At 49.7% G+C, this 142,317-nt stretch overlaps 4 protein-coding genes across 4 annotated transcripts; 1 reads left to right on the top strand and 3 right to left on the bottom strand.

Moving 5' to 3' along the window:
- Positions 1-16,445: 16,445 nt before the first annotated feature.
- LOC123365056 (ly6/PLAUR domain-containing protein 2-like) lies at positions 16,446-25,538 on the top strand. Its single transcript, XM_045007682.1, has 3 exons — positions 16,446-16,497; positions 23,688-23,807; positions 25,199-25,538. The coding sequence occupies exons 1-3, from the start codon at positions 16,446-16,448 to the stop codon at positions 25,408-25,410; spliced, it is 384 nt and encodes a 127-aa protein (XP_044863617.1). The 3' UTR covers positions 25,411-25,538.
- A 12,587-nt stretch (positions 25,539-38,125) lies between these two features.
- Positions 38,126-49,243, bottom strand: LOC123362665 (protein THEM6-like). Its single transcript, XM_045003085.1, has 2 exons — positions 48,642-49,243; positions 38,126-40,491 (listed from the first exon to the last, which is right to left on the bottom strand). Exons 1-2 carry the CDS (start codon positions 49,143-49,145, stop codon positions 40,378-40,380), a joined length of 618 nt encoding a protein of 205 aa, XP_044859020.1. The 5' UTR covers positions 49,146-49,243; the 3' UTR covers positions 38,126-40,377.
- A 5,210-nt stretch (positions 49,244-54,453) lies between these two features.
- LOC123365061 (ly6/PLAUR domain-containing protein 2-like) lies at positions 54,454-60,132 on the bottom strand. Its single transcript, XM_045007686.1, has 3 exons — positions 59,995-60,132; positions 55,516-55,635; positions 54,454-54,659 (listed from the first exon to the last, which is right to left on the bottom strand). Exons 1-3 carry the CDS (start codon positions 60,044-60,046, stop codon positions 54,454-54,456), a joined length of 378 nt encoding a protein of 125 aa, XP_044863621.1. The 5' UTR covers positions 60,047-60,132.
- Positions 60,133-78,962: 18,830 nt separating this feature from the next.
- Positions 78,963-86,285, bottom strand: LOC123363342 (prostate stem cell antigen-like). Its single transcript, XM_045004193.1, has 3 exons — positions 86,216-86,285; positions 82,850-82,957; positions 78,963-79,177 (listed from the first exon to the last, which is right to left on the bottom strand). Exons 1-3 carry the CDS (start codon positions 86,265-86,267, stop codon positions 78,963-78,965), a joined length of 375 nt encoding a protein of 124 aa, XP_044860128.1. The 5' UTR covers positions 86,268-86,285.
- Positions 86,286-142,317: the final 56,032 nt, after the last annotated feature.

Consider the following 142,317-nt stretch of genomic DNA (forward strand, 5'->3'; position numbering starts at 1 on the left):
ACATCCCGGCAGGTGACGAGTTCATCTTAGCCCATGTCCCCCACCTGAGTCCCATGTTCCCCTATACCCAGGCTCTTCCCCCTGGGTTCCCTTGGTGCCACTCTCTGCCCTGGGGTTGTGCTTCTTGCCCCTGCTGGAGTAACATCCTCCTCTGGAGCCAGGGGGTCGGGGAAGTCTGTCCGCTGTGACCCTTCTCCAGGGAAAGCAGGTGATCCAGGTGAGGCTGGGCGTCCAGCCAGTGTCTGGGTGACCACGGGCTGAGACCAGGTCCCTTTGGGTGCCTGCAGACTGCAGTCCTTTATCTACGAGGTGCCCGTCTCTATGAGCTACTCTGAGAGGCTCGCTGTCCTGATGGGTTCCCCAGAGAGCCCTGCTCAGCCCTCTGGCTCAAGTTTCTCCTGCAAGCTGCCCTCCGCTCTACACGAGCCTCCCATCTCCCTTTGGTGCTGCCCTCTAACTGCGCATGGGTAACCTTTATTAATCAGCCACCCGGGGCAGCAACTTACCCCCGGCGGGGCCTTCATCAGGCAGTCAGGGGTAGACTGGGCCCTGGTTCCCCAAAAAGAGCAGCTAACCCCATGACACCCTTTGATCCAATTCCCCTTGCATCTTACAATGTAGTGGGCTTGATCCTTCCTCGAATGATTCAGGGTATTCAGGATTGAGCCCTGGGTAGGAAAGGAACAAAGAAGGGATAAATGGAGGCTGGTGTCAGGCAGTTTGTGCACTGCTGTCATTTCAGACTTTGGGGTTTCTGGAAGTTGGCCACTGAGGCACCCCCAGAATACAGGCCCTTGGTTGCATGGGCCCACCCCCACTGGTGTGACTCTGTTCTGCTGCTGTGACCTCACATGCACAGGGCATGCAAGGTCATGCCGCATGGAGGACACCATTTTGCAGGGTGCGCCACCCTGGCTCCATTGGCGTGACTTCGCTCACACGGTGCATGCAAGGTCATGCCACATGGAAGATGCCATTTTACAGAGTGATACTGGGGTGACCTCGCAAACGCGGTGTCTCTGAGGTCATGCTGGTGGGGACAGAACAGGACACTTTGCAAACAGCTTCTTCTGTGCATCCATGATGATACTGGACAAAAAGGACATGGGATTTTATATCAGTACTAGAGAGGGACAAAGCTTACAGAAACAAGACTGTCCAGCTTCAAACTGGCTGAATGGCTTGCTTAGGTTTCTGTTAAATTTAATATAAATGAAGTTCCTAATATTTGGGTTTTTTAAAATAACTACAAAATTGTAACCATGTTTTTAACCCTTAAGTTACTGAGATGCACTTTCAACCTTAACTCCAGCTTAATGAAGATAGTTGCCTGGAAATTCTAACTCACCCTGGCTTGCCTGACTCCTTGGAAACAATGGTATAAGGTAGAGGGTTTCCAGGGTGGAGGCTCAGATGGGAGGAGTAAGGATAATGTTGTGGTTAAAGCACTGGTGTGGGGCTCGGAAGATCTGGGTTCAGTTCCTGGCTCTGCCCCAGACTCCCTGTGTGACCTTTGGCAAGTAATTTAACCTCTTTGTGCCTCAGTTTCCCCATACAGATGATGATACTGGTTGAGCAGAGGCCTGTTCTTTAAGTTGTTCAAGGTAACACAAGTGCAGCTCTACCGGTTATGTAAAATTGTTTAGGAAAGTCAGTAAAGACTGGTACAAATTGGATCATTTTGAGTTATAAGTTGGGGGGCGGAGTCACTACATGAGAAGAGGGGGATGGGTGAACATAAGAACGGCCATACTGGGTCAGACCAAAGGTCCATCTAGCCCAGTATCTGTCTACCGACAGTGGCCAATGCCTGGTGTCCCAGAGGGAGTGAACCTAACAGGTAATGATCAAGTGATCTCTCTCCTGCCATCCAGCTCCACCCTCTGACGAACAGAGGCTAGGGACACCATTCCTTACCCATCCTGGCTAATAGCCATTAATGGACTTAACCTCCATGAATTTATCCAGTTCTCTTTTAAAAGAGTGGACTGGAAAGAGTGAATTTCACCTTCAAGGCGGCCACCCCTACCATCTCATGATGCTCCAGGACCCACCAAGACACTTAGTCATCCTGATCCTGAATGGCCTCCTGATCAGTCAGAGAGTCATCACCATCTCCACCAGCTTCAGCTAATTCCCGAACAACACCAGGGACGTGAGACTCAGCCTCCTGCTGTCACCTTCCCCGTTTAGGGTTATTTTCCTGACGCTCCCCTTGGGCCACTTCCCAGCGCTCCCTCCAGGGGTGCCTGGATCTGGAGAGGGTCATCCTGGTCGTCGGGGAAGAAGGCCTCTGTCAGCACTTGCAGCTCCTCCGTGCTCGGGTCTGTAAGTGACCCTGACCAGTCCTCGTCTCCCTCGGGGTCTGCAGCAGCCTCCCTGCTCGGGAGCTCACAGGAGATGTCTAGCTCCTCCGACGGCTGCCTCCCAAATGAGTTCTCCGGCCCGCCTTTTATACTTCCAGTCCCGCCCACTGACTTCCAGCCCAACGGTTGAGTGTGGCATGGCTCCGCCCACCAGGGTTCAATGAGGGGCCCCTCCCCCTCTGGGCAGCCAATCTGCCCCACTACACAGTCCTATGCACTTTACTGAGTGGCAGTAGTTTGGATGAGACCTTAAAAAGCAGGTCAGGTCTGCTCTGTATGAACATTAGAGATTTTAGCACATTTTTCATAAGAGAGGAAGAAAATCTTTAACCAGAATTTCCTCTCTTTCGAGAGTACTTTGAACTGGTTGGTTCCTGCCTTCCACCGCAGAAGTGGCTGCAGTTCATTGGTGGCCACATGATTTAACAGTTGTTGCAGGTACTTAAATAAGATCACAAGAGTTTCTGTTCCAATACGCTGTTTGCACATGCTCATAATTTGCCAAAATTTTCATTTTGGGGACTGAAATTTTCCATGCTGGCTGGCTGCCTGCTGGAAGGTCACTTTTTTGCAAAGTTTGGACAAAATCCCTTCAGCAGCTGTTGAATTATTTGGGAGGGGGAAAACACTTTTCTGTATGTGTGTGTGTATATATATATACACACTATCTTTATAGGACAGGACCACAGCCAAAACAATTGTAGTTTGATATTTGCCATGGATGTCGCCTAGAAAGGACCAGTGCTTTTGCTCTGTTTTGATTTACCAAAGTTCTGGAGAGCCTGGAGATGTTTTCCATTTGCAAGGCTTTCTTTGCAACGAAACAAAGGGCGAGAAACATGCTAAATGAGACCTGAAGTTAACCTTGGTATTTCTAGGCCCCCCTAATCAGTGGCTGGATCACAGCTAAGGGCTTCAGCACAGATGATCAGCTGTGAGCTTTAGCTATAAACTCTCACCAGAGATCAGTACGGAAACAAGGTCTGCCATCCAAGCCCTAAGCAGCCCCCACCCTTCTGAAAGCAGGCACGTTCCGGGTGGCATGGCCAGAGATAGAAAATGAGGTGAAAAGCTACAAATCTTAACGTAGTTACAAGAATCCAGGCATGTCTACGCTTGGCATTTAAAGCAGAAAAAAGTCTCTTTTTTGCGCAAAAACCGTGGGACCGTCTACACTTGCCAATGACTTTTTGCAGTGAAAGTCAGAAGTTTCACCGCAAAAAGAAAACCACTTCCACGAGATGCTTTTGTGGTGATGTGCAAGTGAAGACACGCTCTTCCTGTTTACACAGCTTTTAGCCTCCGGAGCCAGCAGCTCTGCTGCCAGGTAAACAGACATCCACCCCTCCCCCTGTAAAGCTCCGGGAACTTTGAAACTCCCCTTCCTGTTTACAGAGCAAAGGATCCCCTGCTTGGAGCAATGCTGAGCTGCTGGAGCTGATCAGTGTTTGGGGAGAGGAGGCTGTGCAGGGACTCAGGATGCCTCGCAAACACCCCCCCCCCCCCACTTCCCACAAGACCCATTGTCAAAATGGAGAGAGCTGCACTTTGGGATAGCTGCCCTCAGTGCGCTGCTCTCATTGGCAATGGAAGTGCTGCAAATCTAAACACTCTCCGACACCTGAGGAATTAAGTGAGTACACAAACCAGTGCTTTTCTTTCACTGTTTCCCTATCACCAGTGAAACTGACAGTGCAAAAACTCTGCAAGTGTAGACATACCCTCCCTGAGAGAGGCCATCACGAGGGGCTTTATTCGCCATTGCGCTGCACAGGGTGCAATCATTCCTCCCTGTGCAAAGTGGGTGTCAAACGATATCAAATAACAATGGTAGCATTTTACACTCTCTTTGCACTTTAGCAAATGACTTCATAAGGTGCAAAGGGCAACCCATGAATCAGGCCCTAGAATCTCCTGCCATCTAGTGGTCATTAGAGAGCCAAGGTGGGTGAGGTAATATCTTTCATGGAACCACCTTCTGGTGGTGAGCGAGACAAGCTTTTGAGTGACACAGAGCTCTTCTTTATAGCAGAAACAGGATGATCTTTTTCAAGTTCTAACATTACAGAATGAGAACTTGCAAGGTTTCCACACCTCTAAGTGTCAGGCATGCCAAGGAGCACAACTTTTACCCAAATAATTATGTGCAGGCTAAAGAATCATAAAAAATAGAGGTGGAAAAGATGTATTAATTCATCCAAGCTTGACCCTTTGCTGTTGACAAGAGGAATAAAATACAAGCACACACAATAGCTACACTTGAATGCAAATGTTTCAAGGGATCAGTTTCCATCAAAAAATGCAGTTTCATTGCAATGATTTGCAGGTATGTCAACTTTGATGAACTTTTTGAAAGGAAAGGAAAGGTTTAAATGTTTCATTAGACAGTGTTGAAACATTTAATTTCATTTCAGCTTTTATATTATAGTAAAATATTACTTTTAATATCATACTTATAATAAATAGAATATATAATAGATATAGTATTTAATATTTTAGTGCACTATACAAGTCTAAATGAAATTAATCAAAAGGATAAAGTAAAAATGAACTGTTTTGATGATACTGAATCTTTTTTTTTTCCAGAATTTTCATTTTGCAGGAAATTGATAAATTTTAGCTTTTTGTTCTGCTTCAGAACAATTTTTTTTTCTGAAACGTTGGAATTTCCAGTGGAACAGCAACCCCAGGTCCCAACCAGCTCCAAAATAAACCTCAGTTTTAGTAGGAAGAGAACCATAAACAACATTGCTTCAGGCACTCGAGGTCAAGGGCAGTACAGCAGTTATTTCAAGTTTCAGCCACAAATGAAACTGAAGAGGGGAATAATGAAATAAAAAGGAATTTATATCCCCATATAGTTTTTTGGTAAGCAGTTGACTTTACATCCTATCCTGCCAGCCTTTCTACTTCCTCCACATATAGATTTCTAGGACTCACTGGGTGAAATTCTGACTTCATTGAAATCAATGACAAAACACACCTCGATGTCATTGGGCCCAGAATTTCACCCATTGTGCCCGGCATTTGTGTTTCACTTCCAAAGGTCATCCTGAGCTGCAAAGGAAAAGGCAGGGCACAGTCCTGGTAAGGGCCAGGTACGGTTATGAAGGGCACCGATCTATAAGGACAATAGGAAGTCTGCCATTTAAATCACTGGTCTGGAGTTCAAGAGAGCAGCGTTCGGTTCCCTGCACCTGATTCCCTAGGTAACCTTGGACAAGCCATTTAATTTCCTCGGTTAAATGAGGATGATGGCCCTTAACTGCCTCACGGGGAAGCCTGTGACTGAGGCCAAGTTCGTTTGTGTCTGGACACTGTTTTGACGTCAGGAGGTGAGCAAAAGACTGTGATGAGTCTGGAAAGGGAAGCGAAAGTCAGCTCGGTCTGGGAAAGGACTCCGCGATTAGAAGGCCAGAGAGTGTTGCTGGCGACCACTTGGCCGGCTGCTCAGGACTCCAGGTAGAGCAGGTCAGGTCGGCTGCTCCTGAGGGTTTATACTTATCATGGCTGCAAATTGACATGGGGTCAGCAGGGCTTGAATTAGGATTGCCACCTGTCCAGGTTTTCCCTTTTCTGAGGTAGCTGTGCTGGGATGTCTGCCAGGGTGCTCAGTATACAGTTTTACGGGCTCAGGATCATCCCGGATATCCGGTATTTTTGTACCACCGAGGGGGGCGACCCTCACACAAACTGGGGCAGGGAAAGGGTTGTTTTCATCCCTTTGCCACCCCTAAGGGCCACGGGGGGTGGGGTGGAGGGTTTGGAAATTCTCCCCAGGCTGTATTGTGATTTCGGCTGGTCTTCCCTGCAGGGGCCCTGGGGCAGCCACAGCCAGAGAGCAAAGGGCCCTGCTGGGGCCGGATATGTGCCACAGGATGGGCCTTCAGCATCGATAACCTTGGCCTTCCACAGATCCCTGGTCATCCACCAGCTTTGGGGCCCAGCTGGGTGCCATACAAACATGCTTCCTGCCCCTTGCACAATCTAGGGCCTCGATCCTGCAAAGACATCCCATATTGGCAGATCCCTGAATTCATTGCAGGACTAGAGTCCATGACGACAATAAACAGACAGGATGGAGGAGAGGGAAGCAAAGTCAGTCCAGTACAAGTTTTACCTCAGCGTGCCTAGACGTTGTTTTTAATAAACAATTGCACAACAGTTACGTCTGACAGCCTCTCCTGAATTAGCCGCCTAATGACTTGTGAACATAATAATAACACGACCCCTCTATTTCAGGGATTTGGAGCATTGTAATAAACCCCAGGACAGCACCGTGTCCCCCGCTCCACGCCTGACAGCAAGGAAAATAATGAACGTGTCACATTCCATCCTTCATGAGGTTGGCAACAAAACTCGTGACGGTTTGCTAAGGATAAACTAGAGCAGGGGTCGGCAACCTATGGCACGCGTGCCAAAGATGGCACGCGAGCCAATTTTTAATGGCACGTGGCTGCCTGCTGGGACTCCGCGTGCCATTAAAAATCCTACCTTGACAGCGAAGGAGCAAAAAAGATTGAGTGTGACTCATTTATGAGGCTCTGAGAGCTGCTGTATCTTTTTAAACTGAGTTTGCATAGTGGGCAGGGCCGGATTAACCTTTTCTGAGCCCGGCACCAAACATATTTGTGGGCCTCAGTGGGAAACAATTGTAAAAGACAGGAGATTGACACAGAAGTTGTCTTTGGCACAGCACACAGCTGCACAGGTTTTATTTATGAAATGTACAAGGTTAAGTTGCAGATGGAGGCGGCTATGACTGGAATACCAGCAATGGTAGCCCTAGGGCAAAAAGAACACACAGCCATGTACATCAAATACATGATAAAAGAAAAAATACAGAATAAAACACAGTGAGTAAAACCAGCTAACAAAAGCCAAAGCTGGTCAAAACACCAGCCATGTGCTGCTCCCACCAAAAAGGAACCATCACACTCTCTCACCCTTCACATTTCTTACAGGAACTACCAGGGCTTGATTTACATTTTTGTATGAAATTGAGGCGGATGTAAAACATTTTAAAAATAAAAAAAAATATGAAAAGCTTTAATACATTTTATTTAGAGCATCATCATTCCTACTAGTCTCGCTTGGCCTTCCCTGCAGGCAGAGAGGCAGAGACTATGATCATGTAAGGGGACTGTTGCCCCCTTACTAACATTCAGTGGGGATGTTTGGTTGCTAGCTCCCAGCACTAAAAAGGGAGCGGTCGATGGGAAATCAGGAGCCTGAGACTGACAGTCTCCAGGAACAATGTGGAGAGGCCAGTGCTCCAGGTCAGCCTGATCGACAGGGCGGGCAGGCTAATCAAGGAGTCAGGAGGCCAGGGGGGGTCCCGTCCTCCGTGTGTGAGCTGGATTTGTCTGAGTCAGATGGAGTGGGGCCGAGCTAAGGAGAGAGCGGGGCCCCAAGCTAAGCTGATGGGAGCGGAGCTGCAGCCCAAAAAGCCAGAGCACAGCCCAGAGAGAGCAGCCCTGCCCTGGGAGCAGAGCTGCAGCAACCAGAGCCAGAGGGGCCAGACAAGCAGCCCAGGAAGCAGGTGAGAGCTGAGAGCAGAGTCACAGAAGCAGCCTGCAGAGCAGCCCTGCCCTGGGAGCAGAGTGGTAGCAACTGGAGCCAGAGAGGCCAGAGAAGCAGCCCAGGGAGCTGAAGGCAGAGCAGCAGCAGCAGCCGTGCTGAGGCAGAGTGGAGCTGGGGCTGGAGCAGTCCGGAGCTGGGTGCGGTGAGCAGCTGGGGAGAGCGAGGGGGACCCCGGGCAGTGGGCCCAGCGCAGGGAGATACCTCAGCCAAGAGGCCCTGCAGGCCAGACTGGGAGGGGGATCGTAACCCTGACAGGGCGGGGGTGACGCTGGAGAGAAGGGTCCTGCCACCCAGAGCCTGAGAGTGTGTGGCCACCGCCAGAGCAAGTGTCCGACCCACAGCATCCCTGCAGCACAGCCAGGACCTGAGAAGGAGGCCTGGGACCTACAAGGAACAGACTGTGAACTGCCCTGACCTTTCAGAGACACTGTTTGTGATGTTCCCTGCCACAGAGCAGGGTGATGTGTTTCCTGTAACCTTTCCCATTTTTCCTTATTCTTTTTTTAAATTAAGTGTTAATTAAATAACTTGTATTTGCTTTAAATTGTATGATGTGATCAGTGGGTCAGGGATGTGCGCAGTGCAGAGAGAGTACCCCGGAGTGGGGACACCCTAGCCCCTGTCCTAGGTGACCACAGCAGGGTTGGGGGTCGAGCCCCCTAGGAATCCTGGGCCCAGCCTTGTTGGGGTTACGAGGACTCTGCCAGACAGGAGAGTGGAAGGGGAGTCCTCAAGGGCAGCGAGGCCTCTGGGTAAAGGAAGTGGGAGCGAGGACTCAGATCCTTTCGCTAGCCCACTTCACCGGGGTAGTGCAGAAGCCAGGAAAGTTCCCCACAACAGCGGGACCATTCCCCCGCTTACAATCAGGACCAGCTGTGCCCTCAAAAAACCAGCCCAACCCTCCAAATTGGAGCACACCCACATCCTCTTGCACGGGACCTTGTCATTACCTCTGTGGAGTGTAGTAGTCTAGGATGGCCAAGAAGATTGAGGTTTTGAGGTAACTAGATCCTAATCCATTAACTCCTCTGAATTCAGGAATTTGCATTGTGTTCCATGATGAATAGGGCATTAGTGGAGCTCAGCACTCAAGAAAGTCTTGAATTGCCTGTACACTAATGCTAAGAGCCTGGGTAACAAACACGAGGGATTGGAACTGGTCATTTATGAGCATACATCTGATCTAGCTGGCATTACTGAAACCCGGTGGGATGATTCTGGAGTGTTAACATGAATGGTTATAACCTATTTAGGAAAGATCAAATGGGCAAAAGGGCAATCCTGCGTCCACTGATGCTAATAAAAGTGGCTGATGTCACCTGCATCACACCCAGGATTGCCAATTCATCTCTTCCCAATTCATCCCCAATAACGAGAGTCTAGCCTCCACTGGAGCCTGCGTGGCCATGGCCGTGGAAGCTCCAGGGCTTACGTGCACAACAGGAGAACAGGCTTTCCAGGGCTGTGATGGGACAGCCAAGTGCCGCCCACACTCTCCCATTATTTGGTGATGTGCCCCCGACCACGGCACGTAATGACACTGCTGCTGCTGGGTTGCAGCTGACAGCACCTTGCTCCTCCCATGGTGACAGTGGCCTCATTGCCAGACAACTAATGCACCAGGAGAGGATTAAGTTCCAACATGAAAATGGTGAATAGTTCTGTGTGCGAGACCTTCCCATTCTGTGGTCTCCGTCACATCTTTGTCATAGGTGGGTCTGATCTCCCCCCAAGAGCAGCTGTTCAGGGTAAGAGCAAGTTCCGTCCCTCCCTAGCCCTTCTAGGACAAGCAGCTGGAGCCTGGAGCATGGTAGGAGCTCCCAGCTGGGATGCCCCCATGCCTGCCCTTCCCCCTCCCCTACAATAACTAGATTTCACAGGGGAGATCTGCTTTCGCAGTCTGTGATGCATTTTTCACGGCCGTGAATTTGGTAGGCCCCTACCCATGAGGGGTAGGTAAGTTTGAGGCCTTGGTGCTTTGGTTGCCATTAAGCCAGACCCCAGGAAGGGTAAGAATTGTTTGGAATAGGCTGGGGAAGTAGCATCTGCCTGTACCCACTCTCCTAATTGTGGTATCCCGATCAGAGCTGGGGGGAACTTTTTGGCAAATAATAAACTTAGTGAAAAATACAATTTGGGGGGCACCAAAACTATTCGTGAATTTGGGTCAAATTCACGGATAGTTTCAGGCCAAAAAAACCCTGAAAACAAACATTGGAAATGGCGAAACGGTTCATTTTGGAAAACTCAAAATGAACCGTCCTGAAAATGTCCATTTACTTAGACTTTTCATTTCAAACTGTCGCTTCGAATTGACACTTGAAATGTTTTGTTTCAACTTGAATGATTCCTTTTCAGTTTTTCATTCAGTGAGAAAAAACAAAAAAATTCAGGTTCTGTTTGAAACAAATCGATTTTTTCCCCTGATTTTTTTGGCTCACTCCCCAGATCAAAAAGATCAGTTATTCGTTCAGCTCTAATCCTTATCCTTTCTGCAGGGTTACCAGCCTTTGAGTAGCATCACTCTGCCTGTGTTATTCATTCCTCCTGTCCTCTGGTTTAGCTGATGACTCTGGTATTTTGTTATGTTCTCCTCTCCCAGCTCAGGCCTGGCAGTGCTACGTGGGAGGGGGTGACAAATGCGAGATGCCTACCCAGTGTGCACCTCAGGATAAGTACTGTGTGAAAACACTGACGTCTAAGTTTGGGCATTACTCAGGCTCAGCTAGTAGTGACCAGCCAGGACTTCAGCCTCTCTGGTCTGCTTGCCGTAGGGTTGCCACTTTTCTAATTGCTGGTAACCAGACCCCCAAGGCCCTGCCCCTGCTCTGCCTCTTCCCCAAGGCCCCACCCCATCACTCACTCTCCCCCCCCCCCCATCACTTGCTGTATTCCCCTCCCCACCTGGGCTCCCTCTGCTCCTGGGGCTGGAAAGGGAGCTGCTGCAGCCTGACAAGGAGCCTTCCTGCAGTAGGAGGCAGCCCCGGCGTCCTCCCCACACCCTGTGGTCACCGGACTTTGGGTGTCCAGTCAGTACATCTGACTGGACACTGCCAGGTCCCCTTTTCGACTGGACTTTCCGGTCAAAAACCGGGCACCTGGCAGTGCTAACTGGCACCCAGACACAGAAGCCAAAAACTAGACTGTCCGGGTAAAACACAGACAGGTGGCAACCCTGGCTTACAGATATCCTCTAGCAGGACGCCACATCGTTATAAACAGTGCTTAGCCTTTGTCCTTTCCGTGGACATGGGGTTGAATTTCAGCTGGGATGCATTGTATACCCCCCCCCCCTTTATTCATACTCTTTCCTGCAAGAAACACAACTTTGGAGCAGATACCAAGGGCCTGATCTGGAGCCCACTGCCTGGGAGATTAGGCTCAGTGGAAAGACTCACATTTCAATGGGTTTTGCGTCAGACCCTAATATCCCAAAAGACTTCAGGCCCAGAGCCACAAAAGGCTGCCAGCTTCCATTGTGGCTCAGGGCCCGAGTGCCTGTGAGAGGCTAGTCAGTACTGCAGCGAGCTTTAAATCACAGGCTTTGAGAGGTCAGACTGACTAATGGCTGTATCCAGTCTTCTCTTGCGACAGCCCTGTCCCTGAACGGTTGTGTGGGAGACAGTGTCCTTGGAAAGCAGAAGAAACAGTTAATTGAGGCCTATCTGTTTCTGTGCTGCCAGAGCGACATCTGCAATAGTGACTACTATGGTTGTAACCGTGGAGACAGGCCAAGAATCAGCTTTGCTGTGATGGCAGTGGGGGTAGCACTTCAGCCAGCTTAATCTTTGCCTTCCTGTGGACTGGAATGTGATATGCCAGGAAACAGGTCACCCCCCTCCACCACCACCACCACATACACACACCAAGGGCCTGCTAGGGCTGCAGCAAACCCTCTGTACAACGCTTTGCTGCTAAAGATTGAGGAGAGCAAAGATTAATAAGACAAGGGCATCATGTGCAAAGTGTGGAAGTGCCCCCGGGGCCAGAGGACTGTCGCAGCCAAGGGGATGTAAATCTGATGATCCAATTCCAAATCTGATTGTATTTCATTAATGATAGTCTAGAAACCCCTGTACCAAGGATGTTTCTTTGGATGTCTTATTCCTGTATTGCTTCGCATCTCTGTGCTATTGGGAAAAGGGACAGTGTCTTCCTTTGTGTTCAAAACTGTGAGTGCTACTGGAGTCACTGTAATAAAGAGGAAGAGCCGTGGTGGCTGTTTCTCTTTCTTAGGGGAAGAATCCACCGTGAATAGCTCAAAGATCATTAAAAAAAGGTGACTGGGAGATTAGGCTCACATTTTTTAAAATGGCCACAAACTTTAGGTGCCTAACCCAAGACCCCCAGAGCCCTGATTTGAGAAAACTGCTGATCTGAAGGATTCAAAAATCATGAAATTGGCTTAAAAATCATGAGATTTTTTAAAAATGCATTTGGAGATATTTGCTTCCTGGAGCTTGAGCCTTTAGGCGCACCTGAGTCACTGTTTCAAGCTTTTCTTTATGCTGACATGAGAGCTAGAAACTTTCGTAAAAAAAAAAGAGAGAGAGAAAGCAAGCTGAGATTCTCATTCAATAACATGACTCCAGCAGCTGGGACTTTAAGAAACACATCAAATATCATGGGACTTGGGATAAAAACCCTGCAATTGGCAACATTGTTTTCAGAGGTGCCGAGAACCCACAATTCCAGCTGAAGTTGATGGGAGCAGCTGGTTCCCGGCACCTCTGACTATCACGTCATATTCTATTCTATTCAGGAAGCCTATGCATGTGGTGTCTGAGTGCCTTTGGCTGACGGAAGTTGGACATAAGCAGCACACCAGTGAGATGTTGCTGAGAAGAGATGGCAAGACTGAGACAGAACAACTCCCCCAGTATCTCCTGTTACAAACTATGAACACTTGCATTTGGAAAAAGCAGTGACGTTTTAGTAACACGAGGCCTCAGGTATCACTATGCCATGAACACTGGAGCCAGGGGATCAAGAGCGATGCAGGCACTTCCCTCAATATGCATTCACTTGCCAGGGTAAATCAAGAATAAGGACAGGGCTTTGTTCCTGGAGTTTGATTGTAGTGCTAATATGGGGCTAAATTGTCTACAAGATCTGCTCAGTGCAGGAGATGGGGTGTCAGAGAGTCTGTAACAGCACCCTGATTCTGGGGACTGCTCTGTGCCAAAACAAGGCGTGAGCTAGAGGACCCTTGGAGCCAGATCTCAAAGTTGGGGTTCAGTTGGCACAGAAGTTGGCTACTGCAGCTGAGAACTCCTTTCACTAGCAGGAATTCTCAGCTGGCTAGTTATGGCCAGAAGCTGGGTCTTCTCATGGGCCCCAGATCGAGAATCTGACCCATCATCTTTTTATGGCATGAAATTCCTCCAAAATCCAGTTTTGGTTGCACTAATTTGCATTAAGTGTTTTACCTTAACAAATGTCTTTTCCCAAACACGTTTTGGCAGCTGGCCTTTTACTCTGCCAGACATTGGCTTGATTTGTGGATTTAAAAAAAAATTTTTTTTGCTTTCTTATCAATCAATGAAAGCAGAACACAACTAGGGTGTGATCTCTACATAAGAGGGGATGTGTTCAGAATAATGTCAGAGCCATATCTTTCCATGACAGAAAGTTTACTTGCATAACCATGACATAGGTTGGGTGGAAGAGGGGAAACTGTTTCAGTTGCCATAGAGTGTGACTTACCTTTCTGCAGAGTTGAAAAAGGTCTGTGTGACTGATTCTCTTAACATTCCTCTGGTTCAAAACCCCCGTCCTATTAGACACAGATGAGAGGCGATGAAACCACAAAACAAATAGGATGTGATCTCAACAAAAAGGGGAGGCGTGTTCCTCAAACTTAAGAGTCATTAAACTTCTTCCATCCAAAAACCTGCTTAAATGAGATCAAATGTCAGGCATACTGATGAATCCACCCATACAGCACATATTGTTCTGGGCAATTTAATACCAGAAACCCAGTCAACCAATGCTTCCAATTCATTCTTTTCTGAATAATAAAACAGACGCAGTCAGTACATTTCCACTTTGCTATAAAGTTTGTGAAGTTCTCAGCTTGGCAAATGGGAAATCTGAGACATCCTGGAGCAGGGATATTGTACATAGTGAGGTCGGGGACACCACAGTCTTCTTCACTAGATAGTCTCGAAATGGAGACAATTACTGGACATTCATAACCAACATAATCAATAAAATGTTATCAAAATATTACAGTCCACTGAATTCACAGGAGAACAGTAGCTAAGAATTTACTGTAGATCATTCCAAAATTTCTTTCATAAGAATGGTGGGAATTGTAGTTTACACAACTTCAGTTAAAGCTAAGGAGCCTGAGTAGAGATATGTCAGAACAAGAAGCAATAGTCTCAAGTTGCAGTGGGGGAGGTCTATGTTGGATATTAGGAAACACTTTTTCACTAGGAGGGTGGTGAAGTGCTGGAATGGGTTCCCTAGGGAGGTGGTGGAATCTCCATCCTTAGAGGTTTTTAAGGTCAGACTTGGCAAAGGCCTGGCTGGGATGATTTAGTTGGGGTTGGTCCTGCTTTGAGCAGGGGGTTGGACTAGATACCCCCTGAGGTCTCTTCCAACCCTAATATTCTATCTATGATTCTATGTCAGTTTACACTAGCTGAGGATATGGTAGCTATTCTGAGAATAATTGAAGTCCTGACCCTTTTACTAGTCTAGTAACTAACATGATCCTAACCCAGGTTTCTAGCATAGCAGTTACTCTGATGAATGCTTTATTGTGTTAAACACTGGGTCCATATAATTTTAAACAATGACAACAAATGAGTGGCAGTGAATCCCCAGGAATTAATTCCATCTCAGAGTCCTGGTGACAACCTAAGGAATGAGAATTTAATAACCTTTGGGTGGGATTGTCTCCCTTCAGCTCAGCTATTATTTTCTATTTATAAAATGCACCCCACGGGAATCGGAATCAGACTGGCTAACGAAGGTTCCAGCTGCAAAGTTATCTGGCAGAGCTACACAACAGGACCTGTTAGCCAGTGGTTGCAAACGTGTAAGAAGAACACATTCAAAACAGGAGCACCCCGCCTTCCAGACAGAATGTATTAAGCACCAACATTGCACTCAGCATGATACAGGACATACAAGGAAGGCACAAGATAGACATAGAAAAGGCAGAACTAGCTGAGAAGACAGGGGAGAGTGGTAGTCTCTCAATTAGGTTTGGTAAGTACAACCCAACACTTTAAACTGCCCCTGGAAACCCAAAGGCAGCCAGTGCAGATCAATTGAATACGCTCAGGAGAAGATACTCCCTTTACCTGTAGGCCTCTGCATTCTGCACTAGATGATTTTATGTTAGTGATATGAATATTATTTGTACCTGATACTAAAGGCATTTCATAGCCTCGTCTTTTTTATCAGACCCAATGTGAGTTAACAGTTGACAGTTGGGTTCTCAAAGTTTCTGTTGAAGGATGAGGTGTCAAAGACGTTGGCATCAGCTGTGGTTTACAAAAAAAATCAAAGTTCAGTCCTCCTCATTTCAGCCACATCCAGCATCTCTGAGGCGTAAGGCACTGAGTTCAGGACCCGTTTTGGGAATCATTAGCAATCTGTGACTCTGGGCAGCGAATCAAGTTACAACCTTTATGTTGGATGGACACCCATTTTCTCCTCCCACCCCTCCAGGCCAAAGGAGATTTTGGGTCCTCATTTTTAAACGAGTCTCTCACTCCTCTCTCCAATGCCATGGATGCAATTTTTGCCCCCATGCCCCAGCCAGATGCCCAAGCGTTGAGACCTGCAGCTGCAATTAGTTGCAGAATTCTAGGTACAGATTTTTGTGAGTGCAAATTAGCATCTGCACAGTGGCCCTTTGAGTGTATTTTGGAGGCTCAACATGGAAAAGGGTTCGAATTTCACCAGCTATTACCATGGCCCCCATGCCCCTTGCTGGTCTCACATGGTCTGCCACTTCTCAAGGGCAAAAAGTGGGGAGGGAAATCTCTTGAGATTTAACCCCTTGTGGCCCACGGCTGCTGCCACTGCCTCTTAAAAGTCCCATCTGTCATTACAGAAACTGCTCAGGTGCCACTAATTGCTAAAGAAATGTCAACAAGGCCCAGAGGAAGTTGGAGATGCCTGGGATTAGATAACATGCACTTTGTTGTGAAGAACCAGGGGATGAATGGGGATCACACCTTGTTGCAAAGAAGGTGGACATAATTAGTTTAGCTATTGTCTGTCATTCAACCCCTTATTGTCTTTCCCAAGCAGCACGAAAAATCTAAAAAAAAATGTACAGCAAAGCGGGAGGTGGGGCCCTGTAATTAGAGATTTAATCCCTCTATGACTCAGACTTGCTTTTCCAGTACAGCTGGATCTCTGGGTGGGAGGGGGGAAAGAAATGGTCAGAAGTAGTAAAAGGAAAAACCCACCCAGAGGGTGCAATGATAAAGCTACCTGCGAGGAGCTCCAGGCTGCAAGGCGCTGCTCAAGATGAAGGGGCTTCTGTCTGTTCTGCTGGCTGCCCTTGTGTGCGTGGAGCTAGGTAAGATTCTGCTTTATTAACCAAGCCCTGATTTTGTGGTGGGGTAGGAAGGGTGAATGAAGGGACATCTGTGACAAAATGTCATTGACTTCAACTGCAGAAAGATCTGTCCCTGTGGGAACCTAGAATTCAAGTCATGGGTCATGGCCTGATGTGACAGAAGTGGTCTTTGCAGCCTGCCCAGATGTTTCAGAGCGTCTCTTACAAAAATAGTAAGTTTCAGGCTGGGATCCCTAACCCAGGATAGAGACTTTTAGCAGCTATCAATGGATGTCTCTCCAACTGATAGATATTACTTGGCTTTATGTGTGATTTCTTTCATCCGCTCTTGGCTCTGCCTTTGCCATGAGGCCTGATGCTTTAGAGGGTTTGTTGCTCTATCTTGTTCCCACGGGCTGGTGTTCTTCTCGCCTGACACAAACCCAGGAGTCTCTACACTCCTTTACACGCTCTGCTTCAGCTGTCTTCTCCAGCGGCTTGTTTCATGCACCGCGTGTGATTCATAGACACCCGGGCACTTAGAGATGGAAAGGATGGGCTCGGCCACCCAGTCAAGGTTCCCCGGCGGGACTGATTCGCACCACTGCCGTCTGGAGGCTGTTCCCCAGAACAAGAGACCTCAGCATAGGTGTAGTTTGACTTTTATATTTGGGGAGGGGGCAGCTTCAGTCAGGCCAATGGGGCCATACACAGGGAGGGAGGAGGGAATTCTGCACCTGCCCGAGGCTTGCAATTTGGGGGGGCAGCTCCCCCATGTCTCCCTAACTGTACCCAGGCCTTATGGTGGTTTTCAAGATGGCCTGCTGGCATTTCTCTTTGATTCACATTATTCCAGTGTACATCACTGGATGCACTGGTGCGCCGGCAACCTGTTCTTGCCACCTCCCTATCAGGGTCACCTGTGCCACCAGGGATGAGTTATGAGAGCACAATCCGTGTCGGTCAGGGTGGGTGGCCAAGCAGGAACTGCTATTGTGTCTGGTTGGGTGGGGGAAAAGTCCCATGTGAGCCAGCACAAGGACTTGAGTTGACACAATCCAACTCCCGTTCAGGTCAAGCATGTTCTTCTAAGGGCTGCCTCGCTATGCTGCCATCTCCATCCAGCTCAAGATGATGCCTGGGTTACCACGGGGCACAGAGCAGCGATTCCCTCATTCCCCCCCAAATAGGAAACAAACAACCTTATGCAAGCCACATTGTGACTGAATGTGCGACAGTCCCCGTTCTCTGCCCTCCTCGGGGGCTGCTGGCTACCCAGGAACCACAAGCGCGGCCTGCATCTGGTCTTCTCTGCTTCATTGTGACAAGGACAAATGGCCACTTTTTTGTGGTGATGGCTGGGCAAGCCCTGATCGGTGTAATGTTCGGGGGCATTATGGCCCAGATCCCAGCCTGGGAGATATGAAACCCTCAGGACTTCAGTGAGCGGGAATGCCTCGAGCGAGAACTCCTTCCTGTCAGGGAAATTCATGTAGCATCTGTACGGCGGCCGGGGCCACCCTGCTGATGGCTGGAGATTTCCATCTGTTCTTATCCAGACTAACAGGAGCCACCATATTGTGTCCCAGGAGCCTTCCTCTTCACTCCCTTCCTCCTCCCGCAGTGGGCTCAGGGGAAGGAGGAGAGTCCAGTTCCCTCCCCTCCTGCGTCTCTCAGAGAAGCCATTGAGCTTTCGTCATCTCTATCCGCCCTTCCGGGGTCATGGACCTTCTCAGTCCTTTCTCCCACCCTACAAGGTCCCCTGTTTCTCTTACTCCTGACAGCCTATTTCTCCCTCCCCCGTTCTGGCTCGCCCCCTCCACTTGGCACCCCCATCCCCACTACGGCAAAAGTGTCTCCCATTTGTGGCCCTGGTTTTCTGTGCGTCCCCCCCAGTGCTGGCCCCCCCTTTGTGTATGTGTGTCCCTCCCGTTAAGTTCCTCCTCCCCTATCTGTACGTCCCCTCTCTTTTGCCCCCTCCCTCTTTCCTGGGTAGCCCCTCATTTTGGCTCTCTTTGTTTGCGTTCCTTCTCCATGTTGTTGTTTGAGGGCAGGCAAGGAAATTAGATCTGTGACTGCTTCCCGGGCAGGGAGGAGTATTAGGGGGTGGGGAGACCGGGGGAAGAGGGGTTTGGGGCTTCAGTGAGGGGAGGGGGATGATGATGAGGGGGCTAAATGGGGACGGGTGGAAGGGGAGGGGAGGGGAGAGTTTGAGGTCTCAGGTGAGGGCGGCATGGGGCTTAGGGAGAGTGTGATGGGGTGGGACAGTGGGAAGGGGGACAAGGGGGTGAGTGGCAGGGAATTGGGGGAGAATAGGGGCAGGAGGGCACCTGTCAGCCTCACAGTCTCCTCCTCCATGTGTGTGCCCAGACCTGGGGGGCTCTCGCCCCTCTAGGGGCATCTGAACCCCTCCCTCTCCCTCCCCTGCTCATATGAGCCGGGACATGGGAACCTTGCCCCGCTGGGGGTCTCGGCGCCCCGCTCGCTGCCCTCTGTGTGTGTGCCAGGATGGGGGGCATGTGCCCCTCTACAGGAGCTGGGCTCTTGCCCCTGCCCCGCTCAGGTGACCTGGCTTGGGGTGGGCTTGCCCTTTGGGGAGGCCCCCAATGTGACCCAGGATCCGGGGGAGCCCTGCCCCTTTGGGTGGGGAGCTGAGGACAGGCATCCTTCATGCATATCGCTGGCCTTAAAGCACTCAGGAGGGGGAAGGGAACAGCCACTGAGAAGGAATGGAGCCGTTCCCATGCCTCAGAGCTAGTGTTGCAGGTTGTATCATCTCCCTGGCGAGATCAGCAGAGACCATCCCATTGAGAGGGAAAGGGCCACTTCACACCTTTCAGAGGTGCCTGGGCTGCAGGTGGAGGTGCAGAGGAGCCCTTCCTCTCCAGGGTCTCGTCTTCCTGTTTAAAGGACAGTGCTTCTCAGTGCTCTAAAATCTGCATGCTTGCATGGATTTTCTTGAAATTTGCTGTGCCTCCTGGAAGTGAAAAGTAGGGCTACTGACCCAAATTTGAGGTCAATTGAGGAAGGGGTTCTGCAGATATAAACTCCCTCCCTAGCCCTTTTTCAAAAAGTTCCTAGGGGTGTGTGTGTGTGTGTTGTTTTGGGGGTTTGTTGGGGTTTTTTTATTGCATGGAGCTAGAGATTGACCTACTGCCGCAATGCAGGTCAAAAGTCTCAATCGGTTTTTACCCATGACAATGCATGGCACCCCCCATGTCTTTGGGGCATCTGCACTGTGAGTGGTATTTAAGAACAGGTTCACGTCTTCACTTGCACAGCTGTGCAGTCTGGAAGGATTACAGGGTGCCTGTGCCAATCCATCAAACAAACACGGGAGGTTTCCATGCAGACACTTTAAGCTTGTGTAACCCACAGCCTCCTGGGTGTGGTGTTCTGTCCCATATAGTGGCATCGAGACCACTTAGAGAGAGATAAAATGAGTCTGCTCTACACATACTGCTCATGCGGTAGAGCAGGGGTGGGAAATAATTTCCCCGGGGGGGCCATGCCAGAAGTTTTGGTAAGTTGTCATGGGCTGCACATTTCTACTGTATTAATGGAGAGGGTGCAGGGTCTGGGAGGGAGTTTGGGTACAGGAGGGGGCTCTGGGCTGCTGCAGAGTGTTGGGGTGCAGGAGAGCGTGCGAGGTGCAGGTTCTGACCGGGAGGCACTTACCACAGGCAGCTCCCGGCCGGTGGCGCAGCAGGGCTCAGGCAGGCTGCCTGCATGCTGTGGCCCCATGCCGTTACCGGAAGCGGCTGCTGCTGGCACGTCTCTGCACGCCCCGTGGGGGGAGGGGGGCAGCGGATCTCTGTGTGCTGCCCATGCCTGCAAGCACTGCCCCCACAATCACCGCCCCCGCAACTCCCATTGGCCGATTTCCCGTCCCCGCCAGGAGCACCCAGAGACATGCCAGCAGCATCTGGGCACTTCTGGGAGAAATGTGTTGTTTCGAATAGTCACTACTATAACCTGTAACACTGGGTTTCTGGTATGATCTCAGGTCCCTGAACTTCTATAAACAGAAGGAAGGGATGCAAAGAGATTTCAAGTTTGTCTTCTTCAGGCCACGTCCCTTCATATGCATCCCAGGCATCATTATTGACTCACCTCTGATACTTGTCACTTCAATAATAATTTTGCTTTCCAGAAACAAGCATTTCAGCAAAATAGAATACAATATTTGAACAGAAAAAGGGTTGCGAATTCTAAATCCGTGGGTTTTAGTCCAATGAATAATATCAGAGGGGTAGCCGTGTTAGTCTGGATCTGTAAAAAGCAACAAAGAGTCCTGTGGCATCTTATAGACATATTGGAGCATAAGCTTTCATGGGTGAATTCCCACTTCGTCAGACGCTGAGGAAGTTGGTATTTACTCATGAAAGCTCATGCTCCAATACGTCTGTTAGTCTATAAGGTGCCACAGGACTCTTTGTTGCTTATTCCAGTGAATGTTCATGAATATTTTTGGCAGTATTTGCCCAGTTCTAGTTAGTATAGAAATCATCCTCAGATGATCATCCATCAAGCCACACGTCTTTAAAGAAAACAGCAACAGTGTCAATTTCTGCCTGTGGATGTGAGCAGATGTCTCCCATCGAAGTCAGTGTGAGCTCTGGGCTTACATGTGATGACAGTATCTTGGCCCATCATTTACAGAAATGACACGACAACGGGGTATAACTGTGGGGACCAGCTGCTATTGTTACCTAAGGATGCTGGGTGTGGTTGGAGCGTTCAAATGGCCACCCTTCATAGAACAACACAGCTGGATCTGAATGCTGATCCAGCAGAGAGCTGCCTCAGATCTGAATGCTGAGCAGAGCAGCGAGCAGCATGTGGTAGCTAGGAGCAGACTTTGCTTTGTTAGGTGAATAATATGCTAAGAAGAAAGGCGTTTATTTGTTTAACACAAGCTCACCTTGTGTTAATGTGGAGGACACCGCAATAACTAGCTGTGTCGGCCCTTGTCTACTTGACGTGAGTAAAATCTACATGTTGCAGGTATTTTCTAAGATGCCACCCATCCTGCTGCCCAAGCACCCAATGCAGAGACAAGCGATGGATGATCCATCACTGTCTAAGCTAAGGTGGGCAAAGCTGGTCAGAGCTCATGCCAGTTTGATGCTGTGTGTTCAATAGTGACTTTTGTTGCCTCTACCCGTGACTGTTATGTGTTTTCTATGAACAGTTAGGGTTCAGTCTCTCTCCTGTTCAGAGAGAGGAGTGGCTTTACAGCTCCCACCCTAGCTGATTCCAGATGTTTTAATCTGTGGGTCTCTCTGGAGGACCTTTCCCCCTTTTTCAATAAAGCCCCATTATTTGGCTGTATCTATTTTCATAGGATTATTTCATTCCATTTCCAACCATGCTCTAAACTGCACAGCACCCTGAGCGTCTGGCCAGGCAGGGCCCCTTTACAAATAAAACAATAACAATACACTAGTCGTTAGCTTAGCCACCAATATTTGATGACATCTTGCTAACCCAAAGGACATTAATTTAAACGTACGGTGCACGCTGTCAGGGCCTAAATCTTATTGCTATTAAGATCCCTATATACTTCCCCGTTACTGACTCAGAGAAAGGAAAATCCTGTCATGTTTACTCCGCTGGTAGCTAAGAGGGTAGAAATGAAGGCCACTGGCAGAGCTACTGCTCTAATGCTGAGTTTAGTGCTTTGCTAAATACGGGAGCTGTATAATTTAATTGTCAAAGAGAACAGCCAGAGCACAGTAAGCACCGCAGAGTGACCACCTCTACATTAGAAAGCCTGAGGGAGCAGCTGGGTCCAGTTTTCTAAGGGATCTTTTGGCGGGTCTAACTGGGGTGGAATTAGCTTCCCTTCAGCTTGTTTGGGCTCTGCCCTCATTTATAAAAGCCTCAGGTTAGAAGCTGGGGGCTTGGTTGGTTGGTTGGTTTTCAGAGGGCCCTTCTCCTTAGAGGAAGTTTATCTAGCAAGTGCTTTCCAGAGTTGTTTCCTCCTGGTCGAAGGACTTGCTTCTGGTATAATACTTGTCCTGTGTTTAAATGTTTAACTTTTTTAAATAATGTGAGACCCACTTTTGGATGCGGAACAAACGGCTCAGCACCGAATAGTCCTAGCCTGGGGCCGGCCTGACTTCCCTCAGACCCACGCAAATCCCATGGGCCTATTCTAGCTCTCCACAATGAGATCTTACCCAGCTGCCCCAAGGACGCTTCTGTGGTCAGCGCTGACCACTGCTTAGCACTGGAGAAAGTGCAAAATAGAACCAGCCCCTGACCCAAAGAGCTTATAGGCTGAGGGTCTGATTCTCACTTACAAGAAGGCTCCTTTATGCTATTTATAAGGTGTCTTTACACCACTCTGGTGCAGACATGCCAAACCCGTGAAAAAAAACACAGAAATTGGGCTTGTTTTTGGCTGAATTGGTTTGTGAGTTGCTTGTTGGCTTGTAGCGTCTTTTTTTTTCTTTTTTTTTGATCGGCTCCCGGCAAGCCGGGGCAATGGGGGGAGAGAGTCAGGGGTGCACAGCTGGCCCCCCCCAGTCCCAGACTGCACGCCGGGGGGGATCGAGGCACAGAGCGTTGGGGATCTTAGGGATTGGCTTGTCCTGGCCTTGTTTTGAAATGGGATTAGCTTGATTTTTGGCTTAGTGTGAAAGTCGGGGGGCTTATTTACCACGCGAGAGTTGGCAACTGCTCTGGAGCTATAAAGGGGATGAGCACAGGGACTCTAGTGTAAATCTAAATCACAATCAGGCCTCAGGCGTGACCGGCCCACCAGTGGAATGATCTCTGTGTAAATCACTTCAGCCTGTCCATTATTCTGGATCTGGTTAGCTGGCTGAGGTTTCTGCCCCTCGGATAACTGTGTGAGACAGGTCGGATTAGCTAATTGTTACACAGCCGACAGACAAACCTCTTCGAAATGATGCTCTCCAAGGGCTGGATTAACCTCTGATACCCGCATGCCTGGAGGCAGTTTAAGAGTAGCCTGGCGTGACACCGAAGACATGGCATGTGGATTTTGCAGCATGCCCCTCCATACATCAGACAAGATGTATAGGGAACTGTCGGGTCCTACAGCACCACATTCTGAGAACTACCTTAGGGGAGTGGCGCTAACTAGAGGCGCTAGTGGTTGCCCTAACAGGGGTGATCTGGAAGGGCAGACAGCACCTGTTGCTCCTCATTTTGCAACCCCGTTTTGTTCCTCTTTGCAGCCCACGCCTTGCAGTGTTACACATGCCTGGAGCCGATGAGCACCTCCCTATGCATGACCATCAGCAACTGCTCCACGGATGACGTTGTGTGCAAGACAGTAATGTACTCCCGAGAGGAAGGTAAGGAAGAGACTCCCGGAGGGAGAAGCCTGTGCTCAAATGTAGGGAAGGGAAGAACGTCCATCCAGCCCCAACCCCAGGGATCAGAGTTCCCCTGGGATTGCTAGCGATGGACCCAGGCTGCAACACGGGTACTTGGGAGCAGTGGATCCTAGTCTTGGCTCTGCCATTGACTCAGTTGGACTCACGTTGGGTGAGGTCCAGATCCACACAGGCACTTAGGCATTGTTACGCTCAGCATCATGGCGCGTAACTTTTAGTGCCCTGGCAAATCACAGGAACAGTCCTGGGAGCCACGAAGCCTGAGTTAGGGACCTAGGCTCCTGTACAATGAATAGGGAGAGACAGCCACCTTAGACTGCGATTCACAAAAGCCGGCACGCTAGGTGGGGACACACCTCTAGCCAATGGGAGAGGCTGATTTGCTAAGTCCCACCCCTCTCAGCAACAGGGGCAGGGAGGCATCTCTGTCTGCTAGTGATTTGCAAATGGGAACCAACTGCAGCTTAGGCTCGGGGGGGGGGGGGGGGGTTCTTGCAGGAATGGGTTAGGTGCCTGCTCTGTGCCACACAAAGCATCAGGTGGTTAGAGCACTTGCCTGGGCATATGGGAGACCTAGGTTCAATTCCCCTCTCTGCCACCAGGGGAGAAAGGTCTCCCACCTCTCAGACGATGCTCTAACCCCTGAGCTCTGGGGCATCCCAACAGGGACAGCGTCAATCTCCCCTGTTGTGGATAAATAATGAAAGAGTGATGGGAGCTGGTGGACTGGAGCCTATGTCTCCCACCTCCCTGGTGGGTGCCTGAATCACTGGGCTCTTAGGAGCCTAAACTGGACCCCGTGACTTCAGAGCATTCTTGGCACCTCTCCGGACGGGGCCTGCATTGGCCCATAGCTGAGCTTTGCCTAGTAAGGAGACACTTTTCCAGAGAGAGGAGATGGGGCACAGGGATACCTGCTGCGCTAGGATTGGCAGCGATTAGAGATGGGATGTCGTATCTGCAGGGAGACAGGTGACACACAATGCACCCAGGCTTAGGTAAAGCCAGGGGCATGCGCCAGGTATCCCTGCTTAGCTTGTGGCTGACCCAGTGGTGTACGTTCACCGAGCCAGAGGGAGACACGCAGGAAGGACACCAGAGATGGGTCAGCGCCCAGAGAGACAGAGATAGATCGCCAAGGAACGTACGTAGGGCATTCTCTACGTAGGAGACCAGCAAAAGGTTGGTTTGTTTTAGCTCCCAGCTAATCCAACCCCTGAAGCTTTTTGGAATTGGAGCTGGAATCCAATGGGATAGATGTTCAGTGCTCCCCACAGGGCTGGAACTTGCCCCCACCCCAATCCTCCCTTTAATACCCTTTTCTTCTCTCTTGCTTTGAAATGTTGTAGTTTACCCCTTCGTGGGCGACTCAACCGTCATCAAGTCGTGTGCTCCGAAATGCATCCCGTCCGACGTGGATGACATTGGGAGCTCTCGCCCCACCTTCTGCTGTAACTCTGACTTGTGCAACGTGGATGGGGCGGTCAGCATACAAATCAGCTACATGGTGATGGGGATTTCAGCCAGTTTCCTCTGCGTCCTCCTCAGAACTGGGCTGTGAGGAGCCGGGCAGGTGAAGCCTTTACTCCCAGAGCACCACCCAACAAGCCCCAAGCCCCTCTTGGCTGCGCTTGCCATCTGCATTCCCAATGGGTGGCCTTGGACACTTGTAGGAAGATGCTTCTTCACTTTCTTAGACACGCTGGCCTCTTGGAAAGATGTTATCTCTGCATTCCTGTCCCTGTCGATAAAGGGACCTGGCTCAGGAATGCCCAGTCAGACAATCTCTCTACCAGCTCCTTGCTAAATTAAATTAAATGCTAATCTGTACTGGAATGTTTTTGTTGTGTCAATTAGTTGCGGAAAATACCACGGCACACCCAGTTACTCAAGGCCAAACTATTCGAATTAAGTGCATGACCATTGTGACCAACACCCCTAGCAAATGGCTATTTCACACACCCCTGTTCTACAGACATCATTGCTAAACAACCAGTCTGGGGTGAAATTCACCTGAATGCAGTGAGCCAGTGCAACCCCTCGGCACCGTAGCTTTTGTGCTGGCCCTTTACACAGAGTAAATTTCATTCTCAGTGCATGATGAGTAAGGGGTCTCTGGCCTAGCTCTGAAGGACATGGCAGGAGTCTAGGCTTGATGTGTCAATGATCTGATCTAGGTGGGTGAAATTCTTTTGTGCTTTTGTGTCCCTGTTTAAGAGGAATAATAATGAGCAGGAATTAATTGCTTAATCAACCGTAATAATTAAAGTTATTTATAGGTCAACTTTTCTCTGCTGAATTCTACTAGAGGATTCTTTTTTGACCTTCAATTCTGGCTTGAAATGCTATTTAGGCAACAAGTGAAGGGAGTTCCATCTCAGTTCTAAGCTGCGCACTCTGCAGCGCGTGCATAAGACTTTGTGGGACTTAAGCAATGCGGTTAAGTGCTTTGCTGAATCAGGGCTTTATTTCAGAGTCTGGTTTGGGAATCCCTGACATTGTTGTCTCTTTCTTTATCTCCATCTCTGCTCCCTCCCAGTCCCTTAGCTCTGACCTCGTCTGTCCTGTCACGTCATCTCAACAGAGCTGGTGGGACAAGAGCCTTCTCCCCTGCAGCTGATGCCTTCTCTAATAGCTTCCTACCATCTCAGGGTTGGAAAGGACCTCAGGAAGTATCTAGTCCAACCCCCTGCTCAAAAAGCAGGACCAAAGCAGGACCCAGACAGATTTTTACCCCAGCTCTCTAAATGGCCCCCTCAAGGATTGAACTCACAACCCTGGGTTTAGCAAGCCAATGCTCAAACCACTGAGCTATCCCTCCCCGTTAATGTCAAGTATCCATTGAAAAAGGTCCCTTTCCCTGGCCTCTCCTCCCTCCCCAATTTATTGGGAACAGTTATTTAATTCCTTAGTACGTGGTGAGGAAAGAGCAGGCATGAATGATGGGCTTCAAAATAAAGCAATGGCAATGGATCGCATTAACTCATGAGCCAGTGGCAGTGCTCTGCATTGACGCTCGTGGGTTGGTCGGTGCACACCCCTTTCACTCCAGAGGTGTTCCCTCCAGTTAAGGGCTGAGGGAAAGTCTGCACTGCCATGGCCCATCTGCTAGGTGACATTCATCCTTGTGCTGCGAGCCTGCCCAAGGGCGAGGCACAATTTGAGTCCGATTGAAGTCTATGGGGGACTCGAGTGGTGGTTAGACATTGTTCTGGCTTCTCTGCATGGGGTGAATTTCCCCCCTGGTGAATGCTGCCCTGGGAAGGATGGCACCTATAAATTGTACAGCGCCTCACACAGTGGAGGAATGACAATAATAAATTAATAATATTATCCCCAGGGAGGGAGGCTTCATTCCCAGAGAAGATTCAGTAAATAATGGGAGAGTTGGGCAGAAGGGATGGAAACAGGCCAGACTGATTGTGAGAATGGACAGATCCAGCCAGGAAACAAGAGGAAGCTCCAGAAATTGAGAAACACCATGCAGAGGGGGCACTTATTGCTCAGTCATCATGTATCTCCCTAGTGAGTCTCAGGGTAGGTCTGGTGGGTAGTGATCGATCTATCGGGGATCAATTTATCATGTCTAGTGTAGACACGATAAAATCGATCCCCCGATCGTGCTCCCCCTCGACTTTGGAACTCCAGTTTGCAAGAGGCGGAAGTGGAGTCAATAGGGGAGTGGCAGCAATTGACTTGCCGCCGTCCTCACAGCCAGGTAAGTCGACCCAAGATACGCCAACCTTAGTTACGCTATTCACGTAGCTGAAGTCGGCGTATTTTAGGTCGACACCGCCCCGCCCAGTGTAGACCAGGGCTTAGTGTAAGGAGCTCCCAGGAAACTGGCATGCTTCCAGTTTGTCTAACTTCAATGTTGCTGACCTTTCAGCTTTCCAGTGCAGGAGAACGTCCATGAGTGGATCATGGTGCTTGTAAGACACAGGTAGGGGAGAGACAGCAGGATCAAGAGACAGCCTTGGTAGGGTAACCTGAGAGGCACAAGTCTGGGACTTTTCAGCTTGGAAAAGAGACAATGAAGAGGGGATATAACAGAGGTCTATAAAACCTTGACTGGTGTGGAGAAAGTGACTAAGGAAGTGTTAAAGCAGCAAAGAATCCTGTGGCACCTTATAGACTAACAGACGTTTTGGAGCATGAGCGTTCATGGGTGAATACCCACTTCGTCAGATGCATGTGACCCTAGTTAGGAATGCAGTCCCATGCTCTGAGTGTCCCTAGCGTGTTTGCCAGAAGCTGGAAGTGGATGACAGGGGATAGATTACTCGATGATTCCCTGTTCTGTTCATTCTCTCTGAAGCACTTGGCATTGGCCACTGTCGGAATACAGGATCCTGGTTTAGATGGACCATTGGTCTGCCTCAGTATGGCCGTTCTTATGTTCACAAGAGTCTGTGACAGCAGCAGGATTTATGTCCTCTGAGTCAGGTGTTCCTGTTCAAAAAATCACTTGTGAAAAGAGCCGGTTGGGAATTTTTTGACAAAATACCCCCAAAATGCTGATTTGTGAAACTTCACAAAATGGGATTGGTTTTCGCGAATCTCCCACCTCCAACTATTTTGGAAAGAAAGTTTTGAAATTGTAAAAACATCCTGTTTTGACATTATTGAACTAGAAATTCTGGGTTTGTTGCGTCAAAGCGAATTTTAGTTTAGCTATTTTAATAAATTTAGATGCCAAGAAAAAAATGGTTGCAATCAAAATGAAATGTTTTGAAATTATTGACACAAAACATTTTGATTGACCCAAAACAAAATCATTTTCAGATTTTTGGTACATGAAATTTTCTGAGATTTTGACATTCCTTCCTGATGCAGGACAGGAAGTTTTTTTGATACCTTGAAAAATTTCACATGATGGGAAAACCATTTCCTGTCCACTTCTACTTATAAGCTTATGAAACATGATAATTTAAGGCCGCATTTCTGAAACTATTAAAAGCTAAGCCCCCTTCAGGAAAATAAAACCAAATTTGTCCTTCTGAAAAAAGGTCAAAATTTCTCAATTTGTATACATCTTCTGTGCTCCTTCATGCCCCTAATTTGGAAAATATTGGTGTAGACCATCATAATATCATCCTTCCTCTCCTTTCTTACCTGCTTTGATGAGCAGTGAAATAATGAATAAAATGGGAGTTAAAATAGCATCTCTGGCATCTAATAGCACTCATTGAAAGCTATTGTTTCAGGCACTCTGCAAACTCAGGCAGACGTTGCTGCATCAGTTAAACTTGTGTCACATTTTGAAGGTTTTTTTCACAGCCATAAGACTAATTATGTTTTGACTAAAATGAAAACTGACTCTGGAAAACAATAGAGGTCTCTCCATACTGCATCCTTGGCAAGAGCTTCAGTTTGTTCCCCAGGCTTTGGGAAATACTGATTTAAAATGAGATATACCAAATAGACCTCCTTTTCTGAGGTGTGCAGGTAAAATGCTCAGTTGAGGAGTCTGGTCTGCAAAATTGCACAGAAAAAAGAATTATGTTCAGAAATGCACCTGCAGCATCAGTGCAAGTGGCAGTTCTCTGCACATGCTCTTTTGCACACTTAACTTCCCGCTTGCACGCCACAGCTCATGCAACACGTTTCCCACTGAGCTAAGTGGTGTTTAAATCTCATAATATTCCTTTGCAGCATTAATATAGCTCGTGTCTAAGTCCATTTGGTGATCTCAGCGCTGTGGGGTTCTCATCCACTGTTTTATAGATGGGCAAACTGAGGCATGCAGCAACTTGCCCAAGGTCACTAGCAGTCAGGAATAGAACCCAGGCCCACCCCAGCTCTAACCACTACACCCTGCAGCCTCTCCCTAATAGGTACAGGTGCATAGTGGAGCGATTCTATACAGCAGCCCTGTATTCTGTCTAGCGCTGTTTCTGTACTTTGACATGTCTCCAGAACACCCACCGCTTGGCTTATCTGAAGCTGTTTAACTGCTGCCCTTCACTGAAGAACACGAGCGCCTTCTGGGTGAAATCAGTAGCAATGGGGACGTTCCTAATGGAGCCTCTGGGGTCTGGTGCCTGGTTTAGATTTTATTATTTTCTCCCCTTTTATAAAACCCCAAACCTGTTGGACACGTCTAATTACCCACAGGCCCAGACCTGGCTCGGACATCACGGCAGAGGATGCTCTGAGGGTCTGCCTGGGTGTGTCCTTATTGCACTTTGCACTGAGGATATTCTACATGCCAGCCTGCCCCTCCTCTCGCAAATCGAGCCCTTTAAAGGACAGAGGTTATGCTGTTACTGCCGCAGGTGTCCCCTCTCCCCGCAAGCTAGAATTCCCTGGGCAATCCCCATCCCCAGACCACAGGGAGATTACAGCCCCAGCGAGAATGGAGCAAAGGGCAGCAAAGATTGTATCAAGCCGGAAGATCACAGCGAAGAGGTAACATCTTTGTGGTTGCACAACTGGAGACTCGGACGGGATGTCATGGAAATTTTCAAAAACTGGAACCAATAGGCAGGGTCATAATACAAACACAAGGGATTCAGGAGCGAAGCAGGAATTCGGGCAAAGGGGAGCAGAAATGATGCAGGAGGGTGATTGATAGAGCTTGGATTTTGCAGTTGGGCTTGGTCCTGCTTTGAGCAGGGGGTTGGACTAGATGACCTCCTGAGGTCCCTTCCAACCCTGATATTCTATGATTCTATGAACTGCCAGAAGCTGGGACAGGATGTCAGGGAATAGATCACTTCAAATTGCCCTGTTCTGTTCCTTCTCTCTGAAGCACCTGGCACTGGACACCATCAGGAGACAGGATGCTGGGCTAGAAAAACCATTGGTCTGACCCAGTATGGCTGTTCTTTTGTTCTTATATTCATTAAGTAATTCCAATCCCTCCTTGGTGTTTGCACACTCAAAGACCAGAGGCAATTATAGAGTAGCCATGGAGCTGTCACTACTTTGACAAGCTAGATACAACTAGTTTCTTATCTTTCTAATCATTCCGTCATAAATGCTTTACTTGCGGGAACTCCCTCCAGTTTGTCAATATCTTTTTGTTATCATTGGTGTTATGGCAGCGTCCAGAGAGCCTGGGTGACAGGCTGACAGTATCCTGTAATATCCTGAACAAACCTTATGGAATTACGATAAACATTATTGAATTCAGTTAAACCTTAGTGACTTAGGGTTTACTCCTTTGGAGTTCACTGTATTACAAATGCAAATAGTGGTGTATTGAGATTGCATGGAATTTCTTGAGCAGAATGACAAGATTTATGCAATCTCTGGAGGTATGCGGCAGTTCAAAGGTCTTTTTGGAACAATACCCGTGAAGGGGATTTCCTTAGGAAATACCCTGAGGTGAGGGGAATGCAAATTCTTCCCCTCCAAAGCCAACTCTTTGAAGATATGCCTTGAGGAAAGTGGCCCATTGTGTTCTAATTACCTGCTTCTGGGAACTCCAGATCAAAGCCTCCTGATCTGTATAGAAAGGAAACTGAACATAGTATGAACATGCTTGTTCTGAGCTGAAGCTTTGGTAAACTTGTATCCACAAGGATGCCCCTAGGGTGGGTATTAACACACTGCACTGGCCACCACCAGAAGCCAGGATACTGGGCTAGATGGACCATTGGTCTGACCCAGTATGGCCATTCTTATGTTGCTATGCTGGAGGCCAAACGAGAGGTGGGATGAATTCTGGATGAGAAAAGCCACATTCATGAGACTGAGTGATGAGCTAGCCCCAGCCCTGCGGCGCAAGGACACGAGAATGAGAGCTGCCCTGTCTTTGGAGGAGCACGTGCACTGTGGAAGCTGGCTACTCCAGACTGCTACCAATGGGTCACTAACCAGTTCGGAGTGGGAAAGTCGACATGTGTTGCCGGAAGTGTGCAGGGCCATTAATCGCATCCTGCTCTGAAAGACCATGACTCTGGTGTGTGACATTGTGGATGGCTTTTCACAAATGGGCTTCCCTGACAGCGGAGGGGTGATAGCTGGCAGGCATATTCCAATTCTGGCATCAGATCACCTAGCCACCGAGTACATTAATCGCAAGGGGTATTTCTCAATGGTTCTCCAGGCACTTGTGGATCACCGTGGGCATTTCACAGACAGTAACACAGGCTGGTCCGGAAAGGTGCATGACACACACATCTTTCGGCACACTGGCCTGTTCAGGAAGCTGCAAGCAGGGACTTTCTTCCTAGACTTTCTTCCCAGGGACTTTCACCATAGGGGAAGTCGAAATGCCCATTGTGATCCTGGGAGACACTGCCTACCCCTTAATGCTGCAGCTCATGAAGCCATACCCGGGGCACCTTGATAGCAGCAAGGACCCGCTCAACAGCAGGCTGAGCAAGTGCAGAATGTTTGTTGAATGTGCTTTTGGCTGTTTAAAGGCCTGCTGGTACCGCCTATATGGGAGGCTGGACATGGCCAATGACAATATTCCTATATGCTTATAGCTGGCTTGTGTGCTGTACGCACCTTAATATTTGTGAAGGGAAGGGTGAAAGTTTCACTCTGGGCTGGACCGCAGAAGCTCAGCGCCTACAGGCTGAATTTGAACAGCTAGAGAGCAGGGCTATTAGAGGGGCCCAGCGCAGGGCCATAAGGATCAAGGATGCCTTGAGGCTGCAATCTGAAGCTGAAAGCCACTAATAATTGTTGCTATGCTCGGGAGTGCAGTGCTTGCAATGCTAGGAGGTGATTGTGATTGGTGCAGACGATGCATTGGGAAGGTTTAAGAAAACTGCCTGTGGCTTTGCAGGGCTCTGTTTACTATCAATTAATGGAATAAAGATGCTTTCAAACCGAAACCATTCTTTTATTACACAACAACTGGAGGAGAGAGACAAACACACAACATCACTGTGGGGGATGGGAGAAGGTAGGGTCCCAGGAGGAGGTGGGGTCCCGGGGCGGTGAAAGATTTGTGTATGTCCAGGGATCATATGCAACCTTGTCCTTTGGAGTACAGTGCAGCGAGCGCTGTACTTCAGCAGGGCCAAACTGCAGAGGGCTGGGTGTTGAGTGCAGTGGGTACTGGGAGTCTGCAGGGCTGGCCGGTGACGGGGCAGGAGGGGAACGCAGCGGGTACAGACTGGAGCCCGGAGGTTAAGAGTGGGTTGGCAGTGTCTGGGAGGGCACATGCGAAAGCAGCTGCAGGGGAGGGCGGGCGCGCAGCTGCTCGGTTTGCAGTGCTAGAAGCGCCTGGAGCGTGTCTGCTTGGTGCTCCATAACATTTAAGAGCTGCCCCGTGGCTTCATTCTGGCCACCTGGAAAGATGCGCTGAGACCACTGCACGTGTCACCGAGCAAACAGGAAGGGGACTTTCAAAATTCCCAAGGAATTTAAGGGGTGGGGCTCACAGTTGGTCACCTGCGGGCAGGGCAGTAGAGTTCAAACCGATGACTAGAGAGGCGAGAACAGGCATTGTGGGGCATCTCCCGGAGGCCAATCGCAGCGCTGTAATCGACCAGGGTGTCTACACTGGCACTGCGGTGCTGTAGCCCCGGCACAGAAAGCTCTAAGCCTCTCGTCAGGGTGGGTTTTTTACAGCGCTGCAACTGCCCAGTTTCTGCGCACTAAGTGGCTCGGCAGTGTGTCCACCTTGGGAGTTACAGTGCAGAAAGCTGCTTTACTGCGCAGAAACTTGGCAGTGTAGACAAGGCCCCCATCTCTGAAAAGAAAGCAAGCAGCTGTCTAGGGTAATCTCTGTGCTGGGAATCACACCGTGAAGGCAAAGTAGAAGAGGCTGAGTGATGTCTTGGCAGCTTAGCTTCCAAAGAAGAAGTTGCATGTTGGGAAGGCTTCCCTCAAGTGGAGCCATTATGACATACCATCCTATTGTCCTGGCTGCACCCAGGGAGGTACCTTTGCTCTGACCTTCTTGATGCTCGGCTTTCTATTGGCACAGCCAAAAGGTAAATGCCACCTTTCAGAAACAATGCAGGCTTCCTTCTCTGTTCCCAGAGCCCTGATCTGAAGATTCCTCTCCCCGTCACCGGCCCCACCTCATGTTCTACATGGCAGTGGAAATTTTTATTAGTGACATTTCTAGGATTACCATGAATTCCTGCGGTGGCAACGCCTGCTACGTAAACAAAAAATCCATTTTCTTCTCCAAAAACCTTCTGTGCTTGAGCTGGGAAAGAAATATCCTGAAGGACGTGAGCATAACACGTTTGTATAGTGTGTGCTGACGGAAGTGACAGCCCAAATGGGAAGAAGAATAGACCTAGGGGATGCAACCTCTTGTGGACCACAGATGTGTTAGCCTAGCTGCCCCAGACAGGGGAAACAGGATTGCAAAGTATGTGTCATATCCCCTCCCCGCCCCCCTTCTATGCTAATCTGATAACAACTTACTACCTCCAAATGCTAGCGGAGCTGCCCCTTTGGTTCGACAGTGAGGATCCCATGGTGCTGAAGACTCTGGGTTTTATCCCCATTGACAATCTTAATGCTTGCATTTGTATAGTCACTTTCTAACTAAGATCCAAATTCCACCCTCTGCTGGAGTGGATGTGGGTCCTCCTGTCCATTGTGGTGTGGACATAATACTGATTCCCAAATATCAGAGATCTGATGGGATTCCCATATAGGATAAGCATTAAGGAGCAAAGGCTCCTGGTCTCTTCATAGCCAGAGAAGTCCCAAGCAGCAGGCCTGCTGTGGTTCTGTTCCATGGGGACAGAGGGTGAGAAAAGGCCAACCAGGGAAGTCCTACCACCACAGGCCTGGGTGGGCCAGGGTAGCAGAGTGAGCATTGTCAGTGATCTACAGGAAACCACAAGCTGCACTGCGGAGAAGCCCCATTACAGCAGGTTCATCTAGCAAATGTAATCAAATAGGGAGGCAGCAGACCACAGGCTTCCCGCCAGGCGAGCGGTGGGCGGGGCGTCAGGGGGAGGAGGCCGAGCAGGGGCGGGGCCTCGAGGTGGAGGGCGGGTGGAGCAGGGGGCAGGGTCACGGTTTGGGCTCCAGGGCCCACAAAAGATTAGTCCAGCCCTCCAGGTGCTGCGCACCCCCTATTTCTTTTCGGTAGGTGCTTGACCCCGGGCTACCATGGAATCGGTGTTTATGCAGCAGGCCCTGCCCGCTGAAAACTCTGTTTTGCAACCCGGCACAGCCCAGAAAGCGTTGGGAACACAGAGCGCTGTCATGTGCCAGGCCATTGCCATGTGATTCATTCTGGCCACTTGGAAAGATGCGCTGCGACCACTGCACGCGTCACCGAGCAAACAGGAAGGGGACTTTTCAAAATTCCCAAGGAATTTAAGGGGTGGGGCTCACAGTTGGTCAAAGGAACTGTTGGTCACACTGGTTGATTTCACCCATATAATTGTTACTGGGGCATTTGATGCACTGGTTGAGGTACCCCATGGGACGCAGGTAAACATCAGCTCAGGACTAAACAAAGACTGTGAATGGCTTGCCAACTACAAAACCAGTTTCTCCTCCCTTGGTTTTCACACCTCAGCTGCTAGAACAGGGCCTCATCCTCCCTGATTGAACTAACCTCGTTATCTCTAGCCTGCTTCTTGCTTGCTTATATATACCTGCCCCTGGAAATTTCCACTACATGCATCCGACGAAGTGGGTATTCACCCACGAAAGCTCATGCTCCCAAACGTCTGTTAGTCTATAAGGTGCCACAAGACTCTTTGCTGCTCTTATTGCTTGGGGCACCGTGACTGAGAGGTCAGGGACTCATTCTCCCTAGGAAGAAATATTACACACGTTGGTGTGCAAAACTTGACCCCTCTAGGGCCAGGTGTGGGAAAGGGAAAGAATGGCCTAAGCCATTTTAGCAGCATGTAAAGCAGCAGAGAATACAATGGGTGGTGTAGAATAGCTCACATATACTTGAGAAATGCATGATATTCTAGTGCTTCTGTGAATAGTGGAGATGAATATTGTGTCTAGCACACTGTAAATCTTTAGTTTTTTGCTTGCATAAACTAAGCAACAATAATTTCCATAATACGATGCTGGGATTGTCGTGTCATGCTGAAGCCTAGAATGTCTGTTGAGTCAGTGTGAAGTGGCAGAAACAGCTACAAGCATGTGAGACAAAAGTCAGATCTGACAGGATAAGGGTGAAGGAAGACAGGTCTCTCAGTGCTAGTATAGTGAAGGCCCTTTTTACTATGAACTGAAAAGGGGTTAATTAGAGACACTTGACTCCAGTTAAGGGGTTGCCAGTGACCTTTCAAAACCCCTGTTCTGCTAAGAGAGCAAGAGGAGGTTGAAGAAATAAGTTGCAGCAGTGAGAAAAGGTTTCTTCTAGGTAGAGGGATGTTCTCCTCCCTCTCAGGAAAACACTGAGTTTACTTCTGTTTGGGGAACAGTTGGGGACCGGAACCCATCACCAACGTTCTGGTGGGCACAAGGAAATATGTTTCTTTTGCATTGTGGGTTTTCTTCCGTAAGAGATCAACTCAGGACTGCCTTGTCAATGTTGTAAATAAACCAAAGAGAAGAACTAAAAACCTCCAGGGTAGGACTGATTTACTCCAGGCCCCTGTGGTCCCAAAAGCAGAAGAAAGGCAGAGGCTGACGTGGTGAAAAAGATGCTTTGCCACACATGATGGGGAGCAATTTTTGTTCCCAGTATCATCAGGTTCAGTCATCACTGGTATTCGCAGTCTGTTCCCATATGTATTGCTGCAGGGAGGTGCGTGACTTTCTGAATGACACCTGTGCGACACAAGGGACTTTCAGACAGTGATTAGTAATAAGGGATGGGGTGGTAATTCCCTCTGCATATGACAAAGGGTCACAGAGTGAGGCTGGGTGGATTAAAAGGACAGTTGGTTAAACATGTAGCATTGTCAAGTCTTGATACTTTATTGCAAGTCTTGCAATATCCAGTTTCATGCTCAAAGGCCCAGCTCTCTGGGTCAGCTCAGTACATGCGAATCTCAGATTTCATTAAAAAAAAAAAAAGTTTCTCACCCTTATGATTGTAAAGGAAAGCCCGGAAATGTGAACCAAGAGCATCCTCACTCTTTGGGCCTGACTCATGCTCCTGAATACTTCAGGTTGGCAGAGCTGTCAGTGATCTATGAAGTTGTTAGCTGTGCTGCTAACAGGCTCGTGCAGTGCTTGGTTTCAGGGACAGGCTCACGGCAGTGGGGAAAGGCAGAGATACATTCTCAGGTTGGTCCCCCTCTGTGGTAGGGGGCTGGCATTCTGTGCTTTGTCCCTCTCACACGACTCAATGGGGACACTCACATGCCTCGAGCTAAGCACGTGCTTAAAGCTTTGCAGAATCGGGGCCAGAGTTCCCAACAACTTGCAGGATCCAGCCCAAAGGTAAGTTCTCGCCTACCTATGTACGTTCCAAGCTTGGCATCTGCCACCAGTGTGACACCTCCACAGAGTCACAACAGCAGCAACTCCCCTCTCTTACTTCCTTAGGGTTTTGGTTCTTTGTATTTAAAATGTGGCACCGTCAGGTGCAACTGCAGGAAAGACTAAGGGCTTGGCTACACTTGAGAGTTGCAGCGCTGGGAGTTTACAGCGCTGGTCATCCAGCTGTGTAGGAACAGCGCTGGTGTGTGGCCACATTTGCAGCGCTGTTGGGAGTGATGCATTATGGGCAGCTATCCCAGCGTTCAAGTGGCAGCAACGTGCTTTTCAAAAGAGGGGGGTGGGGTGGGGTGTAGTGTGACAGGGAGCGGGGGAGAGAGAGAGAGTGGATTTTTTGAGCCAACACTGTGTTAGCTTCCTGCCTTGCAAAATCAGAAAATGTTCCCGACCCCTTACTCTTAACTGCAAACAGCCTGCATCCAACGGACTCCCTTTCTCCCCTCTACTCCCGCTGTTTCTCTGCCAAGCAAACACTCACTCCCTGCCTGCCTCATTTACAGGGGTTATCTCATTTGATTGTTCACAGTCAGGTACAGATTGATCACAGCAAACAGGAGCTGTGTTTGTTTTTTAGATAAGCAGCTCCCGGAGCACCGGAGCTCCAGAGCTCCGAGTTCACAACAAAACAAAGAGAGGCAGCATAACAAAACAAAGAGAGTAATTTAGTTAAAAGCATTCTGGGATATCTGCTAATACCCTGGAGGCCAATAACAGCGCTGGTGTGTGTCCACACTTGATGAGCAGCGCTGGATCACCAGCACTGCACTCGCTACACCCCAAGCAGACCAGGTGTTCAGCCAGCGCTGCAGCCAGGGAGTTGCAGCACTGGATGTGCCTTGCAGGTGTGGACAGTTACTAAGTTGCAGCGCTAGAAAGCCTCCACCAGCGCTGCAACTCTCAAGTGTAGCCAAGCCCTAAGTGAGATTCTGTCTGCTGTGGCCACCAGTTGTCTTTACTGGATTTTTTTTTCACTGCCTGGTGGAGTTCCTCCAACTCTAGGGAGGGGATGAGATCTCCATCACTGGAGGTTTTTAAGAGCAGCTCAGACAAACACCTGTCAGGGAGGGGCTGGTTATTACTTAGTCCTGGTTTGTGTGCAGGGGACTGGAGATGACCTATTGAGATCCCTTCCCGTCCTACACTCATATGATTCTCTCCCCATCATCTGACAGTGTCTGGTTAATGTTTATACCCCAAAGCCTTGTTCTAGCCAAGTACTTAAGCATATACTTAATTGTAAGGACACTGAGTAGCCTCCACCTGCTTAAAGTTAAGCATATGCCTGACAGCTTTGCTAGATTGCGGTGCAAATGGATCCATTTATTCCTTTAAAAAACAAAAAGTTTCTCTCAGGATTTCATCTCATTTAGAATCCTTTGATGTCTTCAAGTAAATGTTAAGATACTGTGGCTAAGCAGTTCCAGTAAGTAGTAGTTGCAAGTCAAGAAAACCATTAGAAGCGGCAATAAATATACATTCAGAGACAATTCACAGCTATCTCGCGGTCTGGGTTCAGACCACTGCAGGAGACTCTGGTATTTAGATTACAGAGCACATGCACAAATTCACAGGTTAGCCCCACTTCAAAACATGTTCCCTCAATACAGTCTTGGTGTAAAGTGCTCATTAGAGGAAAATGTTCACGGAATATACAGCAATCTTCCATTTACAAAGTACATAACGAGAACGGTTCCAAATATAAATACAATCAAATATCCAACAATCACAAAGAAAATTGCCCTGTTTGGTTACATGGGCAAAGGGGACCTGAATTCCCTGAGCCCTGCTCTAATGCAGGTTGCAACACCTGGGTCATATCTACACTGGGACCATTTGTGTTTTTCTTGCCCCTCCAATGGTGTGTACCAATAAAGGGAGACTGTAGCACTGAATGGGCTCCAATGTATTTACCGCTGCGTCCTCTAACCCTGATCTGAATCCTGTTTACAACTACACTCCCAGTGGAGTGTTACAGTCCCGGTTTTCCCAAGTGCAGATACTCAAAGGCTTCATCTCGACTAGGATTTCAAGGTCTGTTGTTAGCTAAGACGTGACACGTTCTAATAGTCTAGTGTAGATATTTACATGTGCCATATACACTGCTTTGTCTACACTACGACCTATTAGAAGGCATCAGGAAAGCTCTCAGCTAGCACCTTGAACCAGCACTCCTAGGACTTCGTGTAGGTCAGGATTTCAAGACACCGCACAACCCATTTGCAGCTACAGAGATAAGAAAAGCAGGGCCAGGGGATACTTTTCCTCTTCAAAGCACATCAGTGAATTACAGTAGTTCTCACCCCCACCCCTGGGAGGTAGCATCTCCCTTTCACAGCTGAGTAATCCAGGACACAGAGAGATTGGTCACACAGTAATTCAGTGGTACAGCCATGAGGGGAACACAGGAGGCTCCTGGTCCTAACCTACTTCTCCCAAATATGCTCGGAATAACCCTGGTGATCATATTCATTCTATCTAAAGATAGAGACAACATATGTATGTGGTGATGCCTTATTTACTAGCAAACACCAAGTTAGCCTCCCTGCCATGGCACTGATGTATTTCCTTCCAGACAAATCCTAGGATAGGGTTGTTATTAATGAATATGCGGCTGGGGTCAGGGTTTTTTAAATAGTGCTAGTGTTAATGACTGAAGGCGTGTGGAGGCAGGGCTACTGCAAAGGATTGTGGGTACAGTGGAGGCATCAGCACATCAGCCAGTGGGGGTGGATGTTTCAAATTCCTGGGGAGGAGGAGGATGTCAGCTGTGCTGATGCCCCAGATCCCCTGCAGTTTGGGCTGTACCAAAGTTTTGTTTTCCTGATGTTACCAGTCTCTGGAAATAAATTTTTTAGTGAAAGCAAACTCCCTTCTAAAGACCAAAAGGTGCCACTCCCCACTGTGCTGGGCTCTAGGTGCTACCTAGCCACCACAGAGCTCAGCGTACCACTGAGATCAGAGAGGGCTTTAACCAACATAATGGGGTTTCTGGGGGTCCTTTCCTAGCCAGCCGTTTGCCGTTTTCGTCTAGCAAGCTGACGGCAATCTGGATCAGTCTCTTATCCGCAGCGGCATGAGCAGGAAAGCTGATGAGAATACAGCACTTGGGTCTGTTTGGAGCACAGGTCTATTGCAGTCTGGAGAAAGACGGGCAGGGGAAAACAATGTCTGGTTACTCATCCTTGGTATTGATTCCTAGGCCGCTTTCAGCTCTTAGCTTCTGGCTGCTGGCTTCGTTGTAGCTGATCCAATGCTGCACCTCCTCTGGAAGTTCGGGGGAGTCCACCTGGAGGAAACAGAGGCAGGATAGATTGGTTCAGGGTCCAAGTTTTACAGATTCCCTGCCAGCGTCACATACAAGATAACTCAGTGGATCCCAAAATCAGCCTCAGCTCAGCAACATGCACCACTCCCCTTTCTGTCCATTATGTTTCCCTCAAGATTTTGGATATCATAGAATGATAGGACTGGAAGGGACCGCGAGAGGTCATCTAGTCCAGTCCCCTGCACTCATGGCAGGACTAAGTATCAAGGACTAGTATATCCAGACCACTCTGATTTTGCGCCCTGTAAGACTGAAATAAGTTCTTTAACAAAAGAACACTCCAGGGCTAAAAATCTTACCTATTTTCTACTTGCTGCTCGTGTTTCTTTACTTTCCAACTCCCAAGCTAGGTCTGCTTTCCTCTCCTTACCAGTGATTGCAGCTCGAGTTACAACATACAGATGTGTTCTCTGGGTTACACAGCTCCACCTACTGTGAGCGTCTCCGGAATCCAGCCCTTCTCAGCCTGCATCTGCTGCTGGGCCTCAAGAAACACGGGCAGCGTTTCACAGCCTTTCTTTGCCAGGGTGTAGGCTGCTGCACATGGTAGGAGCTGCAGCTACCACATGGCTTTAGTCCTATTGCAATAGTCCATTCTGGGCACAGTGCCATGGACAGAAGTGAGTTCAGTAGCCTCCGGTGCCTGGTGCTATGAGCCAGAATTTTTCAAAGCATAAGTAGAAGGGGTCTGGTTTTCAGAGGTGCTGAGCTCAGACAGCTCCCACTGATGGTCAGGGGGAGCTACAAAAACCCAGCACCACGGAGAGTCAGCTCACTTCTGTTCAAGGGGCTGAATTCAGATTCTAGGGTCTGACTTGGGACACCCAAGCTTGGCAGTTTTGGTCTGTTGTTTCTGTCAGCACCACACCGAGCTATCAACATCTTCAGCTGGTGAATACTGACTTCAATGCTCGTTCACACCAGCTGAAGATCTGGTACGATTTTTCTCTCACTAGCAGAGTGATACTAAGCTCATGTCATTTTTCTATTAACCCGTTACTAATAAATCCCCTTCATCTACCTTTAAAAGCACAAAAAAGGCAATAACTGAAACATTTCTCTTATAGAAAAGTCCTTTGCAATTGAATAGGGATTAAACCCATATGATTCTACAGCAACTGAATAAGTTTATACGTAAATTCACATAAAAAACAACAGGATTTTATGGAGAACCGTAGCCTATTAACACTGTGAAACTGGCTTCAATTCCTTAAATTTTTAAGGAAAGATGAGTATTCTCTAAACCAGTGTTTCTCAAACTTTTGTCCTGGTGACCCCCTTCACATAGCAAACTTATGAGTGTGACCCCCCCCCTTTTAAATTAAAAACACTTTTTGTGTGTTTAACACTATTATAAATGCTGGAGACAAAGTGGGGCTTGGGGGTGGAGGCTAACAGTTGTGACCCCCCCCATGTAATAACCTTGTGACCCCCCTGAGGGGGTCACGACCCCCATTTTGAGACCCCTGCTCTAAACCCTCTACAATTTTCTGTAAGGGTGAAATTTATTTTTTCTTTAACAGGAATGTTGTCAGATTGAAAAAAACTAAACAGAAAAAAAAAATCACACTCATCTGTAAATATGTCCCTACTCTTGTTGCAAAGCAACAGCCAAGATTCCTGGAACTGAGACGTCAGTGAGAAATTCTTCTCTCTCTGTTGTTCACTGTGTGAATCTGGGCAGCACTTTGCACAGGATCGACTCCTTCCCCTATATAGTCAGGTAGTCAGTCCCCTCGGTTGTTTGCCCAGGTCTTTCACGCAGCAGCACGGGAGAAACTTCTGGACTGATATACCATTAAAAAAGAATCCACCACAATACAGAACACATGGGTCCCAGCCAGAGTGATCAGATGTCCTGATTTTATAGAAACAGTCCCGATATTTGGGGCTTTGTCTTACATAGGTACCTATTATCCCCCACTCCCATCCCGATTTTTCACACTTGCTGTCTGGTCACCCTAGTCCCAGCTGATCACTACATTCCTCCACTTTTCCATCACTGACTGAAGGCGATAGGGCAGCGAGTCAGACCCACCGTATGCATTTATAGACGGCCCAATTCTCACTTAACTAACTGTCCATACATCTACCGTAGGTATTTATCTGGACCTGCAAGGGGGTTTACAAACCCCATACTGAGCATAGGCAGAATGGCAGGGAAGGCTTTCCCTGCTCCCAGGCAATCAGACTGAACACATCCTCGCCCAGCTGCCAGAACAGCCGGTCCAGGAGGCAGGCACCCACAGCTGCGATCCCTAAAGAAACAAGCCCAGCTCTAAAGGAGGGAGAACAGAGAGGAAAAGACCTGCAACAGCCCAATCCAGGCTGCCTCTAAGAAACTGACAAAGAGACAGAAGAAGACTGCAAATGCTAGAGTTTGAGGGCTGATGAAGGCAACCTAAATTGAGACTATGCACTAGTCTAATTGTAAGGGATCAGTTCAGACCCCCAGAGAGAATGCCCCAAGAGCAGTCAACAGCCCCCCTGTTAACATGGTATCTGAGCTTCTTACAACCTTTAATATATTTCCCTTCCCCTTACACCTGTGAGGTAGGACAGTGCTAATATCCCCATTGTACAGATGGGGAACTGAGACACAGAGAGACTGAGTGACACAAGGAGCCCATGCCAGAGCAGGGACTTGAGCCCAGGTTTCCTTAGTCCCAGGTAAGCATGCAACCCATTGTGCCAGCTTCCCTCCATGCTTGCAGCTGTAGCTGACTGGCTATCCTGGCTGCTGTATTACTCATACCATGCTTTGGTGCCCAGATATTTCCTGTCTTCTTTTGACGGATTAGCCCTATGACCACACTGCACCTTGCTGGCTTTCAAGACCCCCCGGATGTACCTGGCTTTACCTTCTCCTGGCAGGGGTGCTGCTAATCACATGGTGTGAGCAGAGAGCATGACGCAGACAAAGCCGTGGTGGGCGCTGACAAAGTGCTGCTCCAGGGAGAAGGCATAGGCGTCCCAGTCCAGCAGGTGGGTGCGTACGGCAAAGTGCTTAAGGAGGAGCATGGGGTGGCGAGGAAGGGAGCAGGAGGCACTCAGCACGGTGCTGCCCTGTAAGGGGCTGAGGGGTTGGAACATCCTGCAGCGGGACACGAATGAGTCTATGTTGGCCTTGTGTCGGTAGCGGGCATTGTTCATGCGCAGTGTTGGAAAGCAGCACTAAGCCCTGGAAAAGGTGATGCCATAGCACAGGGGTGGGCAAACTTTTTGGCCTGAGGGCCACATTTGGGTATAAAAAGTGTATGGTAGACCATGAATGCTCATGGAATTGGGGGGGGGCTCTGTCTGGGGGTGTGGCCTGGCCTCCCTGAGTGACACCTTTATTGTATGTTTTTTATTATATGGAGATATACTTATCTCATAGAGCTGGAAGGGACCTTTAAGGGTCTTTGAGTTGAGTCCCCTTACTGCACAGGAGGACCAAGTACTGTCACTAACACATTTTTGCCCCTGATCCCTAAATGGCCCCCTTAAGGATTGAACTCACAACCCTGGGGTTAACAGGCCAATGCTCAAACCACGGAGTTACCCCTCCCCACCTTTCCCTGGTACTCTAAGGGATAATTGCTCCCTCATGGTTGGGACACTGCAGTAGCCTCTTGCCATTCTGATCTCTTCCCCAGCTTATGGGCATTCGTTCCTTGAGACGGACCCGTGGAGAAAGTCCTCTGGCGGCACAGGCGGCCCTTCCTATGCAGGGGAAAGGGAGAAGTAGACACGTGTGTGGAAGCGGCTGGGCCCCAGTGGAGATGGGGAAGGACAGCAGCCCATCCCCCCAGCCCCAAGGGAAGGTAATGACTCCTGAAGCTACATTAGCTGTTCCTTAGGAGCACGGTGGGAGCCTTCGGGAGAGGAGGACAAGGGCCTGGGGGGAAGACGAGGTTAAGTCAACACCGCAGCTCCACTGGAGTGGTCCCTGGCACACAGGTAGAGACACAAGGTTCCAGCACAGATGGCCATGAGCATCCAGCAGTTTTCCACTTCTCCCACTCCCACCCAATATCCCCAGCTATGAGAATGGGAGGATGACCCCCTGCTCATTCCCCTGTGGGGAAGGGCAAGCCTCAAGATGGGGTGATCTGAGGAAATCAGTGATCCAACCCGTCACAGGCTACCGACCGGTCATACTGGAAGGCACGTTTTGTACCCAATCGGTAAGCATGCGAGAGACAATGATCGTCTCAAGGTGACATGATTCACACCGGTCTGACTGGAGAGCAGATGGACACACCTGCTCATCTGAATAACAGCTTGGCAAGACGGGGCCTTTACACTGCATGCCCTCTGGGGCATTGCCCTGGGTCTCTAAAGCTCCATGAGCACCTACCAGACTGTAATCAATCTCAGATACCATGTGATCATAGCTGGGAATAATGAAACCCAAGGAAGGAGGTTCCAATTGATAACGCAGCAGTGCTAGGGACTGGCCGTCAACATCCTGCAGAAGCAAAATACACAAGGGCTACAGATCATGGGCATTATTTCTACAGGGGAGGATTATTTTTAACAGGCTTTTCTGAACCAACGGGCCATGAGTGGATTGCAGACTCATTGCAACTGGGGCTGCCTTTGTGTTGTTTGTGCGGCGCCTAGCGGAAGGGGTCCCGGTACACAACTAGGAGTCTGAGGTGCCACTACAACACAAATAATAAATAATGGCACCTCCCTGGGGTTTGGAGAGCCTGACCCCTTTAAAACCTTGTCCTGAGGCAGAGGAAAGGCTGGCTGTTCCAGGGGTGTGGAGAGGGAGAGGACAGGGTGTGTGTGATTGTAGCTCCAATGATGAGGGCTACAGCAAGCAGACCCTCACATAGTGAAGCAGCTGAAAACCAGCTTGGGAGGGACAGAGGAGGTGGAGCCAGGACGAGCACCGTGCCAGGGAGGAAACAAACTGGAGCCGGACCCAGTATCACTGTTGCCCAGAGCTCTGGGGTTTGTGACCTTGCATTGGGAATAAGGAGGGAGGCTGTGGCCGGCTAAGTGGGGCGGTGGGGGCTCCATGTGGGTTTGCAGAGAGCGGCCGAAGGGGGCACCAGGAGGGTTTGTTGGGGGAAGTCCACGGGCACCAAAAAGGGCCAGGAGCACCAAGACTCAGCGCCAGAGTGGAACCTTGCCCAGGACGCCCGTACTCTGAGTGTAGACACATTGCTTGGTGTCTGCCCTGTCAGACTGTGGTACCACTGGGCCTGGGGGGGCCTCGTGCTGGCTGCACCCTTTCCCATAGCCAATGTACTATTCCGGGGGAGGGGGGTGTTCGCTGCAGGGATGTGTGTGTGGAACAGGTGCCCCTGGGGCAGAAGGGGCTTTTCCTTGCTGTGTCACTGTGCCTGCCTTTTCTAAGAATAGAATCATAGAAGATTAGGGTTGGAAGGGACCTCAGGAGGTCATCTAGTCCAACCCCCTGCTCAAAGCAGGAACAACCCCAACTAAATCATCCCAGCCAGGGCTTTGTCAAGCCGGGCCTTAAAAATCTCTAAGGAGGGAGATTCCACCACATAAGAACGGGGTCAGACCAAAGGACCATCTAGCCCAGTATCCTGTCTACCGACAGTGGCCAATGTCAGGTGCCCCAGAGGGAGTGAACCTAGCAGGCAATGATCAAGTGATCTCTCTCCTGCCATCCATCTCCATCCTCTGACAAACAAAGGCTAGGGACACCATTCCTTACCCATCCTGGCTAATAGCCTTTTATGGACTTAATCACCATGAATTTACCCAGTTCTCTTTTAAACGCTGTTATAGTCCTAGCCTTCACAACGTCCTCATGTAAGGAGTTCCACAAGTCGATTGTGCACTGCGTGAAGAACTTCCTTTTATTTGTTTTAAACCTGCTGCCTATTAATTTCATTTGGTGACCCCTAGTTCTTGTATTATGGGAATAAGTAAATAACTCTTCCTTATCCACTTTCTTCACATCACTCATGATTTTATATACCTCTATCATATCCCCCCTTAGTCTCCTCTTTTCCACGCTGAAGAGTCCTAACCTCTTTAATCTTTCCTCATATGGGACCCTCTCCAAACCCCTAATCATTTTAGTTGCCCTTTTCTGAACCTTTTCTAGTGCTAGAATATCTTTTTTGAGGTGAGGAGACCACATCTGTACACAGTATTCGAGATGTGGGCGTATCATGGATTTATATAAGAGCAATAATACAGTCTCAGTCTTATTCTCTATCCCCTTTTTAATGATTCCTAACATCCTGTTTGCTTTTTTGACCGCCTCTGCACACTGTGTGGACATCTTCAGAGAACTATCCATGATGACTCCAAGATCTTTTTCCTGACTCGTTGTAGCTAAATTAGCCCCCATCATATTGTATGTATAGTTGGGGTTATTTCTTTCAATGTGCATTACTTTACATTTATCCACATTAAATGTCATTTGCCATTTTGTTGCCCAATCACTTAGTTTTGTGAGATCTTTTTGAAGTTCTTCACAGTCTGCTTTGGTCTTAACTATCTTGAGCAGTTTAGTATCATCTGCAAACTTTGACACCTCACTGTTTACCCCTTTCTCCAGATCATTTATGAATAAATTGAATAGGACTGGTCCTCGGACTGACCCTTGGGGAACACCACTAGTTACCCTTTTCCATTCTGAGAATTTACCATTAATTCCTACCCTTTGTTCCCTGTCTTTTAACCAGTTCTCAATCCATGAAAGGACCTTCCCTTTTATCCCATGACAGCTTAATTTACGTAAAAGCCTTTAGTGAGGGACCTTGTCAAAGGCTTTCTGGAAATCTAAGTACACTATGTCCACTGGATCCCCCTTGTCCACATCTTTGTTGACCCCTTCAAAGAACTCTAATAGATTAGTAAAACATGATTTCCCTTTACAGAAACCATGTTGACTATTGCTCAACAGTTTATGTTTTTCTATGTGTCTGACAATTTTATTCTTAACTATTGTTTCGACTAATTTGCCCGGTACTGACATTAGACTTACTGGTCTGTAATTGCTGGGATCACCTCTAGAGCCCTTTTTAAATATTGGTGTTACATTAGCTAACTTCCAGTCATTGGGTACCGAAGCCGATTTAAAGGACAGGTTACAAACCTTAGTTAATAGTTCTGCAACTTTACATCTGAGTTCTTTCAGAACTCTTGGGTGAATGCCATCTGGTCCCGGTGACTTGTTAATGTTGAGTTTATCAATTAATTCCAAAACCTCCTCTAGTGACACTTCAATCTGTGACAGTTCCTCAGATTTGTCACCTACAAAAGCCGGCTCAGGTTTGGAAATCTCCCTAACATCCTCAGCCGTGACACTAGGTAACCCATTCCAGTGCTTCACCACCCTCCTAGTGAAATAGTGTTTCCTAATATCCAATCTAAACCTCCCCCACTGCAACTTGAGACCACTGATCCTTGTTTTGTCACCTGCCACCACTGACAACAGCAGAGCTCCATCCTCTTTGGAACCCTCCTTCAGGTAATTGAAGGCTGCTATCAAAACCCCCCTCACTCTTCTCTTCTGCAGACTAAATAACCCCAGTTCCTTCAGCCTCTCCTCATAAGTCATGTGCCCCAGCCAGGGCCGGCTCCAGCTTTTTTGCCTCCTCAAGCGGCGAAGAAAAATAAAAAGATAAAGCCGCGATTGGTGGCACTTCGGCGGCAGCTCTACCGCGCCGCTTCTTTCTTCGGCAGCAGTTTGGCAGCTGGTCCTTCCCTCCGAGAGGGACTGAGGGACCCGCGGCCGAATTGCCGCTGAGGACCCAGAAGTGCTGCCCCCTTCCATGGGCCACCCCAAGCACCTGCTTCCTGCACTGGTGCCTGGAGCTGGCCCCGGCCCCAGCCCCCTGGTCATTTTCGTTGCCCTCCGCTGGACTATTTCCAGTTTGTCCACATCCTTGCTGCAATAGGGGGGCCCCAAACTGGCCACAATACTCTAGATGTGGCCTCCCCGGTGCTGAATAGCGGGGAATAACCACTGGCAATGCTCCTACTTATCCTAATTCTTGGCCGGAGCTGCTCTCTGGCCATCATCGTTCCCGGGGGGGTTGTGCCGCCCGCGGTGCCCGATTCCCCGGGGCGCTGTTCACCCCCCCCAGCCCGTTTATCCTGCCCCCGAGGGCCAGGCGCGGCCTCACCTGTCTCTGGCCCAGGTGCTGCACCAGGCGCCCGGGGCTGCTGCCCACCACGTGCAGGCGGCAGAGCAGCAGGGCGCACACGAAGCCCTGGCGGGGGCTCACGAACCGCTGCTCCAGGTAGAAGGCGCGGGCGTCCCAGCCCAGCAGGCGGGTGCGCACGGCGAAGCGCTCGAAGAGGCGCAGCGGGCGGCGGTGGCGGGCGCAGGAGGCGGCCAGCACCAGGCTGCCCCCCAGGGCGCGCAGGGCGTCGAAGAGGCCGCAGCGCGCCAGGTGGGCGCAGCGCGCCAGGTCGGCCTCGCGCAGGTAGCGGGCGTTGTTCATGTGCAGCAGCCAGTCCAGGTCCGAGGGCAGCACCAGGCCCGGCCAGCTCTGCTCCTGCAGCACGTCCCGCTGCCGGGGCTGCAGCCACCGGGCGTGCAGCACGGCCAGGGGCAGGCGCAGCAGGTACCAGGCGTCCAGCAGGCAGAACAGCGCGGCCCCCGCGCCCAGCAGCAGCAGCAGCATCGCCGCAGCGAAGGGAGCGGGGGGGTACCCGGGTGCCGCCGCCTCCCGCCTCCCGGCAGCATCCGTGGAGCCGGGAAGGGGAGGGGCCGAGAAGCTGCCCGCCCCCGCCCTTTGTTCCGGCGCCGAGCCGCGGCTGCTTCCTCCCCTTCCTGCTCCGCGAGGCCCCATTCAATCCGCCCCCCAGCGCCGCCCCTTTGCCCGGGACCCGGGTGCACCCGCCAGCAATATGGGCCCGCACTGGAGCCGGCATCTCGCCCCACCCCGCCCTTCCTCCTGGCTGCTGCCGGCAGCCCGAGCGTCTCAGTGCACGAGGAATAGCGCAAGCCCCGCTGTCCCCTTCTGGCCACGCGGGTCTCCGTGCATTGTAGCCCCCTGCCCCAGTGTGTGCAGCCTCGGCCCTGCCCCGGCTTCTCTCTGGTTACTGCAACTCCGGCTCCCTGCCCAGTCCTCTCTCAGCCTCGCTCAGGTGCCTGGGAGCGCTGCAGGAGCCGCTCCCCTCCTTCCCAGACTGTGCTCAGGATCTCCAGAGGCAGCTTGCGGGCTACAGCCAGCCCGTCTGGGCACATGATTCAGCCAGGATCCTTAGGATAGGTCTACGCTTGCCATTTAAAGCGGGAAAAGTCTCTTTTTGGTGCAAAACCCCTGGGAAAGCAGCAAAGAGTCTTGTGGCACCTTATGGACTAACAGACGTTTTGGCGCATGAGCTTTCGTGGGTGAATACCCACTTCTTCGGCTGCATGTAGTGGAAATTTCCAGGGGCAGGTATATATAAGCAAGCAAGAAGCAGGCTAGAGATAATGAGGTTAGTTCAATCAGGGAGGATGAGGTCCTCTTCTAGCAGCTGAGGTGTGAAAACCAGGAGAGGAGAAACTGGTTTTGTAGTTGGCAAGACATAAGTTTCCCCGCAAAAAGAAAACCACCTGCACGAGAGGCGTACGGCTCTTACCGGTGATACTTTTGCGGCCATGTGCAAGTGAAGACACGCTCTTCCTGTTTACAGAGCTTTTAGCCTCCGCAGGCTATCCCACAGTGCCTAGGTGGCCACTCTGGCCAGCAGCTCTGCTGCCAGGTAAACAGACGTCCATCCCTCCCTCTGTAAAGCCCCGGGGACTTTGAAACTCCCCTTCCTGTTTTCTTTGCAAGTGCTCACTTCTCATCTGGCCAGGTGACAATGGCTGCTCCCCGAAGCAAAGGATCCCCTGCTTGGAGCAATGCTGAGCTGCTGGAGCTGATCAGTGTTTGGGGAGAGGAGGCTGTGCAGGGACTCAGGATGTGCCATGATCATCCCCCCCCCCCCTCCCCTTCCCACAAGACCCATCTTCAAAATGGAGAGAGCTGGACTGTAGGATAGCTGCCCTCAGTGCTCCACTCTCTGCGGGGATGGCAGTGCTGCAAATGTAAACACTCTCTGAGGCCGGAGGAAGTAAGTGAGTACACAAACCAGCGCTTTTCTCTCACTGGTTCACTGTCACCGCTGAAACTGACAGCCCAAAAACTCTGCAAGTGTAGACAGAGCCTTAGACGACGTCACCTTTCCAGGGCTTACCCAGTGACTTGGGCTTCCTGAGCCAGGCTCTCTCTGCAGAGTGGCTGGCTGAGATTATAAAGCCGGAAGGGAGCCCTGGGATGGAGTCTGATCTGCTGCATTCACTTAGATGGCATATTTGGGCCACAGATCTTAACATAACCCAACAATGTTCAGCAAGGGCTAGGTTTAGTACACAGAGACCTCAGCCTGCTTAGTACCATGGCAAACCCACCACTGAATTTTTGTTTAACTTTTTTATTAAAGTCACAGAAAAGAAAGAAAAAGTTCAAGCATTTGACATGGAAAGCATTAAGTCAGGCTTTTAACTGCATCCCTTTTTCCTTTAGCAGGAGAGAGCTTTTAGAAGGAAAACCCCCCTTGTCTGACAGTATTTTTGATGTTATTCAAGATGTGATTGGGGAGAGCGGGGAAGAGATGGGCGGGGAGCTGTTGTTAAAATCCAATCTCATTTCCTAGAAGACAAAACAAGACCAACACACACAAAAGAGGAGAGAAAAGAACAGCAAAGAGAGACAATGTAGCTTCTGTCTCTGGTGGTAACTCTCACATGCTGACAAACAGGCCCAGCACAGGGGCTGATCAGCCGCTCTGTGACCTGGCAAACTCATGCCAGCATTGGGCTGTTTAGGGCAGTGCTTTTAGCCGCTTGTTTCGGGTCAGAGGCTTACAGAAGTGCTGCAAAATATGCCATCTCGGCTAGCTAAGCCAGAAGGAAAAAAGAGAAGGATAGAAACAAGAAAAAAACAAGGCAGGGAAGGAAAAGCACAAGGTGTGGGAGGGCAGGGACAAAGTCTCACATCCCAGGTGCGATTCAGGATTTAGTGGAAGCCGGTAGCGGTGGTAATGTCACCTGGCACCCTCTCTCCGGCCCAATCTGGCCAGGACATCTTTCAGGAGACGTGGGGGTGGCAAAGTTCACACCAGTAGCCAGTTTTTCTCCCCTAAGTCTCTTTCTTAAGGACCCCAAAAGGCAGTGATGGGTGGAATAGCCCATCCCTATGTTATTTTGTCCACCAATTCGGCCTAATATCTAACATACCAATTTTGGTTTATTAATTTTTGCTCCTCAATTCCTATAGTTTACCAGGCATGATCTTAACACAGCCCCTGAGTTCTATTGGTCGGCCTTTTTGTTTGGACTAGTTCAGTCTTTTTGTGCCTTTTCTCAGCAACATGGGTTGTTGTTGTTGTGACATCTTCGAAACGTTCCCTTTTTACAGCAGCGCTCACAATGAGGGTGAATTTGTAGGCCCATTGGTTACAACAGACTTCCTGCCTAAGACAGGCCATAAGACTTCCCTGAATTTTTGAACTAAAGCAGATTTTTCAGAATTTTTTTTTTAAAAGCCCAATCTTGATTGAAAAGTTGCCAGTGATTCAGAATCAAGCACGACTCTTGGTAAATTGTTCCAATCACCCTCTGTAATTACCCCCCCCCCCGTTAAAAATTTGCACCTTATTGCCAAGTCTGAATTTGTCTAGCTTCAAGTCCCAGCCATTGGATCTTGTTCGATCTTTGTCTGCTAGATTGAAATGCCCATTATCAAATTTTAGTTGCCTGTGGTCAGATTGTTGTTCCCCATTGGAGGGGGGCAGTCGGTCCCTGGGCAATGGTTTGGAACTGTACAGGAACAGGTTGCAGAGCTGGTGAATGTGACTTTGCTTGTTGGATCCTTCCACAGGCCTGCCAGCCTGAACAATAACCCCATTGGGAGTTCAGGGCCCCTGCCAGCTTCCCCCTCGTATAGACTGTGGCAAATAACTTTACATGTTCAGACAATACAATGTGGAGAATTCAGCTCTGCTCATGTCACCACTTCTGGCTTGGGATCTGCATCAAAAGACCAGAGAGATAATGCTGAACTCCAGTCTTTACAGTGTAGAAAGGGGAAATCGGGACCTTCTTTTAAAAAATAATAATGGTGAGGTTGGTCTGCTCTGGCATTTAGAGTTCAGACTCTCAGAGGTATGGGAAGGAAGGAGGCTTACCAGTCTGACATGGAAGGGCAGCAGTAACCCAAGGACAAGACCTTGCTCTGCCTGAGGCAGTGTGCCCCCTCTAATGGCAATAATCAGCATTTTTCACCCCTAGATCTCAAAGCACTTTACAAAGCTGTGTCAACGAAGCTGTCTTCATGTTACAGCTGGGGAAACTGAGGCACGGAGCAATGAACCCATGACTTGAACAGGGTGGCACACGGAGTCAGTGGCAGAGCCATGATGAGAGGGCAAGTCCTCTGCCCTCGCCACAAGCTCGTGCTGTGCTCCCTTGTGGGACTCCAAACATACGGGCCCAAGCCAGGCCGAGGGCAAGGACCAGCTAGAGGCAGCGTGCAGCAGAGGATAGAGCAGACATCTTGCCCATCAGGTTTCTGGTCAGTTTCCATGTGCCGGAGTTCATGGGAGCGAAGCTGGATCTTACCCCACATGGGAAGGTAACACAGAGGAAAGGCTGGTCAAAGTGAAACATTTATAACTGGAATTCAGGGCCTGCTGCCCAGACCTCCTTCCCTGATTTACGTGAGGAGAGAGGCCCCGAGTTGGTTTCAGCGGGGCGGCTCACACGCCAAAGTCTTTGTCATGGGAATGAGAGTGGAGCACAGTTCAAATTCTCCTCCCTAGACGGGACAGAGCTAGGAATCCCTGGCAAGCCGTTTCCGAACGGGATCCGGTCACGCTGGATCCAGTTTTACTGCAGAGGTGGGGCAAATGTGCCTTCGAAACATTTCTCAAGAGTCGGGGGCCAGATCCTCAGCGGGGTCAGATCCTCAGCAGAGGACATGCTTCAATGGGCTATGAAGACTGGATGTGGCCCGGTAATACATTTCCCTTTTATTTATTTTGGGGTGGGGGTGGGGGTGGGGGCAGGTGTTTGAAGCCAGTTGGGAACTTGTCTGGATTTTAGTGCAATTGAAAGTAAAGGCCTGAGACCACTAGTTCACATCAGGCAAAGGGGAGGCAGGTTCCCTACTAGCTGCACCTGCAGCTCTGCTACTGCCCCTCGTTTCTGATCTGCACAACCCCCCCCCCCTGCCCTTCCAACTCGGGGCCTCTCTCTTGAGCTGGGCAGCGGGATGTGCAGCCTAGAGGAACTCTCAGATGAGCCCTCAAGCTCCGTTCGCTCATTGTCCTAAGCAGCACTTGAAAACAGGCCTCCTGGGGTTCAAAATAAAAGCGTGCTGAGAAAATGGGAAGTGGAAATTGACGCCCCCAGAGAACAGGGAATCGCTACGTTAAGCTATTTATGGGACAGGAAGATGGGTGACTGCAGTGCTTGGGAGCTGCGAGGAAGGAATCAAATGTGGCAGGATTGGGGTTAAATGCTGGATCCCCTGCACAAGAAAACAGGCTTTAGCTGAGGGTTGAGTTTGAGTAGTTCTTTGACCTGCCTGCCATGGCCCTGTCCTGTTCTTGCCCCACCCTCCAGCACAGAACAGTGCCCACCCCCCCACAGTCCCTGTCGCCTGGCAACTCCTGCTATGCAGAACGGCCACGTCTCTTCCATGTCCCCATCCCTGGAGGGGTGCAGCAGCAGGATGTAGTCAATGCTGAAGCAACATGTCCCCTTGATTAGCAGCTGGGAGCAGAGCACTGCCCAGGATTTCAAAGCTGGGTGGGTTTGATCTCCAATGGTCCATTAAATTCCCGGCATCGATCGAAGAAGCCACAGTTAACTGGAGAAATATCTCCCTCAAGTGTCTAATGGTTCCACGCGTTGGGCAGCTTGGCCAGGGGGACTTCTGCCTGAGACCCCCTGCGCTACTGCATGACCCTCAGGAGGGTCCAGAGAGCGGCAGCTGTGATTGCCATGGCATCGGCTGTCAGCCCTGGCACGCCACCGGTATTGCACAGGTCGGTGTGACAGCACGAGTTGGGGTGGGACTCCCCGATTCCATCCGGGTCGGAGGGTGTGCACGTCTTAGCACAGGATTTGGAGACGGTGATGTTCCCGAAAAAGGGGTAACCTATAATGGATGGATTAGGAAAAACCGGGGAGAGAGAAATGGTGAAGGGAGGTTTATAGATTTAGGTTCTCCTTTATGCTAAGGCCACTTGACACTGAAAGGGCCTTAAAAGGGTAAACAAACTATATTCAAAGGAGCCTGAGTGCAAGTGGGAAAAAGGCTCATTGGCTTTAGTTAGTATCTGTAATCCGGTGGTACTCACAATGTGCTAGTTGTTCTGTACGTGCATGTGAAGACACAGTCACTGTGCCAAAGTTACATGGAATTCAGACCTAGGCACCAGCTGGTATTTCCATCCTCTCCAGGGGCCTGATTCTGAGCTGATGCCCGTGTAAATTAAGGGAAAAGTCACTGCATATTATGATGGGGAACAGCCATATGAGCAGTATTTAGTTTCTCCAGTAAGGGCACAGTGCAGACTATCAATTCAGAGGGTTCAGGAGATGCTACTGCAAAATTAGCACCGGCGCATTGTTATTCTCCTTTGTAAACGACCAGCGCCGGCCAAAGCTTCTGTGAAGCAAAATGAACAAAGGGAGTCCTGATCCCCACAAGCTAGAGAGGTAAGATCCCCTGATATGTAGATGAAGCAAAGTAAGGAGAGAGAGCCCAGATCCTGGTGATTTACCACTAGGGTAGAGTTAAATAGACTATTCTCCTTCTTCTGTAAATTTGAATTTGGACTTCTCCATCTGGGTTCCTCAAAGACAGTGTAGGGGGCAATGCCACACTGGCTGGGGAAGCGGGTAGGAGGAAAAGAGAGAAGAGGGTGCGTGAGAAGTTATAACCAAGTTACATCAGGGATGTATTTCCTTTGCCGTGTTTACTGTATTTGCTGTGATCGGATGAGACTTACCAGAGTCTACAGAAAGCACAGTTGTCCTGCACGCGGTGTCGTTCTCAGAGCAGTTGCTGACCGAGGTGCATGCAGAGAGATCGGTCGGTTCTTTGCAGGTGTAGCATCGCAAGGACTGGGCTGTCAAGAGGAACAAAATAGCAGGTGCTGAGTGTGGCTCTGCTTTTTTTGGTCAGCTTTGGAGAACCTGCAATTGTGCTAAATGGCTGTTTAGAACACCAGATTCCCTCCCCCGCAGGGTATGTTGAGATTGTAAGTCAGAGGTTCAGGTACCTTGATAACCAGCCATGTGCAGTGGTATTTGAACCCAGATCTTCAGAGCTAAAAGCATGAACCTCTATCACTTGAGCTAAAAGCCCAAGCTGTAGCTGGCTTATTAATTATTGTTGTTATTTTATTTTGGAAGGACCTAAGATCCATAGTCTCCTAGTTTGGGTTCCGCAACTTGAGAAGTGCAGGGATCTAGTATGAAACATCTGCCTGGCAATCCTCATTACTTCCTTGTAGAGTTGCCACCTCTGAGGTTATATCAGGTGCCTGCGTGGTCAGCATTTTTGCCAAGCAGTACAGACACTTGTTCCTGTCACGCCTGTTTATATACACAAGAGCCAGTGCTGGGAGCTGCTGTGCGGCAGCGCACGACGAGCAAGCGTGTTCCAGCCACCTGAAATGACTTTGGTTTTAGATTAAGAAAAGCAACAAAGAACAAAAGGGATGTTTTCTCATGAGCGTGTGTGCGCGTGTGTGCGTGTCTTCTGGAACAAACTGCTGCAGCACCCAGGGCAAAGTGGTTGCTGTCATTTCAAGGTGCCATTCACAAGAAACAAAACGAGTCTTAGTTATACCCCTACCATAGCAACCACTATCACTGAGCTCCAGCGTCCACTCCAAGGATCCCTTTCACTTGCTCAGAGGGTTCTCAAAAGAAATTCCTCTTGGGATGAATTTTTCTATGCACGTTCTCTCCGCTCAGAAGAGAATTTTACGTAGTTAGTTGTTTTTTAGACTAACTTGTTTCAGCCTGAGTTATGTATGTGTGTGTGTGTATGTGTGTGTGTGAAATGCCCTGATGTAACTGAGATCAGAATATGGGCCAGTGAATTTCAGATTTGCCCCAGAGTTACTGAGGACAGAGTGAGGACATACACCCATCAAGGTATTCTATTGCCTTATAAAACCGCTGATGATGTTATAGTTGTTTTGTAATATGCGAAGAGCAGCTGCTTGCACAGTCAAGACCTTTGACCTATTGAAACCTTCTTTCCTATGTGTCCTTTTTATAAACATCATCAGTCTAGTAGTTTTAAAATGCAACAAATGTTTCTACTGCCACCTCCTGGTGAAAATGTAGAAAGAAATGATTTTTGTTTCTAACGATATATTACTTGGATCCATAAAAAGCAACAATCTGAGTCCTATGGCACCTTATAGACTAACAGACGTACTGGAGCATGAGCTTTCATGGGTGAATACCCACTTCGTCAGACGCATGTAGTGGAAATTTCCAGAGGCAGGTATAAATATGCAGGCAAGAATATACCTGCCTCTGGAAATTTCCACTACATGCGTCTGACGAAGGGAGATTCACCCACGAAAGCTCATGCTCCAATACGTCTGTTAGTCTATAAGGTGCCACAGGACTTTTTGTCGCTTTACAGATCCAGACTAACATGGGACCCCTCTGCTACTTGGATCCAGGTGCTCTGTATGGGCAATTCTCCACAGCCTCATACCTAGGGTAGTCATTTTGACTGGAATTTTCAAAGGACCCGAAGGCAATTAGCTATTCAGTGCCGACTGAATTTCAAGGGGAGCTGAGCATGAAAATGCCAGAGGGAGGGCAGAGTATGAAATGGTCCCATTTTGATTTGCAGATGCTCTCCACTTACTTTGCACAGGTCAGAATGACAATATAAGGTGGCAGGGAGTGGTAAATTAGGCCAAAGGGTGCCAGATCCCACCTCGCAGGGTCCTAGAGTCCGGGCTTTAGCCCGAGCTGGAACATCTACACTACAATTAAACAGTCCTGTAGCCCGAGCCCCGTGAGCCCAAGTCAGCTGGCATGGGCCAGCCGCAGATTTTTAACTGCAGTGTAGACATATCTGTGCTCTACGGGGCTAAAAATAGCAGTGTAGATGTTCTCCCTTGGGCTGGATCTCGGGCTCTGAGAACCATCCCCTCCTCTGGGTTTTGCAGCCCGAGATCCAACCCGAGCGGGAATGTCTACACTGATAATTGTAGCCCCAGGTGCGAGTCGTGTGAGCCTGAGTCAGTTGGCCCAGGCTCTGAGACTCACTGATGTGGCTTTTTTTTTTTTTCCAGCATAGACGTACCCCAGGTGACCTGCAAAGATTTATTTGCATAATAACAAGCGAAGGGTGGTGCAGGGAAATAGAGTTCTCCATCTCCTTCCCCCCCCCACCACCAAAGATGGTTGTTAACATGTGGGATCCGAACTCAGCGAGTATAAATCAGTGTATCTGGCATGGTCTGGCCGGCAATTTTTGGTTGGGCCTGATTTGGATCTCACACCAGTTTTCCACTAGGGTAACTCCATTGACTTCAGTGGAGTTACTTCCGATTTACACCATGTTAAAGGAGAAGAGAATCAGGCCCCCACATTCCTTGGCAAATGAATCCTTCCCAGAGGAGCAAAAGGCCATTATTGCCAGGGAGAGGGGGCAGTGGAAGGAACCAAAGAAGCACGAGGGAAGGTTACAAAACTAAGGAACAGTCCAACGGTGAGGAAAGAGCCCACGGAGAAGCAGAACAAGGGCATACAAAGGGCTGTGCTATGCTCTGGCCTGCACACCCGAGAGTGATTCAAGGGATCACGGTTCTGGGCCCAGCCATGCCCTGTCTCACTGCAGGATCTAGGGCAAGTCACTCTTCCCTCTCTGTGCCTCAATCTTTCCATCTGTAAAATGGGTCAGTATCATCTCCCCCATCTATGGTATTTTAATATTAAGCAATATTCTGACACCCCAGAGAGAAATAATTAAGTATGTGGAATAGGTTACCTGGATGGGGGCTGAAACAAGAACATGGGGCAGAGCTTCAGCTGGGGTAAATCGGTGTAGCTCTGGTGAAGTAAATGGAGCTCTGCTTATTTAACCCAGCTGAGAAGCTGTCCCGTATTATAGAAATAAGAAGTTCAGCAGATGGCTGGGTTAGCTGCAGCAGATGGAGAGGATCGAGGGGTAGGGAGGAAAGGCAGGACAGTGCGGATCAGGAAAACCCCCAAGCGGTTAACTCTTGAAAGACTCCTGGATTAAGATTAAAGTCACAGCAGAGATGTCAAAAGACCACCCCCCCCCCCCAGCAGGCTGTTAAATCTCAGCATGGCCAGGGTTGCACACTGCAAGGATATATAACAGGATCACACCAAGACTGGATCACTCCCAAGGTTCATCGGGGCCAGTATCTGTCCCTGACTGTAGCCAGAACCAGATGCTTCAGGGGAAGGTCCAGGAAACGCTATACGAGGTACGTGTAGGATCAGCTCCCCCATGAAGGTCTCATTCTAACCCCACTAGCTAGAGATTGGCTTACACGCTGAATCCCATGGGCCAACACCTTTTCCAAAATTTGTGTTAGCATTAACTATCCGAGTTCTGGACGCATCCCTCCCCATCATCTGGCCCCCCCTGATTTACGGACTGCCACCACAGTCACATAGCAGGTGGAGCGCAACCCATCCTGCACTTAAAGGCCCAAGCTGGCAGGCTAGGTGGAGCACATGTGTTAGGTCAGATCCCTGCCTACTATTCCACGGCCTCCTTCCCGGCCAGGGGCGGCTCTAGCCATTTCGCCGCCCCAAGCACGGTGGCACGCCACGGGGGGCGCTCTGCCGGTCGCCGGTCCCGCGGCTCCGGTGGACCTCCTGCAGACGTGCTTGCGGAGGGTCCGCTGGTCCCGCGGCTCTGGTGGACCTCCCGCCTGCGGGAGGTCCACCGGAGCCGCCTGCTGCCCTCCTGGTAACCGGCACAGTGCCCTCCGCAGCATGCCGCCCCAAGCATGCGCTTGGCGTGCTGTGGCCTGGAGCCGCCCCTGTTCCCGGCATGTCCCAGTCCTTTCACCCTCCCCGTTCTGCTGTGGGTCATGGATCTGGAGCAGAGAGGAGAATCCCATTCTCCCTTGCCCCGTTACCTTGCTAGTTCTTTACACCAGCATAGAGGGGATGTGAGATGTCACCACCCAGAGGCGGTCGCATTACACCCGTGTGAATGCCTGCACCTAGTGCAATGCAGGAGAGCCTCCCTCTCGACTGTCAGTAACTGTCCAGCTGGGAACATGCCCCCCCATTTCCCTTCCCCAAAACCTTCCTCTCATTTTGCCTGATTATTTGTCAAATACATAACAACACGGCTTCCCTCTCTCTGGGCTGTCCAGCCTTTGTCCAGTGTAGCCGCACCCTGGGAACATCACAGATAAATCACTGCACCCCGGATAATCCAGGTGGAGCCCCTGCAATCTTACCTAGCTCCACGCACACAAGGCCAGCCAGCAGTACGGCCAGAAGCGCCTTCATCCTGAGCAGACCCTCAGCCTGGGCGGCCAGGAAGAGCAAGAGCTGCTTGTTCTACTCTTCCCCTCTGCAGCTGATTTCCCAGCCTCCGCTGGTTCTGATCAGAGCCTTCTCCAAACCTGTAGTGCAACAAGTTCCTTGAGTGATCTCATCGCCGCAGGGTCCCGCCCCCTTCCTCCCCCACCCCTGCACATCCTGAAGCTCTCCAGGGCTGAAAATAGCAGGACAGAGGGGTTATGGTCAGGGATCCTTGCCTTGGTTGGGGGGGGTTTGTACCATCCCCATCAGGCAAGAGCAGGGGGGGTTCATACAGCTCATCCCCCTGCACCGGAGTGACTCTTCGTGGCAGCTCCTTGTGCCACACTGATGCCCCTCACTGACCCTCTTTGCTTTCTCAGGCAGCTGGGAGCCCCTCAGGGATAATGGCCCTGGATGAAACTGTCTTTAGAAGCTCTGGGCGGCAGGGAGGGAAGTGGCACCAGGGAAGTGAAGCAAGTCCGAGAGCATGGACGTCCCTCTGTCAGACTGCTAGGCTGGGACTTGGGCGACCTGTGCTCTGCCACAGACTTCCTGTGTGACCTTGGGTGGGTCACTTAGCTTCTCTGTGTCTCAGTTCCCCTTCTGTACATTTGTGTGTGTGTGGGGGGGGCAGCGCTGCTTCTTGCCCCCTCCCCCTGTCAGACTGGGAGCTCTGTGAGGCCAGGCTGCCTGCCACTCTGTGTTTGTACCACCCTGAGCAATGGCAGGTGCTCCTGGAATGCAAGTGACGATGTTCTTTGCTCTCTCTTTCCCTGCCCGCTGTACATGGGCCTCCATTAATCCAGTCCTAGCAGTGACAGGTTGGCAACTCCTCTTCCCCTCAGCAGCCTCCAGGCCTGGAAGAATTTCTTTGCCCGTTCTGCCCTTCTCCAGGCCCCACTGCTCTCAGACTAGGCCAGGCTTCCACTCCAGGATTGTCTAGGTCCTGATATGGCCCCTCCGCATGACCCACAGGCTACAGAGCAGGAACTGAGGCATGGTCAACAATAGGACAGGCCTGAGCATTAAGCTCAAATCACCTGATTCCCATTCCTGGGCCTTGACCACCGGCCCATCCTTCCTCCCTTGAGGAAGCACTATCAGGAAACTAACCCCTTCCCACCTACGCCCTTGCCTGGTGCACCCTGCTCTGAGCAAGCCTAGATAATAATCATAGAGGTCACGGTGGTGAGGAAAAGCCAGGGACAGTCCACACTAGCTCTCCGACCACTGCTACCCACTGGTGGAGCTGCATCAATGCAACAACCAGAGGATGGATCTGCTTGGGATCCATCTGAGAGGGTCTTCTGGGATTTGCTAAGCTGCAGGGGATGTCTGGGATTCTGGCCTGTTTACCTGTTTACCCAGAAGCGGCACTGTGGAGGAGATGCACCGTGGCCTATTCGAAGTCCATGGGAACCCAAGAGTTTTTAAAGATGACGCTATTGCTAGTGATTGTAATGATAGGAAACGGTTGTGTCTCAGCAGCCAACAGTTTAAGAGCTACCAGCCTTGGGCTCCAGCCTCGTACGTAATCAGCCTGTCGCACAGTGAATCTATTGCATTTTTAATAACAAGGGAAGAAGCATTAAAGATCTGCTCTCCTGGGCTCGGTTGTGGTGACCGGGAGCAAAGCTGTGGTTGCCATGGGAGGCAGAGCTTCAGAACATCTTGGGGGTTGTGTTGGGACTTGGTGTTCCCCACCCTCCCTGTGTGCTCAGCGAAGACATTTTCACATGAGTGAGCAAAAGCTGGGCGTGCGGGACACACGGCTCAGCTGGGTGAGAGGCCTTCATCGTCACCTGCCCGCTGGCTAATGGACCAGATAGCAGGGTGTGCCAGCTTTACTTAGAACTGGGGGTGTCGTCCTGGGACATTGTTGTGGCCAGCTGTTCTCTCAGAGGGTGAGACAATGGCTGCTTTGTCTTGTGTGTATGAGCTCTCCGCTCATCCCCCCGTCACAGATCTGGACCTGAGGTGAACCAGCACCAAAGGAGCTTGACCAACAATCCTTCTGAGCTACCTTCAGTCGGTTTCCACTCTGGGCTCCCCAATTCCACCCCCTCTGACTGCCAGAGATGGGCTGCCTCCCCACAGCTTGTTTTGCTACCATCCAGCTCCCTCCTGCCACCCTATTCTGGACCTTCATCCCATGCCCTGACGGCCTGCTAGGCATCCACACAAAGCAGCAGTCACTGGCTCTCCCACTCTTAACGGTGCATATTGGGGTGCCTTTGACTCTTTGCGGGGCCCAGGTGCCTGCACCTTTAGGGACGGCTTCTCAGCTGGAAATAAATGTTGCTCCCTTTACTTTAGCAGACCCATGCGGATTCACCCCGCTGAGGATCAGGCCCTTACTTTCTGTGTGCTCAGCGGAGCTGCACCGAACCAGAAAGGCATGGCTTTAGGTGAGATGAGTTTGGTAGGTCTCTCCCCTTGGTACCTTGGTGGGCTGTTTCTCCATATTAGTTTCTTCAGCCCAATAGCTTCAATGGGGAGATCATAAAATCATAGACTTCAAGGTCAGAAGGGACCATTATGATCATCTAGTCTGACCTCCTGCACAACGTAGGCCACAGAATCTCACCCACCTACTCCTGTATCAAACCCCTAACCTATGTCTGAGTTATTGAAGTCCTCAAATCGTGGTTTAAAGACTTCAAGGTGCAGAGAATCTTCCAGCAAGTGACCCCGGCCCCATGCTGCAGAGGAATTTGAAAACCCCCCAGGGCCTCTGCCAATCTGCTCTGGAGGAAAATTCCTTCCCCACACCAAATATGGTGATCAGCTAAACCAGATGCCTGAAGCTACAGCAGCAGGTAGGAGTGGAGATCAGAAGGGGGGGGGGGTGACTGGCAAAGGGAAAGAGAGGAAGGATGGTCCGGTGGTTAGGGATCAAGTCCCTTCTCTAACACTATGATTGTATGACACTATGACCTTAGGTATAATACATAGAACTTCCCCAAAAGAATTCCTAGCTCAGCTCTTTAAAAAAACCACCCAACCGTGATTTTAAAATTGCCAGTGATGGAGAATCCACCATGATCCTTTACAAATTGTTCCAATGGTTAATTACTCTCACTGTCAAAAATGTACACTTTATTTCCAGTCCGAATTCTTCCCGCTTCAACTTCTAGCCATTGGATAATGTCACTCCTTTCTCTGCTAGATTAAAGAGCGCGTTATTAAATATTTGTTCCCTATATAGCTACTTACAAACCTTTTCTTTGTTAAGCTAAGTAGATTGAACTCTTTGGGTCTATCACTATAAGACACGTGTTCTAATCCTTTAATCATTCTCATGGCTCTTCTCTGAACCCTCTGCAATTTATCAACATCCTTCTAAATTGTGGGCAACAGAACTGGACACAGGATTCCAGTAGTCACACCAGTGCCAAATACAGAGTTAAAATAGCTTCTCTATTCGTACTTGAAATTCCCCTGTTTCTGCATCTAAGGATTGCATTAGTTCCTTTGGCCACAACTGACTATCCATCACAACCCCCAAATCTTTTCCAGAGTCACTGCTTCCCGGGGTAGAGTCCCGCATCGTGTAGGTATGGCCAATATTCTTTGTTCTTCAACATATGCAATTACAGTTAGCAGTTTAATATGTAGTTTAATTACATATTAAAACTGATAGTAAACAAGATTTCTGCAAGCCACTCTCAGTCCATTGTAGCTCCATGAAACTCACCGAACAGGCTTGGTGGGTAGTTTTAGAAGAACCACTAGCAAAACCAAGGTGATAATTCCCTGGGGGCCAAGGTACCACTAAAGCCACGTTTAAAGCCATGATAGGTTGTGCACAGGAACTGCGACCAATGGGAGCTGCGGGGGCAGCGCCTGCGGGTGTGAGAGCAGGCACGGAGCCTCCCTGGCCACCCATGTGCCTGGGGGCTGCAGGGACCTGGCAGCTGCTTCCGGGAGCCGCAGTAAGTGCCACTGGGACCTCACACCCCCTCTTGCACCCCAAACTCCTGCACCCCAAACCACCCCAACCGGAGCCCTCACCCTCTACCCGCCCCCCGCCCCCCTGTCCCAGCCCAATGAAAATGAGTGAGGGTGGGGGGAGAGCGAGTGATGGAGGGAGGGGGGATGGAGCGAGGGGTGTGGGCTTGGGGAAGGGGCTGGGTGGGGTGGGGCAGGGGTGTTCAGTTCTGTAGCATTAGAAAGTTGGCAACCCTGCAGCTTTGGGGCGGTGCGGATCTACATCTGCCCTTGGCAGAGGGGCCAGGTGGTGGAGACATGAGTTGGGGGCTGCTCTCGGGCTTTCCCCACCCAGGGCAGGTGGCAGGTCCGCGGCTTCCCACAGCTGCCCGGGCTCCCCAGGCCGCTCTTCCCCGCAATCCAGCCTGGCCGGGGGCAGGGCATCAGAGGGGAAGAGGAGGGGCAGGTGGTCATGCTCGTGGTGAAAAATGGACGGGCCCATCCAGTTTAAAAAGTGGGAGGGCCATGGCCTTGGCCTCGCCGTTCCAGCGCCCCCCGACGCTGTGGCTCCCAGGAGCTAGTTGTTGAACCAGAGGGTGTGTTGGAGCAGGACTCCCAACCTCGACAACCAGCACTGGCTCAGCGAGCTGTGCCTAGCCCCTGGCTACAGCACGTCAGGACGGATGCCGCGGTGTTTAAAACACTGGCAGAGGCTCATGGCTTGTGTGCATTGGCGTTCCTGCCCGAGCTACCCAGGGTGCGGCTGAGCTGGGGGTGACAACAACAGGGTGCTTTACGGAAAATAAGCTACCAGGCCTTAGCTGGCTGGACCTCAGTGCAGTGAATGGAGACTGAAAGCCAAGCAACCCCCTTGAAATCTGGGGGTCACCTGGAGCTTGCTGCCTTTGGGGAGGTGTTAGGAGGTAGGACTGGTCAGGGAGCTCCCTCAGGCAGTCGCTCCCTGCCCTCCTTTTCTTTCCTAACTGGCTGGGATTTCACAACCAGAGCCCGAGGCTGCCTGGGGGACAGGGCCTGGGCCTATGGGCGGATCGCCCAGTTGGGATGTTTATGGCTCTTTTCGGGAGAGCGTTGTGATCATCTCAGGTGTCTTGGCTGAATTCCAGCTAGAACCTTTGCGTTCCATTCCAGCTCGACGCACAGGGACAGCCTTAGGGAAAATGAGGCCCTGGCCCAATTTGTATTGTGGTGCCCGGGTGTCCCACCCTGCCCCCTCCCTCACCCCGCTGCCTCCCTGGCCCCACACCCATCCTCCCATCGCTCCTCACCCCCACCACCTCCTTATCCATCCTCTCATTGCTCCTGGCCCCCACCACCTCCAAATCCATCCCTTCATTGCTCCTGACCCCCACTGCCTCCCTGGCCCCACACCCATCCCCCCATTTCTCCTACCCCCCACAACCTCCCTACCCATCCCCTCATTGCTCCTGGCACCCGCTGCCTTCCTTGTCCCACACCCATCCCCCCCATCACTCCTGGTCCCCACCACCTCCCTATCCATCCCCTCATCGCTCCTGGCCCCTGCTGCCTCCTCTGGCTCCCCACCCATTCCCCCCATCGCCCCGGTCTCCACTGCCTCCACCGGCCCCCCCAACCATCCCCTCATTGCCCCTTGCGCCTGCTGCCTCCCCCAGGCCCTCACCCATTCCCCCCATTGCCCTGGTCTCCACTGCCTCCACCGGCCCCCCAACCATCCCCTCATTGCCCCTGGCGCCTGCTGCCTCCCCCAGGCCCTCACCCATTCCCCCCATTGCCCTGGTCTCCACTGCCTCCACCGGCCCCCCAACCATCCCCTCATTGCCCCTGGCGCCTGCTGCCTCCCCCAGGCCCTCACCCATTCCCCCCATTGCCCTGGTCTCCACTGCCTCCACCGGGCCCCCCCCCCCCCCCTCATTGCCCCTGGCGCCTGCTGCCTCCCCCCGCCCCTCACCCATCCCCCCCATTGCCCTGGTCTCCACTGCCTCCACCGGCCCCCCAACCATCCCCTCATTGCCCCTGGCGCCTGCTGCCTCCCCCAGGCCCTCACCCATTCCCCCCATTGCCCTGGTCTCCACTGCCTCCACCGGCCCCCCAACCATCCCCTCATTGCCCCTGGCGCCTGCTGCCTCCCCCAGGCCCTCACCCATTACCCCCAACACCCAGGTCTCCACTGCCTCCACCGGCCCCCTAACCATCCCCTCATTGCCCCTGGCGCCTGCTGCCTCCCCCAGGCCCTCACCCATTACCCCCATCACCCTGGTCTCCACTGCCTCCCCGGGTTGCCCACCTCCCCCACCACTGCCGAACCCCACTGCCTTCTCCCATTTCCCCAAGCTCCCTTTCATGGCCTCACACCTCACCCTGCTCCTTAACTCTTGACCACGGCACCCCCAAGACCACAGCACCCACCCGTGAGGCTGGCCCTGTCAGCGCAGAGCACACGGCCTGCTGTGTTTCCATGCTGGGTGTGGTGACTGGCAGAAGGCGACAACCTGAGTGGGTGATTCAGCCTGAGACCAGGCAAAACTCAGGTTCAATCTGTGATTCACAGGCCAGGTGGGACCATTGTGATCATTCAGCCTGATCCCCCGCGTAGCACAGGCCAGAGAAATTCTCCCAGCTATCCTTGCATGAAGTCCAACAGCATGCGGCAGGGATAGACAAGTAAAGCTTCACTCTGTCTCAGGAAAGAGGCTCCCACAAAGCCTGTAGATGATTCAGACTGTCTCCTAACAAGGCCTGGTTTGCACCGAGTTCAGTATGAGATGGCCAGTTTTCAGAACGGAAAGAAGTAAATATCAGGGTCCCCCAGGAGTCTGTACTGGGACCAGAACTCTTCAGCATGTTCATAAATTATCTGGAAAAAGCGGTAAATAGTGAGATGGCAAAGTTTGCAGATGATACAAAAATTACTTAAGATAGTCAAGTCCAAGGCAGACTGTGAAGAGTTACAAAGGGATCTCTCAAAACTGGGTGACTGGGCAAGAAAATGGCAGATGAAATTCAGTGCTGGTAAAGGCAAAGTAATGCACATTGGAAAACAGAATCCCAACTAGACATGGCAAGTGATGGGGTCTAAATTACCTGTTGCCACTCAAGAAAGAGACCTTTGTGGATAGTTCTCTGAAAACATCCGCTCAACGTGCAGCAACAGTCAAAAAAAGTGAACAGAATATAAGGACCCAGTAGGAAAGGGATAGATAATAAGACAGAAAATATCATAATGCCACTATGTAAATCCACGGTATGCTCACATCTGGAATACTGCAAACAGTGTTGGTTGCCATCTCAAAAAAGAGATATTAGAAATGGGATAAGTACAGAGAAGGGCAACAAAAATGATTAGGGACATGGAACAGCTTCTGTATGAGGAGAGATTAAAAAGACTGGGACTGTTCAGCTTGGAAAAGAGACAGCTGAGGGGGATATGATAGAGGTTGATAAAATCGTGACTGGTGTGGAGACAGTGAATAAAGAAATGTTATTTACCCCTTCCCATAACACAGGAAGTAGGGGTCATCCCATGAAATTAATGGGCAGCAGGTTTAAAACAAACAGAGGGAAGTATTTCTTCACACCTTGCACAGTCAGCCTGTGGGACTCATTGCCAGGGGATGTTGTGGAGGCCATAAGTATAACTGGGTTCAAAAAAGGATTAGGTAGGTTCACGGAAGACAGGTCCATCCATGGCTATTAGCCAAGATGGTCAAGGACACAACACCATGCTCTGGTTGTCCCTAAGACTCTGACTGGCAGAAGCTGGGAGTGGATGACAGGGGATGGATCACTCGATGCTTCTCTGTTCTGTTCATGCTCTCGGAAGCATCTGCCTTTGGCCACTGTGGGAAGACAGGATACTGGGCTGGATGGACCATTGGGCTGACCTGGTGTGGCCATTCTTATGAGATGGTTTCTGGGGATCCCTGTAGCCCACATGCTCCCTCCCCCACAATGTTTGGGGATAGATTCCTTCCTATCTTTTTGGGGCAGGCAGCAGGCTTGCTCCCCACATCAGCCATCTCTAGGGGGTACCTGAAAAGGCCCTCTGCCCGCTATATCCTTAACTATCTTCAGGGGAGTGGGTGGCCTGTTTCCTTCTCACCCCGCTTCAGCAGCAGTAGAGCAACACTGGGTGCATCTACACATTCTGCGGCGGCCCGCAGCAGTAATTCTCGGGCTCACGGTACAGTGCTAAGGATAGCTGCGTGGACGCTGGGGCTCAAGCCAGAACTCGGGCTCTGAAGTCTAGGGAGGTGGGTGGATTTCAGAGCTCGAGCTCCACCTGAATGTCCACACCGCTGCTTTTAGCACCATAGTGTGAGGTCCCCAGGCTCTGTGACTGGCTGCTGTGGGTGGTATAGATGTATCCGCAGAGGTCTACCTTTACCCAGGCCTGAGAGTGCAGCTGTGAGGAAAGCACAAGGGTAGTGTCTCTCTCATCTGAAGCATGCGGAAGCAGAATGCCAGGTAAAGTGAGCCTGGGCATTCTCTCAAGATTTGGGGGTGAGAGAGCTGGAGGTTTGACACAGCTCATTGCAGAGGTACGGGCCAGCCGTGTGAGGTCTTCCTAACATTCAGGAAGACTAGGCTATGGCGTTGGGGTGCGGTTTGGGCATTCTCCCTCATTGGAGTACACCAAGCAGAGGGGAACATGAAAGCTGCAGCTTCTCCAGAGGCTGAACTTCTGTGACTCATAAGCTGATTAGGGTCACCTTAATTAAAAACACCCAGTTTGAGAAATGTCACTAACTCACCTCTACTGTAAACCTCTAAGTGGGAGAGCCATTCATTGCACAAGGCTTAGAAAGGGCAGGGAAACAAAAGCTCTCTTTGAATGTCCCCGAGTCTGTGAATTTCCATAAACGGCTCTGTCATTTCACCACCGGTGTTGAGGCAAATGGTCTCAGTCCAAAGGCAGCAAAGAGTGCATGTGCTGTAAGGGTTCGGCACAGGATGTCTTTTTAATTGAGGATCTGCTTTTTTCCCCGATCTTCTTTCCGATCTATGAAGAAGGCCTGAGAGGGGTGGTGATTTGTTTGTCTTTAAGCATTGGGTGTCACTGCTTGCATTTACATTTAGGCATGTCATGCCTTTCCCTCCCTGTTTTTTCCTAGAAGCCCCTTTGTGGGTGTAGAGGGACAGAAAAGATCAGTGATCCTTGAGTGCTCACAACTTAAATGAAGGGTTGAATCTTTAACCAAGCCTTCCTTTCTCCCAAATGTTCATTAGGCATCAGAGTTAAATGTGAGCCAACAGACGCAAACAGAGTCAAACAAAAGGGCCTTGTCTTCACTGCAAAGTTACCATATATTATATCTCAGGCTCATGTCTGCCTGGGGTACCCAGAAAGGACAGACAAGTTCTCTCACAATACACTGCAAAAGCATACATAGAGCGGGGAAGCTCATTGTGCAGCTACAAGCCATATCACGTCCCTCAGAAGTCTGCACAACACACCAGGTGGTAGAGCGCCAGTGTGGACCCAGGGCATTATGACACCGGGTCTGTTATTCTGTAGCGTGGCCAGGACCCCTCATGACAGGCTAAATATGACTGAAGTAGCTCCAGGGTAGATCACTCAAATTAACGCTGTAGTGAAATTGTACTAAAAAACCTTATTCCTCTCTCATTTGTTCCACCTTCATTCTCTTGACTTTTGTGAGCACAAGTTCTCTGTAGACTCTTCCAGGGCAGACAAGATTTTAACTTCTCATAAAAAGAATAAGCATAGGGGGAAAATGAAACGCTTTTGAGGGGCAAAATCTACTCCAACCTTCTTTATTAATCACAAAGAGCCCCCAAAAATGGCAGAAGCCCTTTGTTTTATGCAAATTCTATTGCAGGTCACCTTTAAATCAACTGCTGATTTCATAACCTTGGAAAAACAACAACCAGGTATTTGGTGATCACGGAGGCCTGAAATAAGCTACTCTTATTCTGTAATAAGTGTGTCCACATGGGAGGGTTATACCAGTATAATTATAGTTTGGCTTGACAGAATTCCTTTTTAAAAATAATTTTGATGCATAATTTCCATGTTAATTTTTAAGCATCCCTCCTGCCTGATTTTTATCTATTTAAATGTTCACAGTTGCAGGAAATCAGGCAGCAGGTCAGATATTAATTATTTAATGACAATAAACATTGAGATGCAAAAATTTAAAGCTTTAAAACACAAGTTGTCAACATCCCAGGTCAAAATAGACACAGTAAATATCCTGAAAATCAAAACCTCTAATAAGTTCTCAAGCAGCATTTTTCTTACTTTGTCCGTCTGCAAGTTTCAATTATTATCAATGGGAATATGTTGTCGGTTTGTGTGTGTGTGTTGTGTGTGTGTGTGTGTTGAAATCAACATTTACTGATAATCTAATCCTTCCATCCCCAATTATAGTGGTTTAACGACGGCAGTATACCAAACCACTATAGTTATACTGGTATAACTCCACCATGTGGACACACTTATTCCAGAATAAGTGTAGCTTTTTTTTCACAGTTTAACTCCCTTCCAAAGCAAAATAAATTAAGGTTCTTCTTTGAGTGATTGTTCAAGTCCATTCCAAGCAGGTTTTGTGCGTGCCGCGTGCACGCCAGCTGGAAGATTTTCCCTTAGCAGCGTCCATAGGGTCGGCCTTGGCACCCCCTGGAGTGGCACCTCCATGGCGCCCTATATAGGGGCTCGCTGACCCTCCACCACCTCAGTTTCTTCTTACCGCAGGTGAAGGCTAGCTGGATCTTTTGCTCACTCTTACAGCAAGCATAGCAATGTCCTGTTTAAGTGTATATAGTTGTTCCTTCTCTCATAGTTTAGAGTTAGTGTTAGACAGTTAATAGTTTGGGAGTACTCGTCGCCCCACTGGGGCATGCCCGGGTCCCCAGGGTTTAAACTCTGCAAGGACTGTGGGAGGTTTATGCCGAAGAGTGATCCGCACTCTTCCTGCTTAAGGTGCCTCGGAGAGAGCCACCAAAGAGACCAGTGCAGTATCTGCAGGGGATTCCGTCCCAGGACTCTTAAGGACAGAGAGCAGAGACTCACAGTGCTCCTGATGGAGGCAGCCTTACGGCCAAACTCGAACCCCGAGCTGCCCGACCGGGCGCCCAGCACCTCTTCCTCAGTGCGCAGCACCCCGGCACCGCTATCAAGTCAGGAGGCCCAGTCTAAGACTTGTAAGTCCCGGGCACCAGGGAGAATCAGGACATAGAAAATCGGCCTCCATGAGGCACCGATCACCATCTCCGGTGCTCCCAAAGAAAAAGAGGCTGGTGAGGGGCTGATCAGCCCACCAGGACCTTAAAAGGCCAATGGGTTCCGTTGACTCCCGCCCTGGCGGGGGTGCGGTCGAGTCCGGACTGGTTGAGATCCACGGACCTCAACGAGGATGCGCATCTTCCATCGACGCCAGAGGCGTTTGAGGCGGCCTCTGACTCAGTCGGCTGCGTGTGTGTTCCCTTTGTGTGCTGCCCCGGCTCTGCAGATCGCTGGCACAGCAGACCCCGAGAAAACCTCCAATGACCGCAGACTCCGATAAGGCACAAAGGCACCCGGGCCAGGCTTACTGTCAAAGAGAAACACAGTCTCCAGCTCCCCGGATTAGATATCCAAGGTGCTGCTAGCTAGTACATATGTGTTCTCTGGCAATGGACCGGCTCAGTCAGTGGCGGGACTTTCCACTGCCCCCTAGGCCAGACAAAGACGTCCACTCAGGGATGCGTTCTTATACACAGGTACAAACAGATTACGCATCACTCCTGACGTATTGAGGTGCAACCCCTCTACGTAGCAAGGTACAACCCCTCTACGCAGCACGGTACAACCCCTCTACGCAGTAAGGTGCTGCCTCTCGCCTTGTACATGTTGGTTCGAACAAAACAACTCTATCCATCATATTACCCTTTTGCCCCTGTCCTTGTTATCTGTGTGGAATGTGCAAGTATCGGAGTGTTCTGGTGTCTCTAGTGTCCAGGACCTTTTAGGTATGTGTATTTTTGCAGCATCAGCCCTTTTATTGCCAGCTTCTGCGAGCAGGACCTGCCTCTGGCTCACAGCTTCACTTTGCTTTATGTTAGCAAAGTCTTGACCATTACTTTAGTTGAGGCCTTAGGCCTCATAGCAGGCCTCTGATACAGGTTTATGTTTCAGGGCCTCATCTTACTACAAGGGCCAGAGGATCAACTCCCACCAAGCCAGGAACAGCATCTCCTCCATCAGAATGCACTTCAGGGAAGGGTGACGTCTGCCTGGCTGACGCAAATAGCTAGCTAGCCAGAATAGGGGTGCCTGTGGATTCAGGCAATGGAACCAATCCAATGGGTGAACTTTGGAGTGAGGGGGAGTATAGAATGGGAGTGGATCAATTCAACAGCCTGGGAAAGCAATCAGCCAGCAATACTAATCCTAATGCCACTATATAAATCCATGGTACGCCCACACCTGAAATACTGAGTGCCGTCCTGGTCATTCCAACTCAAAAATGCTGTATTAGAATTGGAAAAAAAGTGCAGAGAAGGGCAACCAAAATGATTAGAGGAATGGAACAGCTTCCATATGATGAGAGATTAAAAAGACTGGGACCGTTCAGCTTGCAAAAGAGACGACTAGTCTTGAGAAAAGAAGACAGAGGGGAGACTGGGAGTCTTCCAATGTGTTAAGGCCTGTTATAATTGTTATAATGAGGACAGTGATCAACTGTGTTCCATGTCCACTGCAGGTAGACCCAGAAGTAAAGGGCTTAATCTGCAGCAAGGGGGGGTTAGGTTAGATATTAGACCGTTTTTCCTGACTCTAAGGATAGTTGAGCTCCAGACTAGGCTTCCAAGGGAGGTTGTAGAACATCCCGTCATTGGAGGATTTCAAGAACAGGTAAGACAAACACTTGTCAAGGATGGTCTAGGTTTATTTGGTCCTGCCTCAGTGCAGGGGAGCTGGACTTGATGAGGTGCCTTCCAGACCGACATTTCTATGGGTCTATGACTGAGGGGGCATATTAAGAGGTCTATAAAATCGTGACTAATGTGGAGTAAGTAACTAAGAAAGTGTTATTTTATTTTATTTAGTTTATTTACCCCTTCATATAACACATGAACGAGAGGTCACCCAATGACATTAATAAGCAGCAGGTTTAAAAAAACACACAAGGAAGCACTTTTCACACAACTCACAGTCAACCAGTGGAACTTGTTACCAGGGGGTGTGGTGAAGGCCAAAAATGTAAGAGGGTTAAAAAAAGAACCTCTCTTTGATAAGTTAGGCCTGGTCTACACTAGGGGGGTGGTGGTTCGATCTAAGGTACGCAACTTCAGCTACGCGAATAGCGTAGCTGAAGTCGAAGTACCTTAGTTCGAATTACTTACCCGTCCTCACGGTGCGGGATCGACGTCCGCGGCTCCCCCGTCGACTCCGCCACCGCCGTTCGCGGTGGTGGAGTTCCGGAGTCGACGGGAGCGCGTTCGGAGTTCGATATATCGCGTCTAGATGAGACGCGATATATCGAACTCCGAGAAATCGATTGCTACCCGCCGATATGACGGGTAGTGAAGACGTACCCTTAGACAGACTGAGCTCCTTAAGTCCTTCACACATTGTAAAGGCCCCAGAAAATGCCCCCAGCTTCCTGCACGGAGATCCCACCTTCTCCTGAGGCCCTGTGTAGGTGCTGTGGAGAAGAACGAAAGGCTGGCGGCCCCTGGGGCTAGATTGGTGGGTTATCAGAGTCGTGATGATGGCATCACAGCCTCTGGGGCACCCCTGACACATACACAGCTACAGCAGTGTCTCTCAGAGCCCTCAGGGGGCATGCGATGATGCTGCTGCTAGGGAGGTGCCACCTCAGCCACTGACTTTGATGAGCTACTCCGCAGGGTGCGGTCCTGACACAATAACACGGGCCCGGGAGGGGCTCTTGGCCCAAAGGCTTCTTTCTCAAAGAGGAAGGTTGCTCCCCCACCCACTAAAGGGCGACTCTCTGGAAATACTTGAAGTGCAAACAAACCCCCATCTGCTTCAGAGCTCTGTGCTGAATGCCCAACGAGAAAGCAAGCTGGGAGAGGCCGGTCCATACACCGATTATGTCTTCAGTCCTACAACCTAAGCTGTGGCTGGGTTGTACTGGGGCAGCAGAATATCTAGGAACTACAGGCGGCATTGGGCTCAGCCCCAGGGCTCAGACAGCAGCCGGGGGCCCAATGAGCTCATCCCCAGGGCTCAGTCTAACTGAAACGTCTGCTGACCAACCACCTATATATCCCATACGTCCTCTTCTCTTTCTCTCAACTGCTGGATTTTGCCTCCTATTTGCCATTGCCTAGGACCTTGGCCCATCTCCCTAAGCACAGTTCATCCATAAGCAAACAGAGTAGCTCGCGTGAATGGAGAGCAGATCTTGAAGGGTAAGGCAGGTGAATCGGCCTCTTGGATCTTAATCTGGGGCATTGAACAACATAGTTTCCTCTTTCGCTGTAAGCCGCTAAACAGGGCCACCTCCCATGTCCTCCCTTGTGTACAGGAGGGTGTGGTAGCTACAGATGAGCTGCCTGGTAAATAGGCTTTTGTGTCCTTACATTACTAGCATGGGCAATGGCAGAGGCCCGGGGCAGTGAAGAGTAAATGCCCCTCCTCAGCCTTGGTTTGCAGGCTCCTGAGAAGTCAGATGTGAATCGGCCCCTTTATTTTAGCAGCCAGTAGAAAGGAGCAGCAGGGTCTGACAGAGACAGTCCGGTCTATGCGCGTCATGGGGTCGCAGCAGAGGGGATGGATCGTGGTCTTGTGGCTAAAGCACAGGCCAGACATGCAGGAGACCAGGGTCCTAGGCCCAGCTCTGGCACTGATCGTTCCTAACGGTGTAAGTGTCCATTGCTTGAACCCTATGCTGAGCAGGACTTTACATTGGGTCAGCCTGGGTCCATCCAGTTCAGTGTCTTGCCTCCCACAGTGGCTGGTGCCAGCTGCTTCAGAGGCAAGTACGAAAGGCCCCTAAGGGATAATGATGGGAGACCTTGCTCCACAGGGGAAGTTTCTTCCTAACAAGTCAGTTAGTGGCTGGCTTGTGCCTTGAAGCAGGTGGGTTTATATCCCTTCTAATTGTTTTAATCCTGACTGATGTAACTGGGAGTTCTCACATGGATCCGTGTTCATGTTGTGTTCCTCGTCAGTACCTGGCCCTGGCCAGAGAAGCTAATTGTCCAACCAGCAGACCAAATTCAGTGATGAATCCTGGTCATGTGCCACCGGAGGCACGTTGTGCATACACTGAGGAGACCATCCATTTAAATGTCTGATTCTTTGATTCTTCCTGAACTCGTGGTCTCAGGGATCCGCTAACAGCGGCAGTGAGTTCCGCAAGTACATTGTGCATCAGTGTCCTGTTGTCCTGGTCTTATAGAATCATAGAAATGTCGGGCTGGAAGGGACCTCGGGACGTCATCAAGTCCAGCCCACTGCACTGAGGCAGGACCAAGTGAACCTAGACCAGCCCTGACAGGTGTGTGTCCAACTTGCTCTTAAAAACCTCCAGTGATGGGGATTCCCCAACCTCCCTTGGACTCCTATTCCAGTGCTGAACTCCCCTTATGGTTAAAAAGTTTATATGAGAAAGGGTAATTAGGAGCATCCGACCTGCCTTCTCTAGACCATTCATTAATTTATACACCTCTCTCATGGCTTCTCTTCTTAGCTTCCTCTCCTTGCTAAACGGTTCTAATCTTCCCAGTGTCTCCTCATACAGAAATCTCTCTGGGCTTTTAATCGTGGTCAGAGCCTGTCTTGGAATCTCCTCTATATCTGCTGCGACTTTTTTGGTGACATTCTGATCAGACCTCAACCCAGTATTGCAGCTGGAGGTGCACCACGGCGTGGCATGGCATTGTAACGGTTTCTATCACATCCGTCATAGTAGGTTTGGGTTTTGACCGTGGCTGGTGAGAGGCTTTCATTGAGTTGTTCATGGTGGGTGAAAGCCTGACCCCAGGGAAGTGCGTGGGAGTTTTGCTATTGAGTTCAGTAGGGGCCATGACACCCAGTCTATTGTCTGAGTGCTCAGAGTTAGGTTTTTAGAACTCAGCAATGTCTGCTTCCAATGAGACATAAGAACGGATGTCTTCCAGCTAGCCCAGTATTTTGTCTTCTGACAGTGGCTGGTGCCAGATGCGTCAGAGGAAATGAATAGAGCAGGGCAATTTATTGAGTGATCCATCCCCTATTGTCCAGTCCCAGCTCCTGGCAGTCAGAGGCAGCATCCAGAGCATGGCGTTGCATTCCTGACCCTCTTAGGGACTAGCCACTGATGGCCCTATTCTCCATGAACGTAGCTAGAGCTTTTTTTAACCCAGTTATACTTTTGGCCTTCACAACACCCCTGGCAACAAGTTTCACAGGTTGACTGTGTGGTGTGTGAAGAAATACTTCCTTTTGAGTGTTTTAAACCTGCTGCCTGTTAATGTCATTGGATGACCCTGGCTCTTGTGTTGTGTGACGGGGTAAATAACACTTCCTTAGTCACTTTCTCCACACAACTCATGATTTTATAGACCTCTGTCATATCCCCTCTTAGTCACTTCTTTTCTAAACTGAACCATCTCAGTCTTTTTAATCTCTCCTAGTACAGAAGCTGTTCTATACCCTAATAATTTTTTTTGCCCTTCGCTATGTCTTTTCCGTATCTTTTCTGAGAGGGGGTCGACCAGATCTGCATACAGTATTCCAGATATGGGCAGACCATGGATTTATATAGTGGCATTATCATATTTTCTATCTTATTATCTATCTCTTTCCTAACCATTCCTAACATTTTTTTTTTAGCTTTTTTGACTGCTGCTGCACATTGAGTGGATGTTTTCAGAGAACTATCCACAACGACTCCAAGGTCTCTTTCTTGAGTGGTAGCAGCGAATTTAGACCCCATCATTTTGTAGGTGTAGGTGGGATTACATTTTTCATTGTGCATCGATTTGCATTTATCAACACTGAATTTCATCTGCCATTTTCTTGCCCAGTCACCCAGTTTTGTGAGATCCCTTTGTAACTCTTCTGAATCAGCTTTGGACTTAAGTGTCCTGAGTAATTGTATATGATCTATTAATTGTATATAGTTATAGCGCATGAAAGCTTATGCCCAAATAAATTTGTTAGTCTCTAAGGTGCCACAAGGACTCCTTGTTGTTTTTCCTGATACAGACTAACACGGCTACCCCCCTGAAACCTGTATATAGTCTGCAAACTTTGCCACCTCACTGTTTACCCCTTTTTCCAGATCATTTATGAATATGCTGAATAGCACAGGTCCCAGAATAGATCCTTGGGGGAACCCAAAGTACCAAAGAACCCCCTTGCATATACCAACTTGCTACTCAATCGCCTGCCTTTACCAGAGTCTTCTAATACAAGCGGATGAGTAGCTGGGACCTCCTCATCACACCTATGTAAGGAGGCTAACCTTGCTCCTAAATGCACTGCATCCTATGCAAACCAGCCACAATCCTCTGAGCTAGCTGCCTGTGTACTCTGGCAGGTGTGGGCAGGCAAACAGGTTTTGTCTGTGAGGATGGACTCTTATGCCAGAGATCGCCCTGAGTCGCTCCCTGTGGAGGAAGTTGCCACTTAAACTCGGAGGGATGTTAGATAATACAGAGCCTTAAACATGTGAGGGAAGGAGAGAGCCACCAGGGCCTGAATGGGAGCTCCCAGGCAGCAAGGAGGTGGCATGGATGTGCTTGGGAGGTAGGGGAAATTCCCACGATCCCCGGGAAGGAGGGAGGAATCTAGGTGGGCTATTTTGCAGAGGCTCCCAGAAATCCCAGGGCCAGTCCTGAGAGGGGGAAATATTGTGATGATCCTAGACAGGATCTCCTCTCTGCTCCTGAGTGCTATTGAGAACCTCTCACTGAGGCAGAGTCCGTCCAGACAAGTCTCTATCTCCCCTTCTCTGGGTTCTGTTAGTGATTTTCTAGCCCTGGCTTCTCCTCCCCGTGGAGCTCGCCAGTGGTATTGGGCGTGGGCGTGTGTGTCTCAGAAATCAAGCAGCTGGGGTGGAAAATATGCACCTGTTTGTTGACTCTCTCTACTCTTCCTTGTACAGTGCATAACCCCGGAGCTGCTTCAAGGGAAACACCTCATCAGCCATGCAGCAAAGCTTGTTCCCGTCTCCGCCTTCAGACATGCACCAGGGAGTAGCCTGGAGGATACATAGCGAGAGAGAATCAAAGACCCCAAGGGAGGGTGGCTTCAGAGGGTGCGACTACCACTCAGAACAGCAGACAAGAGGAACAACTGCAGACAATCCTAGCGCTGGGGTGACTCCAGGTGAAAATGTCTCCAGGGGCCTGGCCTGGGTCGGGGAAAGAGAGCAGCATGGAAGGAGTTAACAAGAAATCACGGCTGGTGGGCTGCTGACAAGTGTAGGTCTTTCTTTTCCTAGTGGGACAGCTGAGAAGCTGATTAGACACGGTGTGCATGGTACCGGGGCCCCCAAACACGCCAAGGCTTCCTTCCTTTATTGTTATCATTTATTATTTGTTCAGCAGTCACACCTAGGAACCAGCGTCACGGGCCAGGGCTCCAGCTGTTCTGTATGTACAATTCATGCCTTCTGCTTTGCTATACAACAGTAAAGGGTATCTCACATTACACACATGCTCCCGACAACAGTGACAAAGCACGTGTGTCTGCCAAAATCGGTGTCTTGGCACACAAACACACACGCACGGATGTGCACTTGATGGAGCAACAAATGCATCAGCTGAGCAGTGTGTCCTTCTCAGAGGCGCGCGCGCATAGACACACAGACACAGACACACACACACACACACACACACACTCTTTCTTATTCTCAATTAACAGCAGGAACGAAGCTCTTGCCAAGGAGGCATCGGCAGCCAGCTATAAGCGTGCGAGAGAGAGCTGAGTGTGAAGCTGGGGTTAGCATCCTAGCTGCAGTGGGGAAGCGCCAGGATTCTGTCAGGCCGAAGGCCTCCTCCCCACGCCTCACAACCCGTTCCTCAGAAGGACGCAGAGGACGCTGGCGGAAAGCCCTGCTGCCATGGCGGCGTAGCTGCTGCTCACGCTGCCTGCCCCGTTGCGGTTGCAGAGGTCGGTACTGCAGCAGGAAACGTTCTGCTTTCCCACGCTGAAGTCCTGGAAGCGCGGCTCGCACGACGCAGCACACTCCTTGTTGATGACACTGAAAAGGCCCACGACGTCTGGAAGGAAGACAAAAGGGTTTCATTTTGGGCGGGGGGCCGTGGAAAGGGTTTACGTGGGTTGCCTGTCACTGCCCCTCCCCCCGACATCAATCCCTGCCCCGTGCATGCCCCAGAAGTATTCCCCCCACAACCAGGGTCACCCAGAAGGAGGTGGGGGCAAAAATGGTAGCTTGCCCTGGGCCCCCTATCTGAGAGGCCCCTCAGCCCGAGTGGTGGTGTGACCTGGTGCACGGCGTTACACCACTACTCGGGTTTGGCCCAGTCCCATCTGTTATGATGGAGGAGGCGCCGGGCCAAATCTGAGCGAGTGGCACTGCGACCTGGTGCCTGGGGCCGCAGCACCACTTAGGTTTGGGGGCCCGGTGACAGAGGGGTGGCTGGGCCAAACCTGACCGGCACGGCAACCCTCATGCACCAGTTTGCAATGCCTGGAGCTGGAAGCCAGGCCCAGCCCCCGGGACAGGAGCTGCTGCAGCGGGGTGTGGGGGGGGGCAGGATCACCGTCTCTCCCAGGCAGACCAGAATATGGGACTCGGGGGCCCGGCCCAGGAGGGGAGCTGGGATGGAGACAGGGGTGCTCTTCTCGCCTTGACGGAGGGGAAGACTGGGATTGTGGGGCTGGGAGGGGGCTCTGTGGTGGGGGCTGTTCAGTTAGCCCCTCCCCTCGCCCACAGACATGAAAGGATGAAGAGGGTGAGGCTAATCTCTCCTAGGACAGAAACAGCCTGGAGGGCTCTTCTGTTCCCTTGTAGCCTGTCTTCCGCTCTCACTTACAGCCTGAACTACAGGGCTGGAGCAGGAGCCCTGCTCTAGTCACAAGAGGCACAGGTAGGGTGACCAGACAGCAAGTGTGAAAAATCAGGACGGGGGTGGGGGGTAAGAGGAGCCTATATAAGAAAAAGACCCCAAAATCGGGTCTGTCCTTATAAAATCGGGACATCTGCTCACCCTAGGCATCGGTGCTAGAACTAGGGGTGCGAGCGGGGGTAGTGGGGAGCCCGCCCCCCCCCGGCTTGAAGTGGTTTCCGTCATATCCAGGGTTTACCAGTTTGGTTCAATGGCTCTCAGCCCCCCCCACTGCACAAGTTGTTCAGAGACCGAGAGCAGGAGGGCTGGGGGAAGCTGAGCAGGGGGCTTGGGGAGCCGGGCTGGTCTAGGAGGGGAAGCGGCAGCAGGGGGCTGAGGAGGGGTGCTAGCAGTGTGGAAATCACTTGATTTTGTGTTTCTCTCTCTCTCTCTCTCTGTAATGGTGGGTTCCCCAAAAGAGACAACATGCAGCTGGTAGGTCGCCTTAGTCAAAAGTTTGGGAACCCCTGCACGGGGGATTCTAAATAGGGCAACCATCCGTCTTCTTTTTAAAGGGACAGTCCCATTTTTGGGGACTTTTTCGTATATAGGCGCCTATTACCACACACCCCCTGCCCCATTTTTTCACAGTTGCTATCTGGTAATGCTAATTCTAAAACACTACCACAGCCAGGGCCGGCTCCAGGCACCAGCCCAGCAAGCAGCTGCTTGGGGCGGCGAATTCGGCAGCGGGTCCCTCACTCCCTCTCGGAGCGAAGGACCAGCCGCCGAATTGCCACCGACGACTGAAGCGGCAGCGGTAGAACTGATCGTGATCGCGGCTTTTCTTTTTCTTTTTGCTGCTTGGGGCGACAAAAACCCTGGAGCCGGCCCTGACCACAGCCAAGTCTCACTGAATTGAATCAGCCGAGGCAGTTCCTAACGGCGACCCCTAGAAGGAGCCTAGGCAAAGGAGTGGCAAAGAGAAGGGAAAGAACATAAAGCAGGTGGCGTTTCTTGGGAGAACTGGCTTGTAAAAAAAATCCCGTTTACTTGGGCGTGTTTGCTTGAATCATAGTATAACAAACCCTTTGCCTTTCTATAGCGCGCTTAGCCAAGGATTTCAAAGCATTATTATTATAACTCCAGAGACCCCGTGCAGGGTTCGGCACACCCCGTTGTGGCAAGCACTGTACAATCACAGAGCCTGGGACAGTCCCGCGCCTCTGTTATAAACACGTCTAGCCTCACGACATCCCTGTGAGTTAATGGAGTCTTGGTATCCCCATTTTACAGACGGGAGAGTGGCAGGGGCTAAAGCAATTTGCCCAGAGACACACAGGGGATCAAATTCAGAGCTGGACACTATAAGCTGGTGGAACAAACTTTTTCTTGGCCCTTCAGTGTGTCAGGTACAAAAGCTCAGACTTCCTTGCACATAGGTGCGTTAGTGAAAGTGGGTCTAAGAGAGTTTAAGATAACATCAGGGAGATAAGGCTACAGCTACACTACAGCTGTTACAGCCGTGCAGGTGCCCGCTGCAGCCTCACCGCCATAGGGCTTCTGATGAAGAGGCTCGAAGCCGACGGGAGAGAGCTCTTCATGAGTCCACCCCCCGCGAGAGGCGGTAGCTATGTTGGCGTGAGACGTTCTCCCGCTGACACAGCGCTGTCTACATCGCTCAGGGATGTGGATTATTTACACCCCGGAACGACATAAGTTATACCAAAGTAAGTTCTAGTGTAGACAAGGTGACAGTGTAGACATTACCTACACCGACACGACGAATTCATCTGTTACTGTAGTTAATCTACCTCCTGAGAGGTGGTGGCTAGGTTGCTGGAAGAATTCTTCCATCAGCCCAGAGCTGTCTATACTAGGGCTTAGATCGGTATAGCTACGTCTCCCAGAGGCACTGGGATCCTTTTTATACTGGGGGTGCTGAAAGTCAGCTAACGAAACTGTAAATTATGTGTCTTCAAAAGCAATGTGGAAAAGCGCAATTCCTGCTCTCACCACATGGCAGCTCTAGGATTTTCAAGAATCGTGAAATAACGCTTGCTTCGTTCTGACAGCACCAGCAAACTTTTAAACCTGGGGATGCTGCGGCACCTGCCACACCCCTTGTTCCCATGCCTGTGCTCAGAGGCGAGGTGTTTTCACGCCCTCAAGAAATGTAACTAGGCTGATGTAAGCTCCCAGTGTAGACCAGCTCTGAGTGAAGTCCTCACTACCAAATCTGGCCTGATGAGTTAACGGAAGAGCCAGCAATACAGAACTCACAAGTCCTGGTTCCCAGTGTCCCTGTTCTAACCACTAAACCATACAGCCTTCCTGTCTAACCCAGGGAAGATTTGTGTGAAAGAAAGCATTAACAGAGGATATTAGTGTTCCTCCAACAGGTAATTTCTAAAGCTAGAATTGCTTTCAGTGTCCCTGGGCTCCCTACACGTTGACGTCAATGGAGCAGTGCTGATTTATGCCAGCTGAGGATCTGGCTCAGCGACTTCCAGATGGGCAAAGAGGGGTACACCCTAATGGATTGGGTTTTACAATATAAATTTAACACCACCCTCTTCTTCTGGGCACTGGGGAAGAAGTGGTTTCTGCAGAGGGGCTGCTGCAGGAAAGCAGTGTACACCATAAGCACTGCGCATCACTGTTCGCTTTCTGCCTTTCGTGAATAAAGTGAAAGCCTTTTGCCCCCACTCATTCCCAGTCAGCGTTTCTCCTCCTGTAGTGCACCGTGCCTTTAAAAGACCCGGCCCCTGGACAGGAATCTCAGAAAGGCTGCCATGGAAGGGGATCTGCTCGCACATCCTAGGGGGATGTCTCTGTGTTAGCCCCTTCAGTGTCTGATACCAAACTGGGACTTTGCCTTACTGATCACATCCGTCTTGCACATTTGTGAGGTGTTGGCACACGTCGTCTCCGTCTGACAGTTGGAGTTGCTGAGCTGCGTCTTGCACGTGTAACATTTCAAAGAACCACCTGCAGGAGAGAAAGAGGGGTTAGAAGGGAATGCAATACGGGGAGTCCCATGCGCACTACCAAGCAGACAGGGTGATTGAAGTGTCAACCATGGCTTAAAAGACCCTCCCTCCATTTTTACCGTGGGTCACACCCCAGACAGTCGTGTGTAGGAAGGGGGCAGGAGATGGGAAATTTTTGGAGGGGTTGGGGCAGCTTCCCTCTAAATAGTTTGAGGAATAAGGACTATCAAGGAGAGAACAGTTTATTAATGCTGATGATGATTATTGGTAAATGAGAACATGGACCATTTCTTCCAAAATGTTGGATAACACCGAGCACCCTGGCATTCCGCTCCTGATTGGAGCCCCCGAGAGCTATGGTAGTAATTTACAATCGGACATCAATGTTTAATTTAACAGGGATGGATGGAGGAAGGCCCAAAAGGTGTAGACTGATCCAATGTTCATGTGACAGCGTTGTGACTTGTGACACCAGCTCTCTGGCAACCCCCTCGAGCACAGAGTCTGTACACACCCTTCATCTCCCTCTGGAAATGAATCCCAGTGGGTAGAGTGGTCCTGGGTGAATTGAAAGGGTTCATACGCCCGGGCGTGTGTGAAGGCCCTGGGGGAGCGTGACGCAACGTTGTACATTTCCACAGCACGGTGAAGTGCACTGAACAAAGGCAATGACACAAGCGCAGACATTCGCAGTTTAAAGCCCAGATCCTCAGTGGTGCTTAGGTAGCTATTGATGGGAGTTAGGTGCCTAAAAACCCCCACTTGTGTTGTACCTGGTTGCTCAGCACTACGCTGGCTGGAATCGCTTACCTACCTCCCAGAAGTGTTGGGAAGAGAAGTGCCTGATTTTCTATGAAATGCCCAACAGCACAGCAGGTGTGTTCAGCATGAGGACTTGCAATTAACATACCTGCTTTACTCTCAATGGGGAACTAGAAGGCTGGAGCTTTCACCTTACCAGCCCTAGCCCCCCGCCCACCATTTGTTAAACTTTTGAATAGTTTATTTTTTTGAGCATTGGGAGCCCATCTCGCTGACTGACTGGCGGCGCCCCGCCCCTTGTATACCCATGAGGGCGTGGTGACAACATTCTAGGAGGTTCGAGGAAAATGTAGTTCTCTGAAAATCTGGAAGGTTCCATGAGATTCTACAAAGGTCCAGAACATTCTAGCAGGTTAGTGAAAAATGAGGCCACATACGGAATACCTGAAACATTTTACTTCAGACGTTCTATTTTCCCTTTTGTTGCTAACAACAAAAACAGCCCCTCGAGCCCAAAGCCCCCTGAGCCTGGCCCTAAATCTGGCCCTGCTTAAGTCTATATGCACAAACTCTTGTGGGTTTAGCTCACTGCCTCCATCTTGATCTAGCTTAGACACTTATCTGGTCCCCACTAGCACAGTATCTGAGCACCTTGTAACCTCTCATACACTTGCCCTGACAGCACCCCATTATCTCCCTTTTACAGATGGGGAGCGGAGGCACAGAGAGGCCAGGTGATGTGCTCCAACATGCCTGTAGCAGAGCAAAACATTGAACTCAGGTCTAGCACCCTCACCACCAGACCAGCCTTCCTCTCCGAGTGCAGAATTTCAGGGAAGTTCCATTATGCGGCTTCCCTTCCCAGTCTTGGCTTTGATTCACCAGCACAACCACCAGTGGAAGGGAAGCCCAGTAGCATAAAGTTCTTCCTGCTCCCAGGCGAGGCTGGCTAGCCGGGGCATACCCAGGGTGCCTGGGGAGATACATTGATCCAGCCAGCTCCTTAGGTGGGACTCCCATGTGGCCTTCCCTGGGGGATCCATAACCCCTTGGGAGCAGCTGTCCCCATGGGATCTGAGATGGGAATTCATTCCCCCTTCCCACACATGCCAAGTGGGTTTCTCAAGCTCCATAACCTGTAATGGTTCTTCTGTGTGTGTGGTGGGGAGAGGGTGTCAATTATACCCAGGACTAAGGAGATGCCCTCCAGGATCAAATGAATCCAGGAAGCCGATCTAATCTCATGCCAACTTTGCACTGGTCCCCTTGGTTCACAGGCTCAGATCAAGGGGATCAGAGTTCCCAGATCTAGGGCAACATCCAGGCCTGACATTGTGCCTTCGGCAGGGTTCGTGGCACGAGGATGATTATTAATAACAATGTGGCCGGAGCGCAGACTGGCTCCTGTCAGGATCAGAGCACCAGTGCACTAGCAGCTGCACAAACAAATAAACCAAAGACCGCCCCAGTGTGCTCAGACTCCCATGTCTCTCCCAGCTGTAACCCAGGCTCCAGAGTGCAGAGCTGTAGAACTGCACGTGCTCTGTTAGATTGCCCAGTTCATCACCCAGAATGGCAGGATGGTTCTTACTGAACATTTTCTAGGGTATTATCCCAAATGCTTATAAAAGACCCAAATAATTTGCCTAACACCCATTCCCTTGGGAGGCTGTTCCACAGCCCAAGAAGTCTGGCAGGATGCTTTTTCCAGCTTTTCAGCCTAAATTTTCCCTTTCTTATTCCATCTCAGTATTCTCAGCCAGACCCTCTTGTGCCATCTCAAATCATTCCTCTCCCACACATCTCTGTAGGCACGTCATCTGCCCCCTTTGGCTATGACTTAGAGAAGCTAGACAGTCTAGTTTTTCCTCCCCATTCATTCTGTTGCTCCTCTCTAAACTCCCTCTCACAATAAGCCCCTGAGGCATCTCACTGGTTTCCAAAGCGACACCGCTCCAAGCAGTAAGAAAACCTGCCAGTAAACGGAACCCTCCTGTGGTATGTGGCAGGGGAAAGTCATAAAAAAAAAGATTAGAAAGGTAGCCAGGTATTCAGATACCGGGGTAATGGAGGGAGTGTGGATAGATAGATAGATAGATAGATATGAGCACTCATATCAAATCCCAAGCACATAAACTCCCATCAGGAATGCAGAGGACCATCTTTATCCTCATACGGACAGGTCTGCTGTCCATAAGAACAGCCACACTGAGTCAGACCAATGGTCCATCTATCCCAGTATCCTGTCTGCCGACAGTGGCCAATGCCAGGTGCTTCAGAGGGAATGAACTGAGCAGGTAATCATCAAGTGATCAACCATCAAGTGGTCCAGGAGAATGCCAATACACTATATTTGGAGCTGGAGCCAGTGACTTCAGTAGTTCTTTCTTTGCTGCAAACGCATCCTAAAGATCTCTCCAGCCACTCCCAGAGCCGTTTATCTTGGTGGTAAGGAGATGGGTTGGGGTACGGAGGAATCTCCTGGATGTCTTACCTGGCTCTGTGCACAGGACGGCAGCCAGCAGGATGACCAGAAAAGCCTTCATCTTCGGAGGGTGAGCCAAGCACAGAGAATACAGGACACCTCCTCCTGGGGTGCTTTATAGCCCATTTCAGTTATCTCATCAACCGCAAGAGGCTGGGAGGTTTCACTGGTAAATCTGTCATTTCAGGTCCAGCTGGTTCTTTGAGTCATGGCACTGATATTTGTGATAAATGCCCCTCCTCTGTCTACCTGTCCCCATCATGCTGTGCTCTCAGATACTTCCCTCCGCATCACCGCTCATTTCCTCATTGTCCAACGTGCTTGGGCAAATGGTTCACATCTCAACGGAGAAAAACAAAGCACCTACAATCAAGGATGGCCTTCTCTTTGTGACCCTTCCCTGGGCTGGGGAGATTTTTGCTGCTCAGGTGTGACTAATCTGCGAGTGCTACGCCCATTGTAACCAGGGACACTGGCTTTAAATTAAACACAGGCTCATTCTTTAACGAATTTTCCAGGTGTCTCCACAGTAGCTCAGAGTCACGCCTCTCTAAGACCATGTGCATGATGCAAGCCGTCTCCCGGGCTCTTTGCAGAACACTGGAGGGGAATAAAATTCCATTCACGTTTCCTAGGGGGCAATTCCCAGGGTCTCTGGTTTTGCCACATGTGGCCAATGCCCAGTTTCAGAGAACAGATGACCTCCGTGTATGGTGGCATGGTGGTTCCCATTGGGAAGAAAGACAGGAGAACTTCTAGCCCTCTGAATACTAAATGGGGGACTCGCTGAGAGGAGAATATGGTTCTCAGGACACTCGGCCAATTAAACAGGGTGGCAAAGACCCCCGCAACCTCACCAGCAGCCAACAGGAAGTAGGGTGACCAGACAGCAAGTGTGAAAAATAGGGATGGGGTGAGGGGGTAATAGGAGCCTATATAAGAAAAAGCCCCAAATATTGGGACTGTCCCTATAAAAATGGGGTATCTGGTCACCCTAACAGGAAGGAAGGATAAAATCCCTGTTGTTGAAGGAGAGGGGATGGTAGAGACCCTGTAGGGGGAAAGTCCTGAAGAAGGGAGGGCTGTTCTGATAGCAGACTGATCATAGAATATCAGGGTTAGAGGGGACCTTAGGAGGTCACTTAGTCCAACCCCCTGACAGATTTTTGCCCCAGACCCCTGAATGGCCCCCTCCAGGATTGAACTCACAGTCCTGGGCTTAGCAGGCAAATGCGCAAGCCATGGAACTATCCCTCTCCTGCCTTGCTGACCCTCCTAGCAGAGTCCTTCTGCCATTGCTCCATCTGTGTCGTGGGCATGTTGCTGTGAATTCGGGTTCCTCATCTGTTAGCCAGGACAGAGAGCTTGCGTATTAACTCAAATATCCAAGCGAGACATGTGATGCAGAATCATAGAGGAGCTGGAGGAGGAAGGATGCGTAGGAGCCCCTGGGCACACACGGAGCTGGTTAGAGGGTGGACAGGGTTGTAAGTGCACCTCCTTGTGGCTAGGTCTGGGTATTAGCTCTCACCCCCTCTGGCACCCTGCTGTGTGTCCCCCACCCTCGCTCATGACCTGGGGTGTGCCCTCTTCATGAGTCAGCCCTCTGGCCAGGTCCCTGTATAGTTCCCAGGGCTTACTGTCCCCCTGGATCTCCACCTTGTCCCTATCCAAGTCCCTTTCCCTCTTGGCAGTGATTACAGACCTACTCCCTGCAGCCCCCTTCCTGCTCTCACTTCCTGGCTTATTCGGCTATCCCAGCTCCTCCCACAGCTTTGACTATAGCAGGGTTTAAAAGAGAGCTGGATAAATTCATGGTGGTTAAGTCCATTAATGGCTATTAGCCAGGCTGGGGTAAGGAATGGTGTCCCTAGCCTTTGTTTGTCAGAGGGTGGAGATGGATGGCAGGAGAGAGATCACTTGATCATTGCCTGTTAGGTTCACTCCCTCTGGGGCACCTGGCATTGGCCACTGTCGGCAGACAGGATACTGGGCTGGATGGACCTTTGGTCTGACCCTGTACGGCCGTTCTTATGTTCCTCTGCCAATAGGCCCTGTCAGTCCCTGGTTCCCTTCCAGATGCAGCATCTGAGGTCAACTGGCCCCTCCTAGCCCACATTAACCTGCTCAGGGCTTGTGTGGGGTGAACACCCCATCCCGGGAGAACAGGTTGTCATCAGGGACAGGCTGTGCCAGCGAAGATGCACAAACACCAACCTGGGGTCCAGATCCTTTTTGCTCTGTATAGGACACCATAGAAAGTGACACACACATTCACTTATCACAGGCTGGAGCTGAGTCCAGGAGGGATGCACCAGGACATAATCACCAGGAGTGAGACCAAGAGGGTCCCTGGCATTTCACAGGAAGGGATGTTGGCGGGTACTGGGGGACGGACAGGATCAGTTCTCACTTGGTACCCGGAACAGGCTACAATTGTCCTCAATGCTCTAGCCGGAGTCCTCCCTGCAGTCACAGAAATAGCCACAGCATCACTAAGGGACTGATCATCAGAAACCAAGGCTCCCGCAGGAGAGGGAAGAAGAGACCCATGGGGGGCACTGTGGAATCTTTCAGAATCTTTCAGAATCTTTCAGAAGGGCCCCAAAGAAAGGGATTAAACATCCCCTACAGACCCAGGATGCAGTGCAACCGTAGACACTGGAGACACTTACATCTGGTTAAAGGGCCCTTTCCCTCTCCTAAGCTCCTCCTGCAGTGAAGTCCCATGTCTGAGTTTGTGCTGTCCCAGAGTGTCATCAGTACAGCATCATGGGCCATCAATTCATTATGCTGAGCCGCCCAGTGATTTTGATGGGCATTTTTCTGTGTGGATGGCAAAATATGGCCTGATGCCTTCCTGGGGGGAAGCAGAGCCATGAGAGAGGAAGCCCTTATTTAACACTAGAAGTGAACAACCGTATTAGGAATAAATATACCAGAAGGACAGCTGGGAAGTAAATTTCTGTTTCTGTCTGTAGCTGTATTCCCTGAAAGCACAGGCCTTCTTAAAGCAGCCAAGGTCTTTTCTTGCCAATTTAGGACCCTATCAATCCCCTGACAGAACCTCCCATTCCAGTACGTGGGTGAAAACCAGAGAGAGTCCTTTTCCCAGGCCCTTGAATAGGTGCATGGAAAAGCGGAGAGCGAGATCCCAGAACCAATGTATGGAGGAGGCCGCCGGGGTGCGCTGAGCCCAGTTTTGCTCGGTTTGGTACAGTTAATGAGCAGTCAGGGCTGCGGGACTCTGGTCCTCAGAGGGAGGAGGTGGAACCAATTTTCTATCAGGGGGTCTCTGCGGGGTCACCCCTGAACTGAGAGGTGCTTTTGGGTGATGTCCCATGGGCAGAATGGTCTAGCAGACAGAACACCAAGCTGGAACTCAAGAGACAGCTGGTTTCAGTTCATGAGTCTGCCACAGACAATGTGTTTGACCTGGGACAAAAAACTCCCTCTACTCTCTGCCTCTGTTCCCCACCTGTAGAGGTGAGGTGATGGGAAGGGCCTCTAACATCATGGAGAGGAGAGCCACGTAAATACCTCTGTAGACACTAGATGGGTCTCGCTTGTTTGTATCCTCAGGTGCGTGGTGAGACTTGATTGAATGACGCTCTCGATGCATTCAGAGCACAGCTAAGCTCTCTCCCTGGGTGTGTCCTGTGGCTTGTCCCTACCCAGAGGGTAGATTCAGTTCTCATAGTTGGATTCACATCAGGTCCTCATGCAAATTTATGGTTCCTAAGAAAACACTTTTCCCCATTGTAGGTGAAGGTTAGTTCATCCAGATTCCAACTTGCAGGTTGCATGTTTACTTTAGCGAGTTGATCAGACAGGTTTTTCCATCCCTTGTGCCATTTGCTGGGTGGTTTTTTTTATTGAGATCAGTGTGAAAGGAAACAGACTGGTTTTCAAATTCAATTTCCTGCAGTTTCCTGCTTTCTTTAGGGCTAATTTCTCTATCTTCGAAACACAGCTCTTTCACAGTATATAGCATTGGGGTGTGTGTGTGTATTCTTTTTGGGTTTTACTTTCAGGATGCTATGAGCTTTTTCTAATTAAAAAAAAGGGTGTTGGAGCTCGTACAGAGCTTAGCATGTGATCACTAATTTCTGGACTGATATTATGAAGTCAGTAGGTGTAGATCCATGGAAGTCGAAGGAAAAGCATTCCCACCTCCTGCATGACAGCTGTGTGGAGGGGAGTGTATGCTCTGCCAAAAGCAGCTTCTGACAACGCTGTTTCCATGTGCATGGATGAGAGCGTTGTTCATCTGCTGTGTAAGCCAAGAGCTTGGATGGTGGGGCCACAGTACTCATCTGCTGGGGGGCACCACAACCAGGTTTCAAAATCCCAACAGGGCATCTTGGGATTGTCCTATGGAGAGACCAAAACAGAATTCTCAGAATTCAGTGGGATGTGGGTACCCCAGCCATATGCATCCCAGCTGATCCAGTAAACAGATGAATACTGCATGTGTCACAAACTGTACCACTGGAGACAATTCAGAGAAGAAGGAGGATGGTCCAATGGTTAGGGACTTGGTCTAGGACGTGAAGACCTACAGTCAGTTCCCTGCTCTGCCACAGACTTTCTGTGTGACCTTGGGCAAGTCACTCAGCCTCGATCTGTGCCTCAATTTCCCATCTGTGCACTATGGTAGTAATGCCCTACCTCAAGCAGAGGCTTTACCCTGAAAAGGGAGCAGTGCCAGAGATTTTGCTATAGTTGATTTTACATGGAAGGTGCTCAGATACAGCAGTGACAGGTGGTAGGATAAAACTAAAATCTAGAAACACAGACAGATAATAGTTCCCTATTTCATGGGGGTGGCTTGAGGTTCCCTGATACCACGATGATGGGCTCTATAGAAAGCACCTAAGCACAATATTTCTCCTATGTTCACCCCCTTGTTTGATTCAAGACTCCAGCCCCAATATTCCCAAAAGTCCCCAGGGGTAGAGACAAGTCGTTCAGAACCCTTGTCCCCTGGAAATCTCTACCAGGAGCCATAGAGCTCAAGGAGCAGGAACTGGCCACGAGTCCTTTGGAGAACCCCACTGTGAGCCACCTCTCTCCTATGCCCCACAGGGGGTAGAACCCCCCCATAGCCTACAGAGGGTAGAACCACCTCCCCCCATACCCCACAGGGGGCAGAAACACCTCTCCCCATACCCCACAGGGGGCAGAAACACCTCCCCCCACAGTCTATAGGGGGTAGAACCACCTCCCCCCATAGCCTACAGGGGCAGAAACACCTCCCCCAATAGCCTACAAGGGGTAGAACAATCTCCCGCCATAGGAGTTGTTGGGGGGGTCTCAAGGTTATTGTAGGGGGAGTTGCGGTACTGCTACCCTTCCTTCTGCACTGCTGCTGGCGGCAGCGCTGCCTTCACACCTGGAGGCCCGGCCAACAGCCGCCGCTCTTTGGCTGCCCAGCTCTGAAGGCAGCACAGAAGTAAGGGTGGTAATATCGTGACCCCCCTTAAAACAATGTTGTGACCCCCCTGCAACTCCCTTTCGGGTCAGGACCCCCAATTTGAGAAACGCTGGTCTCCCCTCGTGAAATCTGTACAGTATAGGGTAAAAACACACAAAAGACCAGATTTCACAGGGGAGAGACCAGATTTCGTGGTCGGTGACATGTTTTCCATGGCCAAGAATTTGGTAGGGCCCTATTTACGAAGCTGAATGGCTTTATGGGTGCATAGGGGCATGGGGAGTGTGCAAGGAGTCCTCTCTCCTACACAGCAGCCAGTCTCAGGCTAAGTTCCCTCTAAGCTGTGCGGCTGTGCGGCCGGGCAGCAGCCTATTAAGCACTGTGCAGGCGCTCAGGGCTGTGGTGAGGAGAGATTTCCCTCCCTCAGCCCCGGACCTGCTACAGCCAGTGGCGAGGCGCCCATCCCGCGGCCCCAGCCCCAGAGCTGCCACGGCAGGGAGAGGTGCCTCACATCACCTCCATACTGGTGCACATAACAAAATTCATTCCGTACACAGGTGGGAAAAATTAGAGGGAACGCTGGGCTCAGGGGCTGTCTCTGCACCCCCCTGGGAGAGCAGCACATCCGGAAGGGGATGGGAAGGAGGTGGACCCTGCCCTCCACACACTGGACAGCTGAGCTACTTAGGTGCACCTTAGGGAAAGTATACGCTGCACTACCAGCGAGGGGTAGCAGTGGGTAAGCCCTTTCTGTGAGTTCGGGGAGGAATCTCCCCCCCCTACCCCATGGGGAGCTGCCACTCTACCAGGGGCGGTTCTAGATATTTTGCCGCCCCAAGCACGGCAGGCAGGCTGCCTTCGGCGGCTTGCCTGCGGGAGGTCCCCGGTCCTGCAAATTCCACGGCAACCTGCGGGAGGTCCGCCGAAGCTGCAGGATCAGCAGACCTTCCACCAGGGGCGGCTCTAGGATTTGTGCCGCCCCAAGCAGGGCGGCACGCCGCGGGGGGCGCTCTGGCGGTCGCCGGTCCCGCGGCTCCGGTGGACCTCCCGCAGACGTGCCTGCGGAGGGTCCGCTGGTCCCACGGCTCCGGTGGACCTCCCGCAGACGCGCCTGTGGATGCTCCCCCGAAGCTGCGGTCTGGAGCCGGCCCTGCACTCTACCCTGACACCCACACAGCGGGGCTGTGCCTAACCAGCAAAGGAGTGAACCCAAAGGGAGTGAAAAGTCTTGGGAGTAGCACTGTGCACATCCAGAGTTAGATTTTCAACCCGCAGCCTCTCCCTGTGCTTATTCATGTGCTTTCACCTGCCCTCGGCAGGTGCAAATAACTGCACGTGCATGCCCTTTAACGAGCCTAATGCTTGTGCACACACAGTAGTCAGGCGAGGGACAGGGCGTATGCGAGTGTCAGAGTTTCCAGCTGGCATTTGCCCCTGCCAATGTTGCCTGCTCACAAAGTGGAGGGAGAGTAGAAGCCCCGATGAAACCATGCACCGAAGTCACTAGTTATTGCTAAATGTGTGCTCACAGATTCCTAGCAAGTAGCTTACGGTTAGAAGCATTGTGTGTAAATTGACGTGATGCAGTGGTTTCCTTCTTCTCTTTACAGGCGTTGGAAATACAGGTGGAGCCCGATTAGGTAAGGGATTTTCCTGGAATTGTCCCACATTTGAGGGGGATCCTCTGGCTGAGCCGACATTACAGGGTGATGACCTGGCCTAGTTCTATTTGATTCATTTCTGCTCTCTCTCTATACCCAGCTGTGGTTTCTGTGTCTTTAGCCTGGCATCTGACTGAAACCACTGGCTCCTGGGTTTCTGTTTTCAACCTTGTGGCTACAGTTCATGCCCTGGGGCTCTGTACAATCCTGATTTTCGGAGAGGCCCAAAGGGTGGACACAGCCTCTGCATACATAGATCTATAGTTGCTGGAAAGATGAAATATTTTGAAGGGTTTAGGACTGTAATTTCTATTGATAGCTGTTGCGGAAATGGTTCTTTGCGGAAGAAAATATTGTTATATTGTAGAATTTAAATAGAAAAAATCTATGGAGAGACTATTACGGGCCTGAACTAAACCCAGAGGAGGGAGGAAATCCAGAGTTAGAACTTTGCTCAGGGGAATGGCTGATGGGTTATAGAGCCTTTCAGCTCCAGCTCACCAGTTTGAATGTGAGTTCACTAGACACTGAATGAAGCAGCTGATGGCTTATCTGAAGTCCGTTGGTGGCTCTAGTACAGTTTCTAGTGCAGAAATAGCCTCATGGCAGGGAACGCCATCCCAGATGACACTAAGCGGTAACTTAGCTGGGAGACTCAGCAGAGATGCCAAGGACTGAATGGCTCAGTGAGAGTGAACTCCTCTTTCATCCTGGGAGCTGCTCCCTCCAGGACAGAGATGAGGCATCTCAGCAGTGCGGGAATCATTCATTGCAGGTGTCCATGTTCTACCTGCTCTGTGGCTGAGAAGATCACTCCCATCTCCGGGGCTGTCAACCAGTTCCTTTCATTGACACTAAATGAACTTAATAATACCAAGGACTGTCCTTAACCTGCCCTCGCGTGTCTCAGTAGAGCCATAAATATAGAGCCCTACTAAATTCATGACAGGTTTCAGAGTAGCAGCCGTGTTAGTCTGTATCCGCAAAAAGAACAGGAGTACTTGTGGCACCTTAGAGACTAACACATTTATTTCAGCATAAGCTTTCGTGGGCTACAACCCACTTCATCAGATGCATAGGTCCATTACGGTCAATTTCAGGGGCATGGGATTTTAAAATTGGTAAATTTCACATTTTCAGATGTTTGAATCTAAAATTTCAGGGTGTTGTAATCGTGGGAGTCCTGACCCAAAAGGGAATTATGTGCGTGTGGAGGTGATCCCAACAGCACAGGAAGATCGGATCCAACTCCACAAGTCTCCTCCAGCTGCAGGAACCTCTGGGGCAGAGGGAACGGGGGAGGCACCTGGAGATGGGTCTTGTCTCCCTCTGTCCCAGAGCGGCTGTGCAGGGGATGGCTAAGTCTGGTCCTACCCCAGCCCAGCCGGAGCCCCCTTTGCTGGAGCGCTTCTAGGAATGGGGGGACATCAGATTTCAGGGGAAGGGCTAATTGCATGGTCTATGTGATGTTTTTCACAGCCGTGAAATTGGTAGGGCCCTACCTTTACCCTGCAAGTGGTAGAACCACCTCCCCCATACCCCACATGGGGTAGAACCACCTCCCCAGTATCCAACGGGGGGTAGAACCACGTCCCCTTATACCTCACAGGGGGTAGAACCACCTCCCCCATACTCAACAGGGGGTAGAACCACCTCCCCCTATACCTCACGGGGGTAGAACCACCTCCCCCTATACCCCGGGGGGGGGGGGTAGAACCACCTCCCCCTATACCGCAGGGGGGGTAGAACCGCAGGAAGGGGTTGGCTCAGCAATTGTTCCAGTGAACACATACAATGGCACGGCCCAGTGATGTTGTGCGGATCCCATTGCAGGTTCAGAGCCCAAAGCGGTCCTGGGAGATGGGGACTTGGGGCCAGGTCCCCAGACATCAATTGGCTGCTCCCCACTGACTTGGACAGAGCTGCTGTGATCTCTGGCTCTCCGTGTTCAGTCAACTCTCTACATATGCACATAAGAACATACGAGCGACCATACTGGGTCAGACCAAAGGTCCATCCAGCCCAGTATCCTGTCTACCGACAGTGGCCAATGCCAGGTGCCCCTGAGGGAATGAACAGAGCAGGGAATCATGGAGTGATCTATCCCCGGTCGCCCATTCCCAGTTTCTGGCAAACAGAGGCTACGGACACCATCCCTGCCCATCCTGGCTAATAGCCACTGATGGACCTATCCTCCATTAACTTATCTAGTTCTTTTTTTGAACCCTCTTATAGGCTTGGCCTTCACACCATCCTCTGACAAGGAGTTCCACAGGTTGACTGTGCGTTGTGTGAAGAAATACTTCCTTGTGTTTGTTTTAAACCGGCTGCCTATTCATTTCATTTGGTGACCCCTAGTGTGATGCTGTATGGAATTGTGAGACGCTTTGAATTATTATTTTTTTATTATTATTATTACTACCAATATTATAAAATTGCAATGAATCGTGCCAGATCTGCGGTGTGAGGTATCTGCGAAAATGTTATAATTTGCGCCAGGTATGATAATCTTGTTTACATGTGTGTATCGCTTTGTATTGTGAGTTATAGGTATGTAGGGGATATTTGTATTATGTTTCTGGGTGACACCCACAGACAGCTTGGCATCAGCACGGCCTAACCTGTTTGATGAACCCACTGAGAGGAGCCAGGGGATACACCTTATGAGTCAGCAAGGCATGTAGGGAAATGCCTATGGACAGAACTCTAAGGCTTTTTCATGCTATGTGCTGTGAAGCTTGTGTTTGGGACGCATGAAGTACCAGCCACACGGCAAAAGAATATAAAAGACAGCTGCCTCATCTCCAGTTTTTCTTCAGTCCTGTGGGGATCGCAGAAACCTGGCTTGCCTGTTTCACACACAGGTATATTAACTCTGTGCTTGTCCTCAGAGAGTCTCCGTCCGAGCCCGGGCCCAGTTTCTCGTCTGGAAGAGGAGCAGAGTAACTGTGCAAAAAGGCCAACTCATGAGCCACTAAAAGATTATTCCCAGGCCAAGAATTTGCTTTTCCTCTGTTCACCCAGCTCGCTGAGGACAGTGTTGCTATTATTTTTTATTTGTATTACAGCAGCACCCTGAGTTTTCAGCTGAGATCAGGACCCCATTGTGCTAGGAGCTGGATATGCATATAGCAAGAGACTGCCCTTGAGCTTACTAAGTAAATGGGAAAGCCAAGCAAAGGATGGGAGCAAGGAAATATATTTATTCTTGTATTGCGGAGGGAGAACTGAGGCACAGATGGAGTAAGTGACTTGTTCACAGTCACGCAGGCAGTCTGCGGCAGAGCCGGGAAATTATTCCCAGTCCAGTGCTTTACCCATATGGCCACCCTTCCTCGCTGCCTTTTTCAGTAAGGGCTCCTCTACGTCTGAAGCACAAGCTGAGGTGTGAATCGACAGTGTGCCGGTTGGCCGCGCAGCAACAGCCTGTGTGGACACTGCTACAGCGCGTGAAAAGTCCGGCAGTGTGTTTGAAACGGGAGTGTGGCAAAGTGCACACCACAATTTATAGTGCGCTGTCCACGTGTCCACGTGGGACATTAATGTGTGGCAGGCGCGTGCTCCGTAGATTCGCACCCTGGCTTGCCACACACGAATGTCCTGTGTAGACAAGCCCTGAGACTGCCATCAACAACCCGTCCTGCAGACGCTACGGATGATGCCTGGACGTCGTCCAGCTTACTCACTGACCCGTGTTTCCTTAGCTTGTGACCTCAGATGGGATCGCAGCCCAAGGTGGAATGGGCTTCAGGTTCTGGGGAAAAAATAAATATAGGATATAGCGAAAAGAAACGTAGAAAGATCTTAATACGTGTAGCTGGGCCAGGCTCTGTAGGACAGTGGTCCCCAAACTTTTTACCTCATGCCCTCCCTTGCCCCTGTCCATGCCCCCCATGCTCCCCCAGGGCCAGGAGCGGGGCCACAGCTCCAGGAAGGGGGGATGCGGACAGGGTAAAGGGGTCAAGGCCAGGGCCACAGCTGGGGTGGGTGTGGAGCCCCCGGTGCAGGGCTGGGAGCAGAGGCCTGGGCACGGGCCACAGCCGAGACCCCCAGGCAGAGGGCCAGCAGTTGGGGCTAGGGCCAGGAGCAGAGCAGAGTGACACTCCCTCCTGCCCCCCAGTGGGGGTTGGCCCAGGTCCCAACTGCACACCCCCAAATGTTCCTCGGGGCCCCCCTAGGGGGGCACGTCCCACAGATTGGGGACCTCTGCTGTAGGACATGGTTAACTGTCTGCAAGGTGGGAACACTAAGGAGACAAGAGCAACGTTTCAGCTAGGACTATGAGTAAGGGAGAGAAAAACGAGCTAAGGGAACGTATGTCGGAACTGAAATACTAGCGCCCATGTAAAGTTAATATTAAAATATTACAATCTGGCTGACTATTAGGAAATATTCCCTAACAGTGAGGGCTCTTAGGGTACGTCTCCACTGCAATCCCAGGTCTGACTGCAGCACCATACTCATCCTGGCATAGCTAAAAATAGCAGGGCAGATGAAACCGGATGGGCTTCAGCATGAGCTATACAAGCAGGCCAGGCAGAATGGGTTCCCCAGTTCCCCGTGCCCATTTTGGGGGTACCGTGAAAACCTAGGCATTTCTGTACCTTTGAGGCATGAATCACTCCTAATGGTACTTTGAATATGTGCAATTCCGGCTCAGTTCCTGAAGATGGCAAACATGCACCATTTTAGATACCAGCAGGTAGCATCAACATGTAGCCATACATGTGTGAGTATGTGTGCATATATTTTATTCCTCCCTGTATTTTCAAATCACAAGTCCACTTAACTGTGCATAATATACGGCCGTCTATTTCTCCTGAGGATCTAGGAAGATCTACAAATCACTCGGGCTTTGCTTTTGTGTCAGTATAAAGTCTTGATAGAAATATATTCTTGTGTTTTTCCATCGAAGGTATAGTTTATTCTCCAGATAATATATGGGCACCTGGCATTACCCTTTAAATGTCAGGCTTGAGTAGCTTGGTGTTTCACGGTGCGATGTCACTGGTTACAATGACATGGTACATCGCTGCTGTCATAAGTAGTTAGTTAAGGGTTAAGTTCTACCTGTAAAGGGTTAACACAGACCTGGTGAAACACCTGACCAAAGGACCAATCAGGGAAGAGAATTTGAAAATCCCAGAGAGCGGGAACTTGGGTCTCTAATTTCTTTTATTCAAGCTAGTGAGTATTAGAAGTACTGGGTAATTTCATATAAGAATGCTGTGTCTGCAATTCTGTGTGTTTGTATTGATTATTCGTAATTTTGCCTGTATTGTTCGTACTGAGGAAAAGGGAGAAATTTCTCCAGGGATTAATAAGACTAGACCCTATGAATGTCTATCTTGGATTCATAGAGATTGTGTATTTTTTTTCTTTTTTTATTCTTTTAATAAACTCTTTTAGGTTCAGGACTTGGTTAAGTTCCTTACCTGTGGATTCAGGGGAAGGAAGCTAGGCGCCACTCTGTGGAGACAAGGGTTGTCTCCAAGCAGAGAAAGCAGGGAAGGGAGAGGGAAGTGAAAGGAATCTTTCTCCCTCTGTGATTTGATCTGTGCTTCCCCAGGAAAGTCTCTGGAAGGAGGAGGGGGGAACAGAGGGGTGTCTCGATTCACCGAATTAAATCGAGTGGTGGCAGCGAGAAGGAAACCTACCCTACGGGTTAGGGTGGGGGGGAGAATACCTGCGGGTCCCCATCTTTGAACTCACAAGCTCAAAGTGGGGGTGAGACCCTAGGACAGCTGCAGAAGATGTCACATGAAGACATGTCACATGAAGAAGTCTCAGGCCATCAAAGACAGTAGGTGAGCCGTTGCACCAGGAAATTTGGGGTATCACAGGTGTGTATCAATGAAAGAAACTTGCTTAGCATTCCAAGGTTGTAGTAACCATTAGAGCAGGTGGTTAGAAGGTACTGCAGCAAGGTGGGCCAGATGGCAGAGAGAAATTTCTATGATTTCAGGAACGGCCTGGTTTTGTTGGAATGTCTCTAGAAGTGCAGAAAAAGAACACAGGGGAATTCCGAATTAAGTTCTACACACGGATCTCAGGGTTCTGACTGGCTCACAGACCTGGAAAGGGAAAGTCATTAGGGGACCCCTGAGGTGCCGGCATAGCCCAATAGCTATACAGATGTGTCGTGTTCTCACATTGCTTCCAAGCCCCGCAGCGTACACTGGGCATTCCCTTTTCTTTAAAGCTTGAAGACAGACCAGATCTTTGACACTAGTGCATGGGGTAGGAGCAGCCCCTCTGGGAGAGCTCCCAGTGGTCTCTGCCCCCAGGTCTGCACAAACCTCTGACTCTCTTTATGGATAACACATTTTATGGCTAACAGACAGGAGTAAGAGTCAGGAAATCTGGACTCTGTTCCAGACTCGGCCGCTCACATTCTGTGACCTGTGGCAATGCCCAGAACCTCTTTGCACCTCAGCAAATAGGTAAAAATTGAGATGATCATCTTCATCCAGTTTTGCCAAATCCTTTGGGATCTAAGGATGTGTGCTGAGTTTCTCATCTGTCTAGAAAACGAATTCTACTGGACAAATTCATAGCCAGCAGGGACCATCTAGCCTGACCTCCAATGACTTGGTTGGTTACTTTCTTGATTCAAATCCCTCTTCGTATTTCCCTTCCTTGAAATAAACGATCGCATTATTGCTACAGCTGTCTAGTTTGCTGGCAATTATTTCACATTAAAGGCCACTCATTTTCTGTCCTGCCGTGGCAACAAAGATCACTGGGATGCTCTGGTTGTCAGTTCCTAAGCATTTCCAGGGGAGGAAGGATGGTCCAGTGGTTAGTGCTCTAACAGAAGACTTGGGTTGAAATCCCTGCAAATCACCGAGTTGCAGTCTCTCATCTGTACAGTGGGGATAAGTGGGTATTCACCCACGAAAGCTCATGCTGCAAAACGTCTGTTAGTCTATAAGGTGCCACAGGATTCTTTGCTGCTTCTTCAGTGGGAATAATAGCACTTCCTGCCTCCTGGGCGCATTGTAAAACTCACTGCACTAAAGACTGTGTAACAAATGTGTGCCGACAGACTTCAGCAGCCAATGTGCCTTTTCAAAACAGTCTCCTCCACTCCTGCGAAATAGGCAGCTGGGTTTGAGCCCTGAGTGCTTAGTGTACAACCCTGCCATTGAGGCAGTCACATTTGGGTGTCCACATCAACCCTGGTAATTGGGATGAGAATGTCGGCAAGGAAATGAGGGGGAGTGATTCCTTGACCCAGCTGTTTCTTCAGTGTTACCTTGTCCATGGGGAGGTCTCTTTCTGACGGCTGAGGATTTGCCCTTTCAATGGACAATCAGGCTGCTTATTTAAGCCCCTAAAGTTGGATTGAGGTGTCCAAATTTAGGTCCCATGTCTCAGTATAGAACTATAAGGAGTTCGCTGTCACTTGAATTATTTCTGAAAACTTATGTCCTCTCTAAAAGCCTTGTTTCCTTTTCTTTGAATAGCTGACTAGCTCCTTTCATACAAAGCCATTGTTATTTATCACTGTTGCTAACTTGTGCACTTTTAACACAGCTCTCATGCTATTTGGTGAGTTTCTTAAAGCCCCAGCTTCTGGAGTCAAGTGAATAGGTGAGAGTCTCAGCTTTCTTTTTTTAAAAAAAAGTATGTTTCCAGGTCTCATGGTTGTGAAGAAAACCCTGAAAATGTGACCCAAACTCCCCGTAACAGCTCAAGAACCAGAAGAAAAATAAAAAGAACCCAAATGTATTTATTTATTTAAAGATCATGATTTTTAAGCCAGTCTTTTGATTCGGGTGGGGTGGGGCAGGGGATGGGCTGACTCCTAATTTTTAAATGGTTGGTGATTCTGTATATACTTCCTAGGCAAGGTCCTTAGCTAGTTGGCGTAAATTGGCCTACCTCCGCTGAAACCAACGTGCTGCAAGTTAATGGGGCTAGACTGATTCACTCCCATTAAGTAATAATATCACACAATGAGCTAGGTGCATTATGGGAATTTTCAGCTTCCTCTGAATATCTGGCATATAAGCTACTGTGGGAGGCAGGACAATGGGCTATATGGAATAAACTGGACTAGCTGACCTCTCAAGGTCCCTTCCAGTCCTACGATTCTATGATCCCATGTTCTACCACTAGCTGTCAGTATAGACAGTCACATTACACTGTTCTTACACTGTTGTTTGTAAAGAGAGCAGGGCTGGATTTTGAATGGCTTGCTTGTCATAACTACATATTTGCCATCATTAGTGAGGAGTTTTAGTCCCGCTCGGGCGCTGTGCAAACATAACATTATCCCATCCTTCACAGCATTCATAGCCCACGAAAGCTTATGCTCAAATAAATGTGTTAGTCGCTAAGGTGCCACAAGTGCTCCTGTTCTTTTTGCCGATACAGACTAACACGGCTGCTGCTCTGAAACCTGTTTCCCTACAGTACAACCCAGCAAGAAACCTTTGGCCAAGCAGGAGGCACTTAATTAATACAGTAATATAAAAATATTAGCTAGATCAGGAGCAATGTACAATAATCGGTAGGAAGACACACCATTCTGTAACTGCATTTGTTAGTAAGTTTTGACTTTTCCCGTATGAGCACACTCTTGTGGCTGAAGGAAAGAATGCCTGAGCTGTCTCGGGCAACGAACGGTTTTAGCCAGTGCTTCCAGCTACTCTCCAGGCCTCCAGGCTTGTTGTTTTGTGGCTCAGAAGAGAAAATTCAGACCTGGCATCCGCAACTGCAACACCCATGGGATTTGATAGGAATGACACCTGCTTTCGCCAGGGCTGAACTCGCTCAGACTTTAAGTAGAACACGGTGTTGAATTTGGAGCCAGATTCAGAGGTGTTTGCATCTGCGGGGCTGGCTCAGATCTTGATAAAGATTGGGGCAATTTGTGAAATTTGGATCCTGATTTGAGCTTAGCTTTAGAACATCCCTGGAGATACTTTGAGGTCAGGCGGCCTAGACAGACTCTCCAGGATCTGCCAAGATGGAGCTGCCCTAATGAGCTGGATTAAACGAAAGGATAGAGCATTGGGCCAAGACTCAGAAGGACTGGGTTGCATCCTGGCTCTGTCACTTGCTAGGTGCCTCTTCGTCTCCATCTTTAAAAGGGAGATAAAGATACTGACCTCCTTTGCAGAGCACTTGGAGATCTATGGATGAAAAATGCTGTAGAAGGGCTATCCAAGTTCATTAAACAAGAAACCTGTTTGACCTTGAGCATTTCTAGAAGGGCCAAGGGAGAGACCGACATTCCCAACCAGGAACCTGTATCGTCTGTCCACATGCGCTCTCTAGCCAGCCTGATCGGCTTGGAAGGAGAATTCCCAACTACCTCACACATGGTCTTGCTGGAGACCAGGAAATCAATATAGCACCACAACTTAATGCTAATTGTGGCTGGTGGCTAGCACATCGCTAGATTGATTTTGGAGGGCTGCGGGTCCTGGAAGCTTTCCAGAAGGTGGCGTTGTTGCACCACCATTCGTGCCCAGGTGGCTTTGCGGGGAGGAGTAGCCCAGACTGTTTGTTCAAAATCCCAGCAACTCCAGCACATCAAAAATGCATCTGACATTTTTTGTCATTTTGCTAATTGCTGCGCTCGTTTGGTTGTAAAAAGATTCCGTGTGTGGGATCCCTGCCAGCGGCTGCAGGAGGAGCCTAGCGCGTCTCCGTGCTGTTTGCAGGAGGAGATGGGAATGGACTTTCTTTCTTGGAGCTTTGCTGTTGGGGGAAACAGCTCAAGGCAGGAATTCAGACCAGCTACCTGGGTTCTCAAAGCTCTGTGCAGGCCTCGGCAATACGCCTCTGAGGCAGGTCCCTGTTTTATAAAGGGGGCAACTAAGAGCAGAAATGACTGGCCCAAGGTCACACGGTGGCTGAGCTGGGAATGGAATCTGGAAACCTGGGCACTCTCCTGTGTGCTAACCAGTAGGATGCCCCCGACCAGTGCCGGGCTAGTGACATTTGATCAGTGCTCTCCAGGAGCCCAGGCTCAGAGCAGATTGGGTGGGGTTTGGAAATGATTGGGCAGACCCTAAGATTACTTCAGCATGGAAGAGAGAGTGAGGAGGACCAGGGAGATCTCACTCATGGGGCAGCCAGAATACCATTGCTGGGCCAGGGACGTGAGCATCCACACCCCATTGAGGGTGTGGCCAGCCAAGGCTCCTCCGCCTTGGTTCGGGCTGATGGTCTGAGGCTGGTGCTGGGAGGTAATACGGTACATGTTACACCTCTTAAGGCTGGTGTATGACAATGCATGGGCGGCTACTGCTAAAGAGGCAGACCTCTTAAAGCTATCACTGCTAGCAGTGGTGGAGTCAAGAGCTGCCTATAAAACTGGGTAGATGCCTATGTAACCTACCCGTGATGCCAGTTCTGCTCTTCAGAAGGAAGTGCTCTCCCCATCTCTCAGGGGCCCCCCGCCTGCCTTAGTCCTCTGGAGAGAGAATCCCTTTGGTACGACACAGCTCTGTGTCTCAGCTGTCTATGTCTCTGCTGCTAGAGTCACACTTAAATCTGGAGCATTCTGGGTCTGTGCTCTCCTGCCATTACAGGGTTGGCAACTCAGCTCTCCTAGCATGGGATGGCTCTGCAGGCACTCCAGCCTCAGTTTCCCCTTCTTGGGGCTCCTCAAGAAACTCTCTCCAACACTCTGAGGCTGATAATACCCGTGTGGTGGGGTAATGTATTAATATGGACACCTCAACTCACAAGGATCAGGCTCTGCTGCCTTCTTTGGCTTCAGGCTTGTCATCGGTCTTCATCATCCTTCAGTCTGGAGGGCTCTCAGGCTTACCTCCTCTCTGCCCCTTGCCTGACTCCCCCAGCACGCCCCCCCTTCTAGGATCTAGGTGCCTTCTCTTGCAGCCCAACTGGGATCAGCTGACCAGTCACAGGAACACTGGCCAGTTCCATCTTAAAGAGCCAGCAGCACCCTGTGACACATGGATCCTTTTGATGATTTTCAGCAGAGAGTTTGCCTGGTGATTTTGAACCGGTGTGAAACTCATAAGAACATAAAAATGGCCATACTGGGTCAGACCAAAGGTCCATCTAGCCCAGTAGCCTGTCTTCCGACAGTGGCCAGTGCCACTCCACACATTTGTATCACAATGAACGCAAGAATCATCCCCCCAGGAGCACTTGTGCACCCGATGTGGCTGACCTTTCCACCCTCTATGAATTTTTGTGAGCTCACGGCACATCTTTCAAGGCCAAACAGTGGCTTTCCACCCTCTGGGAAATGCCTGTTTTTTTGGTGCATCAGAAAATCATGCAGGTGCAAGAATGTTAAGCATGTTCTGTTTTTTGTGCACTGGGGAAAAGATTTTTTCTCCATCTTTTTGTCCTACGCTGCATGTGTTATCATATACTATGGTGATGGGGGCGGTCTGATAACGGAGATAGAATAGACCATAAGAATTCCAATTAATATCTGCATTTCCTTCTGCTACACATATTTTGCTGCAAAACCTATTAGAAAACCCCACACTTTCTCAGAGCTGTTATGCAAATGGAAGTGATGCTGGCTAATACCCATATGAAAGAGTTCCCATTGTGCACATGGGGAAGGCTTGATTCTAGTGACCTCTGCTATTCTATTTATTTATTCTCCAGTAGCAGCAATGTGAATGTGCATTAGCATGGCAGAGGATATGCACTGAGGGTAACATCCTGGCCCCAGTGAAGACAATGGGAGTTTTGCTGTTGACTTCAATAGGGTCAGGAGTTCCCCCGAAATATGTGATTTTTCAAAACGACTCAGCGTTGGCCTAACTCTGTCCCTATTGATTTCAATAGCAAACTCCCTTTAACATCAGCAGGGGCAGGGATCAGCTAACCTTGAACTTTCTGAGCTTGATACATTGTGCACTGGAGTGAATGGGCAGCTTTCCCAAGGATTTGAACGGGATTTGAATTGGTTCTTAAGAGCTGGATTCCACATCTCTTTTCTAAGTTGAACAGTCCCTCTCCTCACATGGAAGCTGTTCCATGCCCCTCTTGATTTTTGTTGCCCTCTTCTGTACCTTTTCCAATTCGAATAGACCTTTTGTGGTGGTTAGCCGGTGGCTGTGGAATGCCGTTGTGCCAGGTGTACGGGTGCCTGCCACTTTCAGAATGAAACAAACCCCACTCTCCTCCCACAAGAAGGACCTTAAAGAATGGCTCAGCATCATGTGCCTGAAGATAACATCTGATATAATAATATCATACTAATTCAATATCCTGCCACCACAGGGGCCTCGGGCACTGGTGCACTTAAGTCCATCCTAGTGTCTGCTGGTGGCACACAATAGTTTGTGTGAAGGCTGTAACACTTTGGTCTAATTCCAGCTCTTGGGTTTAGTGGGAAGTTGTGCTGTAATATACAGGATCTCGGATTCGATGATCTAATGATCCTTTCTTGAAGTAAACTCTCTAAATAATCATTAGAGATGCTCAGATAAAGATAAGTGGAACATTTCTCGGCGGCCACGTGCATCCCATTAACGAAGGTCCATGGGTCTCTTTGTGATCAGCTGATCTGTGCTGCCAAAAACAGCTTTGCAACTGAAAAGAAGATGAAAGGATTAATTGGACAAATTAATCATGTGCCATCAGGGATTATGGGCCTTGTTCTGAGTAGATGTAGGAAGGAGAATCCTGAGGGCTGGTTGCCCCACAGATTATTTTCCAAGTTCCTTTGCATGATGAATTAGGCTATATATATTTATAGACCCTTCTTCTGCCCATGTAATGACATTTGATATACAGTGCTCATTTTATGTTAACGATGGGCAGATTCTGATAGCCTTGCACACGTTGAGTGAGACCCTACTGCACAAGTCATACCATTTCAGTCGGTGCCTCTAGGTGGCATCATAATATACATCATAATACCGCAAAGGCAGGGGTTAATCTCTTACACAGCACTCTTTGTGACGATGCTGGCTCAATCGAAACCTGGAATTTGAACACCAGTGAACTTCAAAAGTGATCGCAACCTGGATCTAGACCAAAGTTTGCCATCTTCTAATAACAGCATCACCTGACTCTTATGTACAGGTTTTCATCTGTAGAGCTCAAAGTGCTTTACGAAGGAGCTCAGTAACATTATCCCATTTTAAATACAGGGAGGTGCCATGATTTGTCCAAGGTTATCAGCAGACTAATCACAGAGCCAGGAATAGAACTCGGTCAACTGAGTTCCAGTCCACTGCTCTATCCACTAGACCACACTGCCCCGTGGACAACTGTTGGACTATTTGTAGTAAGGGACTATTCAGGCGTATGGTCTAATGGAAAGGGCCCCTGGACCTGGAATCAGGAGACGAGGGGTGTTATTTCCAACTCTGCCCCTGTCCTGCTGTGTGACCGTCACTGGGCTTGTCTCCTCTGCTCCCACTCATTGTCTGTTTAGTTTGTAAACTCTTTGGGGGCAGGAATTGTCTTTTTTCCCTACAAGCACGATGGTGCCCTGACCACAGTTGGCACCGCTGGGCATTACTGCAATGCAAATAACAATGCTTCACCATGAATAACAGGAGCAAAATTTGGCCCTAAAATAGTGGAGCTTCAATATGGGAGAGAGGCAGTGGGACTCTGTTGAGAATACTAGAAACAATGAACTGAGAGTGCTTTTCTGTGATCAGCAAGAGTTAGTGCAATGCCTGCTTCTTTCACCTGGCCTTCCCATAACAACATAGCAAGAGACAAACCTTTCCACTGAAAATACTGCGCAGTCCGGGCTGACTGCAAAGAGAGAAAGGGGTCACCAAATGAAATTAATGGGCAGCAGGTTTAAAACAAATAAAAGGAAGTTCTTCTTCACGCAGCGCACAGTCAACTTGTGGAACTCCTTGCCTGAGGAGGTTGTGAAGGCTAGGACTGTAACAGGGTTTAAAAGAGAACTAGATAAATTCATGGAGGTTAAGTCCATTAATGGCTATTAGCCAGGCTGGGTAAGGAATGGTGTCCCTAACCTCTGTTTGTCAGAGGGTGGAGATGGACGGCAGGCATCACCTGTTAGGTTCACTCCCTCTGGAGCACCTGGCATTGGCCACTGTCGGTAGACAGATACTGGGCTGGATGGACTTTTGGTCTGACCCGGTACGGCCATTCTTATGTTTTTATGTTCTTAATGCATCATTCTATGGCACTTTATAATTGTGGGGGGTGCTTGGACACCAGGAAGATGGTAGGAAATGGTTGTGAAATGGATTTTATTTCCCATGGAATAGTTCAAAGAAAATGAAAAATTTACCTTTTCCCCCAGTTTTTAGGGGGATTTTTAGTGAAAAACTGAAAACCCCCAAACCCAAATATTTCGAGGGGAGTTGAAAAATGAAAAAAAGGTTTTCACGATAGATAGATAGACAGATAGATAGATGTGTATGAATAGAGATGGATGGATGGGTACCAGTAGGGATGGATGGGTGGATAGATGGGTATCAATAAGGATGGATGGATATCAATAGGGCTGGTTGGCTGGGTAGATCGGTATCAACAGAGTTGGCTGGCTGGGTATCAATAGGGATGGATGGATGAATGGGTATCGTTGGGAATGGAGGGACGGATGGACAGATATCAGTAGGGATGGATGGATGGTTGGATAGGTGGATGTGTATATAAATGGCTAGATAGATATGTAGTCTTTTCATAACCGCAGATATTTAGTTCGTTTCTTTCCTGTGCTATAATTATAAATTGTGTGGACTCTCTACTCATTTTCATCATAGCTGAAGCATGTGCCATACTTTGAGCATTGGATAACAAGAACTGGCGTGCCAGTGGGACACTTACAACCTTTAATCGCCTCAGAGCATAGGCAAGGCCTTTCTTCAGGTTGCTTTTCCCAAAACGCTCTCATTAGAAAGCGCCCCTGACAATAGGCTGCTCAGCATTGGTTATCTCTGAACGATGGAAAGCTGAGTTGACTCTGCCAGCCATAAACCTGGAGGTTCGGGGAATGTAAATATGTCTAATCAAAGCTATCTCCTCCAGGCTGATTTCCCTTCAAAGAACTCTCCCTAGAGCTCGGTTTCGGAAAGGAAACGTAGCATCATTAGAATCAGAGTGTTCACAGAAGCACCAGGCAGTGCGAAGACCAGGTGTCCACCTCCTGTGACACTGCCCTTTCTCCTGTTTGTTCCTGGAGAAAGTTATAGCCCATTCTCTACAATCACTCAGACAAGATGAGCAGCCCGTCGGCCTTTATTATCATTCGGCTCGGTCAGCGACAGCTAACTAATTGGGGAGGCCACTCAAGATGGAGAGATGAATAAGAGAACAGCTACTAAAATTGCTTTACAGAAGCGGAGAGGCCCTTCCCGGCTACACAATGGCAGCTGGAGGCATTCCAGCCCAGCGAGGTACATGTCGGAGAGGAGTCACGCTCCCAAATGTAGCACGATGGAGCCTTTTCTCAGCATCTGGAGTTTAGTGAGTAACTGTCGGAGTGAAAACGAGTAAGAGGCTATTTGACATATTGAATATTTGATTCTAGAGTCATGGAATTGCCTTCGCTGGAGGTTTTCAAAAGGAGGCTGGAGAGCCATCTGTTTGGGGTGGATTAGACACAACAAATCCTGCATCTTGGCAGGGGGTTAGATGACCCTTGTGGTCCCTTCTAACTCTGTGGTTCTATGATTCCATGACGTGCAGTAAATAGATGTGTTTTGATATCATATCTAGTGCATGTACCTGGCTCTGTCTATACTAGTACTTTTATTGATCCCTCCGTAGATGTTGATCTAGAGGCCACTGAAGTCACTGGAAAAGGTCCCACTGACTCCAGTGGACTTTGGCTCAGGCCAAATGAGCAATGGCTAAGACACATGGGCTGTAGAGGTCGGGGTGTGACCGGCTACAAGGGAAGGCCGTCAAATGGCCACGGACAAAATATTATGGGGTAATGTTTCCTTTTACCACATTCCAGCAACGAATAGAGCGCTCTGTCAATGAGGTCTGTACATCACCTGGAGGATGGATATCAGCAGGTGCTTCTACCTCCAAGCCTACCAAGAACCCCATCCCCAAACCTTCTTCGCCTTGAAATTCTCAAATGGACGTTTGCTAAAGGATGCATCGCAGATCTGGGGAATAGGATTCCTCCAGCCAGGCCAGTCAGACTAGCTGCAGGATAATTACAGGTGCTCACTAAATAGCCTACCTTTCAACCAAAGAACAAAATATATGGTTATTACTTTATCCACTACTGAAACACAGCCACTTCTGGGGTGGAACATCTCAGTTGTTTTCATATCACATAGCCACACAGCACAACAGCTGAGGACAGAAAGTAAGGAAGTATAGCATATCAATTAAAACAACAGGGGAATTTCAGGTAGGCAGGATGCAATTATCTGATTTGGAACTTGGCCAGGACACCAGATTAACATGCCTTCTTTAACAACCACACTTATTTTACATCTCATCAGTAGGCTGCTATCTTCCAGAAAACAGTGGCCTCTGGCAATAGTCTGGGGGCATTGGTTCAATAGTAACTCTTAGGATTTCTACCTATTCTGCAAATCACTAAAGCAAGTGCTTAACTTTAAGTTCATGCTTAAGTCCAGTTGACTTCAGTGGAGCTACACCTGACATCAGACGAGGACCTGGCTCAGAATCTGGCTCCATTCAAGCTGCCCACTCAAAAGAGGGATTCAGCCGAACCTCACAGCTGCACTTGCTTTGATTGTTATTATTTATTTCTGTCTAATGAAGTCATTTCTGCACCTTCCCGACTGGGGTACCTGTGTGCTGGCCCAGCCGCTCGGCGGCTAGATAGCTGAGACCTTGGTTTGGATCAAAGGCCTGGGATGCCGTGTGCCGTCTGTTTTTATAGGTCTCTGTGTGACTCTGTGGGGTTTTGTTAAGATTTCCTATTTTCAGGCACCCGAGCTGGTTGGTAATTACGTTGTCTTTGAGAAAATTTCTATTAAACACATCTCGTAACCACCTCGCCGGCTCTGATGGCCTGTGATTTATCATAACGGTTTGTGGAGCCTGCACTTTCTCTCTTCTGCATAGAAGAAAAGGAAACAAGCAAGGGGAATTGTAATTTTAGTCTACGCACACTATTAAACACTGTTTCTCTGTTTGTTTGTTTTCTCCCCTCCACAGCAGAGGCAGTTTTAATGTTAAACCAGCTGCTGATGCTGAACATAAGCAAACAACCTTTTACTAGAGTGAGATATTTTATTTCCTGGCTTTTGTGCATATGGACTAAGCCTCCGGGAAGCTTTTCAAGGACCTGTAAGGTTTGCTTAATGTTATTCCCAGTCAGTTCCTAGACCTCTATGAAGCACTTCGGTCTTGATCCTGCTTCTATTGAAGTCATTGGCACAGACCCCATTCAATGGTGTAAGGTCAGGCTTTCAGTCTTTGCTATTGCAAACACCCACATATGTCCCTCATTGTAATCATGTAAGTAGCTCCAGTAAAGTCAGTGGAACTATTCATCTGCTGTATGTTAAGTGTGTGTAGGTGTTTGCTGGATCAGGGCCATAAGCACTTGCCTAAATTTAAACACACATTTGAAGTCAATGCTTATAATTAAGTATATGTGTGAATGCTTTGCTGAACAGAGATGAGTTTACTCATGTGCTTAGCTGATCCAGGAATTTCAATCTGTACTCTGCTAGTTAGGAATATAGAGGTTGCCAGATTAGATCAGACCCAAGGACCATCTAGCCTGGCTCTGACAGTGACCAGAACCAGATGCTCCAAAGGAAGGTATCCCAATGCACAGTGCAGAGCACAGTCAACCTGTGGAACTCCTTGCCAGAGGATGGTGTGAAGGCCAAGACTATAAGAGGGTTCAAAAAAGAACTAGATAAGTTCATGGAGGATAGGTCCATCAATGGCTATTAGCCAGGATAGGCAGAGATGGTGTCTCTAGCCTCTGTTTGCCAGGAGCTAGAAATGGGTGACGTGAGATGGATCATTTGGTGATTACCTGTTCTGTTCATTGCCTCGGAAGCACCCAGCATTGGCCACTGTCGGAAGACAGGACACTGGGCTAGATGGCCCATTCTTCTGGCCCAGTAAGGCCATTCTTATGTTCTTAAGGTGTAAGATGTGACCATCCCAGCATTTGTGGGAAAATCTGCCCTTCACATTAGGTGTCCCCTCGATTTCTGGTTTTAAGGCCTGAAGGTTTAGTATCCCTTCCAAAATGTGTGTTAGATGAATAATGATCACTCTGCATATTCTTGTTATCTACAGGAATATCCAGTCCCTTTTTGAATCTTGTTACATTCTTGGCTTCAAGTTGAGGGTTTGCAGGTGTTAGATTTCCTTCTATCTTCCTGTAGTATCTCAGTCTGGACTGTTCATATACCATTTCCTGAAGTTGTCCTAGGAGCAGCAATTTTCAGTTGTTTGAAGCAGACATATATGTCTGTAAAAAGCACAATGTGGCCCTGATCCGGATGGGCGTCTGTGGATGCTAACGTAATAGACATTAATACATTATGATAATAATTTCTAAATTACAGCTGTATCCACTCCACTACAGCTGTCCCAACAATATTGGAGCGATATTGATGCAGCTAATCTAAATATTTCATATTTGCAAATTTTCTATGGCAATTGTCGTCCAAAATTCAAGGAAGATTTCATGGATTTGTTTGGGTTTTGCTTTTCAACCAACCGTGGAGCTGTGACACATTTTTAAACATGCTAATGAAACTTTCTATTGATATTTTGAAATTAGTCCTTCCCCTGTGTGAACAAGAGCAGAAAGAGGCCCGCAGAGCATGAAGAGGTGTAAATCAGCATCCATTCAAGTCAGTTGTGTTGATTTACACAAGCTGAGGTTCTGGCTCAGACGGAGTGATAGCACTAGAAGATTTCATCCACAGCAAGAGGCAGCTGCTGGGAAGGAAGAAAGCACGTTAGAAAAAGAATAGTGCAAATCAGCAAGAGAAAAGATGTTGTTTGTTGCCTTTAAAGTGAGCTGGGGAAGAAGCAGAACTGGTGTGTTTGGCATTCACAAGAAGAGCAAAAAAACGATTAAGGGTATGGAGTGGCTCTCATTTGAGGAGAGATTAAAAAGACTGGGACTGTTCATCTTAGAAAAGAGACGACTGAGGGATTTTTTTAGGGAGCTGTATCAAATCATTACTGGTGTAGAAGAATCGACTAAAAAAATGTTACACCGCTACCTCGATATAACGCTGTCCTTGGGAGCCAAAAAATCTTACCGCGTTATAGGTGAAACCGCGTTATATCGAACTTGCTTTGATCCACTGGAGTGCGCAGCCCCACCCCCCCGGAGCGCTGCTTTACCACGTTATAGCCGAATTCGTGTTATATTGGGTGGCGTTATATCAAGGTAGTGGTATTTACCTCTTCACTTAACACAAGAACCAGAGGTCCCCCAATGACATTAACAGGCAGCAGGTTTAAAACAAACAGAAGGAAGTACTTCTTCACACAAAGCACAGTCAACCTGTGGAACTCATTGCCAGGGGATGTTGTGAAGGCCAAAAGTATAACTGGGTTCAGAAAAGATTTAGACAAGTTCCTGGAGGATAGGTCCATCAATAGCTATTAGCCAGGATGGGCAGGGATGCAACCCCATGCTCCTGGTGGCCCCTAATCCTCTGACTGCCAAAAGCTGGGACTGGACAACAGAGGATGGATCACTCAAAATTGCCCTGTTTGGTTTATTCCCTCTGAAGCATTTGGTAGTATCAGAGAAAGGATACTGGGCTAGATGGACAATTGGTCTCTCCCGGTATGGCTATTCTTATGTTCGTATTTGTTACTGTGTGTCGGAATACAGCAGCAAGTGCATAGAAATGAGTGTTTGTTTGTACCAGCTGTGCCTCATGCCATATGCACCGTATTCTGGCATCACAGCTGGTTCCCGCTCTGTACTCCTTTGTCCTTCGCCATTGTGCTTTCTGCCAGGAAGACATTAGCATCAACGCATACATTTTCAGGTGGAAAATCGCTCCCGATTGACATGGCTCATTGAGGTGTGCTGGGTTTTTCTTTAGAGTCTGAGTTCATGCCACTGCAATGTCTGTTCAGACGCCTTCGCTGCCATGACAAATACAGGGAGCAAAGCGTCAAAGCCTCTCCTCTTGGTGGCTGAAAACCCACAAGAGCAACATCCATTAAGGAGCTTTCTAATTTCATGGGTCAATCAGCTTTTAATGGCAACTTTATTATTAATTTAATATTTCTTAAGCACTGATGATGGGTAATGAAAACCATTTTCATGGTCACACTGCCTGGCCTGTGAAGATCTGCAGCTATCAACTGTCTCTCTCTCTATCCTCTTATTAAGAACTTTTCAGCAGTTTTTAGGCACCGTCTTGAGAGGCCCTTTCATGGTAAGCACACGCCTCCTGAGAATCGGGCTTTTTTAAGGTGTCTCAAATCAGGCATCCAAAAATGGAGGCACCCCAATCACTTTCTACATTTTTAGCTTGTCTCCTTTTGGCTTGTCAGGTTCAGAAGATTTTCTTCTTACCTGCGTGATCAGTGGGAGATGCTCCAGGGTTGGGAGAGGTACAAAATCCTTACAGAGATCAAATTTTGGAGATAATTATTATCTAGCTGTTGTATTCCTAGCACAAATGCTATCCCCGATGCTTTGCAAAAGTAATACAATCTAGGTTAGATATAACGTGACATGATGCAAAGTCCAAAGACATCAGGCAAGGGAGGGACATTTCCACAAAAATCATGCTGAAGTTCGCTGGCACGTATCTATCAGTCCTAGGTACCTGTATGGCCCCATTGATGTCATACCTGAGTGCTTGCAGTCTTCTCTGGAGGGCTAGCTCAGTGGTTTGAGGATTGGCCTGCTAAACCCAGGGTTATGAATTCATTCAACCAACTGTCAGGGACACTACTTGGTCCTGCTAGTGAAGGCAAGGGACTGGACTCACTGACCTTTCAAGATCCCTTCTAGTACCATGAAATAGGTCTATCTTCATATTTAATTTGAATTTTTTAAAACACCCCTGTGTGGTGGGGAAGGCCTGTCACTGAGGTATCAACACCACTCTAGGGATCTTTACTTAATTAAGAGCTCTCTCTCTCTCTCTCTCTCCCCGCACACACTCACAAAACTCTAGGGACCTTTGCCTGATTAAGAGCTAAGATATATATAAAGAGAGAGCTCAAGTTCTGTGTATCCAAAGAGAGCGAGAGACAGAGACGCATGCACGAAAACATTTGCAACCTCTACTGTAGCTCCTTTAGCATGGCTGCCGCTAAAACCCTTCAAAGATCCCTTTCACATTTCCAGCCAGCACTGCGGCTCAACCAACCCCTTTGCCTCTGAGTTTGGCTTTTGGAAAAGCTTCCATCTTGTTCTATCTCCACCCTGGACTCCAGCAACCTGGGAACCAGACTCCTGACCTTCTACCTCCATTAATGCCATAGGCCAGTGGGTCTCAATATCTTGGGGCTCAGGACCCATTTGTAAATGTTTATGGGCTGTTGTGACTGAGTAAATAGTCAGGGGTGGAGGCCTTGGGGTGGTTTTGGTAGGGTCCTGCCCCGCAAGGGGTCGGGTCCTGCCTGGCACTCACCCCGCAGTGCTGACTCCTGCAGCTCTGGGGCTGGCTGGGCTCGGCTCTCCGCTCCGTATTGCAACCTCTGGGGTTGCAGCGCCGCTCGGGTTTGGCCCCGCCCCTGATTGGATTGGATTTGTGCCACTGGAGTTGTGACCCGGCTCATGGAGTCGCAGGGCCACTCACTCAAATCTGGCCTCCCCGGACTCCTGTCGTCATGCCGGCTGGGCCGAACCTGAGTGGCGCTGGGACCCCGGAGGCTGCAGGGCCAGGAGCAGGGAGGCGCGCGCAGCCAGCCCCGTGGGACAGGAGCTGCCACGCGACCCTTTGAAACACTCTGACGGCCCAGTTCTGGGTCCCGACCCACGGGTGGAGAAACCCTGGTGTAGAGCGCGGGTGAGCCCCCTAGAGGCTCAGGGTGGTAGTTCAGGAGAACTCCCTGCCAAGGGCTCCTACCCGCCTAAGCGCTGAGCAGATTGCTCACCCAAGCAGCACTTTAAGCAGTGCAAATGGAATGGGCATGAAAGGCTGGTCCCTAACAGACCCACGGGGAGGGGCCTCTATAGGAAATTATATGTTACGTGCTCGTGCAGGCGGGCACCTCAATTAACGTTTGCGCAAGAGAATGTGGCCAGTGATTTCACTCCGATTAGCCTCGTGTGACAGTAAAATCTGGCCTGTGTGACATTAAAGGCTCCCAGCCCATTCATTACTAGTTCTCCTCCTGAGAGCAAACGTTCCTCACTCAGCATGGATTTCTTAACGGGTAACGTAGGCAGGAACTGACCGTACAGGGCTGTGAAATAGCAACACCCCAGGTAACGTGCCAAGGCATTGACAGATAAACAAATTCATGCTGATGAGGGTTAGGTATTAGTTGGAGCATTGTAACCCCTGACTAATGACACCTGCCAGCATCCTTGTGAAGCAGGGAAGTATCACCAGCCCTGTTTTAGAGATGGGGAAACTGAGGCACAGGAGGGCACAGAGCCGGATTTTCCGAGGTGCTGACCACGCCTAATTCCAGCCAGTCAGCGAGTGCCACAGACGTGCAGTTCCTCTGAAAAAACCGGGCTCTCTGGCCTTGTCTAGACCAGACTCTGAAAATGCGCTAGTGACCACCACCCCTCCAAAGCCTGCTGTAGACAAAGCCTAAGTGACTGGCTTGAAGTCTCCTAGAGAATCAGCGGCAGAAGCCCTGACTTCCCGTCCCTTGCTCTAATCATGAAACCGCAGCCCCCTTCCCAAAGCTGGACACAGAACCAGGAGTCCTGACCCCCAGCCCCATGCTCTGACCACTAGGTAATTCTAAAACTATCCCAGGAGAACCAAAGTCTAGTCCAGACACAATAAATCGACCCCCGAGCGCTCCCCCGTCGACTCCTGTACTCCAGCTCGGCGAGAGGCGCAGGCGGAGTCGACGGGGGACCGGCAGCAGTCGACTCACCGCAGTGAAGGCACCGCGGTGAGTCGATCTAAGTAAGTCGACTTCAGCTACGTTAGTCGGGTAGCTGAAGTTGCGTAACTTAGATCGATCCCCCCCCCCGTGTAGACCAGGGCTAAGAGAAGAAGGGAATCCCCGCTTTAGTTCTAAACTGAGGTGGGATTCCAAGGAATCGGAAGGCCTGGATGCATAAAAAGGAGCCTCAAAACAGCCTCTCCCCAGCTTGTAGGATACTTTGGCCACAAATCCAAGGCTGCTTGGACACAGTCTCAGCGCCCCCGCTGAAGCCAATCTGGTCATTACGAGTCTGCATTAACAGACACAGGACCAGCACGTTTTAGGCTGACGGGTGCATCTCAGCAACTGGGTGACAGACTCATCACTGCTTCCTTACAGCTGGCCTGGAATAACCTCACTCTTCTGGTGCCCATCCCTAGAGTGGAGGGAAAGGAGGGCTGGCTGCTCCCAGCTGGCCCAGCCCAGCCCAGCCCAAAGCATGGATGGGACACAGGGAAGAGCCCCTTATGCTGCATCCCTGGCTTGCTGGCAGGAGTACAGGCTCCAACAGCAGAAGCCAAAGCCAAATGTTGCTGTGTTTGCCCTGTCTTGTTCCTAAAGCTCATGCTCCAGGGTTTCAGCTGGCCTGCAGTAGGGGTCAGGAAGGGGTTTCTCCCCACCAATGTATTCTGGGTAGTGTTTTTAATCTTCTTCCTGTGAAGCATCAGGGATGTCCCTGGCTGGAGAAGGGACATTCAGCAGGGTGGGCCGGTGCTCTGAGGTGTCACCGAGCACCCTCTCTCTCAGGGGCTTGGCTGGCTGGTTCTTGCTCACACACTCAGGGTCTAACTGATGGCCATATGTAGGGTCAGGATGGAATTTCCCCCCAGCTCAGATTGGCAGGGCCCTTTGGGGGGGGTGTTCACCTTGCTCTGCAGCGTGGGGTGCAGGTCACTTGCTGGGATTACCTGGGTGTATCTCAGTTAATCATTGTCCTGCCATTGCAGGAGCTTTGGGCACAGCCTGTTCTCTGACAGTGGCACATGACAGCCTAGTCTCCTGTGGTACTTTGGTCTCATTTCGGTTGTTGGGTTTAGTCTGTGGGGTGGCGTTGGCAGCCTGGCGGGGAGGGTCAGACTGGATGACCCAGTGGTCCCTTCTGTCCTTAAACTCTACGACTCTACGGACCCTAACACTAGAGAGGATAGGGTGCATCTGTGCAGAGGAAGCAGAAATGCTATGAAGTCCCGTCTCCCCAGGCCCTTTCCCTCTCAGGGCTTAACACACAGCCCACCCAGGCCCATCCCTTGCAGCCCGGTGCATGCACAGAGTCACAGACTTTAAGGTCAGAAGGGACCATTATGATCATCTACTCTGACCTCCTGCACAACGCAGGCCACAGAATCTCACCCACCCACTCCTGTAACAAACCTCCGAGCTATTGAAGTCCTCAAATAGTGGTTTAAAGACTTCAAGGTGCAGAGAAGCCTCCAGCAAGTGACCCATGCCCCACGCTGCAGAGGAAGACAAAAAAAACCCAGGGCAGGACTGATGGGTTCATGTCTTGGCTTTTCTAAGGGCTAAGGGCAAGGCTGTGGGTCAGAGTTCCCTGCTCCTCCCGTGCAGGGGTTATGTGATTGTCAGGGGGCCAGGCAGGAGGTTAATTTGGCAGCCAAAGAGCAGGGGGCTGGATGAGATTCAGGGGCAAGTTATTTGACTCTCTGTCTGTCCCCTGTTCTGAGGCTCCCGGGAAGATGAGACATGGATTCATGAGCATTTATCACTGATTATGGTGTTTTTCTTTGGCTCCAGTGATAACAGGAGCAAGTCAACAGTGTTACAGTACATATAATACTCTCTCCTCCTGTTGCTTCCAGGATCAGCTGTTCTCTCACCTCTCGACAACGGCAGCCTGTCCATGGCAATATAGCCTGTATTTTTCTATTGCCTGTGAGAGGAAGGAATGGAAGCAGAGAGGAGAAAAGCTAGCACGCAACTTAAAAAAATGGCACGTCACAGGAGTTGTTACTTTTGCAGGTAAATAAACACACAAGCATCTTTCTGGGGCTTGGCAGAACTGGGCACTGTTGGCCGTTTCCTTTTGGAAAACACCTGCAAACACATCACAGTTTCCACCATGTTCTTCATTTGCAATGACTCAGCCAGTGTTTAATACAAATAGATTTCAGCCCACTGGCAGCTCCCAAGATTTTTGCTGAGGGTATTGCTTTGAGCAGCCGATATTGGAAATCCAAGCTGCTTGATTGGACACATCGGTCATGTGGTACATTTCTGGTCCTGGATTGGAGGACTTAAGGTCACATGGTATGTTTCTGTTTCCGGACTGGATGAGTGTACTGCATAGCACCAGGTCTCCAGTGCAAAGCCATGCAATTGATTTATCCACAAGTGTTCTGCTAGGTGTATTTCTGCAAATGTTCCTGTCAGTAAAATGCTTTCCACAGAGGATGCTGCAAGGCATGCAAGCAAAATCAAAAATTTAAAAATAGAAACATTTGTACATAATTTTTGTGCTGCATTCACCCAGCTCTTGCTGTTACTGTCTTGTTGACATGCCAGCCTGCTCCAACACAGATCCAGGGTCTGAACCACAAGTCCCAAAGCGCAGATTTAACTGAAAACAGCTTAAGAAGTGCTCCTGTCTCCAGCACCCAGACACCCAGCTCCCAATGGAATCCAACCCCCCAATGAATCCGTTTTACTCTGTATAAAGCTTATACGGGGTAAACTCATAAATTGTCCACTCTCTATAACACTGACAGAGAGATATGCACAGCTGTTTGCTCCCCCAGGTATTAATCACTTACTCTGGGTTAATTAATAAGCAAAAGTGATTTTATTAAATATAAAAAGTGGGATTTAAATGGTTCCAAGTAATAGCAGACAGAACAAAGTAAGTTACTAAGCAAAATAAAACAAAACATTCAAGTCTAAGCCTAATACATTAAGAAACTGAATACAGGTAAATCTCACCCTCAGAGATGTTGCAATAAGCTTCTTTCACAGACTAGACTCCTTCCTAGTCTGGGCCCAATCCTGTCCCCTGGTACAGCCCTTGTTCCAGCTCAGCTGGTAGCTAGGGGATTTCTCATGGCTGCAGCCCCCTTTGTTCTGTTCCAGCCCCTTTTATAGCTTTGGCACAAGGCAGGAATCTTTTGTCTCTCTGGGTCCCCACCCCTCCATCTAATGGAAAAGCACCAGGTTTAAGATGGATTCCAGTACCAGGTAACAAGGTCACATGTCCCGTGAGACCTGAAGCCTTCATTCCTCCTGACCTGATTCGCAGGAAGGCTGGCAAGTAAACAGAGCCACATATAACCCATTGTCCTGGTTAATGGGAGTCATCAAGATTCCAAACCCCCATTAATGGCCCACACTTCGCATAATTACAATAGGCCCTCAGAGTTATATTTGATATTTCTAGTTTCAGATACAAGAATGATACATTTACACAAACTGGATGACCACACTCAGTAGATTATAAGCTTTGCAATGAGACCTTTTGCATGATGCATATTCCAGTTACATCATATTCACACTCATTAGCATATTTTCATTAAATCATATGGAGTGCAACATCACAGGGATTACCCACCATGCCGACTGCATGTGAGTCTGGCTTGCAAGTCCTGCTTGAAGGACCATCTGTGCAGAACCACAAACCCTTTGTACTGGGGCAGACTCAGAGGCAGCAGACATGCCCTCTGGCAGGTGGAGGGTATTAGGGCTACCAGCTGCCATTGCATTAGATTGTTTGGTCACTGGATCTAGCTCCAATGAAGACCTATTCCACGCTATGGCGGAAACAGCTCTCCGGCAGCCAGCCAGTGTGATGTGACCACCCATGACATATAAGACAATATCCTGGACAACCTGAAGTGAATGGAGCTTAAGTATCTTAGGAGCTCATTGTATCAAACATATTAGTGTTTATGTGTCTTTGTGGGAATGGACGTCATATCGCCAGGGAGGAGAGCTGACTAATGTAAACCCTGGGCCGCATTCTGAGCTGCACAGGGCAATTTGAAACAATGTGACAGTTTAAAGTTACGTTGGTTTCCCGGGAAATCGCTAGGGGGAAGGTGTATGCCAGTGAAACCCTCCAGTTACGCAGGAATTCAGCCTTTTGAAGCTTCGCCCTGAGGGAGAGACCTTTTGTCGGCTGATCTCCTGTTCCATGAGGACAGATCAGAGACCCCAACCGTATAAAGAAGTGACTTACGGATCCATGGGGATGCTTGTTCTAAGCCAAGGCAGGTTAAGAACTTGTAACCATAGAATAAGCCCTGTGGGGGGTTGGCAGGCCCATTCACCGCAGAGCACTTGCTGGTGTTGGGGTGATCTCTAGTAAGCTGATTCCATGCGTGTAGGTTCTTTGATTGTTTGTGATGTTTTCTCTGTCACGCTGTCATCTTAAGGATAAATGTGCTTGCCTAGGAAGAGCCATGTGATAACTTAACTATGGGAAATTAGGCTGTTTAAGGAAGGAAGGAAGGCAAAGCAGGCCTGCTTAGGCTGTCTGCCTTGCTGGGAATTCACAGCGTAGGCAGGGAACAGTGTAACCTGGAAAAAACCCTGTCAGGAGGGAGAGAGACACTGGGCTCCACCCAGAGAGAGGTGATGGCTGGGGAGACGGAATGTAAGATCGGCCATACAGCGTCAGACCAACGGTCCATCTAGCCCTGAACCCTGTCTTCCGATAACTTGGTGAGGCATGATTTCCCTTTACAAAATCCATGTTGACTCTTCCCCAACATATCATGTTCATCTACGTGTCTGATCATTCTGTTTTTTCCCATAGCTTCAATCAGCTTGCCTGGTACTGAAGTTAGGTTTGCTGGCCTGTAATTGCCAGGATCGCCTCTGGATCCCTTTTAAACAAGTCAGCGTCGCAGTAGCTATCTCCCAGTCGTCTGGTGCAGAGGAGGTAGGGTGACCAGACAGCAAGTGTGAAAAATCAGGATGGAGGTGGGGGGTAATAGGCATCTATATAAGAAAAGCCCCAAATATTGGGACTGTCCCTATAAAATTGGGACATCTAGTCACCCTAAAAGGAGGGTTTTAGCGACGGGCTATGCATCACAGTTAGTAGTTCTGCAATTTCACATTTGAGTTCCTTCAGAACTCTCGGGTGAATCCCATCTGGCCCTGGTGATGTAGTACTGTTTAGTTTATCCCTCTGTGCCCAAATCTCCTCTGTTGACACCTCAATCTGGGACAGTTCCTCAGAGACCTCTGCAGTGAAGACCAATGCAAAGAATTCATTTAGCTTCTCCACAATGGCTTAAGAGTGGGTACCCTCGCTGGCCCATGGAGGGGGAATACAGGTGCAGCCCTTAGCCAAGCATAGCTGTCTGTCAGCTGCAGCAGGGGATTTTATCAGGGCTGGGAGAACCGAGGAAGGAACTGAGAAGAGAAATGTCGCCTAGATAACAACAATAATAAACTGGCCTTTTCCATCCTGCAAAGGAACCCCTGAGAGGCTGGAGATTTCACCTTGGTCGTATGGTACAGCTTCCCGAGGCTCCATTTCTCTCTCAGCCAGTCGCCTCGACATGGAAATGATTTACACACTGAGGCTGTCGTGACAGCATGGGCCGGGGTGTGTGTGTGTGTGTGTGTGTTGCTCTCGTGGAAGGAATGCGTCATTTGTCATTCTCATCCCATGGCACTTCTCTAGCACCGACCGACGAAGGATCTCAAAACATTTTCCCAAACATTAATGAATTCACCTGCACAACACCCTCAGGGTCGGCCAGCAAGCGCTGCTATTGCACTTGGGAAACGGAGGTTCAGGGAGCTGACGTGACTTAGCCAAGGACACACCGGGGGCCAGTAGCGGAGCTGGGAACAGACCTTACAAGACCTGGATCTCAGGTTTGTCATTTATTCACTAGATCCCCCTTGAACCTGGCAGGGTCCTAGGGCCCAGGCTCAAGCCCAAATGTCTGCACTGCAATTAAACAGCCCCTTAGCCGAGCCCGCCAGCCCACGTCAGCTGGCACAGGCTAGGTGTGGATTTTTAATGGCAGTGTAGACATGCCCTGAGTGAGCGGAGGATGGGCTCACCTGGTCACGCCCTGCACGCCGTCACATGGTGCGCAGCGCTCTATTGCTCAGCTGTCGCTAGGAGTGGTTGTGGGTCCCTGCCTTTGACCACGCAAATCCAGGGCATAGGGTGGTGGGTTATGGAACCAGGTCTAGAGCTCACTGCTCTGAATCTGCCTCCCGGGAGAAAGCTGATTGGTAGCCTAGGTGGAGCTGGGCCCGGCCCAGGGGCTCCCCTTTGCATCCCTGGCCAAATTCAAGCTCCTCTCGCTCACGTTTGAGTCTCTACGCAGCTCGCTCATCCCTTGCTATTCACACTCTTTGCTCTGCCAACACTTCATGCTCAGCCACTCCCTTTGTATCCGTCTCCCACCCTCACGTTCATGCCTCCATCCATGGTGGTGTCCCATGTCAGGCATGCCCTCCACATCCCGGTGCAGCAGGCTTCCACTGTCTCCATCCCTCAGCCCCGTAGCCACTTCCCTGGGCTCTTGCTCACTCCTACAGCTATAAAACCCCTGAGACAGATTCAGCTCCAGGGCTAGCTGGTGTAACTTCACTCAAGTCAATGGAGCTGCATCCTGGTAGCGTCTGCCTCTTTGTCTTCCTTAGGAGTCCAGCTTCTTGTGGCACTTGTCTGAGGTCTGATCCTGCATCCATCGGAGTCAACGGTAAATCTCTCGTTGACTTGAATGATGCAGGACCCGGGTCCAAATCAGAGAACCCTCTGTGCCCAGTGGAACTAGTCCATCACCTGGGCAGCAGGGCTGGCTGAGACAACAAGGACTTAATAGCTATGGAGTCAGACTGTCCCTTGGGCCCTAGACTGGGGACCTAGCAAAATTGTGGGGACATTTGCTCCGGGCCTGTCCCTGTCCCATGCTTTTCATGCTTCGAGCGCAGCTAGTCCAGTGCTCCTGCTTGCACCGCGTTGGCTTTGAAGGAGAATTGTGCCACTGATCAGTCCATTAATTGAACTGGGCCTTCCACAGTCAGTGTGTTAACGAGCCAGAAGCCAGACATTCAGGGAGGCTAATGGCTTAATGTGAGCCGCAATAAAAGGCCTGGCCCCCGGCTTCTGGCAATTCAACTAGGAATGGAGGGAACATCTGCTCCTTGCTGGGATGTTGGTGCAGCAAGGATGGTGTGCGGTGGCCTGTCACCATCCATCAGCCCAAGCACAGCCTGGCGATTAATTACAGCCGATAGCTGCTTCCTTTCATAGAGATATGCACATATTGCAATTAGCAAGGGGTAGCTCTTCTGCTGCTAATTAGAGGAGCTGGCAGACACTTTGCAGGAAGAAATATGGTTGCTGGAGGAGCCTGAGCCACCAGCTTCACTGCTTTTTAATGTGCCTTTCTAGAGAATTTAGTACGGGTGAGATGTGCTAGCTGGGCTGACATTAATGAGGGAAGCTCCATACTCAAGCAGAGAACCACACCAGCACCGGACAGCCATTCTCGGGGGTGATGACATGCTTTGCCTGTCAGTTACATAGCTCCTCCCAAACACGCACGATGCGTCTCCCCTCTAGGGTCACTCTCCATCGACCCTTGGCCCCTCGCCTGGGTTATGAAGCTGAGTGATGGGCTGTCTAATGGGAGTGCCCACGCGCTGCCCTCAACGTCTGTCACTGAGCCACATGAGCGAGGAGTGCTGGCGTAACACACCGGCTCGGCTCCTCCGCTGTTGCAAATCAATGGAGCGCCCATGGAGTTTAAATCCAGCGGTGAACTCGGTCCGCTGTGTAGCGTGCTGCTGCATCTCCAGCGATCTCGGTGCTCCAGCTCCTAAGAAGCTCTCTTTACCAGAGAGCCCGTTTCCAGCCGGGCCATTCCTGGGATTTGTGTCTCGCTGGCTGAGTGACTGAGATCAGGTCATTCTCCTGGGACACCAGGACCAAGTCCCTTGCATCCCCTCTCGCCAGCTCCTTGGATGCTGACATGGGAGGAAAATGCACTGGGAAACAAGGGGCAATTGGGCTAGTAGCGAGTCCTCCCAGTGCTCACGTAATGGGACGGCCTTGGCCATGGGACCTGCCAAATGCAATCGGCCCATCTCTCTGGGTGAAGGGAGCCGGAGCAGCACAGAGTTCTCTGTCCCCACTGACCAGGGCCAGCCTCGCTGCTGCCCTGCCAGTGCTTTTCAACCCCAGGAGCCGCTCTGGTGAGCGAGAGGGGAGTTCAACATGGCTTAGTCAGTCGTTGAGTGGCAACAGGCGGGCCGGGCGGTGTTGCTCAGAACCAGATGGTTCACCATCAGGAAACAACTTCTTTCTGCTGCCTCATCCTCCCTCCTCTTCCTCATTGACTTCAGCACTGGCTTGGATATTTCAGACCACCGCTTCCCTCCTCCTGCACCGGCTCCATCGATTCTAAGGCCAGGAAGGATCGTGGTGGTCAGCTAGTCTGCGCAGGCCGGAGAACTCCTCCTGCCCCAGTGCTGGACAGGGAGTGGGTGGTGGTGATACCTTTGACCCCACCCCTTCCATCTAATACAACATCACACAGGAAATGTAGGGTAGAGCAGGGAGTTGAACCTAAGTTCCCAACCACTGGCCCATCCATCCCCTCTAGGGGCGGCAGTGACTCTAGCGCCTTCTGGTGGATCTGCTCCTCCCCCTCACTCGTCTCTTTCTCTCATCATCATGACGTCTCTTCTGCGCCCAGAGCCTTCCTCTGCAAGTCTCCCACTTGGCTCCCACAAGCGTTCCCGCCAGTCAGCTGCTATGCGCGCACCTCGGTGGAAAAGGATCCTGAAAGGGGTGGGAGCAGACGGGAGGCGAATGCGTTTGGAAGGAGGAGTGAATATGGGTGGGGCTTTTCTGCAGCGTTTTCCCAGCTGTCTCTACAAAGCCCATTCGTGTTGTGTAGCGCTGCATATGGTTGGAGCATCTGTCTCTGTATTCACAGAGGCTTTCTAATGCCTATGTTTTCCCCCGCCATGCTTGGTCCCTCCAGCTGCAGCAGAAGCATGGGCCAGATGTTTTAAAATTCAAACGAAGCAACTCTCCATTCGTTCTTCACACTGAGCTCAGCTTTGTACAGGCCGTTCGGAGAAGGGGTGAGGTGGGGTTTTCCAGCAGGGCACAGCTCATCCCTTTAATCACACAATTAGCCTCCGTGACCTTTTCTTCCTTCTCTTTTTCTGAGTGCGGCAGCGTAGGTTTGTCACTGTGCTGTCAGGAGCAGAAGAGAGCAGGGGCCCTTGGACCAAAGCATGTTCAAGATGCTGTCACAACACCCTCCCCTCCCACAAGTCCTGCTGGGTGTTCAGAGGAACATGTTCTTCTCTTAAAGGGCTCATGCTTTATAAAGGTCAGGCAAAGCCCACGTCGGCTCAGCAGCTCACCCTTAGGAACCCAAAGGAAGAAGGAAAAGACCCCATGATCCGAAACCATAGAATACTAGGGTTGGAAGGGACCTTAGGAGATCATCTAGCCCAACCTAGGGCTCAAAGCAGGACCTACCCCCAAACAGAATTTTACCCCAGTTCCCTAAATGGCCCCCTCAAGGATTGACCTCACAGCCCTGGGTTTAGCAGACCAATGCTCAAACCACTGAGCTATCCCTCACCTGAAATGGTCTGACTTAGGTGTAAATGTTCCCGAGACTGAAAAGGCTCAGACCCCGATTTACAGCTCCTGGGGCTGATTCACTGCTGTGTTACTCCACATTTCTTGCCCACGTGACTTCACTAAAACCAACGGCCTCACACTGGAGTAATGCAGGGTGAGTCAGCACCAGTATTCTAGAAGAGGATTCCTGCCAGGAATGATCAAGGAAACAATGGGGAGACTTCCAGAGAGGGATTTCATAGCGTTTAAGGCCAGAAGGGACTATGAGAGATCTAGTCCGTTGTCCACCCAGATACCCCTGTACTAAGAACAATGACGTTAGTTAGGCTAAAGATTTCAGGCCTCAAAAAACTATCCTGTGTGCCATAGGCAGAGAACAGGAGAGACCAAGAAGCCATTCATGGATAAAACAGTGCTGGACCCAAGAGTCTGCTGGCAGAAATGTCCATGGGAATAACACTGAGAGTAAGTCCCTTTTACGTTAAAACATCAGACTCCCGTGGGAGCAGAGCTCCTCCAAACATGGAGAAAATGTCCATGGAAATGCTCCCTTTCTTCCATTTTTCATTCAACTTTTGAAATTTTCCAACAGGCCCAAGAGCATTTGGAATAAACACCAGATTACACACGTTGTAGTGACATTTCACTTAACTTCTGTTATATGTAATACAACACCACCCCAGCTTTTTCCAGCATACCGTGTAGGGTTCAGACCATTTAGAATATAGCTAGCTAGCTAGATAGATAGATGAGGGGGTGTATGGGGATAGAGAGAGAGAGAGATGAGGGGGTGTATGAGGATAGATAGAAGAGGAGGTGTATGGGATAGATAGATAGATAGATAGTGGGGGTGTATGGGGATAGATAGATAGATACAGAGAGAGAGAGAGAGAGAAAAAACCTGATTTTTTAAAATTAACCCAGTAATCCAAAATACAGCATGTATAAAATGTCCTGCTGTGAAATCATGTCTTAGCAATCAACTAACCTTGAAGCAATTCAAGCAAAGAGAAGAGCAATAATAGCTACTGTTAATGGTATCACCTTGAGGCCTGCTCTGAGGTAGGGCCCAGTACTGTACATAGAGCCCATCATCTGAATAGACACACCCAGGATGGGAAACGGAGGCAGAAACTAACTTGCCTGAGAGCACCCGATAAGTCAGTACTGGGACTAGAACCTAAGTCTTTTGATGAGCAGGTCTAGGTCCCATCAGCTAGAACACACAGCCTCCCCCTACTAGTTAGAAGGGCAGGCTGCCCAAATCTGGTAAAGAGAACTGTCCTGGCCCAAAGAGTTTACAGTCTAAAATGGACACCTCATGAGGGACAACAGTAGAGGACAGGGAGAGTGAGGAGAGGTGAATGGGGAAGTTAGCAAGGAAAGACGCTGCCTGGGAAGAAGTAGGTTTGAGAAGACAAGGGAAAGGCAGCAAGCTGCAGAGTCCTATGGCCTAGTGACTAATGTACTTGACTGGAATGCAGGAGAGCTGGGTTTTACTCTTGGCTCTGCCACTGGTTGGCTGGGTGACTTGTGGAAGCCCCTTTGGCTCGCTCCGTACCTCAGTTTCCCCCTTTTATAGCACTTTGAGATCTTCAAGCACTAGGTGTAAGGGTGTAGGGCAGGAAGTGGGTTAGGAACTGTTCCAAATGTGGAGAGCCAGCATGATAGGAGGGTTAGAGCAGCGAGTGAGAGAAAGCCATCAGGAGTCAGAGATGCCACCTTCGGTCACGATGAGCTGGCGTTTGTCCCACTGATTCTAGTAAGAGTCCCGGTGAAGTAAGGCAGAGTAAAGGAGGAGATGGGGAGGGAGATTAGATTGGCCTTTGTGCTTCCTAAACTACCTAGTATGGTTGTGAATCATCCTTTTGTCCTGTTTGCAAATGTTCTCGCCGGGGGCTGAGGTTTGGCTGGCTGCAGAAGTGAAATCACCCCACGCTGTGGCGCGAATCAGCATCAAGCAGAAATAGCTCAGTTCCCCCTGAAATTCCAGCCTTATATAGGGTGATCAGACAGCAAGTGTGAAAAATCAGGACAGGGGTGGGGGGTCATAGGAACCTATATAAGAAAAAGACCCCAAAATCGGGACTGTCCCTATAAAATCGGGACATCTGGTCACCCTAGCCTTATATAGACGGCCTTTTGCTAGCCTCTGGAGCTCTCTCTGTGACCTACTTTCCCTCTTTGGAACCAGTCAGAGAACTTTATATAAATGTCCTGATTTGCAGGTTTGAAAATAAAATAAAATAAAACAACCCCAAAACATCCAACCCTGCTTCCCTGCTTCTTGCACATTGCATAAAGCATTAATGACAAGTAATAGCTTACACGGGTTTGATTTTATTACACTTAAATGGGTAATTCTCATCTCTCCAACTGTGCCCAAGAGAGGTGGAAGAGGACAGAAGTGACGGTGCCGGAGTTCAGGTGGATCTCTGAATTCCTCTGTCATAGAATCCTACTGCCGGTGGTGTATTAAATAAGTCATACTCGGCACACGCAACCAAGAGGCCTGGACAAGATTCATTAATATTTGTGAGGCACTACAGTTTGTGAGTGTGTTAGAAGAACACTGCAGAGAGAGAGAGAGACGAGTGGCTGGAAAAAAACATGTCAGCTTTGTTGAGATGGCCTCTTTTTCCCCCCCTCCCTGTAATTGTCAGTGCACATTAAATTCACCACCAGCAACACTCCCCTGCCCTCAGCTGAAGAATCAGGTAACAGCCAGTAGTAGTGGATGGGTGTGAGGTCAATGTTGCCCTCTAGTGGCGGGACTCAGGCAAACTAAGGGGCCTTCTACTAGTAACAGCTACACACTCTCCCCCTTAGCTCGGATCTCTGCAGGCCTAGATTTGAAGGTGTACGTTTCTAGTCCTGTCTTTGTGTGAGATTCCTATGGGAATGGTGTCTGCTACCTGCAGTCCATAGATTTCTCGCAGTGTTTCTCGAGCCAGTAGCACCTATTTCCAGGGGCGGCTCTAGACATTTGGCCTCCTCAAGCACGGCGTCATGCCGCGGGGGGCGCTCTGCCGTTCGCCGGTCCCGTGGCTCCGGTGGACCTCCCGCAGGCGTGCCTGCGGAGGGTCCGCTGGTCCTGTGGCTTCGCTGGAGCCGCGGGACCAGCAGATCCTCCGCAGGCACGCCTGCAGGAGGTCCATCAGAGCCGCGGGACCAGCAGACCCTCTGCAGGCAAGCCGCCGAAGGCACCCTGCCTGCCGCCCTCCCAGCGACCGGCAGAGCGCCCCCCGCGGCGTGCCGCCCCAAGCACGCGCTTGGCGTGCTGGGGCCTGGAGCCGCCTCTGCCTATTTCAGGGCTGCAACTAAACATCCAAACTGAAAGAGCAACATGGAGTTAAAAGACACCTGTGCTGGTGCGAGGGGCTTGCAAGCGTCACCCACGTAATGCCTTTTTGCCGGTTGGGCTAGCGTGGTTGTTTTTGCAGTGGGCTGGCTAGTCTTGTGTCCCAAGAGCTGACATTCACGAGCTGCATCCCTCCTTCCATAGCTCCCTTGCTGCGCCTAGAGCTCCCCCTTTTCCACTGCACGACATTTCAGCTTCTTGTTACTGCCTCCTAAGCTCTGCCCCTCACTGCCTATCTACCGATGCCAGGCTCCAGAGCCACACTTATCCCCTGTTCTACCAATGAGGCCTCCCATCTCTCAGCATCTCACCACCATGCCGAGCTCATCTGCAAGGTCTCTGCCCTGTGTACGTACAAGGGTCTCCTGAAGACCCACCTTTGTCACAATACTGTTAAGAAAGGTATAGAAACCTATGAGCAATAGGACGCTGGGCTAGACAGAGAGGGGGTGTGAGCTAGCAGGGAACGCTGAGTGGTTCAGGGATGCTAGAATGGGCTATGAAGACTTTGCATCGCTAAAACGTTGGTTTAAATCTGTCCTTGGTGGCAGCCACCATCTCTTAGGGTTGCAGGAGAGTTTAATCTCCCTTTCAATCCTGAAAATTAAAACAAGGATGAGTCATGGTGTATCTTAAAGTCCCGTTTACCGGAGAATTAACAGATGGTTTAATAAATGATTAATCAATTGTCACAGAGGTCAATAGGTATCCTATAACCCTTTCTGTAACACCTTCTAATGAGATACCTATAATTACCTATAGCACATTGGCCCTGTGTCTGCAACATGCTTATCACATCCATTAATCACTTATTAACCCATTATAAATGGAAACAATATAAAGTGTCACAATAGCCACTGAATACCACTGAGATAGGGATTTAGGGTCAGTACGAACTGACCTGAGTTGGATTCAAAGTTGTGACTTAGAAGTGAAAGGTTCTATTTTCCCACTACCAATCTCACCTGCCAGCCATTCATCAAATATTATATTAATGACAGTACAATTTCCTGCCCCTGATATTATGCAATAAACTCCCTGGTATTAAGACACCAATTGCACAAAGAACTGTTATTGATTCTATCCAGCATCTACTAGTCCAATTACTTGTGCTTTTTCTCGCAGGAATCCTCATGGTTCTGCGTTCTGCAGCGTTCGATCCTGAAATATTCCCCCTGAAAATCGATGCAACTCTCGGGCAAAGGGGTGTGACTGTTATTCATATTATTGAATCGCCGAGTGACAGCAGCAGCAGGATGCTTTCAGAAAAAGGCCCCGTGCCCAGTGTGAAAGACGATCAGTAAAAGCACAGCTCTGTCAAATATCCCTAAGCCATCTACTCACTGCACGTCCTTGTCTGTTTCCCTCTCTCCTGTCGGAAGGACACTTATTGCGTGTCCTGCTTAGAGCTGAAGGGATGCCACAGATATTGTCCACAAACGTTTTCAGATTTTTAAATGAATTTCATTCCGCCGGGTTCACAACTCTTTTCTGTTTACTTTCTGCAAAGCGCCTGCCGAAGGAGTTGGCTGAAGGGAATGTTCACAGGGCAAGCGGATGAGGTAGAAATCGAAAACTCCACATTCATAGCCATGAGGAGGGTGGGAAGCATGGTCTTGTGGCTGGAAAATTCACTGGGACACAAGAAACCCAGGGTCTATTCCTACCTTATGTAACCCTTCTGCCGGGCCGAAACGATAGCAGCAAGGGCCGGGTTCAATACCTAGGGGTCCCTTCCCCACAACATAATGCAAAACCAGCTCGAGCCCCCACCCAGTGACCTGGGAAAATCTTACACACACCCCTGGGCGCCTCGAGGAGGCAATACTTCCCCTCTCGCAAGCACAGAGTCTTGGTGTAGCAGAAAAGGTTTAATTACATGACAAACAACAAGCATTAAACTGGGAAAATACCTCAGCTAGAGTTCATAGGTCAAACCGTGAGCAAAGACCCACTCCAGCAAATTGGGCCATGTCCTTCTCTCGGGGCCCTTGAGTCCAGCAACCCCCAAATCACCCACAGTCCCAAAAGTCCCACAATCCAAAAGTCTCTGTCCCGGGTCAGTGCAGCCCCAGAGCTCAAGAGTCTCTCTGCAGAGGTCCCCCTCCCCAGCCTGGGTAGAAAGGGGCACCTTACGTGGTTTCAGGGCCAACTGCCCTGCCTCTTCGTGGGGTTCTGCTTCCACTAGTCATCCCTGCAAACAGCTCAGCTCCGCTTGCTCTGTGGGCTGCTCCGCTCTGCCAGCTGCTCTGGCCCACCAGCTGTCCTGTGAGCCACTCCAGCCATCCTCACGAGCTGCTTGGCTCCACTCACCCAGTGGCTGCACAAACTGCTCCACTCTGCTCTGCTCCACAGTATTGCTTCAGGCTCCCCCACTCATAAGCACAGTACTTAGTGCTCTCAGCTCAGCAAGTCCAGCTCTTCAGTGATTTCAGCTCTTAGTAGGGGAGCCCCAGTACCAGTGAATTCAGCTCAGTAACCTGTATTTAGATTCTTAAGGGAATCAAAAATTAACTCTGACATTCCACAGTGGAGAGAGGCACAGGTGAAACTGGTGCTTCTGGCTCACACAAAGAGCCTACACCACCAAGTACAGATCTCTGTCCCCAGCCTCTTTCTTTTCAATGGGTTTTGGAACCCATGTGCCCCATCTAGCAAGCGCTATCCAGCTGACAATGAAACCCCCCATCACAAGACAATTTTGTAGTTCCCCATTTACCCAATCAGGGTGACAACATTTCATTCCTCCTGCCCCAATAACAACGAAATTGGGACTCCCACAGCTGCGAAAATAACCATCCCATGCTGCTTTGCGGTATGCTAAGTGGGGTGGGAGTGCCCATGCAAATAACCAAAATACCAATGCAGCACTTTCCGCACTCCCCATAATTTACCACCAGATGTCAGGGTGGGGCTCATCCTGACTCTGCTTACACTTAGGCACAGAGTCACCATCTGTGCCTCAGTTTCCCACCTCTAAAAATGGGGATAGTTCCTCTCTGCCTCACAGGAATGTTGGTAGAGGCAGAGATACTACAGTGATGAAGTCTCAGATACTACAGTGATGAAGGTCAGATTAGTATCCCCGTGGAGAGTATTTGTGCTGGACACAGAGGGCTGCTCTCATCCAATCAGAGAGCAGAAATGTGTCACTAGCAAAGCTGTGCCGTTCATCCCCCTGTTCATTTGCGGCTGTGTTTGTCCTAAGTCCCCAACCTCCGCTCTGCGAGGCAGGCACCTTTTTGTTTATACAGCACCCAGCAGCACACGGGGTCTTATCGGCCCCTGGCATGCTACTGTAATACATAACAGCAGCACTAATGCCGTGGGTCCTGCGTGTCCAGCGTGAATTCCGAAAACATGCAACAAAAAACTGATCACAGACTGTCTGCACAACCAAGAATTTTCTCTGCAGAAAGTGGCAAATAAACTCAAAGAACAGAATAACTCCTGGGTAGGAAGAGGCTATAAACTCATGGCCCAAGCCTGCTAGTACTAATGGCAGTTGACCCACGATTCCTAAAAGGTGATATTCAGCACCAGCTTAACCCCCCTTTTTATCCAGAGATTATTCCAATGAGATGGCTCTGGTTGGCTCTAGGTTTGTTTTAACGTAGGCTGGGGGGGGCTCGTTTCTTCCTCTGATTGCTGCTGTTTGAGCCACACATCCCAGACTCTCTGCAATAGGCGGTGCCTGGCGTCCTTTCTTCTAAACTCGAGGGTAGAGACTTCACTCATTTAAGCAGCAGCCTGGAAACTACAGTTCAGACAATGTGCTTTCCTGGACAGCAACACCGTTTGCTTGCAGCGTTTCCAGCGTCGGGGAAGGATGAACGAGAGCCTTCGGGGGCATTTGTCAGATTGCTCGAGTACGTGTAATAAATGAATAAAGCCAGGCGTTGCTATTATTAACCATCATTATTATGAACGACCGAATACCTTGCATTCTTATCGTATTTTTCATCCAAGGGTCTCAAAGGACTTTACCAAAGTTGTTAACTCACTAAGCAAGGCCTGTGTTAGGCAGGCAGAGGAAATATATGCAGCTTCTAGCACAGTCAGACCCCGATCTCATTTGGGGTCTCCAGGCACTAGCGAAATAGAAAGAATCACTAACGCTCCGCCCAAGAAGGATGCATTTCAACGAGGGAAGAAGTGATTCCAATATGTATCGGGCCACTTCCTAAAGGGTTTATACAGGTTTCCTCTGGCCAAATTCCTACCGAAGTCAATGGGCCAAATCCTGAGGCTATTACTTCATTTTTACTTAGGTTAAATTCCCAGGGAAAATGAAGGTTAATGGGACCTTGTCTGGACTGGAAACGGGATGTTGGTCGGCTGTTTCTAAATCCATGGAGGTGCTCCCAGGGCTTTCATCTGCAGGGCATCTGAGGCCCTCACAACCATTAATAATTTTATCCTCATAAATTAACTGAGCAGTGAAGCAATGTCTCCATTTTACCGAGCAGAGTAGGGGACTGGCCCATCTTCACAACAGACGTCTGATAGAAATCAAACGTGAATTTCCTGTCTCTCTAGCCCACGCACTAACTACTAGACCAGCTTTGCTACCACACTGTCCTTTCACTGCTCTTATAAACTGTTCTTCCCGCTGCACCACTCAAACCAGGCCTGAGAGCAGCATCCATCCATCCTCTTCAGGATTAACATGGAGCCTCTTTCCAAAGCCCACTGTAGTCAATAGAAAGGCTCCTATTGGGTTCAATGGCCTTTGAAGGAGACTGATTCCAGTAGCCTCTGGCACACTGTCCTGTCACTGTAATATTAATGACAACAATCCAATGGCTGAGAGAAGAGACACAGTCCTCAATGCACGTCACACATTAACGTGTTAGAGACGTTTGATGGGTTTCCACAGACCAGGGAAAGAAAACAAAAGGCCGAGGGATTTCATCTTTCCGGCCCCCTCTTACACAGCCTCTCTCGCTAGGTTGCCACAGCAACTCGTTTCTAGGCTGCTACCCTGACGACATCTACTGCATTTTTGAACAGCTCAGCGATTAATCATCATTTCACATGCTCTCCTCCCTCCTGAGCAAACGGATGGGATGGTCCTCAAATGACAGGGGATGCAAACACCCAGGTGCTGTCTGCTAATGGAGCCCACTGGTCAGTGTGCATTAGAGGGCCTCTGATGTGCCCAATCCACAGAGGATATGAGTCAGTCACAGCCACACAGCTAGAAGGTTCCCACTTAAGCTGTAGCAGCTCATGATATTAGCTCTGGAAGTTTCCAGTTCAGTCCCTGGTATGTCGGCAAAGATAGCGGCCGTCTCTCAAATGCTCTTAACTCTCCTGTCACTAACCTTCTGCCATGTATGATTCCATCTGCTTCGACTCGTGCATTTCATCCTGTCTCTGTTTGTATTGTCTTCATCCACATTACGCTGTGGAGCAGGGACCATCTCTCGCTGTTTGTACAAGACCATGCACAGCCGTCAGTACGGGCTGCACCATAATAAAGCAATAATCTCATGCTAGTCAAAGAGAATGGTTCCAGGGAACCTAGCAAGAGACTGGGCATCGGGATAGCTGAGATCTAGCTAGTCAGTGACTTGCTGAAGGTGGACACGTCCCTGGACCACTCCGTTCCTCCAACCTGCCACCTGTATTGTGAGGATAAATTCCTCAATGTCAGGGTGGTGCTCAGATACTGCTTGGGCCTACGCTCATGAAAGCCGATGGCAAAGCTCCCACTGCCTGTAATGGCGCAAGATCAGAGCCGCGCTGCGGTGATGGGAGCCAGTTAAGTATCTAAACAGATGTGGGATCCAGCGTCCCACACAGTTTTGGTTTAGTTCATCTCAGAATTTAAGCCACGTTTCATGCCAGGGCGGTCAGGACTGGCGAGACGGCTGCAAAAACGCGTCACCTGCGCTGCTAATTCTCCATAACGAAGCCAAATAATAACGAAACTTTTGATGCACTTATTACGCGACCCAAATAAAGGCAAAGCACTTTTGTTTTGAGAAGAAAAAGGTGCAAAACAGGCCCACGAACTCCAAGCTACATTTTCCCTTCCCTGTTTTGTTTTTTAAATTCCTAGTGATTTGTAAGCTGTTGGGGGGCAGGGACCATCTCTTTTTGCTCTGTGTATGTACAGCACCGAGCACCCTGGGTCCTGGTCAACACGTGGGGCTCCTACATGCTACTGCAATGCATCTAGTAATGCTAGGAGACAGACTGCTGGCCAAGGAGGGACTGAAGATCTCTGTTTAATCCTTTGAACAGGTGCGTCTGGCACAGCTACCCACACACACATAATTCTAGGGCTCGTCCCTGCTCCCTTAGACAACAGCAGCTAAACTCCCTCAGGCTTCTGCAAGGACACATTCATGCCCATCACACCTGCTGGCATGCCTGGCTGCTCTTACAGAGAGGCTATCCACCCTGGTGGGGTTTCGTTTATGCTCTGTCTCTTGGAGCGCCAACCTCCTATTGCGCCCATGGGAATTTGGGACTCGTCCCCTTGAGATGAAGGTCTCCCTATCCCATCACCACTGTTATGCGTCATCGGGGCCCCTCTTCCTTCCCTTTCCCCCCGATCTTTCTGGTCCAGACAAGGAGCCGTGAGGATGTGTGTTCGATGCTGGGAGGCCATGATAGACCAGAGCTAGCGTCTCTGAAATACACCGTGCGTGTCCTCCTTCCCACTCCTCTGCTTTAGAGCCAGCCGCGGCACCGAGGGGCCCCATGCGGTGATTTGGTGGGAGGTGGCACGTGTGGGGTGGGGGAAATGGCTGCAAACATGCTGCTTAAATATGAAGGCCAAGAAAGCCTTTAATAAACAACCCCTCCCGACTCGCCGCCTGCTTTCCACGGGGTGGTGTGCGGGGGCAGGGTGGGATCTGCTGCCTGACATTTCTAATTATCACATGGCGTAGGTGTGTCGAGGCTCCTGCGGAGAGCATTCCCGCGCTGTGCCGCTGTGAATGACTAACGAGCGGTCGCGTCGGCTGGCGCGCTCCTCCAGCCTTAGCCGCTCTGAGCTGACAGCTCTGCCTCAGCCGCAGGTCTGCAATCTCTCCTAGCCATATAGCAGGGAGGGGAGGATGGCCTAATGGGCAGAGCACTAGAGCACGGCGCAGGAGAACTGGTTTCAATTGTCAGCTCTGCTACAGATGCCTTGCGTGACCTTGGGAGAGTCACATAATTATCCCTGTGCCTCGGTTTCCCACTTGTAAAATGGGGGGTGCCGGTTCTCTACCCTTGCAGGGGTGTGGTGAAGCTAAACTCTGTTAATGATGCTGGGGTGCCCAGGTACTGAGATGGAGGAAGGTCAGGGGGATGGAAGGCTGGAGTCCTCAATAAGATGACCCGTATCAATCACCGGGCCTACCCAGGCACTGTCTTTAAGGCCCGGCTTGACAAAGCCCTGGCTGGGATGATTTAGTTGGGGATTGGTCCTGCTTTGAGCACAGGTGGGACTAGATACCTCCTGAGGTCCCTTCCCACCCTGATATTCTATGAGTCTATGATTTAAGGACAGTGACTGCACAGAAAGCACCATCCACCTTTGCACCTGAAACCAATCAGCGTCTCGACTGTGCATGCCTGCCCTATGCTGCACCTGCGAAACGGGGAACTGTGGGTCACATCTCTGCTGGTCTTCCAAGGCAGAAAGTAGCCATGCCCCTCTGTGTTTTCATTGACGGTGTCGGTCCAGCTCCTAACGGGGAGGTGTTTGCTTCACGGCAGATTTCTCTGGCAACTGGTACTGATAGGAGCTCCTGTGTCACCCTCCCAGCAAAGAAGCCTGAGTTAAGGCTTGGCCCAACGAAGGCCGAACTGCTCTCTGACCCCAGGAACCTGCCCTGCCGGGCATGGCATTGGAGATGGAGGTACCGTAGAAGCAGTGTGGGGAAAGCCTTCAGACACGGATTCAAACCAGCGAAGTCAGCAACAGACTTCCCGTTGACTTCCACGGGCTTTGGATCAGCCCTGTAAGACGTCCTGCACGGCTTGGGGGCGTTGGTTTATTGTGTTACCTGCTGGGCACTTTTCATCAGCCCTGTACCCCCGCTTTGTGTGTTTTAAAGACGATTGCTCAGGTGGCAAAGGCAGAGATGAGGAAACACTTCCCTGACACTAAAGGGAACTTCCAGTGCGTCAAAATGTGAGCTCCCATCCGTGTTTATAGGGAGCTATAAATAAGCGAACACAATGCTGAGCCACTTGGTCATTTTTTTCCCTGATTGCTGGCGCTTGTCTCTTTTCTGTGGTCGGTTTTCATTATTGAAATTGTTGCTGTGGGAGGCTTGAATGGTCACATGCTTTTTCTGCACAGCTTTAAAAGAAGGATCAGCTACCACTGGACTGGAGTGGCACCCTCTCAAGTCCATTTTTTGCAGCAAGATTTCATTAAACCTAGGACATACCTACTCTCGCTCTGCCTCTCTCTCGCCTGCTCCCTGTTGGCTGTGAAAGAAGAAGAAAAGAAACCATCCCATGCATATTGGTAAAGAATTGATGAGCTCGGAGCACATGGGAAATCATGTCTCTTTTGAATATTGCTACATTCCTCTTTCCCATCGAACCTATAAGTATAAAAGACTCAGGTCTCCTCCTCGAACTAAATCGTATGGAGGCATGAAATAATCTGCAAAGCCACCTTGGTTTCCTTAATGGCTCACATATTATGGACCGAGGGCCATATAAGTACCTAGGTAGAGACAATATTAGACCAATATTGATTTGCACTATTGATTTAAAAGCTTAAGCCACTGACCACACACGGTTTTTCCAGCAACCGGCTCTGTGTTTCCTGACTGTGATTTGAATCAGTGTGTGAAATTCTCTGGCCTGGGCTATGCTGCTGATGACTATTTAAATAGCCATTGGGCCAGAGACAAGGAGAGTGAGAATGACTCTGTAGTCCAGTGCTTGGGGCACCCACATAGGTGGGAGACCCAGGGTCCCCATGGTGATGCTGGCAGACCGGGTGCCAGCTCATGCCAAGGCCCAGGGCCTCCTTGGCAAATGCCTAGCTGGAAACCAGCCTGGCTCACCGGTGGGTTAGTATTGTTAAAGCAGATCACAGTGTTATAAGAATGTGCTTAGAGTTTAGGGAATGCTGGTAGGATGCTGCGTGCATTAATCCTACCTACAGTATCTGTATCCCATGGTATAAAGCTATGAGGGTTTGCATCGTAAACCTCTGTAATGGTGTAACTCAGCAAACAGGAAAAGGAGCATTAACTCAGGTAAAGTGCTTGCCCTGCACACAAGATGGCCCACGGAAGGCAAATGAGGCATTGTGTAGCACCAAAGGGCAGAGACCTTGTTGACTGCATTCCTCACTCCCTCCAGCCAGGGGAGGCCTGCACATGAATTCATCCCATCAGCTTGGATTCTGGGGTCAACAGGATAAAAATCCCTGACAAGGAGAATCTGGGATCTTTCTGCCGTCTGGACTCTGAGGGGCAAAGATTCCTCATCGTAAGCAAGAGATCCCCATGTTGCTTGGCATGGGTCAGCTCTAAAGGCTAGAGCTGCATATAACAGAAGCTGATATTACCTCTTTAAATCTAAGACTGTAACTCATTTGTCTGTGTTTGTTTCCTGTTTTAACCTTGCAAATCACTCACACTTCTTTTGTTACTTCATAAATCTTTAGTTAGTTCATTACAGGATTGGTTACAGGCATTGTCTTTGGTTTGAGATTGGAGTAAAATTGACCTAGCTAAGTGACTGGTCCTTTGGGATTGGGAGTAACCTGAAGTCACCTACTCCAGGACAGACTCAACAAAGAAAGTAACAGAACACCACTAGCCATCACCTTCAGCCCCCAACTAAAACCTCTCCAGCGCATCATCAAGGATCTACAACCTATCCTGAAGGACGATCCATCACTCTCATAGATCTTGGGAGACAGGCCAGTCCTTGCTTACAGACAGCCCCCGAACCTGAAGCAAATAGTCAGCAGCAACCACACACCACACAACAAAAACACTAACCCAGGAACCTATCCTTGCAACAAAGCCTGTTGCCAACTCTGTCCACATATCTATTCAGGGGACACAATCATAGGACCTAATCACATCAGCCACACCATCAGGGACTCGTTCACCTGCACATCTACCAACGTGATATATGCCATCTTGTGCCAGCAATGTCCCTCTGCCATGTACTTTGGCCAAACCGGACAGTCTCTACACAAAAGAATAAATGGACACAAATCAGACGTCAAGAATTATAACATTCAAAAACCAGTTGGAGAACACTTCAACCTCCCTGGTCACTCAATTACAGACCTAAAAGTCACAATAGTACAACAAAAAAACTTCAAAAACAGACTCCAGCGAGAGACTGCTGAATTGGAATTAATTTGCAAAATGGACACCATTAAATTAGGTGTGAATAAAGGCTGGGAGTGGATGGGTCATTACACAAAGTAAAACTATTTTCCCATGTTTATTTCCCCTCACCCCCCACTGTTCCTCACACCTTCTTGTCAACTGCTGCAAATGGACCATTTTGATTTTTTCTCTCCTGCTGGTAATAGCTCACCTTAACTGATCACTCTTGTTAGAGTGTGTATGGTAACACCCATTGTTTCATGTTCTCTGTGTGTGTGTGTGTATATCTATATCTTCCTACTGTATTTTCCACTGCATGCATCCCATGAAGTGGGCTGTAGCCCACAAAAGCTTATACTCAAATAAATGTGTTAGTCTCTAAGGTGCCACAAGTACTCCTGTTCTTTTTGCGGATACAGACTAACACGGCTGCTGCTCTGAAACCTGAATATTGTGATTTATGGTGTAAAGTGACCCTCTATCACATAGTCATAAATTGCCTAGGGAGGTTGTGGAATCTCCATCATTGGGGATTTTTAACAGCAGGTTGGACAAACTCCTGTCAGGGATGGTCTAGATAATACCTAGTCCTGCCGTGAGAGCAGGGGACTGGACTAGACGACCTCTCAAGGTCCCTCCCAGTCCTGTGATAGTCTCCAGCTTGCCTGGGTGACAGAATAGATTGGAATGCCTAAAGGGACTGTCTATAACTCCATGGTAAGACTGTTATAGTGCGTTAGGAGTTCGTATTTATTAGTGGGTTGTTGAAATCTGATTACAGAAAATGCAACCAGGTTGGAGTGTCTGCCCTGAGGTTGGCACTCCTGGCAGGAGCCATTCCAGACAGCGTGATTGAGCCCTGCATGTGATTTAGGGGGACAAACACCCGGTTAATTAGTTGCTGTGGGATTTAGGCAGGAGACAGGTGTCCAGACACCTAGAAGGAAGCAGCAGTGCATGTGCCCAGAAGCAGAAACATAGGCGTTTAGGGAGCTTTTACCCTGAAAACGTAGGTGCTGCATGAGTTTAGGTGCCTACGCCGTTTGGTGGGAGCTCTGTGGGTCATGGTGAAGCCTAAAACTGGGATTTAGGCTCTTAAATTTCACACAGAGAGATTAAATGATTTGCCCAAGGTCACAGGGAATATGGCAGCACCGGCATTTGAATGCAGATTTTCTGAATGCCAGTGTAGCTGTGTCTCATTCCTTTCTAAGAACAAAGCTACAGCCCAGGAACTGGTCAGATCTCTTGATAATTTGTTTTTTAATTTATAAAATTAAAAAACCCGACTATCAAATAATGGGATTTATTCAGCAATCTACTCACCATCATCTTCTTTTACCAATCAATTGTGCATTCCCTTTAACGTGAGCATTGTTACTGCGATGCTTCTAGACCAGATAATCCCTTAAGAAGATTTTTGCATTGTGTTGTTTAATTAACTTGGATGTTTAATATATTATCATGCTCTCTATGCTTCATTAAAAATAAAGAGCACATCAAGGGAAGACACACCCACATGAAGACACGCTCAAATACAGACAGACACGCACGGGCACCCAGCTACAGAACAGACTCGCTTTGGAGACACGCTTGCAGAACTATTTTCGTTGAAGGTCTCTTTTGCCTTGAGACAAGTCGCAGAGTGAATTTCCGGATTTCATCACCCCAAAGGTTAAACAACTTGTTTTCTCAAGAGTAACGAGAGAGAGAGAGAGAGAGAGAGAGAGAGAGAGAGAGAGAGAGAGGAGGAAAAAAGATAAGTACCTCTAGGAAATCCAACATAGTCAGGTAGGAGCCAAGCAATTAAGTGGAACCAAGTGACAGGACAAGCCGAGCTGCCCAGAGCCAGGAGGGAAATTAACAAAGGCCAGGGAGCTGAAGTAGCCATGGGCTAAATCATTCTGCTGACCTGCTTGTCACTGGTAGAAACTGAGCCAGCTAGGACCTCTAAACCACAGAGGAACGAAAGTGCGATCCCGCTTACACTAGTGACTGCAGCAGAGACGCCCCAGTTGGTGAGAGGGGAATCAGGCCCACATTTCCCAGGTTCCTGGTGGAATGGGGATGGTATCGGCTGATGGCCGTGACACCGTGGTTGATCTGACTGAGCGGATTGCGGCTGGCAGCCCAGGTGAAATGGGGGTAACGGGCAGGCAAGGAGTCTCTCGCCTTCTTTTTTTTTACCCTTTCTGCCAATCTGGCAGTGTGCCCAAGTGCTCACCCACCAGGCTTGCTTTGCAGAAGGAAGAAGTGGTGAGTTAAACCTCAGCGAGGAGAGCAGGGACTCTTGTAATTAGGGCTGTTGGCCCGTTCGGGGGCTGGGGGTGGGGGTCACAGATTTTCGGATTCCTCTGGTGCTGAAGAGGCATCCGGGCAGAGCTGTTGCTCCTGGTGCTTTTGCAGAGACCGGGGAAGGGAAGAAGAGAGGGGCAAGCACCCCTTCTTTCCCCACCCCCACACTGTGCTGCTGCTACAGTAGGGCTCAACTGGAAATGGGGGTAGGACTATTTGGGGGCCCTCAGTTGCTACAATGATAGAAAGGTTGTTCTGTGATTAAAGCTGTAGCCTGGGGACCCAAGTGACCAGGGTGCAGCTCAGCCACAGAGAAACTCTGCGGCCTTGGGCATGTCACTTCAGCTACCTCTCTCTTTAAGGATCATTAGCTTTATTTAAACCCTTTGTCCACTTAGATGTTAAGCCTCTCAGAGCAGGGATCTCTCTCCCT

The sequence above is a fragment of the Mauremys mutica genome, chromosome 2 (genome assembly GCF_020497125.1).
Source record: "Mauremys mutica isolate MM-2020 ecotype Southern chromosome 2, ASM2049712v1, whole genome shotgun sequence".
Classification (NCBI taxonomy): Eukaryota; Metazoa; Chordata; order Testudines; family Geoemydidae; genus Mauremys; species Mauremys mutica.

Excerpts from the sequence above, each read along its gene's own strand:
- LOC123365056 (XM_045007682.1), top strand. The coding sequence starts at position 16,446 with ATGAAGGGGCTTCTGTCTGTTCTGCTGGCTGCCCTTGTGTGCGTGGAG. Across the intron at positions 16,498-23,687 it reads CCTTGTGTGCGTGGAGCTAG|CCCACGCCTTGCAGTGTTAC; the intron begins GTAAGATTCTGC and ends TCCTCTTTGCAG. Across the intron at positions 23,808-25,198 it reads AATGTACTCCCGAGAGGAAG|TTTACCCCTTCGTGGGCGAC; the intron begins GTAAGGAAGAGA and ends GAAATGTTGTAG.
- LOC123362665 (XM_045003085.1), bottom strand. The coding sequence starts at position 49,145 with ATGCTGCTGCTGCTGCTGGGCGCGGGGGCCGCGCTGTTCTGCCTGCTG. Across the intron at positions 40,492-48,641 it reads AGCACCTGGGCCAGAGACAG|GTGGACTCCCCCGAACTTCC; the intron begins GTGAGGCCGCGC and ends TGTTTCCTCCAG.
- LOC123365061 (XM_045007686.1), bottom strand. The coding sequence starts at position 60,046 with ATGAAGGCGCTTCTGGCCGTACTGCTGGCTGGCCTTGTGTGCGTGGAG. Across the intron at positions 55,636-59,994 it reads CCTTGTGTGCGTGGAGCTAG|CCCAGTCCTTGCGATGCTAC; the intron begins GTAAGATTGCAG and ends TCCTCTTGACAG. Across the intron at positions 54,660-55,515 it reads TGTGCTTTCTGTAGACTCTG|GTTACCCCTTTTTCGGGAAC; the intron begins GTAAGTCTCATC and ends CATCCATTATAG.
- LOC123363342 (XM_045004193.1), bottom strand. The coding sequence starts at position 86,267 with ATGAAGGCTTTTCTGGTCATCCTGCTGGCTGCCGTCCTGTGCACAGAG. Across the intron at positions 82,958-86,215 it reads CGTCCTGTGCACAGAGCCAG|GTGGTTCTTTGAAATGTTAC; the intron begins GTAAGACATCCA and ends TCTCTCCTGCAG. Across the intron at positions 79,178-82,849 it reads GTGCAAGACGGATGTGATCA|ACGTCGTGGGCCTTTTCAGT; the intron begins GTAAGGCAAAGT and ends TCTTCCTTCCAG.